The sequence below is a fragment of the Equus asinus genome, chromosome 1, assembly GCF_041296235.1.
Source record: "Equus asinus isolate D_3611 breed Donkey chromosome 1, EquAss-T2T_v2, whole genome shotgun sequence".
In the NCBI taxonomy this organism is placed as follows: Eukaryota; Metazoa; Chordata; class Mammalia; order Perissodactyla; family Equidae; genus Equus; species Equus asinus.
Window position 1 is genome coordinate 121,461,113 of NC_091790.1, and position 144,179 is coordinate 121,605,291.

The 144,179-nt window shown below is 39.3% G+C and overlaps 1 protein-coding gene across 2 annotated transcripts; it reads right to left on the reverse strand.

The window, feature by feature from the left end:
* Positions 1-11,497: 11,497 nt before the first annotated feature.
* On the reverse strand, positions 11,498-95,613 carry EPM2A (EPM2A glucan phosphatase, laforin). 2 transcript variants are annotated; one of them, XM_044768600.2, is made up of 4 exons: positions 95,301-95,613; positions 59,432-59,606; positions 21,129-21,370; positions 11,498-13,709 (listed from the first exon to the last, which is right to left on the reverse strand). In XM_044768600.2, exons 1-4 carry the CDS (start codon positions 95,599-95,601, stop codon positions 13,432-13,434), a joined length of 996 nt encoding a protein of 331 aa, XP_044624535.2. In that variant the 5' UTR covers positions 95,602-95,613; the 3' UTR covers positions 11,498-13,431. The 2 variants fall into 2 exon arrangements, with proteins under 2 accessions (XP_044624535.2, XP_070362899.1); XM_070506798.1 differs by lacking the exon at positions 95,301-95,613 and adding an exon at positions 53,028-53,187 and having other exon boundaries at positions 59,432-59,560.
* Positions 95,614-144,179: the final 48,566 nt, after the last annotated feature.

Sequence of the window (144,179 nt, forward strand, 5' to 3'; positions counted from 1 at the left end):
TTTTCCCCCACTGACCAGATTCTTGGATCTTCTCTCATATCCTCTAGCTACAGGAGCCCAGAGCTTTGTGTACCATATGGTTACTATAACGTATACTAACCACATATTTTACGTTGACACTAAATTAATGCTAAGGAATCAAAGATGAACAAACAAGGGCCGGCTCGGTGGCGCAGTGGTTAAATGCACACGTTTCACTTCAGTGGTCTGGGGTTCACGGGTTTGGATCCCAGGTGCAGACAGGGCACCGCTTGGCAAGCCATGCTGTGGTAGGCATCCCACACATAAAGCGGAGGAAGATGGGCATGGACGTTCGCTCAGGGCCAGTCTTCCTCAGCAAAAGGAGGAGGATTGACAGCAGATGTTAGCTCACGGCTAATCTTCCTCAAAAAAAAGAAAAAGATGAACAAACAAAAAAGATTAAAGGGACATCTTTAGAAGATGATAAAAGAGCTCCTCAGTGGAAGACTAATGATATGAAACATACAAATACATTTTTACCAAACTCTGAAGGATCTTACATGAGAAAAAATATTCAACCAAAGAACGCTTTGAATGTGTTAGAACTTTGAATATAAGTTTTATTGGATTAAAAACTTGTTCCAAGTTTATAATGTAAGTATACAGCTGGAAACACTGAACATTGTCACATGAATGATCTTTTAAAGTTCTCTCATTTAAATTTCTACTCGAGAATTCTACTTTTAAAATGTGAAAACCCAAATCATATGTTCGGGGGCTAATGATGCCATTTGTGAAAAGTCCATTATTTTTACTGCTTCTTCCTCTGCATGCTACTTTTTAATTCTATTTCTTTCCTTCTTTTTCTTAAAAAACATTTTATACTCAGTATAATTTCTGTCTGGAAGTAGAGGAAAGAAGTCACAAACATCAAGCCAGCCGGTGCATTTAATTTTTCACTAGGTACTTTGCTAGATATTAAGATTATCTGGCTCATATATGGCATGGAGATTAACTGAAGCTGTAATTCTGTTGAGCATATTTGTTTACTGTCAAGAAAAATGCAAAGTTTTCAATATTTTCCATTTTGGGTTGGCTTTCCATTAGCTAGGTAAGAACAAATGCTCAAAGGACAATAATTAGAAATCACAAATATACAAACGTTCTGCAGCCTAACAGATCCACTACAGACTACTTTCCTCTGTCAAAAAATTTCAATTTGCAGATCATCATTCAACAGCTTTTATCTTCCTTTTAAGAACTATCCTCTGAAATCGGTGGTAGAAAAACCACTATTGGGGTCTGTCCCAATAGAAGCAAAATGTAAAACATAAACTGTTCAAGTGATATCAGAAATCAGCATGTATTTTAATGCCACAAGTCATGACAACAAAGTACTATTTTTAATACTAGAACTTATTTGTTGGTATTTATGGGTATTGTATTAATTACAATGCCTTCAACTGTAAGCAATAGAAAACCCAATTCTACTTGACTTGAACACAAAGAAATATGTCATTGTATGCAACTGGAAATCAAGGAGTCGGGCAGACATCAGGGTTAACTTATCTAGCACCTTCAGCTTCACTAGTCCTCTTTTCTCTTTCTTCTTTAGCCTTTATTCTCAGGCTGGTAGGAAGATGGAGCACATGTCTGGAGCACATGCCCACCACAACCACCACCAAAGGAAGAAAGAGCATATCTTCCTGTAGCTCTCTTTTAAGAGTGAGAGAACTTTACCCAATAGCCCCCAGAAATTCTTTCTGCATCTCAGGGGCCCATGGTAAGTCACATGTTTATTCCTGAACTAGTCTCTATCACCAGGGAAATGCTTAATTTTGCCTAACTCTGGCTTCCTGAACCAGGCACTGGAAAAGAAGGATGACGGCGTTTTCTGTCAGGGTTTTAGCTGTCTCAGCAACACTGTGAGTGTGGGCTGACAGCAGGCTGAACCTGTAGAAATGGGAAACTCAGCCCACTGTGGTCCCTTCTTCCAAACCTCTACTCTCCTTTGACCTGCCTGTTTTGTTCACTCTCCACAGCCTTCAGCTAGCAGTTCTCTGCAGTGTTATCGTTTGAATTGTGTCTCCCCCAAATTCATACATTGAAGTCCTAACCTCCAGCACCTCAGAATGTGACCTTATTTGGAAATAAGGTCTTTGCAGATGTAATTAGCTAAGATGAGGTCATACTGGAGTAGGGTGGGCCACTAATCCAATGCGATTGGTGTCCTTAGAAAAGGGGGAAATTTGGACACACACACACACAGGGAGAATAACAGGAAAAGATGACGGCAGAGGTCAGGGTGCTGTTCCCCCAAGCCAAGGAATGCCAAAGATTGTCAGCAAACCACCAGAAACCAGGTGGAGGCCTGGTACAGATTCCCCCTCAGAGGGACACAACCCTGCCGATACCTTGATCTCGGGCTTCCAGCATCCGCAACTTTTTGCTGTTTAAGCTACCCAGTCCATGGTACTTTTTTTTTTTTTTTTATTAATGTTATGATAGATTACAACCTTGTGAGATTTCAGTTGTACATTTTTGTTAGTCATGTTGTGGGTACACCACTTCCCCCTCTGTGCCCTCCCCCCACCCCCCCTTTTCCCTGGTAACCACCGATCAGATCTCCTTATCAATCTACTAATTTCCACCTATGAGTGGAGTCATATAGAGTTCGTCTTTCTCTGACTGGCTTATTTCACTTAACATAATACCCTCGAGGTCCATCCACGTTGTTGTGAATGGGCCAATTATGTCTTTTTTTTATGGCTGAGTAGTATTCCATTGTGTATATATACCACATCTTCTTTATCCAATCATCAGTTTCTGAGCATGTAGGCTGGATCCACGTCTTGGCTATTGTAAATAATGCTGCGATGAACATAGGGGTGCAACAGACTCTTGAGATTTCTGATATCAGGTTCTTAGGATAGATACCCAGTAATGGGATGGCTGGGTCATAGGGTATTTCTATTTTTAACTTTTTGAGAAGTCTCCATACTGTTTTCCATAGTGGCTGTACCAGTTTGCATTCCCACCAACAGTGTATGAGGGTTCCTTTTTCTCCACAACCTCTCCAACATTTGTCACTCTTGGTTTTGGATGTTTTTGCCAATCTAACGGGTGTAAGGTGATATCTTAGTGTAGTTTTGATTTGCATTTCCCTGATGATTAGCGATGATGAACATCTTTTCATGTGTCTATTGGCCATATTCATATCTTCTTTTGAGAAATGTCTGTTCATGTCCTCTGCCCATTTTTTGATCGGGTTGTTTGTTTTTTTGTTGTTAAGCAGTGTGAGTTCTTTGTATATTATGGAGATTAACCCTTTGTCGGATAAGTGGCTTGTAAATATTTTTTCCCAATTAGTGAGCTGTTTTTTTGTTTCAATCCTGTTTTCCCTTGCCTTGAAGAAGCTCTTTAGTCTGATGAAGTCCCATTTGTTTATTCTTTCTATTGTTTCCCTCAACTGAGGAGTTACAGCGTCCGAAAAGATTCTTTTGAAACTGATGTCAAAGAGTGTACTGCCTATATTTTCTTCCAAAAGACTTATTGTCTCAGGCCTAATCTTTAGGTCTTTGATCCATTTTGAGTTTATTTTGGTGTGTGGTGAAAAAGACTGGTCAATTTTCAATCTTTTGCATGTGGCTGTCCAGTTTTCCCAGCACCATTTGTTGAAGAGACTTTCTTTTCTCCATTGTAGGCCCTCTGCTCCTTTATCGAAGATTAGCTGTCCATAGATGTGTGGTTTTATCTCTGGCTTTCAATTCTGTTCCATTGATCTGTGGACCTGTTTTTGTACCAGTACCATGCTGTTTTGATCACTGTAGCTTTGTAGTATGTTTTGAAATCGGGGATTGTGATTCCGCCGGCTTTGTTTTTCTTGCTCAGGATTGCTTTAGCAATTTGCGGTCTTTTGTTGCCCCATATGAATTTTAGGATTCTTTGTTCAATTTCTGTGAAGAATGTTCTTGGGATTCTGATTGGGATAGCATTGAATCTGTATATTGCTTTAGGTAGTATAGACATTTTAACTATGTTTATTCTTCCAATCCATGTGCAAGGAATGTCTTTCCATCTCTTTATGTCATCGTCAATTTCTTTCAAGAAAGTCTTGTAGTTTTCATTGTATAGATCCTTCCCTTCCTTGGTTAAGTTTATCCCAAGGTATTTTATTCTTTTCGTTGCGATTGTGAATGGGATTGAGTTCTTGAGTTCTTTTTCTGTTAGTTCATTGTTAATGTATAGAAATGCTACTGATTTATGCACGTTAATTTTATACCCTGCTACTTTGCTGTAGTTGTTGATTATTTCTAATAGTTTTTCTGTGGATTCTTTGGGGTTTTCTATATATAAGATCATGTCATCTGCAAACAACGAGAGTTTTACTTCTTCGTTACCTATTTGAATTCCTTTTATTTCTTTTTCCTGCCGAATTGCTCTGGCCAGCACCTCCAGTACTATGTTGAATAGGAGTGGAGAAAGTGGGCACCCTTGTCTTGTTCCTGTCCTCAGTGGGATGGCTTTCAGTTTTTGACCATTGAGTATGATGTTGGCTGTGGGTCTATCATATATGGCCTTTATTATGTTGAGGTACTTTCCTTCTATACCCATTTTACTGAGGGTTTTTATCATAAATGGGTGTTGGATCTTGTCGAATGCTTTCTCAGCATCTATTGAGATGATCATGTGGTTTTTGTTTTTCATTTTGTTGATGTAGTGTATCATGTTGATTGATTTGCGGATGTTGAACCATCCCTGTGTCCCTGGTATAAATCCCACTTGATCATGGTGTATAATCTTTTTGATGTATTGCTGTAATCGGTTTGCCAAAATTTTGTTGAGGATTTTTGCATCTATGTTCATCAGTGATATCGGCCTGTAGTTCTCCTTCTTTGTGTTGTCCTTGTCAGGTTTGGGGATCAGAGTGATGTTGGCTTCATAGAATGTGTTAGGGAGTTCTCCATCTTTCTCAATTTTCTGGAACAGTTTGAGGAGAATAGGTATTAAGTCTTCTTTGAATGTTTGGTAGAATTCTCCAGAGAAGCCGTCTGGTCCTGGACTCTTATTTTTGGGGTGGTTTTTGATTACCGTTTATATTTCCTTACTTGTGATTGGCCTATTCAGATTCTCCATTTCTTCCTGATTCAGTTTGGGGAGATTGTAGGAGTCTAGGAATTTGTCCATTTCTTCCAGGTTGTTCAATTTGTTGGCATATAGTTTTTCATAGTATTCTCTTATGATCTCTTGTATTTCATTGGTAACTGTTGTGATTTCTCCCCTGTCATTCCTAATTTTATTAATTTGCGATTTCTCTCTTCTTTTCTTGGTGAGTCTGGCTAGGGGTTTGTCGATTTTGTTAATTCTTTCGAAGAACCAACTCTTTGTTTCATTGATCCTTTCTATTGTCTTTTTTGTTTCAATATCGTTTATTTCTGCTCTTATTTTTATTATTTCCCTCCTTCTACTGACTCTGGGCTTTGTTTGTTCTTCTTTTTCTAGTTCTGTTAGGCGTCGTTTGAGGTTGCTTATGTGAGCTTTTTCTTGTTTAGTGAGGTGAGCCTGTATTGCGATGAATTTCCCTCTTAGGACTGCTTTTGCTGCATCCCAAATGATTTGGTATGACGTGTTCTCATTTTCATTAGTCTCCAGATAAAATTTGATTTCTTCTTTAATTTCTTCAATGATCCATTGTTTGTTGAGAAGCGTGTTGTTTAGTCTCCACAGTTTTGCACCTTTCTCTGCTTTTTTCTTGTAGTTGATTTCTAGTTTAATAGCATTATGATCCGAAAAGATGCTTGATATTATTTCAACTCTCTTGTATTTATTGATGTTTGCTTTGGTTCCCAAAATATGGTCAATCCTTGAGAATGTTCCATGTGCACTTGAGAAGAATGTGTATCCTGCTGTTTTTGGATGAAGTGTTCTATATATATCTATTAAGTCCATCTGGTCTAATTTTTCATTTAATTCTATTATTTCCTTGTTGATTTTCTGTCTGGATGTTCTGTCCATTGGTGTTAACGGTGTGTTGAGGTCCCCTACTATTATTGTATTGTTGTTGATGTCTTCTTTTAGTTCTGTTAAGAGTTGCTTTACAAATTTTGGTGCTCCTGTGTTGGGTGTATATATATTTATAAGTGTTATGTCTTCTTGGTGGAGAGTCCCTTTTATCATTATATACTGTCCCTCTTTATCTTTCTTTATCTGTTTTGCTTTGAAATCTACCTTGTCTGATATTAGTATAGCGACACCTGCTTTCTTTTGTTCATTATTAGCTTGGAGTATTGTTCTCCATCCCTTCACTCTGAGTCTGTGTTTGTCTTTGGGGCTGGGGTGTGTTTCCTGGAGGCAGCATATTGTTGGATCTTGTTCTTTGATCCATCCTGCCACTCTGTGTCTTTTGATTGGGGAGTTCAATCCATTTACATTTAGAGTGATTATTGAGATGTGGGGGCCTACCACCACCATTTTGTGTCTTGTTTTCCGGTTTTCTTCAGTTTCCTTTGTTTCTCGTCCCATGGTTTAATCTGTTCTGATGTACAGCTGCTACTCTCTGTTGTTGTCCTTCTACTTATCTCCTCTGCTCTTGGTTTTGTAGCCCCTTTCCTTTTTTGGATTTTTCAGGAATGAGGGTTTTCCTGAGGATTTCCTGAAGAGGAGGTTTTGTGGCAATGAACTCCCTTAATTTTTGTTTATCTGGGAAAGTTTTTATTTCTCCATCGTATTTGAAGGATATTTTCGCTGGGTAGAGAATTCTCGGCTGTAGATTTTTGTCCTTCAGATTTTTGAATATATCATTCCACTCTCTTCTAGCCTGTAAAGTTTCTGCTGAGAAATCTGCTGATAGCCTGATGGGGGTTCCTTTGTAGGTTAGTTTCTTTTGCCTGGCTGTCCTTAATATTTTCTCCTTGTCGTTGACTTTTGCTAGCTTCACTACTATATGCCGTGGAGTTGGTCTTCTTGCATTGATAAAGTTTGGAGATCTATTGGCTTCTGTCACCTGAAGATCCATCTCCCTCACCAGATTTGGGAAGTTCTCAGCCATTATTTCTTTGAATAGGTTTTCTGCCCCTTTCTCCTTCTCTTCTCCCTCTGGTATACCTATAATCCTTACGTTGCATCTCCTAATTGTGTCTGATAATTCTCGGAGAGTTTCTTCATTTCGTTTTAGTCTTGCTTCTCTCTCCTCCTCTGCCTGCAGCAATTCTATATTGCCATCTTCCAAATTGCTAATTCTTTCCTCCATATTATCAGCCCTACTGCTCAGAGCATCTAGATTTTTCTTAATCTCCTCTATTGTGTTCTTAATTTCCAATATTTCTGTTTGGTTCTTCTTTATCGTATCAAACTCTTTTGTGACATAGCTTCTGAACTCGTTGAGTTGTCGGTCAGAATTCTCTCTTAACTCATTGAGAATTTTAATGATGGCTGTTTTGAAGTCATCATCATTTAGGTTATATATCTCATTTTCTTTGGGATTGTTTTCTGTGTATTTGTTACTTTCTTTCTGTTCTGGAGATTTAATGTATTTTTTCATATTGCTTGATGTTGTTGATTTGTGCCTCCGCATGGAGATAGAGTTTAGTTGCTCCTTTCACTTGTTTCAGCTGCTGCGGTAGGGGAGCAGCTGTTTATACTGCACCAACCAGGACCTCTGTCTGCAGTTGCTAACTGGGCCTGGGCCCCTCCTCGTAGCCACAGTAGCCCTTTGGATTCCCTCCTCTGCCGTGGGGGCCGTCACAGGGGGGCTTCAGGCTGCTGGTGCCTACTGTTGCAGCCCACCTAGATGTGCTCTCTCCTTGGGGTCTGCAACGGTGTTATGGGCTTTTCCGGCGGCCAGGGGTGGGATCACTTATATTTGTCTCTCCATTGCTGACGGCACCCACAAAATCTCACTTGTCCTCTATGGGTCGCAGGAGAGCTATTGGCATCTTCTACAGTCTGTGGTTAGTTCACCTAGCTATGCTGCTTTTGCCCTGGGGTCTTCCAGCCTTGTGGCTGGCGGCTGGGTGCCTTCTACTGGTGCTGTGCAGAGGCTTTCCCTAAGGCTGCTGTGAGCCTGTAGGGTTTCCCCCTAGGCTACGAAGCTGGGTCTCTCGAACTCCCCCCAGCCCCAGTCCTCTCCGAGATCTCCGGCTATCCCTAGTCCCACGGGGCGGGCAGCGGCAGCTGGGGGTCGCCCCGCCCTCTGGGATTCTCCCCGGGCCTCTCCTGGAGCCGTGAATGCTGTGCGTGTCCCCTCTGCTAATGGCAGATAGAGAGTTTTTGTCTACTGCCCGGGCGGAACTCCGGCGCTTCCCCTCCGGGTTGCAAAGCCGGCCTTTGAAACTTCCCCCGGACCCGGTCCTCTCTGAGATCTCCCGCAATCCCTACTCCCTCAGGGCGGGCAACGGCAGCTGGGGGTTGCCCCGCCCTCTGGGATTCTCTCTGGGCCTCTCCCGGAGCCGTGAATGCTCGGAGCCGTGAATGCTCGGCGTGGCCCCTCTGCTAATGGCAGATAGAGAGTTTTTGTCTGCTGCCCGGGCGGAACTCCGGCGCTTCCCCTCCGGGTCGCAAAGCCGGCCTTTGAAACTTCCCCCAGCCCCGGTCCTCTCAGAGATCTCCGGCAATCCCTACTCCCTCAGGGCGGGCAACGGCAGCTGGGAGCCCTCTGTACCCCCAGCGACTCTCTCTGGGACCCTCCGAGCGCCGCGAACACCAGGCGGGGTCTCGAACACCAGGCGGGGTCTCCCCGCCAATGGCGGGGAGAGACTCTCCCCGCGGGCTCAGGTGTGCAACTCCAAAGTTTCCCTCTGCGTTTAGGAGTAATTGCGGGGGGTTTAGGTAGGGTTCTGGTCACCTGTTTCCACCGTCGCTCCTCTGTTGTGTGCTCACTCCTGCCCTAGATGTGTGTAGATCCTCTGGGGGCGTCCGTTGGAAGAAAGCCGCTTGCGGGTACTAGGCTGCTCGTCAGGGTCGGAGAGTTTTCACCTATTTCCACATCCTCCCGGAGGAAAGTCTGTCCGCCTTCCGATGTATAGTCGCGTGGGTATCTCAGACGTCCTGGGATGCTGTCTGGATATCCTTTGTCAAGCAATAAGTGTCCAAATAGTTGTAGACTCGAAGGGGGAGAAACAAAGAGGACTACTCACGGCGCCATCTTGGATCCCACCCATGGTACTTTTTTATGGCTGCCCCAGAAAACTAATGTCATGTACCTGGAGTTTATGCAGGATGCTTCATTAAGAGCTTACTCCACTAACCCAGGAGCGAAACTGTCATTCTAGCCTTAGAATAAGTTCACTTTTTCTCTATGCCTCTACTTTTCATATCTGTAAAATAGAGATAAGAATACTATCTACCTCATAGCTCTGTTGGGAAGATTAAATAAGCTGATACACATAAAGTACTCAGAGAACAGTACACGGAACATGGAAGCTCTCAATAGCTATTGGCTATTCCCACCCTTCATGCATTGAACTACATGCCAGGCTCTGTTATGCACACTGTAGGTCCATCGCCAAACAAAACAGATATACATTTTTGCCCTTATGAAGTTTACATTATAGTGACAGGATTCAGACAATAAAACAAATAAGAAAATTATGTAGTATATTGGCCACTAACAAGTTCCAGGAGAGAAATGAAGCCGAGAGTGAGGATAGGGAAGGCTGGGGTTGGGTATGGCAACTTTCAATAGGGTGGTTCAGAAAGGCATCATTGCAGGAGGTGTGGGACTGAGCCACCTGTTTCCCTGGGAAAGGAGCACTCCAGGCAGAGGGAACAGAAGGGTAAGTGGCCTGGAGGAGGGGCCAGCCTGGAAGGCTCAAAGAGCAGGAAGGCCAGTGTGGCTGGAGCAGAGTGAGGCGGGAGGCAGCAGGAGATGAGGTCAGACACTTAACAGGCCCTTGAAGGGCTGCGGCTTTTGCCCTGAGTGACGTGGCAAATCGCTGGAGGCTCTGAGCACAGGAGTGACATGATCTGACACACAGTTTTGTAGGATCCCCTGGCCTGTGTGAGAGGAGATTTAACAGTGGTAGGGGCTGCGGGGAGAGAGAGGGAGAGAAACGGGGGGACCAAGTAGGAAGCTGTTTCTGAAATCCAGTCCAGAGATCACATTGGCTCTGACCAGGGTTGTTCAGTGCGGGAGGTAAAACCTAGTTGGTCTATAGGTATTTTCAGGAGAGGTGACTCTATCTCAGGCGAGTGACAGATTTCCTGAGGGACTGAATGTGATGTCGGGAGTAGCGGTTTAGGGAAGGAAATAATGAAGTCGTTGTTCCTCCTCCCTTTACAATTATTGTTATAACGAGAGGTAGCTTCATCAATCCTCTCCTCTTCATTCTTAGTCCTATCTTCTATGAGATTTTCTTCTTTTCCCAGCAGATAATAAGCCACTGCACATCCCACCCCGTTACTTGGTCAGCATGTTACGTCTAACTGGTCCTCTTTCCTACTGAAGTCTAGTCCCAACGAGAAGTAAGGGGATACTTAGCATGACCGTCTCTCCTGAGAACGTAACCTTGACTCTACCCTCTGTTTCTATCATCACGTCTTCCTTCTCAGGCCCCCCAACAGCATCTTTATAAAAGGAAACACCTGCTTTCTCTTCTTTTTTGAAAATTCGCTATTGTTTGCATTTTCTCATTGTAGCTATTTTTCTTCCACTTACTCCAATTTCCATTAATCCTCCCATCAATTCTTCCCACTATTAATGCTGTCTGTTCTCATTCCCATGGATTCTGCTACAACTCCTCAACAACGTTATAAATCTCCTATCTTCCTAGCTTATCCCTTTCCTCTGGTCCTCAGTTAAAACTCTTTATCACAGGAAGAGTCATTTGATGTCTCTGGGTCTTGGTTTGCTCCTCTGTAGAATAAAGGAATTAAACTAGATGATCACTAAAGATATTTTCAGTTTTAACTTTTCATCAAACTGACTCTCTGTTTAGTTACTCAGTGTTCTTTCACGTGTGGCAAGTTCTCATTTCGTATCTAACTCATCTTCCAATCTTCCCTTTCATTACTTCCTTACAGTTTCCAAAATCCTAACCACATTTTTTCACCATGATTTCTTAGGTCAAGCCAAGCAGTTTTCACCCACACCTTAACGTTCGTCAAAAGAGCGTGTGTGTTGTTGGGTTTTTTGTTTGTTTGTTTGTTTAACAATGGCACACAAAATAACTGAGGGACAATGTTTCAAGTCTAAAAGAAAGCAACCTTATTTGGATATTTCTTTACCATGACTGTGATCTTATGATATTATTTGAGAAATACATGACTGGAAAGTTTTGTTAATGCTGGTGACAAGCTAGTGACACAGTATCTGCTTTGATTTTTTCTGACATACTTCTGAGGTTTTTCATCTTCACTTCTTTGTGGTGCCCTCATTTTCATACTGTAACTGCCAATTCTGGTCAGCTAATGAGAAAGAGTGACAAGAAAAAAGAACTTAGCTTAGCTGACTGCCTCTCTTACAAATAAAGAAACACAGTTTGTTCTTCTGGATTTAAGATGAAATTAATAACGTTTTTAAAAACTCTGCACACAGAGGTCATTTTTAAAGCTTTTATTTAGCAAAAGTTCCAGGTGATTTTGAAATACACTGGACATGCCATTCATTGAGGATGAGAGAGGTTATTCCAGAACATTCTTTAATAGCCCAAAGCTGATTTTATCTATCAGAGCAAAAAGGGAAAAATCCACCCAAAAAGGTCTTTCCACAGTGGAAATTACATAGCTGGACTTCTTAGGCATTAAGGAAATTCACACACTCACAAATGGATATAATTAGTTAGAAATATTCTGTTTTTAAAATTAAATTTTACCCAACACATTATGACTATGGATGGGTTACTTTAATATAATAGCTATTTTTAGCAAACGAGTTGGACTTCACATTATTCAATCCTGGCTTATAAATTTAACTTTGTAAAACTGCAGAAGAAACATGTCCTGTCCAGCCATCTCAGCCCAAATCCATGCCATCTTCCCCGAGGCCCAGGTATAAGGCATCTCTCCCTCCTCTGAGCTCCACTGGAACTTATCCTGTGTCCAACCTCTCTGAGCCTGAGCTTCTTCATCTATACATGGAGATAATGAAACCTCCCCCAGAGGGTACTGTGAAGATTAAATCGGATCAGAATGTGAAGTACCTAGCACATAGAGGCACAAGATAAAAGTCACGTCTCCTCCTATCCTAGTATCATTTGCGGTTCAAGCCTGCTTTATAGTTCACTGAACCCAGGGCTGTCTCTGGGCTCTCAGCTTTTGGAAGGCACAGGCTCGTTCATCTTGATGCTTCCTGTAGAACCCAGAGTAGTGAATTGCATATTCTGGAGGTGCAGTGACTGTGTATTGTATTCAGTCGGGGGCTGAGCCAGGATGGCTCATAAGCCGCAGAACAATGACCTATGGCTCTGGGCTCTTTGGGCTGTTGTGTTAATACAGCTCCTCCCATGAGCTATGGCTCAGGCCACTTTGGCCTCGATACAGCCCACCGTGTTTTAAATTAGGTTGTACAAAATATAATTACTTTCCTAAATTCTTTGGCAACTGATCAGAACAGTGTTCCATTTCTCACTGTAGAAACTGCTGCAGAAATATCGACTTGACTCTGAGAGAGGGAACGGAATCCACTACAATACGCTGGAAAAACAACAAGTTGTGTTGGAAAAGTACTGAGTCAAATAAACATGGATTATAAACTCCAGCTCGTCCTTCCAGACCTTGGGCAAGCTCTCTATGCTTACTGAGCTTCAATTAAAACAAATAGATAACTCTACTTTGGGTGTCACACAGGGTCATTGGGTAGATCAGGAAGGTGACGCCTTGGGACAGACTTTAACTGTTGGAGCAGGTTGCAAAAACAAAGTCCAGAAAGCCACTGCTTTTCGGTCGTGTTAAGCTCTTACTTTGTCATAATCCAGACTCCCCTTCTTATTCCATTCTTTGGCAACTGACTGAGAGTTGAATGGCAACTCTCATTTTATAGTTTCATTTCAGTTCAGCAGAAAAGCCGTGCATGTGTGTGTTTGCACAGGCACACCCACAAGTGATGAAGTCTACATAACTCCCCATCTTTTCTTCTACAAGCCACGTTACAATGCAACAAGAAAGTGCAGTTGTGAATTCACAGCACCACAAACGCAGTGCCGGTAAAGCAGAGTGCTGGTCTGCCTGCGGGCAGCAGGAACCGCACGCATCACCTTTCTGTCTGACACTAGAACAACACTGCATGGCCCAGCCGCTTGTGGCCTTTTCTCATGTGTCAGTCACAGCTTCCTTTGTAAGAGAGTTCAAAGAAGATACAGCCCAACCAAAGCGTAACAGAAAGTCAGCCCCAGACGAAAGGTGGCAGGTTGGGGGAGATGTCGGCAGCCAATCTTTTCAGTTCAGGGAGAATCTTTGTTTCTAGGGCACTTTACTAACATCACCCTAGGCTTACTAAGCAAGGAAACTGGGAGGGAAGGGGGGCCGATGGGTCACCTACACACTACATAGGGAAGAACGAACCTTCCCAAATTTCTGAAAAAAATCTTCTTCTGCCCGGGCCAAGGCGTCTTCGTCAATGTACACTACGGGCCTTTTGGCCATGAGGAAGTACTGCACCTTCCGCAGGGTCCAGCCCATCACGTACTGGAGCCAGCCGCAGACGGCCGCCGTGGACCGGCCCACCCCGGCGTTGCAGTGCACGTACACCGTGTGTCCATTCTGGAGCAGCGCGTGCAGGAGGCACACCGCCTGGGGCAGCATCTGCACTCGGCCTGCGATGGAGAAAGCACAGCACACACACGTGAATGGTGAAACCCCAACATCGCCGCTCACAATGACTCCTCCGGCGCCCCATGAAACCACAGTGCCACCCTGGGAGAGGCAGGGACATCAGAGCTTGCTTTGTGTCTTTGTTTTGAAGGAAAAGGTGAGACAGTATCAAAACCTGCTAATAATAAAGTGGAAAGGGCACTCCAGAGGCAGTGGGTCAGCTTGGAACTTTTCAGTTGACTTTCCTGCTCCTTTGAGTGGCATCTGCATCAGTGCAAATCTCCCTTCAAAGAAAAACTGACTATCGCCGGTCATCAGAAGAACGGATTTTTACATCTATCAAAATGGTTTGTACAGACTGCACAGAGGGTTAGAGGATTTCAAAGAGAACATGACAGGTCCTGTCACCTGAATTTCCTTTAATCCAAAAAAATCTTCCAGGTAAATGTAAAAATACAGAATTCGTCCATATTGGTTAAAGGAGTCAATCTCATTCACCCAGCATATGCTTGCTGTCATTTGTCCAGTGGAAAGGCTAACCTATTAAATGATACACGTGGGATAACTGACTACTCATTTATTCCCTCATGATCTGGTGAGTATGAAAACTGATTCAGTTTCTCCTTTCCTGGGCAATTATGATCACTGTCACCACTGCCTCGTGACCACTATTTCGACTGTTGGATGATTCGAATGTCTTCTCCTCCCACTGAGAGGGCAGGCAGTGCTCTGTTGAGACCTGTTGCACTCAGCCCCTCTCTCCCAACTTATGGGGCAGAGACCCCCTAAAGTCATCAAACTCCGGGATGCCTGGAGTCTCCTCTGCCTGCAGATTCTCAGAGCAAAGATATTTAGTGGATGTTTTCAGGGGTGGAGGATGGTCAGTGTAAATTACTTTAAAAGGGGATGCAGGACAGAAAGTGTCAGAGCCCTGGATTAAAACTGCATGCGCATCACTTGAGCTTCTCAGCTACTCTGCATCCTCAACCACGTAGGGACACAATGGCCCTGGAAGGACCCTGTCCAGCCTTCCCACTGCCATCCCATGGGAGGACTGGAGAGGCAGGAGAGGCCCCTCTCAAACGATTCTACTGCAGATCTTCAGTGAGGCCTAGAATTCTCCCTGAGAGCCACTCGGGTAAGTTCAGACTGCCCTCTTTGGCTGTCTACTTTTAAAAAGGCAAGTGCCCTGAGGGGGCCAACACAACCATTGTGATCAGCTGTCAGCACCATAGGACAGACGTTACCAAACACCCCGCCATGGCTTCAAGGCCCTCTCCGTTACCCCTCTATCCAGGGGGTTTACCTTAGACTCAGGCTCACTCCACTCCGAGACAGGAGCAGAAAATCTACATGGAAGCAGGATAACATTCTAATTTTGTGGCTGGTGCTCTGTTAATCTGTCTGACTAAGGATCGGAAGCCACAGGCCCTGCGCAGCAGTAGAGACGTTTGAACTGGCATGCCTTCGGGCAGGGCACACCTTGCTGTTCCTCTGGCTCCATCTCTCCCTCGTGCCTGTTGCCATACATTCGTGTCCTGGCCTGATCTCTGAGGGCATTTGAACTGGAGACGCACGCACCAGCTCCTACGTGTCGCTTGATTTCTCTTGAGTCCAAACTGAGCCACAGAACTTTAACTGATTTATATCTGCACACTTGGTTTCAGGGACTCCGAGGCTGGAGCTAGGTGGGCCGGCCATAGAGTCAGTTGCCCAAGGCAGCCTCCTAGAGGCAGGGAAACGTCACTGGAAATGCAACAAGGTGTAGACTGTCGTGTGTACCAGAGGGACACCTTACAGTTGGTCCACCATTTGAACTGGAGATCAGAGGAGGCCAAACCTCCAATGTTTGAGGGACCCTGCTGGTCAGGCCAAGTCCTGCTGAGCACAGAGCAGTGTGGGCTTCTGTTCCACCGAGGGTGTCAGAGGTTTGCTCCGAGTAACAGCAGCTGGGAAGGGAACTCTCAGCGATGGATCCTGGAAGCTTGGGTTCATCCTGCTCCTGCCACAGCTGGCAGCACTTGACAGGTTCCTGTTACAGCTGCCTCCCCAGCTACCATGTAAATTGCCAGGAAATAAGCAGAAATATTTTTAATGTGGGTTTTCATCAAATGCCCAATATAAGACTAGCCATGGTGGCCACACGCAAGAGGAGCTGCTGGAGTCAGAGTCCCAGCCCCGGGTGCTCAGCTTTTGCAGCATCAGTGCAGCTGGCCTGCCTGAGCCAGGGCTTCCATGGACCCGGCAGGATCCCTTCCTCCCACCTGTTCTCTGGCCAGAGGTTCCCCAAGAGGGGTCTGCCTCAGATAGCCCAAATGATGCAATGTCCCCCACTTTCCTCTTGATCTGTAAAAGATTCTGCAAGAGGCAGGCACACAATTCAGAAGCTGAAAAGGGACAAGTGTTAGTTTGAGGTTCTATGATCTCAGACACTTAATCCTGGAAGGTGAATGTCAGCTCCACCGGGAAGTTCTGGAAAGCTCCCAGCTTAAACACAGGGTCACTCACCAGTGGTCTTCTCCTGGAATCACTCAGCCACCCCTCTTAAGAACTGTCACAGAAATACTGAAATAAGCTAACGGAGAAATAAATAATAAAAAGGGGCACCAGAGATGCCCACCCATCTCAGCCTGGCCTCAGCCGGAGCCCCATTCATTTTGACCTCCAGGGACTGCAAATCACACTGCCCTGATGCCGGCGAACATGTACCTGTTGTGAACACTGGGCATGCAACGGCTCGTTTACAAGCCCCTCCGATCAACTACGAGGTTGGACTACTACCATCCTCAGTTTACATCTGAGGGAGCTGAGGCACAGAGATTGGGCCAAGGTTATTCCCCAATGGCCACTCAAACCCAGCCAGCTGGACTGCAACGCCTCTGACCTTAACACTGTACTACCGTTCTTCCCTGACCGGCCAGGTCAGGGGGCGTTGCTGCCCCAATGCTCTCAATCTGAATTCTCGGTCAGTCTCTGCACCCCACTTACCTGTCATGTTGTGGCTCTCAACACTGCGTGAGAGTAACACATCCCGGGGGCTTACACCTCTGCCCCTACCACAGAGTGGTTCTCTGCCCAACAGGCCCATGTTCCTCTGCCTGAAACCCACTCCAGGGAAGCTGAGCTAATACATAACCCACCACGGAACAAAAAGAGGGTCCTTAGCATCTGGGCTTACATAACAGCCAGTGTCAGCCAGAGCCCCTAAGTTTTATGTTTCACATTTTAGGCTCCACATAGAATTTAATTTGATAAAAAAGTTTCCATTCTTAAAAATGACACCTCAAGGCAAGACAGAAATCCAGGATTTTTATGTAAAACATTCCAAATTTAAATTTGGCAACAAAGTTGAAAATGTTAAACCCTGTGCAGGGCCAACAAAACATTCCTCCATCTGTGCTGCTTCCTTTGGAGTTTAAAACAGGCCTCGGCTCTCAGTATATGGTCAATAAACATTCGTTAAGTGCATGAATAAAAACAAAATAAAACAAAACCAGATAATATTGATTTGATCTGAGACACTACTAGACCCCTCTAATCCAATATCTGGTCCACCCTCCTCCAGGCTAACCCAACTCTGGAACGATTAAAAGCTTCCTGAAAGCAGGCACTGAGCAAGCACAGGCGGCGAGAAGAAGGAGGAAGGGCTGGGGGGCAGCTGGAGACACGAGGGCCTGAAATAAGGAGGAAGAGGAGAAAAGGCCCTGAAGACACACTTTACCTAAGGCTGATCCTGGAAGACATCATTCCTGGTACAACTTTCAGCCTTTCACACACACACACCCCTTTCCTTTCTCACTCCAAAGGCAGATTTATGGCTGAATAGATCATTATTTTATTCAAGCATATGTTCTTTTCCACCTTTGCAGCATAACGTAGATTAGGTCCATGTTACCTATAATATCCTTTGGTAGAAATGTAAGGACTCAAGACTAATAATATAGTCCCAATTTTGTGAATTTCAAAGCACTTTTGTATCAATCATCTTATTCTATTGTTATAATCCTGTACGGTAGAAATTATTTTCCCAGTTTTCCAAATGCAGGAACCAGCCTGCCGCACATCACACAGCTACATGGGGTGACGAGGCTCAAACCAAGATGCTGTGGCTCCAAGGTCAGTGTCGCTGCGTCACAGCAGAGCTGAATTGAGTCAGAGAAGGGAACTTGGACCGTGACAATGAAGGGGTAGCTGAGGACTCGGGCAGCACACTGACTCATTTGACGCAAGGGCAGACCATTTGTTATCGACAGCACTGCACTGACGAGGTCAAAACACAATCTGAGTCCTTTCTATGGGAAGGAAAACTGAATTTTAATGAATAGAGTTGTTTTTTTCAGATGAGTGCCAGATTTGGGTGCTTTTCGTTTCTCAAGTGAAAGGTACAAACAAAATTTTTTTAAAAAAAGAAAGAAACCTAAACAACCCCTCTGCATGTGACAAAATGTACAAGACTAAGCACAATTGCTAGCACAATCGATTGCAACAGGTCCGTGACAACCCGTGGTGACAGTCAGGCCTAACAAACTGTCTTCTTCCTCAGACTTTATCTGACAGCATTATGCTGCAGCTCAAAACACTTCCAGATGGATTTTTCTTTAGAGCTCCAAAAACATTCAGCTGAATTAATCTATATGTTCATTGTGCTAATACTGTGAGCCACATAGATTGATCTCTTGGTCAGAAGTTCCCCTGTGACCAGGAACGGTGGTTAACCCGTTGATTGCTCCCTCAGGCAATGCTGCGCCATGGAACCCCTTTATTCAGCCTTAGGGTCTGGCCTTTTCCAAGTGGGAGCCATTTGTTTTGCTGAACTGCCTCCATGTGGAAGATGCTTCACGGTTATGACTGGGACCTGGTGACTCTTTGACCCCAAAGGAAGTTTTAACACAACGACAGCAGGTCTCTGGGGACAGAATTTTCCCTCAGGCTTCTGCATACCCCCAAAATCATCAAGCAAATTACCTATTAGTCAGCAGGGCATTGGGGTAATCAGTGCATGGGCTAGAATGGGACGTGGGCCACAGTTAGTTCAACTTCTCTGAGCCTTGTCTCCTGAAATACTCTGGTGGGATAACAGTGCTATAAAACCAGAATCCAAGAAGCGAAAACCAAAATGTTCTCTGGAAGCTACAGGCACACTGTCCTCACAACCTGCTCTGTTTTGAAACCAGAGAAACAAGCTGGATGGGGCAAATAGGACCTAGATTCCACCAGTTCTCTTCTGTGCAAATAAAGGGTTTTTTCCGCCTTCCTTGAAAAAAGACAGAGCGCTTCTAGCGAAATCAAGCTTATTCGGGTCAATGTTACCAAAAGGAGTACCCAAACCATCCCTGCCTACGGGAACAAAAATTATACCTCCTCCCCAGGGATAGCTCCGCTCAGACACAGACCCACAAAGGGGTCCAGCCTGGCCAGGAGGACCGCCTGAGATTCACAAAGAGCCAAGGTGGCCGAGGGAGGCTAGGCTCCCTGTGATCCTCCAGGTCTTCTGTCCCCACCACATCTTGGACTGTTGACCCCGGGGAGACAAGCTGCCTCCCCGGCAACTCGTGACTGTGGGTGACTGCAGCGCTCAGGAATACGAGGGGCTGAAAGCGCAGCGGCCTGTGGATCGGGCACGAAGCGCCCGCGGGAGCCTGCCGAGCTCGGATCGTGCCGAGCTCCGGATCGTGCTGTCCGGGGCCACGCTGTGAGTCGGAATGCCTATGCTGAAATCTAGGCAGCCTCCCTATCGCGTGACCTCGGCCAGGCTACTTAACTTTGTACCTCAGCCTCTTCCTCTGCAAAATGGCCATAACTACAACATCTGCCCGAGACTTGTCGCGAGAGTTAAAGGAGTTAATGCAGGAAACTCCTTGGAAGAGTGTCTGATACCTACTGCTCTTTTGGGGGAAGAGGGCTGCTGATAGCAACCACCCCTCTCTAGGGACCACTGCCCTGCTTTCCCCCAGAAGAGTTACCAAATTCCCTCAGCCTGGGCCGTTTCCATAGCTCTCTGCTGCCCCCTGCTGCCTCTGGTTGATACTACCGGTGTAGTTGTGTTTTCTTGGCTTCAGATACCTCCCTTTTTCTACAAGAACCTTATTCTAGAACCAGGCTGAAGCACAGATCATTCCTCTAAAATCTCATGCCCCGGTGCCTTGGCCCATGCTGCTTCTTCGACCTGGCACGGCCTCCCTCCCTCCACCTCGACCGTCCTGCCCCCTCACATGCCCTGGCACCCCTGCAGCCTCCGTGTGCCCCTCTCCACAGAGAGCTCCCCAGCACGTAACCCTCCTGGAGCACGACTCTCCTCTCGCACATTCTCTGGACCGTTACTAGTTTTCAACCTGTCCTACTGCGTCTTACCATTAGATCAAAACTGTGCCGTATTTGTCTCTGTTTCCCCGCAGCACCCATGTCACCCCGCCATTCCCTTCTCAAAGACATGCTCAGTCGGTCCTTCCGCGATAAATGAAGCCTTGTTCTGGCCTGCCGCCCCAGGTTGCATTCTCTCTCTCACCATCTCATTTATCTATTGCGGGAACCTCCTAACTGGGTCCCCAGATCCACTCTGGGTCCACCTCCAATCCAGTCTCTACACTGCAGTCAAAGTGCCCTTTCAGAGAGAAAAAATGGTGATCTTGGCATCCCCCAGCCTCCCGCCCTTCCCACTGCTTCTCACCGCTCTGGGATAGAGTCTCAAGTCCTTATTGCGGCCCAAAGCCCTCAGGACCTCTTCCCTCATTCTCTGACCTGCAGCCACACTGCCTTCTCTCTGTTCCCACAACACCGAGCTCTCCTGCAGCGGGGATGTTTCTCAAGCTGCTCCCTCTGCCACAGAGCCTCTTTCCCACCTCCCCCGCCCCCCACCTCCCCTCTTCAGATTTCAGCTTAAACATCACTTCCCAAAAACCACTTTCCTGACTCCCCTGTGAGGTCCAATTTGTCTGTGCGTGCTCTCAGAGCCATCTCTATGTATCTTTCTAACAAAAAAACTCATCACAGTTTTAAATTTCCATTTGTAGTCATTTGATTAATGCTTGTCTTCCCCATGGGACCATAAGCTTCACGAGGACAGGAGTTGTACCTGCATTTCTTCACTGTCATGTTCCCAGCCACCAGCCTAATGCCACACACATGGTAGATGCACAGTAAATGTTCAATGAATAAACAAATCAAAGGACCCATGCTAAACAGACTCTTAGCCGAGGTGTCAAAAGATATATACTAAGTATGTTAAACCTAAAACCTTGTATTTATTCCATTTTTATCATCCATATGTAGGTCATTCAATATAGATAGAAAGGTAGGTAGGTAAGTAGGCAGATAGATACATAGACACATAGATAGATAGATAGACAGGCAGGCAGGCAGACAGCAAGGGCTCCTCTGAAACGCATTCAACAAGGAGCCAGAAAGATCCTTGTGACACTTACCTTCAGTGCTCATATCTGGGGTCGGCATCCAGATGTAGGCCAAGCCTTCTTCCTTATATAACTTAATCATCGTGTCTGGGGTCATGGGTTCTGGGTAGCGGTTACAGCCTGAGGAATTCTGCACAATATCCCATTCGGTCTGGAAGTTCATCACAGCTGTAATCCCCAATTCATGCTTCAGTTTGATGGTTACGTGCTCCACTTGGCGAGGGCAGCTACCCAGCCAGATATTTGGTAGAATCCTAAGGAGAACATATGGAGTCAACTATTACTATTGTTAGGATTTGAGGTCTAAGGACCTGCAGAAAAGATGTGGTATTAAAATGCAATTAACCTTTAAATCTGGCAGGAAAAAGCTGTATTGAAATATGAGAATCAATATTATTATTGAAAGAAAAAATACGGGTTTTGTTTTTGGGGAAACAAATAATCCACTTAACTAGAATACTAGGAAATAGGCATTAGCAAACCAAATCTAGCAAGACAGTAAAATAAGTCCACCAAGTTAGACTTATTCCATGAATGTATACATGGTGCAACATTAGGAAACCCATCAATATATTCCAAATACTAACAAATCAAAGGTGAAATTCCTATGATTAGAGCAATAAATTCCGGAAAACATTTGCTAAAATAAAATGGCCATTCCTGTTTAAAAATCTAGGTAAAAATTTCAAATAGTATGAGACCTTTAAACATGCTGAATACCAGAAGCTAACAGACCACAATCTTTTAAATAAAATCAAAGATTATTCCATTAGCACCCAACATTGTTCTGTATGTCTCCCTAACACTGTAAGATAAAAAGAAGACATATGGCTATCTGTAAACAAGAGTAAACCATATCACCATTTTGTCAAGTATGACAATATTTACGCATGCGAAGGCTGGGTCCACCCTCAATACCCATGCTGCCAGTTCAGGGGCCAAGTCCTGAGAACCACTTCCCTACGAGATTCAACTACCAACGCTATGCAGAGGATTAAAAGCATTAGGATTAGGATATCTGGATGAGGGAAAATATACGAAAATCAAACAGCTTTTCTCTCTACTACAAATAGCCAGGTAGAAATGGAGGAGGAAGAGGAAATCTCATTCAAAAGGAGTAACAAAATAATAAAACATCTAGAAATACATTTAACCAGAAAGAACTATGAAATTTTATTAGAGGGTGTTAAGAAAAAACAACAAATAGAAAGACATACCACATTATTTAATTGGAAGACTTAAAATCATAAAGTGTAAATATCATAAAAATATAAATATTTTCCAAATTAATATATAAATGTAATGCAAATTATTATAATCTATTATATGTGGTATTTACGGTCCTGTTCTAATAATTTTACATGTGTACATCCTTTCCAGAATTAATGGGTAGATATTTTATTTCAAACTTCACTTGAATTTTGTCACCTAGCACTTTACTAGGTTCCTTATCGCACATCCAGACAACAGCGAGCAGAAGAGGATGGCAGGCATCACTGATGCCCACCAGGACTCCCAGGTAGCCCCTTGCAAGCAGGGAGGACTAAACTTTCTCTCCACCTCGAAGTTAGCCATGGCCATATGACTTGCTTTTGTCAATAAAATGGGAGCTGAAGTGCCATGTGTCACTTCCAGAGGGACAAATTTAACACCCACTGCATGGTCCCCACGCTCGCTCTCTCCCTGCTGCAGTGATCATGAAAGCATGTGTGAACGCTGAGCTTCTGGAAGATGAGGTAACCCAGAATGTGTGGCTACCTCAGCGAGGACAGCTGCCCTGGAGAGCTACGGGCCTGTGTGTTAAGGCAATTTTGGCATTATTTGTTAGTATAGCATATCCTGGCTTGTTCTGACTGATACAATGGCTAAATAATTAATTGCTTAAAGTCTCTAATGTGCAGGAAAGAAATTGAGCAGAGGGTCCACACCTTTACTTAGTTTCTTAGTCCGTCATCTCATTCAGCCTGGTCTTCAAATGTATTTAAACTAACTGGAGCTTCAGGAAACTCAAAACAAGGCAAAGACAAACAAGTCCACAGTCGGCACCTAAACATATCTATTTCCCACCAAGTTGGGGTTTTTTTTGGTGAGGAAAATTCACCCTGAGCTAACATCCATCGCCAATCTTCCTCTTTTTCTTGCTTGAGGAAGATCAGCCCTGAGCTACCATCGGTGCCAATCTTCCTCTATTTTGTATGTGGGATGCCACCACAACATGGCTGATGAGGTGAGTAGGTCCACAGCTGGGGTCCAAACCCGCAGACCCAAGGCTAAGCCAAAGGCAGAACATGCGGGACTTTAACCACTCGGCCATGGGGGCTGGCCCCCTAACCAAGTTTCTAATGAGAACAAGCCCTTGAAATACATACCCACGCATTCTCACACACATAAAAACAGTTTCTGAATCAGATATTTCCAACTTTTTGATAACATACTGAATTCTTCCTCTAGAAATGCTAGAAGTTAGAGTCCATATTTAAGAATTTCTTAAGCAAGATGTTCTGAACCTAGGAGACAGACAACTAAAGACAAATTCTGAAAACAAGCACTGTTTTGAGGGATAGAGAATTCAAGATATAAACTAAATTGTACTGAACCATTATATGGGATGTGGAGACAAACACTGAGCCTGTTGGAAACACACAAATCAATGGATTCTGCTTAATCAGACAGTTAAAGTGCCCCTTATATGCATCTTATTTCAGTTTGTTTTCTCTAAAAGTAGGCAATATATTTCTAGTTCCAGGATACACTGAAAGTAACAAGATGTATCATCTACTTTGTAAACGGCAATTAAACTTTTACTTATCCATCCAAAAAAAATGATTGGACACCATTAAAAATCAATTTTTACTCAGCTCATCTTAGTTTTAATCTTCTTTTGGTGTCAATGATACGTTAATTGCAAAAATCAGGATTTTTTTTTAAGGTAATAAAGAAGCTTGTTGAAATATGGGATTTCGGAAATGAAAATCTTCTGTAAAGGTAGGTTTAATGCAAGATATACCAAACTTCAAAGATATAACAATGAAATAAAAAATATAGCTCACAACATATTGTAAATTACATTGTAAAACTTCCAGAGAGAACAGCTCACTATCGATCATGAGTTATATCAGATTTCTGGCAGCTCCATTAAAGAATATTTGAAAAGTCAAAGAGAAACCTTGTACCAAGTGGGTATTGACCCTCAGTCAACCCAGAACAGAAGTTCCCAAACCTGCCTTTGCACTAAAGTCACATGAGATGCTTTTATAAAAATTTTTATTACCAGGATCTATTCCAGAGATATTCATAAAGTGGCTCTGGAGTGAAAGCTATGATTCTGTGGATTGTTTTTGTCTTTAGAAATTAACAAGATTATATACATATATATTACATATGCAGCCAGATCCCACAACCACTAGCCTGGAAGATTCCAATAAACATATAGGAGAAGCTTAGTATATAGATCTCAATACCTTTTAACAGCATTAAAAAATATGGAGATGAGAAGACGCAGACTTGCTCAACTCTAGACAGGTACACATAAAGTTAAGTCCTTACTTTTCTCCAAAAATAGTTTCAAGACTGCAAATGATTCCTAGACAGAGAGTGAGGAATGGAAACTATCTATTATGAGAATGTGTGTCCATGCATTTAATACGTAGCATCTTCTAAAAAGTCAAAACTAAATCTACTTCTGACTCATGACAAATATATAATATAGTCATATCCATTAAAGTGTGCTTTTGTAGACAATGATTTTATTAACTCGAGCTTTGACTATGATTCAACAAGATTGGATTTCAATAAAATTCATCCTAGTAATATTACAAGTTAGCTAAAGACCAGGGGAAAGAAATGGATGGCTGACATTCTGGAACCTTACTTTCTTGGACTGCAAGTCAAAATCAATCTCATTCATCTGAGTGAGTCTGGATTTGTGGTTCCAGGTAATCACATCACAACACTACACCGTTTGCTCTACCTGTCAGGCTGGGGCCTGTGGTACAATAGCTACTGAAGCGTACAAATCAGAGCCTGCCTGTTCCATCTCGGATGTCAGTCAAAGAAGCCTCACTGGCAATAATGAGTACATCAGACAGAAAGAGCATCCAAGCCCTTTGCAAAAAACACTACAGGGTATTGACAGGAGGGGGAGGTGTGGAAAAGACAAGAGACATCAGCAAACAAGACAGTTTTATAGACTCCACGTAAGTTCCATCACTAATGGCCATGAGAAATGGCAGAATAACCTTTTCCTGAAGGTGAAAATTAGCATTATGTTTTATTCCTAGAACAAAAAAATGTTAGGAAAACCACAGGAATGATGAGATCGATGTACGAACCAGGCTTTTGTTTATTTCTTATCACACCAAAAGACCGCAACTATTAAATTGCAGTGCCCTCTCCTAGCCATACAAACACAGCACCGTTTCAAAGACAGAGAAAGTGGATTTCGCTGAGAGTCTTTACAAAAGGCAGCTAAGAATTTAGGAACAAAAAAAGATTAGCACATTTCCTAAGTTGTATAATTGTGCTGCATTTACCTTATTTAATATTTTATGGGCAATTCGATGTGAAATTAAAATGTGATCTGGCTTTTAAATAATGAGTAAAGGAAAACAAAGTCTCTCAGTCCTGTAATTTATATCTCATTAGTGGGAAAGCATGAGAAACATTAAAATCAACCTCCAGCAACTCCAAGCTTCATCAGCACATACAGCTCCTTCTGCTGAAAATTCGTCCTTTAGCATCAAGCGTTGTTATTAACGCCAACTTCTGCCCCAAAAGGGTGCTTGTGACAGACTCCAGTTAAGGCTGAATAACTGCTTAAAGACAAATTCCAGTTTAGAGAGTGATATTAATTAACTTCATTAAAAAATAGTTTTATTATAGTTTGCTTGTGGGTCAAAGACCATAGTGTATATAGAGTACATGTTAATTTCTATAAGTGCAGTTAGCTTCTTACATCTTTTTGGATGTGTTTTGTAGTTTAGAGCCACATGAAGAAATATTCTTCTCATATATTCTTTTATTTTCTATATTATAAAGTACCATACAATGAATTATGAAGGTCTGTTATAGGTTGAATTGTGTTTGCCCAAAATTCCCGTATTGAAGTCTTAACCCCTGGCCCCTCAGAATGTGACCTTATTCAAGGATAGGGTGTCTACAGAGGTAATCAAGTTAAAATGAAGCCATTAGGGTAGGGTCTAATCCAATATGACTGATGTCCTTATAAGAAGCGGAAATTTGGACATAAACACATAGAGAGAGAAGACAACGTGAAGATAAAGAAGATGGCCATCAGAAGGCAAGGAAGGAGGCCCTGGCACAGACCCTTCCCTCACGGCCCGGAGTGAATCAACTCTGCAGACACATGGAGCTCAGACTTTTTGCCTCCAGAACCGTGAGACAATAAATTTCTATTGTTTAAACAACCCAGTTTGTGGTGTGTTGTTAGGGCAGCCCCAGGAAATGAACAGAAGGTCTAAACATTCAGAGGTAAACTATATACATTCAATCATCCAGACTCTTTAAATATGCATACATCAAGTGCACTTAAAGCGTTTTAATATTTTTCACCCTTCATCCTGATGTTGGAATTATACAAATATGACTTGACTTTGATTTTGGTACCCAAATTGTTCACTTATCCACAATACTACCCACCTCCTTCCTTCACTCATGTCCTTCCTCACCTGAGCACCTCCCACATGGCAGAAGAAACCATCAGGCCCCTGGCTGGACTACGGCTTCTCTCTTTCTAAAGTTCTGACGTGTCTCGTTTTGATAAATGAGGTAGAGTCTTGGGCCCATTTGCCTAGCTCTCAGAGAATGGACCTCAACGGAGAATCACCTGAAATGTACAAAGGCACAGTCTCTCAGACACATACCTTCTGAAGACTCTTAGTCCCAGAGGGTTTAGCCTTCTTCTTTTTGCAAATTTCTTGCCCTGAAATTAGGTTTCTATGCCATATTGATAGATTATAGTGGTAAATAAGGCAACTGGCACACTTCACTTTCTTAAAGTCAATCAGAAGGTAAACACAAAGATTGAGACAAACAGCCAGGCTAGCAGCCTCAACCAGCTACCTCAATACAAATTTCAACAAAATGTTCCATTAAAATATCCTGTTGGCAATGCTACTTTTGTTTTCAATGCTGAACACTCCTTGAAAGAGTGAAATGTCATGTTTAATATTTTTTCACATAATGAACTTGAAAGGATTTGTTTAAAATTAATCACTTGCATAATGAATTAGGAACCACAGAAGATCAAGGAAGTAATAAAAAATTAAACATGTGAAATTTTTTTCTATTTGTTTTAAAGTCATTCTGTCTATTCAACAAATATGTAATGATGCCGGCTTTTTGTCAGGCACTCAACAGTCAATAGTGAGCCAGACAGTTAATGTATGCCCTCATTTGAGCCTATCTTTTTTGAGGAAAGTAGGCAATAAGCAAATAAATATATAAAATGTGTAAAATTTTAAAAATTAATTTGTAATGTGCTACTGAGGACACAAACAAGGAGTTAAAAAAGAGAACCACAGGGGAGCTAGAATTCAGATACGACAATCAGGAAGGTCTTCTCTGAAAAAGTGACATTAAAACTGAGACCTCACATCTATTGGAGAGCTAATATTTGACGAAGGAGCCAAGAACATACAATGGAGAAAGGAAAGCCTCTTTAATAAATGGTGCTGGGAAAACTGGACAGCCATGTGCAAAAGAATGAAAGTAGACCATTGTCTTTCCCCATGCACAAAAATAGATTCAAAATGGACCAAAGACTTGAAGGTAAGACCTGAAACCATAAAACTTCTGGAAGAGAATATAGGCAGTACACTCTTTGACATCAGACTTAAAAGGATCTTTTGGAATACCATGTATACTCAGACAAGGGAAACAAAAGAAAAAAATAAACAAATAGAACTTCACCAGACTAAAGAGCTTCTGGAAGGCAAAGGAAACCAAGATCAAAATGAAAAAGCCCACCACTGGGAGAAAATATTTGCAAATCATATATCCAATAAGGGGTTAATCTCCATAATATATAAAGAGCTCACACAAATGAATGACAAAAAAAAACAAACAATTCAATCAAAAAGTGGACAGAAGATATGAACAGACATTTTTCCAAAGAAGACATACAGATGGCCAATAGACACATGAAAAGATGCTCAACATCACTAATCATCAGGGAAATGCAAATCAAAACTATACTTAGAAATCATCTTACACCCATTAGAATGGCTATAATCACCAAGACAAAAAACAACAAATGTTGGAGAGGTTGTGGAGAAAAGGGAACCCTCATCCACAGCTGTTGGGAATGCAAACTGGTGCAGCCACTGTGGAAAAGAGTATGGAGATTTCTCAAAAAATTAAAAATAGAACTACCATATGACCCAGTTATCTCACTACTGGGTATTTAACCAAAGAACTGGAAATCAACAATTCAAAGAGACTTATGCACCCCTATGTTCATCACAGCATTATTCACAATAGCCAAGACATGGAAGCAACTCGAGTGCCCATCAGCGGATGATTGGATAAAGAAGATGTGGTATATTTATACAATGGAATACTACTCAGCTGTAAAAAAGACAAAATCATCCCATTTGCAACCACGTGGATGAACCTTGAGGGCATCATGTTAGGCGAAATAAGCCAGACAGAGACAGACAACCACCATATGATTTCACTTTATGTGGAATATAAACAAACTTATAGACAAAGAGATAAATTAGTGATTACTGGGGGAAGGGAGCTGGAGGGTGGGCACGAGGGGTGAAGGGGCATACTTATATGGTGTATGAAAAACAATAATGTACAACTGAAATCTCACTATTTTATAAGCTATTATGACCACAATAAAAAAAATAAAAAATGAAAAGCGTGTCATCTTAATATACGGAGTCAATGACAGTAACTAGTTTATATATATATATTGTCAAAGTGCATAAACCTGTTGTTAAGGATGTCAAAAAAAAAAAAAAAAAAAACCTGAGAGCTGATGTAGAAAAAGGAGGGAGACATCCAATGTTCCTATGGTGAGATAGAGTGAGGTAGACAGACGCTAGTAACTTAGAGAAACCTAGAGAGATGGAGTGAGGTGGACAAGGAAGGAGAGGTGCATGAGACAGATTGAGAAGGCCGTGCTGGGTCTTACCCATGTGCTGGGAATTTATGCAATAATATGAAAGCAATGAAAAACAATGAAGGATTTTTAAGTAGAGGAGTAATATAGACTTTAGAGTTTTTAAAAGGTGACTCTGTCTGTCATGAGGAAGACGGAAGACCTTTCAGAGAGTGAGAGTTGGGGATACAGTTAGTGGTGCAGAGAGAGAGAAGTGGATTAACTCAAGAGGTACTTGGATGAGTGGAACCAACAGAACTTGCACATTAACTGGATGAAAGGGTTGATGGCAGGGGAAGATTCGAAATGACTCCAAGTTTACCACTGTGATATTATAATCTACAATCTCTTAACCAGGTCTGCCCTCAATGAAGCCTATCCCTCTAAGCTTCTTTACTATATATTTTCACAAGTTTCAGATTTACCAACATTTTATTTACTAGGCATCATGCTAATGGCAGCCATATGCCTAAAGTCTTGATGATATCAAACTCTTCAAACTTCCTTTCAGTTTTCCACTCAAATCTTTATTTCTATTATGGAAATGCTAATAATGTAGGCTGTTTGTGATGTGAGAACTTTGTACATAAGATATATTGCTCATCAATTAGGTTTAATTTATATCAAGGATATCCATTGTGGACAAAGTGGTACACAATGGAACTGATCTATTTATTTAACCAATTCACTAAAGAGATATTTTAAAATTTTATTCTTTGCACTTGAGACTTTTTATTTCAGCTCTAGAACACACATAAATTTAGAAAATAAGACAGTTGGAAAATGAAAAAAATCATGTTTTTTCTTCTTTTTTTATGTGAATTATTCACCGTTGCCAATTAGTCATTTGAGTCATTGAAATACAAGGAATTCCTGGTATGAAAAGAGATTCTATTGAGTACCTTGGGCCACAACAGGTGTTTTCATTATAATTTTCTTGACAAAAACCAATCATCTGGGATAGTCATTTGGTTATTACTCATCTAGACCAAGGCTTCTCAAATATTAACATGCAGACAAATTGTCTAGGGATGGCATTAGGATGCAGATGGTGATTCAGTAAATCCTGATTAGAGGCTGAGATTCTGCATTTTCATGAGCTCCCCTGTAAGGCCAGTGCTGCTGGCTGTTGGACCACACTTTGAGTAGCAAGGAGTACTCTAATAATAATATTTAATCGAAATGCTATTGTTATAGTATTATACATCACAGTAGTTTAATACCATTCATAATGCTCAGGTGGACTGAGAAGTGACATAAGATCCTCTGCCAGGGTGGACAAAAAAAGACAAACGTTACTCTACTGTTGAGGCTAATATCAGAGGCCTAATGTTAACCACGCAGAGAGGCTCACTACTTTTAAAGTGTACGAATGAGAGAGAATTTCAAAATCTCTTTAGCCCCCTTTCTTGATTTCCCAGTGAGGAATCTGCAGGAAGCCAAATGGCTGTGTTTACATAATGACCCTCCTTGGTTCTAAAACATTCCTCTTTCTCCTTATTTCCAGTGCTCATTGGCCTCTTGATAGGAATCTACAATTCCCTTTGGTGTCATATTAAAAAAAATACAGTTTGAGATTTTTTACATGTGGATGCTGAAACTGGGGAAAATACACAATAGACTTGAAATTTACAGGACACCAAGGAATTTAAATGGTTGAGAACTCTGATGCAATTAGCAGTTTTGCAGTCAGGGGTGTCAGAAATTAGATAAGGTTCCAGAAAGACAAACAATAAACACCCCTTCTCCCTAGGAGATGTGAGCAGTTAGGAAGGAGGGACAGAAGAGACATGCATAACTAAAAATACTGGAATATTGGGACTGACAAAATCCCTAGGAAGTTTTCAGCCTGGAGTCAGGACACGGAACGTCCTTCGCAATGTCCAGAGAGAAGTCAGGATGGTCAATAGGCCTTCCTAAGGATGTGCAAATCCAAAAGGCCTCTGTTTTCTTAAGTTACCCACACATCCTGAGGATCTACAGACATGGGAAAAAAGCCCAGATATCAGTGATACTTAATCTACTTATGTTATTCCTGATTAGGAAAGATCTTAAATAAAGTCAGATGTGTATTCCAGTACAACTCACAAGAAGAATTAAGTCCCACTCACACGCAAACGAAAGCTGTCATATTTAAATTGGTAAACCTCAAATAACCCTAATCATCATGACAGTGCATTCAGTTATACGGTGCTCTTATGGGCAGTTCATTCATTCTGGCAGGACCTTCACAAGGCAGTTTTATTTAAGGTCATCCATTCCACTGAGCACACTTAGCTTCTACTCACTGAAGTGCTTAATTGGTAAAAATTGGTCTTAAATTTCTTAAGCTAAAATTTCCTCTTCCACGTTTCAGCGCTCAGGACGTTGTCCTTTCCACCTTGTGCGGCGCGAGTGCTTAGATATTTTTGAGATTTTTCCGGAAACATTCTGTATTCACAACTGGGCTTAAGTGTGTGGAAAAATGTTTGGATTTCAAACTTTTGAAACATATCTGACATCTAAATCATCTGTCTCTTTAATATAAACCATCCAGTGCCTCCGATTAAGAGAATTCAGTCCAGCAGACAGAGACCCAACACCTATCATCTGGCACAAGTGATATTTCACAGGGACAGTCCAATGTACACCTTCCATCTCTGTCCCAAATCCCATCCCTGCGTGCTCGCATGTATCCTATCGATCACTTGCATTACCGCACATTCTCCCAGTTTATTCTTACTATGCTTCTGTCTCCTCCATATGCTCTGTGTCCTCTACAGACCTTTTAAGTGTGAGTGTTTCTGAGTGGTCCAAAGTCTGGTCTTTCTTCAATTTATATACTCCAAGCTATCTCCCTAATACACATTGCCATCTATAACTGCCATCTACATGCTGGTAAATTCCAAACTTACTGCCTCCAGCTCAGGCTTCCATGCTCTACTGGAATTCTCCACTCACTGTCCTATAAGTGTCAACTGAACTCGCTTTCATCATCTTCCACTCTTTACTCCCTACCCACAAACCTAACTCTCCTTTATTGTTCTCAATCTCCATTAATTGTGCCACAAGCTGCCCAGTCACCTGCACCAAGAAACTCTACTTAGTTCTTCCCGCTTCCCTTCCCTAGATTCATTAACCCAGTCATAAAAACATCCTAAATAGCTGTAGAATCTGACCCTTGTTCTCGATTGCCACTGCTTTCCTTCCTCAACACTTCAGTGAATTTCTCCAATAGCCTCGTTAAGTGACCTCCCAGCCTGTCTCCCTTCCACACTGAAGCTAGGGTGACCTTTCTAAAACACAGATATGATCTTGAGACTCCCCTGTCTAAAGTACTTGACCACACATCACTTTCGTATGATGTCTGTAAGTCTTTGGCTTGACCCTTTGAAATCTGATCCCTACGTAAGTCTCTAATTCCACATCCCCATACGCACCCCACCCTCCAGCTTCCGGAGCTATTTGTAATTCTGGAGCTCCACACACTCTCCCTTCCTGGCTGCTTGTCCTGCTCTTCTTCCTCTTGGGATGCATTTTCACTGCTCATCTGATAAAGCCTATTCGGTCTTCCTTGATCCCCCCAATCTCACTTAGCTCCTCCTTCTTTGTGTCTCTATGAAGTATACAAACGATCACACACTGTACTTCAGGCTTTGGCCTCTCTCACTCTGAAATGTGGGTTTTCCTGAGCATTTCTCCTCTGTACTGTGAGCTCCCTGAGGACAAGAATGATTATCTTATTGATAACCCTATTCCCAGAACTAAGCATGTATCCAGTATATCATTAGCACTTAAAAGCAAATGGGTGATTAAAGGAGTAAATGAATGAGTGAATGAACAACGGTAGAAATGCCTTTACTTACTCAGGATATTTGGTTCATTCAACTCTAGGATGGTTCATTCAGCTATCATCTGTTGAAAAGCATTTCTATGACTTCTGCAAAACTGGTGAAGATATTTTCAACTGTCTTATCCCAAGGATATATGTGTTAAATTACTGGTTGAAATTAGTTCAAAAATAACAATTTTCTCTGCAGACAAATGTGACGGCTGTTTTTAGACAGAATATAAAACTATGTAAATCAACATGTTTCATTTTTTGCCTAAACTGCCAGAAAACTTAAAGACAAATTTAGTGTTCAATAGTAGTAATTAGACCATCTCGAGTCCCTGGTAATTTCTATCCCATTTTATCTCATAGATGGTTTATTTCTATCCTAAATTCTTCTACTACACATGATTTCTTTTCTAAAGGCTTCTATTATCAATGGTTGGAATATTCACAAGTAGATGAAGGACGATGGCAAAACCTAATCCTCCAAAATATTTATTTTTTCCACCTTGAGTCCCAGGTATTAAACAGCCACATAAAGGGTAGAGACCAGTCTCTATCTGAGCCATATAGACTTGTAGCAACCCATCAGTCACTGAGGCTTTCTCTCAGTCTGGTTCTGCATCTATGCATGTCAATCCAAAGGTCCCACTCACATAAAACTGATTGAATATTATAGCCGCTGGTACAATTTATCTTCAGTAATAAAGTTCCACTCATGCTTGGAATGTGGTCATGTTTCTATTAATTATAACCCATGGTCTGCAGCCATAAGTTTCATTTCATGCCATGTAGTATTTTCAATGTTAGCTCTTAAAGCAGGTGGACAAATTTAGCAGACAATAACAAGTGGAATTCTAGAGCAGAGATTCGCAATCCTGGCTACATCCTAGAATCTCTTGGAGGTATCTTTAGAAATACTTACTCCACATCCTCAAATAAAGCAGCATTTCTGAGGCAGTGGGTGGGGCCCAGCATCAATTTTCCCCAGCATCCCCAGTGATTCTAATGCACAGTGGGGCTTGGGAATCGCTGATTTAGAGCCTGAGAGAGAGGTCAGAGCAGGAGACAAATACGTATCATCTTTCCCTTGATAGGGGATTGTCTATCAGATTTTTACAAGTGAAAATAATTCTACCTTTCAAAAATTAAATTATATATTTATCCCATTGAAATAAAACTGGTTACACAGATCTGAAGTAAAAGGGGGAAATTAAAGATAATTACTCATTTCTCAAAGGATTTTCTGTCTTTATAAAGGATTAATCGGAGCATTTCTTCAAGTACCAGGTAGTGATTTAATTAATTTGTAGACATCGCAGTTATTAATTATGCTTTTGATCTTCGCAAAGTCACCGGGATCTCCCCAGACCTCACTTTTCTATTGCGTAAACTGAGAGAACCGGATTCAAGAAGCACTTTCTCAGCTCACACTATTTCACAGAGGCGTCCGGATGTTACTCAGAGGTGGAAGGGTGGTTGAGGGCACAGACCTCGGAGCCAGGCTGCCTAAATTTGAATCCCAGCTCTCCTAATTACGTTACCTTGGGCAGATTAATTAACCTTCCAGTGCCTCAGTGTCAACAACGATAAAATGGCATTAACAATAGTACTATACGTCAGAGAGTTGTGAGATTAAATGAAATAACACACATAAAAGCATTTAAAACAGTTCCAGGCACATAGTAAGCACTATTAAAGCTATAGTTATCATTCCTAATATTACACCCTCGAAAAAGGTCAGGGCCTTGGGTGGGCTAATGTGTTAGTGAGCCTCCAAGAAGGGGACACGTGATATAGCATTTCAAAATATATTTGACCAGGAACCTTTGGTTGCAGGGGGAGAGCTCTCTATGGAGCCCACTTTGAAGAAAGCTGGATTACATGATTGCCCTGTCCCTTTAAACTCTAGTCTGGCGTGATTCGTGTATATGTCTTAGAGACCCAGAAAACTATGGCCATGCACCAAATGCATTTTCGTGGAACACAGCCATGCTCATTTGTTTATGTATTGTCTATGTCTACTTTCACATACAACAAAAGAATCTATTAGCTGCAACAGAAACCATATATCCCACAATGCCTAAAATATGTCCTGTCTGACCCTTTACAGAAAGTGTGCCAATCCCTGCCTTAGAGGTGTAATATACCAGGAAGGCCACAGTTCTTTCCAAGAGTAACTTAATCATCAAGACCAATTTTATGAATGGGCATTTCTATTCTATCAACCCAGTTGGCTGGAAAGAGAAAGGAAGCAGTCATCTACGTGGGACGCAAAGAGAGAGTGGCTATGGGGGTGGGAGGTTCTCGATGACATGGGTTAGAAAAGACAAACAGTGAGGATCACAGAGGAAGACCTGCTGATGGGGAGAAAGCAGAAAGCACACGGGAAAACAAGGTGACTGGAAGGCCTTGACCCTGGTTAAAGGTGCTGATGTAGGATGGGCACTTTCTCCCATCACCTCCCCAAAAGTCTACACACCCTCCCCCAAATCTTAGATTTCCTTTATAATGACTACTATTAATCAAGAACAACTGTAGAAAAATTGTTTTGTTAGGTGACTTGATTCTTCGGGAAGAGGTATTATCATTCTAATTTTATAGACGAATAAAGCAAGGCATGCAAAGTCTGAACAACTTCCCCATACCTAATCAATGGTTGAGCTTGTAGTCAAACCGAGTTTTATTGGTCTCAGATTTTCCATTGTGCCTCAATTGAAGATTGTCAGTTCTAGGACCTCTCTTATGTGCAGAAATACTATGTAAAATTCTGATGACCAGGAATTCGTATGCACTGTGCTAGATAATAGTTCACCACTGGGCAAAGGTCTACCATTTCCACACATACTAATCATCTATTGCTCTCCACAAGCTGAGCTCTTGCGGGGCTGGGGGGATGGACAGGCAAGGTGATGTAAGGATCTGCCTGCATCCTGCACAGATAGCAACCCTGAGGAAATTTATCTTACTGCAAATGATAAAGAAGGGGATTCATTCAATATGAATAGAAACACAGGAAGCTATTGAAGAATAGACAAAAACGCACTGTTTGAAATGGCAGCTGCAAACCTTATCTCATATATTCCATGGCTACAAAGACTAGTCAGCTTTTCTTAGTCAAATGTGAATTAGAAGAAATATAATTTAGTGTTTAGAAAATATGCCTAATTTACCACCAAAGCTATACAATTTGTCTTGAAGTAAGGAATTCTACATCAGCTTTTTAAAATGATGGTGATTAAGTAGACTACAATATACTTCCAGTGTTCTTTTCTTTTCAGTATTTGTGGCACCCTGATGAAAAGTAATTATGCTTTGGTGAATTTTCCTCTTAGATGCAATTTGGACCACTTATCTGAGATTCTCAGAAGGGAGCTGACTTGACATCTAAAAGAGAACACCTGTGTCTATCGTTGTAAAAGCAGCCTTCCTGAGAGCCTCTTCTCTGCTTAGCAATGCATAGCATTCCTGCAACCAGAAATAATGAGCAATGTATTAACGAATTGCCTTCTCTATCCAGCAAACAGAGTCAGGAATTACATGGTGCATTTTTTTAATATTTACATATGGAAAGAAAAGAATGGTCATGAATGTAAAATAACCAAAGAGCAGTGGGAGTGTGGCAGTGATCGAAAGCACTGAGCTATACCAACGTCCACCCTAGTGAACAACACACCTGCAATAAGGGTGTCCCTCAGCTACTCAGGTGCTTTTTTTAAAAAATGTCATAATTGGGGATTTTGTTATTTTATTAAATAGGTCTAAGGGGATATGCATAAAAGATCGGTGTGTGTTTTCTCATTTCCAACACACAAGCGCATGTGAGAATTCTATCCATCCTTTTCTCATTGATATTACAAGTAGGTGGCAAGGGGGCCAGCCCCGCTGCCTAGTGGTTAAGTTTGGCGTGCTCTGCTTTGGCAGCCTGTGTTTGGTGGTTCAGATCCCAGGCACGGACCTACACCACTTGTCAGCCGTGCTGTGGCAGCGACCCACATATAAAGTAGAGGAAGATTGACACAGATGTTAGCTCACAGCTAATCTTCCTCAAGCAAAAAAAAGAGGAAGATTGGTACAGATTTTAGCTCAGGGCTAATCTTCCTCAGCAAAAAAAAAAAGTAGGTGCTGGCATGATGCTTATGGTTCATAAATGAGGATGGTCCCACTGCTTTATTGAAACAATAAATAATTCCATTTTCTTACTAGGACCTGTGAAGCTTCAAAGATACTTTTAAGAGGCTTTATTTGTTCCTTTTATGATCTATAAAAAGGTTACACTGCTATTATTTTGGCTTTTCCTTCATTTTTTTTTTTTTTTGAGGAAGATTAGCCCTGAGCTAACTACTGCCAATCCTCCTCTTTTTGCTGAGGAAGACTGGCCCTGAGCTAACATCCATGCCCATTTTCCTCTACTTTTTATACGTGGGACACCTACCACAGCATCTCTTTTTGCCAAGCAGTGCCATGTCCACACCTAGGATCCAACGGAACCCCAGGCCGCCGAGAAGCAGACCGTGCGAACTTAACCGCTGCACCACTGGGCCAGCCCCTCCTCCATGTTTTAACAAACATCAAAAAGCACTTTCACAAACACAACCATTTGGTCTCATTGCATTCTTGAAATCAACACCAACAACTAAAGTAAGTATAGTACCAAAGATCTAAAATACAACTTTAGGTGGATCTCCTGAAAATCAGTTAATGGACTTTAAAGAAATTTGTCTTTCTTTGCCTACACTTTACCATCTCTTTGTATTTGCTGTTAATGGGAATCTAATTTTCTGATGGAAATTACTGAAGGGAAAGGCTGCTACAAGTGATTTTGGTGGGTTATCTTTGTAACACATTAGGATTTTTGAACCCTTAATTCTTCAAAAGTATTTGCAAGAGTGAGTACATGAACTTTTAAAAACTTTCTATTGAAACACAATACACATTAAAAATGCACATAAGTGTACTGCTCAATAAACTTTTTTATAAACAGAATGTATTCATATAGCCAGAAACAGAGCTTCTACCAGGCCCCAGAAGACTCTCCTTCTATTCCTATCTAGTCATGACAAGGATGACACAGAACACATGGATTAGTTTTGCCTGTTTTGGTGAGTTCATGAACTTCTGTTATCTCCCTTAATCTACAAGCAGAAATAGAGGCCTGGAGACACGGGGCAATCTGTATAATGCCATGCAACTCTTGAAAAGCAAAGTCGAGACTTTTCATCTAACATGCTTTCCACAGCGCACCTGTTGTCTCTAAAACCCTTCCTAATTACCAGTGGAGAGAGAAATCCAGATGAGAAGCCTACCACTTTCGCACATTAATTTCTGACAGCTTTAAATGTAAGAATTAAAGGATACTTCACTTCAAAGTCTTTATCCAAACTAGACCTTTGATATTGTTCCCACTGATCTCTAGGAGCTCATCATCTGGGAAGGAAGATGAAATACAAGAAAAGGAATTAAGCCAAGAGATAGATGACAATTTCAGCTGATTGTTTTCCATTCAAGTCAAAGCACTCAACTGCCATTGGTATCATATGAATCAGCATTCTCCAGAGAAACAGAACTTATAGCACGTGTATATAGAGAGAAACAGATTCATTTGAAGGAGTTGGCTCCTGCAGTTACACAGGCTGGCAAGTCCAAAATCTGCAGGGTAGACCAGCAGGCTGGAGACCCAGGCAAGAGCCAACATTGCAGTTCAAGTCCAAAGGCCGTCTGCAGGCAGAATTCCCATCTCTCCCGGGGAGGTCAGTCTTTTTCTACTAAGGCCTACAACTGATTGGATGAGGCCCACCCACGTTATGGAGGGTAATCTGCTTTACTCAAAGTCTACTGATTTAAATATTAATCATCTTAAAAATGTCTTAATGGGAACATCTAGAATAAAGTTTGACCAAATATCTGGGTACTGTGACATAGATTAACAATCTATGTATCACACGCTGCCTCAAGAGGCACTTGTACTCATCTTGACTAGTTTAATTTATAAACAGTTATGTGTTGCATAACAACGTTTGGGTCACTGATGGACCATATATACGATGGGTGCCCCATAAGATCAGTACCACCCAGCCGAGGTGTGTAGTAGGCTGTACCATCTAGGTTGTGTAAGTGCACTCTATGATAGTCACATGACAATTAAGTCACCTAACACTGCATTTCTCAGAACGTATCCCCGTTGTTAAGAAACACATGACCGTATTGCTACTAAAATGTTCAGGTGTTGATGCCTTATCATTGCAAATGGACAGTAAGCTCCAGGAGCTCAAGGAGCTTTTCCTGAACTTCTTTGGTCCTCCACTGTCCTGATCTCAGAACTCACTGTATATTTGTTGACTGAGTAATCTATTTTTTAAGGTGTCGATTTTACCATCTGCATAGGCGATGCAAGTCTAACACTGCATAGAAGCACAGACAAGCAGAAAATTATTTCAGGATCAGTAAGAGAAACCAAGAAGGAATAACGTAACTTTCTATGTTATCGAAAGTTTTCTTGGTTGTAGGAAACACAGAACTGGTTTTGATCTGTCATACTCAGAGTCCAGCAGAAATTCCAGTTGCCTTTGGAGCTTTACAAAGTCTGTCAAGTCTATCACCACCCAGCCAACATGTTAACTCACTTCTTTATTTCCCCAGCAACGGAAAGTACGAGTAATCTGTTCACTGAGATCACTTCCTGGTTATTTTATCTCACTTCCGTTGCGTAAAGTTTAAGAATAAAGTAAAGCAGAGGATTTGGTTTCTAGTTTGATAACTGGCTACTGAGTTGCTAATATTAAAACCAATTTCTGCTTAGTTTGAGTCCCATATGTCAGCACAATTGTTTTTTAAGGTTCCTGAAGTTTTGGGGCAATTTTCCTGTTTCTACTTTATTTGTATAATGTTGGACTTTTAACACCAATGATCGTATCTGTTAAAAGTCTACTTCCTGCTCATGACTGTCAGCTCCTTGTGGGTGACATTCTTACTCACCTTTGTGAGTCGCTTTGTCACTGCCCAAGGTTGTACAGATTGTTTGGTTTATTTGGTTTGGTTGTGTGTGTCTGTGTGTATGTATGTTTGTGTGAATGTGCCTACTATGTTGACACTGGAGCAAATTTGGATTTTCGGAAGCTCCAGGAACCTGGTATTCCAAACAGCAATATTTTACTGTGAAATGAAAGCAGAACTGGCCTTCCTAGTGGTTATTACCATTTTATTCTATTAGATGATATGTACTTAAGTGCCGACACATCTATTACTGTACATCTTAGAAACTGTCCAAAGTAGCTAGAGAAGTGTAAAATTAAGTATGCAAAGTTACTTATGTATAGTTTCTATGATCAAATTTAAAAACAATGTATGGAACCGTTTAGTAATTTTGGAGTATGTACTCAGCAACCAGGCATTGAAATAGGTCGCAAGGATACAAAGGTGAATAAGATGTCAAAAACTCACAAACCAGTGACACCAGTTCTCTAAAATAATACTTAAGAGGTAAAAGTCATAATTTATTTGCAAATCTACGCAACAAAATGACTTAGAAATAATAACAATTCAAGATTTAAAGGACTTAAATTTGCAAGAAACAGGATACGTGAGGAGGATGTTGCTTGTTAGGTTTTAGATCTCCCTAAGCTTTAAAAGAGAATTTCTTTGGGGACTGGCCTAGGTAAAAATCTTTTGGTTGGTATTTCTATGGAAATAGCTCTGTGAAACCAAAAAGAACTATTAAAAAAAGAAAAGGAAAAATGTGCTGGCATCCACTAATTCAAAAATTGTTTTTTAAGTTGTTACAAATACATAAATGGATGACATTAAAATTAACTATATCATAAAGCAGGAAACAAGCTTAATCCTTAATGTTGGGAAGGTGTTTAAGATTTGCTATTACTGGATACTTTTAGGATTTTGGTCCAAAAATGCAGTCTGAGGGCTCAGCTAAGACCTATTTTTCCGGTAATGTTTGAAAAGGAAATGTTCAGAGCGAATCTAGAAATCTACTAACATGCAAAAGGGTAAGGAAGTTATCAGTTAAAACATTAGATTTCAAAAGTCTATAATGATGATAAAAATGAAGCCACAGAAAACAATAAATTCTGCTACAGAAATCTCAGAAAGTATGACTAATTTGGCCATGTTGATGTGGTCAAATACAATTTCATAAAGTATATGTAGTAACTATAGGAGTCTTCTCCCCACCCCCTCATTGTCATTTCTGATAATTAGTGTTTACTTTCATTATGTATAATGAGACAGTATAATGCTTGGACAAGAGTCTTTAGAATCAAATAGTCCTGCATTTGAATCCCAGTTCTGCAACTTACTGGCTACATGAGTGTGGTTAATGGATTTAACTTCTCTGTGGTTGAGTTTCCTCATCATTAAAATGGAGATGTTTGGGCCAGCCCTGTGGCTTAGTGGTTAAGTTCTGTGAGCTCTGCCTCACCAGCCCGGGTTCGGTTCCTGGGCAGGGACCTATGTCGCTTGTTGGTGGCCATGCTGTAGTGGCGATCCACATACAAAATAGAGGAAGATTGGCACAGATGTTGGCTCAGGGTGAATCCTTCTCAAGCTAAAAGGGGAAGACTGGCAATAGATGTTAGCTCAGGGCAAATCTTCCTCAACAAAAAAAAAATGAAAAGGAGATATTAACATCTGTATTTGTAGAGCATTGGAAGAATAAAATGAATTAGTGCAAGTAGTTACCTAACAAAGTACCCAGTAGCTAGGAGATGCTCAAAAAAATCTTATTTACTTTCTTACTCAAATGTTGGTGTTTTCTACTGTTTTCAAGCATTTTTCTGCTACTCATGAACCAAGGAAAATACACAAGCAATAGAAGACTGATTAAATATCAGCATCTTATAGTTCCATTTATGGTAACAATTTTGAACATCTAAAACTAAATTCATTTCCAGGAAAAATGGCAGCATAGACACAGGCTTTCAAAACCTGCCTCCCAAAACCAAACAAATAACACAAAGTCAAAACAGTGAAGACGACGTCACCAGGTCTGCAACTAACCGGAGAACCCAACCTTCTACTACAAAGCTCAAGAAGAGGCCAAAAGGTAAAACCACTTGAACAAAATCAAAAGAATCAGCACATTACTTTATCTCCGTTAATGCTGGCAACAGCTCACCAAGGTAAATTTTATTATTATCATTCTCTTATAGAAGATGCACAGCAGTTAACAACGTACCCAAAGTCCTACTGCTAGGAAGGAGTAAAGCTTGAACTCAACCCTCAGCAGCCCAACTCAGAGCACGTGCATTTGATGACTACATTATGCAAGCAGAAATTAGTTAGAAAATATAGTGAAATAAAACCCCATTCACACAGAATAGGCACACACGTACCTGTGGATTCACACCAGGCTGACTAGATACTGGTCTAAGGCAAAAAGGCTAGCTGCACCCCTACTCATTGGTGGTGATGTGCCTTCTGATAGCCTGTAGTCCTGGCCAGGATCAGCTCACGACACTGGCTGGACTGGGTGCTATAAAGTGGATGTGTGAAGGTTCCTCAAGACCGCCCCAGGTTTGCTGATTTGCTAGAAGACCTCATAGGACTCAGTGTATAGCTGTACTCACAGCTGAGATTTATTACAACGAAAGGATGCAAAGCAAAATCAGCAAAGGGAAAAGGTGCGTGGGAGAAGTTCAGGTAAAACCAGGTGCAAGATTCCAAGGGACCCCCCTCCTAGTGAAATCGCACAGGCCATGCTTAATCCTCCAGCAGCAAGTTGTGACAATAAATGGGAAGCGTTATCTACCAGAGTAGCTCATTAGAGACCCTGTCAACAGTTTTTATTGGCGGCCGGTGTATGGGCACCCTCTGCCTAGCATGATCCAAAATTCTAGACTCCCAGAAGGCAGGCAGGCAGGCATTAAGCACAAACACAGTCTTTGCATATTTGAGGCACAGCGAGCCACCATTATTACTTAGGGAAAGTTTTATATCAGTACAGGGGACTATTTACTACCCAAATTCCCAGAGAACAGCGAAAGGGTCAAGCTTGCAAGCAGGTTCTTCTAAGCTTGGCAATCTCCAGCCTGCTCTACTTTTTTGTAGCACCATGAACATGAAGCATTCAGCTGCCTTGAGTTTCCTCTGTGATTTGAGATCAATTAACCATACAACAGTCTACAATTCTATAGTTATAATTTTCTTATAGTTTGGATTTCTTTACCTTTATCTACTCCCACCTGCCCACTCACTCTACCCACTGAAATTTGTACTCATCAGAATTAGCTACTTCTGAAAAATGTCCCCTCTGAGTTGCCAACAACACATCGTCATAGTCTCTGGCACCCTAGAGAATCAAAGAGGGGAGAAGGTATCGTGCCCAATGGTGGCCAAGCTATGACTTCGTAGCCATTCAGTTGTCCTCTCCTCCACCCCATCCTGTGGCACCACACAAGACCGACCTATGAGTTCCAAATGTTTCGGATAAGTTCCTAGATGGCAAATAATAATGATCCACTAAAGTTCATGAAGTTCATCATTCAATCTATATGTATAACCATCAGTGATGTGCAAGGCATTGTATTAAAAGCAGTGAATGCATATGAAGCTGAATTCAGACATACATCCTGCTCTGAAGAAGTATACAGTCTTCTTGTTAAGATGCATCATCAAATAACTTTCACGTAAAATAGGAAAGTCAAGATGCATCATTAAATAACTTTCACATAAAATAAGAAGTGATCAATTACATAAGCAAAGTTAGACACCGAGGCCGGGAATACAACAGTGAATGAAACAGACAAGGTCTCTACCCTCATTACCAGAGAAGGATCCATGGGAGGTGGCATCAGGGAAGGGACCTGATCAATATCAGGATATGTCAACATGATGACACGATGTCAACGTCATGGAAACAGGAGACACTGTTACAGTGCTATCGCCAAAGGAGCCTCATGAAGCTGGATGAGACAATTGCTGATCCAGTGTGACATTTACGTTCTTAGTCACAGAATGCCATGCATAGTATTTGAAGTCTCAAAAAAAAAAATCCTTGTTCTACAAGGCTCTTTAACATTCCTTTGACAGCCTGGCAGCATGAAATTTGCCCAATCTTGTAGAGAAAAATGGACACAATTCAATATTGTAATGCTAAGGGTAAAATAGTCTCTTGTGTTTTATGTTTATTAGCTTACATTTTAGAAAATGCTAGAAATCTTTTCAGCATCCACTAATAAAATAAAGCAAGATTCATTTTAGAGAATGTTCATAATGCGTTTAGGATCAACAATAAAATTTGAAGAGTGATAAATTACAATAAACAAAAGGACGCGCTCCATCATTTTCTTTTAATTTGAGAAATTTAATCCTTCTGATTCTTTTTCTCCAGGCACGTGTTGTAAATCTTTCTATGGAAGCTATGCTTCCTATCTGACAGGACCTATTCTCATCATTAAGATGTATTTAGTTTTTCCTTCTGACCTTTGCTTTTTCACTTTAAATTCTTCTCTATTCCCTTTCTTCTTTTGCTCCTTCTCCCTCTATGCTAGCTTCTCTTAACCACTTGATCCATAATCAGGGATCTGTCTTTCAAGATAAGGGGCATTTTTGTAACAACTTGTTTGGTCAGTTGGGGTCTGAGGCTGCTACAAGGCAGGTTTTTATTAGAAGTTTAAGAACACAGAGCAGCCTTTTGTTAGGATTTTTAAGAGCCAGCCCCAATGGCCTACCAGTTAAAGTTCAGCGTGCTCCACTTTGGCAGCCCAGTTCAGTTCCCAGGCACGGAACCACACCACTCATCTGTCAGTAGCCATGCTGTGGCAGCAGCTCATATAGAAGAATTTACAACTATACAAAACTATGTACTGGGACTTTGGGGGTCAGAGGGAGAAGTAAAAAAGGAGGAAGATTAGCAACAAATGTTAGCTTAGGATGAATCTTCCCCTGCCCAAAATAAAAATTAAGACTTTCAAGATCATTTTAAGGACCAATTTCATGCTGTAATCAGAAGACTGTCATTTCACTCTTAGAACAGCAGATGATTTACAATCTCTGTCCCCAGAGTCTGCTGAACTCAGATATACGGCACTCAGGTGATGTTCCTCATTGCCCTTCAACTCTGTCCTAAACTGATACCAAATGCCCATCAGCTCAGCGTATCATAAGACTGCATTTGTCTCCTCAACAGTCTGAAATAAAACTTCATTTCCATAATTTTTCTCAGTATACTAGCTACCTTTTTGTGCATTCTATTTTTACTATTTCAATGTTTCTGAAAAAGCTATTTGCATCAGCAAGGAAGCAGCCCAAGACAAACATCTTTAAATAAGTTGAAGAAATTAGTCAAGTCAACTGAACACAATGCTTTAAGCCAAAGTTGGATGGTAAATACCGTCTGCGTCTGTCCATGCATGCAGTCACACTTCACTCTCTCTTTATTTGGCGTTTTATTTATAGATATGTTCCACTAACTGACTGACCTGTTCTGCACTCTATAGCATTTTTAAAATTTACAGCCTTCTTATTTTTAATGAAGATCTACAGTTTGGATTCACCATTTACAACACAATAGATGACTTTCGCTCCTAAACTCATTATTTCTCTTGATAACAATTACTAGAACTCTGAGACAGTTTCAGGAGAGAGTTGTTTCTTGCTTTTATTTCTAAAAGCAGAAATCCTAGCAGATGCCTTTCCTATTCTTTTCATTCAAAATACAACTAAAAGGTCTTTTTTTCAGTTTTATTTTGTAATGGTATAGTTCACTGAATTCCAGATGAATGTTGTATTGTTTTCATTAAAATTCAATTCAGTTAAGCAGTGAAAAACCTACTCTGAGATGACACATGCCTTATAAAGCTATTTCAAAAACCGAAATAGGTACAAATTCTATTTTTCCTTTTATAAGTTAAAGTAGTGAGAAGCCATAACAGTTTTCTAAATTCAAAATCCAAAAGTGGTTTTGGTTTTTAACGAAATTAATGTCAACTGTTAATCTTGCCAATGCATTAGAGACCTTCATATAATTTTTTTAATCTCCGTTTTCCTAATGTGTTTAGAAATATCTGCTTGTAGGTTTAGACACTTTGCCCTATGCAAATTCTAGAAAGATTTTCAGACAGTTGTGGAGGAGGAAGAAATTCTTTTTCCTACTACCCCTGTAGGTTCTCCAGCTGTGGCCTGGTAAGTTAGACTGACAAAAGACAGACTAACAAGAGAAAAGCTTACAAACTTATTTATATTAATATGTGTTTATTTAATATAAGTGTTACTTGGCATAGGAACCTTCATAAGGAAATGAGGACCTGAGGAAGCAGTTAAACCTGAGTGTTTTTATACCAGGTTTGATGTAGAGTGAAAAGCCGTGGGAAAGTGTGATAGGACAAAAGGACATAAGCTAAGGATAGTAAACTAGGAGGAACTCAGCAGGCCTGAGCATTTGGATTCCTCTCAGTCTTCAAAGATAAAGATGCTCCTGTCCTCTGGGTGTAGGGAAGGTACCTGAGGGTCTTATGACTTGCTTTAGGGGAAAGTCAGAAAGTCCAGAAGTCAGCTTAATATTCTCAATACATCAAGGTGCCATATTTTGGGGTGACATGTTCTAATCCCCATCACTGTGAAGCTGGATATGCTTAAAGATTAAACAGCATGAGAGGCCTTAACTCATTCAGAGTCCCAAAGAAGATGTGATGGCACATCAGTCCCTTGACTTATAAACTAAAAAAGATTAATATAGGTAATTTCTTAGAGGTTATTACATCTTGGGTCAGAAATCTACTATAAAATTTTTAAGTAAACATCAATCTAAAAGATTGTAATGTCCACCAACTAGATTTCTGTATGGTGTCTATAACTGTTACCCAGCCAGGCCCACCACATAGAGCAAAGCAGGCTTTGCACCAGGCAGAGCAGGTGGATGGGGCTGGGGGGTCATGCCAACCATTCCATGAATCATATGCTCTGGAGTCGTGCAAGGCAATGAAGGGTCCTGTACCCAGCTCTCTATGAGATTTTATTTTTAATAGTGATAAAAATCTAAAGCACAATTTTAAGACAGTGTTGTCGTTTACCCAGAAGGCTTTTTCTGTGCTCCAACAGCACAATTATTGAAAAGATTTTATTAGGATGAGAAAATAAGAATGTGAGGCAAATAAAACTTTTATTAATTTCCTTACTTTATAAAATTTCAAGTACCACAGTCTCTCCCTTTATTAAGACAAAATTTGTTCCTGAAAATTAAATATTAACTAAATTTTGGTAAGCAAAGTCACATCTTAAATGTAGAGAGATTTCAACAAGAATTCAAGACCTTAATTCACTGAAGTCCATGTAAAGAAAAGAAGTTTAAAAACCACGGAGAAGTCAAAAGTAACTTAATTGAGATTTTCATAGTAATACATATTTTATTTGTCTCTGCCATGGGACTGTTAGCTTCTAATGGAGAAGTCATGTTTAACTTCGTACCCCTAACATCTAGCTTCTGGCAAAAACCAGGTGCTCAAAAGCAAGCTGAATGAAAGAATGAATGGAATGAAAACAGATCAGTCACCTGCTTCCAGATTAAGGACAGAAAGTATAAATCTTTTAAATACGTGTTTAGATATGGATGTCAATCTCATATTGTGGTCAGTTAGTAAAGTATCAAGAAAAAAATGAAGAAAAGGGGGAAAGACATCAAGACAGGAAAAAAGGGACAAGAAAAGCCAGAGGGAGCTAAGAGACAGACAGGGAAAGAGGTGCGGCAGAAGAGACAGTGAAAACAAATGGAGTGGGGTGGAGGCAAGAAATAGGCTGAAAATACAGAACACGGTAGAGTAATACAAAAAGTGGCAAAGAATAAGGGCAAAACCTGATAGATACAGGCGCATTTGTAGGTAAAGCTTTTTAAATGCTATTCTGCAAGCTTCAGTTCAACACAGCCATGAATTTCACTGTTTAAACTTCTCATTAGTCATCTTTGAAATGTGAATTAGCTGGTTACTTACTGTTTTTTTTTCCTATTCTTACTTTTCCATAGTCAGAGCGGCAGTGGCCAGGACAAAAATATTCCACAGGTATTATTAATTCAGAGATCCCGTTCCTCAGCTCTATTCTGAGGATGTCTACCCATCTAAACACAAGGGAGTCCTTTCACAAAGTGAAGAACCCTTTTGTGATGTAAATAAATAAGATATAATTTTATTATTACTTAAGTTGAAAAATTTTAATAGTATCTACCATAGTCCTGGGAAGATGGTATATAATCAAAATGATCCTTCTAAATTCAGCTTTTCAGGTCTGTTTTTTTTAAGTAAGGAATAACATTAATCTCATGAGAAGGGTATTTTGAAACCTGGCGTTCTGATGTTCAAATCTATTTCTATAATCAATGAACTACACATATTTCCAACTTGTGTGATACCATTTTTATTGTCCTTTTTACTCTGCCTTGACTTAATTGACAATATCTTATTTGAATATCCTGCAGTAAAGGACAGCTCTGGAAACCCCACCAACCATAAACAGCTATTAATCCAGCTGAGGACCATCCACCAAGGCATTGCCAATCTCTCTCAGAATGGCGCTGTCACTTTCACGGCATGCCTGGGCTTTGTTTTCTTTGAAAAGATCTGAAGTAATAAAAACTCATGGTCATGGCTATAAGCAATGAGACACACAAGAGGCCCTGTTTCCAAACCTCTGGTAACGTCAGAAATAACAGATTATCCAGGGTGAACTTCCAAGGGGCAGAGCAACTTCAGAAGGCAACAGTGTTAAAAAAAATATCCTGTGTTACCACCTGCCGTCACACAATAGCTGAAGACAAGAGGCTCAGTCCAGAAAAGGAATCTATGTCCCTTCTTCCCACCTTCTTCTCTGTCCTTCCTCCTTTTGTCTTCCTTTCTAATTTTTCTAGGATATAACGAAGAACCAACCGTAAACATACAAGTAGCTTTATAGAAGAGATATACTTCACTTTCCACAAGAAAACGCTTCCTCATAATTTGCATGAACCTATTAGTTTTGTAACAAATGGTCATCCTTCTCATCAATTTATCATTTTTGAGATGCTTAATCTTCATTTCTGATTGGTTATTAATTTCAGCTTTTGGTTTCTCTTCCCTCCTAAAACCAGACCAAAAAAGAAATTCTGGAAATAAACTTTTAAATCCTTGGGGAGGTCACCATTTAAATAACTTCTCTGGTCACTTCCTATTTAATGCAAATATGTCTCTGGAACTTTGGGACTTTATATATTAAGTTTCCTCCATGTGAAGAGTCACACCTAGTGTAATTAAGCTGGAGTAGCATTAGAAAAGCAATGTGACATAGTTTATACTGGAAGATCCTCGCATAAAACACCATCCTCTAACATCAAGACACCTATTCATAATGGGCAGTGCAATAAATATGTCTGAGGAGAGGGCGTAGCAATGGAAATGCCAGTGACTAAATTAAGAAGATTAATACTAATTGTCTCTGAAAAACCACACAGGACAAACAAAGGAGTCTTAGGAAGAAAGGTGTTGGGACAGAATCTGCAATCTAGGAAAACGGGAAATGAGACAAGCGATTAATGCAATAGTTCAAGAGTACAAGGTGGGGAACGATAATGAGGCGAGTTAAACTGCAAGGCAAATGCCTGAAAAAATAGCACTTTTCAAAAAAATGGCATGAAAGTGCTGGGAGAGAGAAAAAGATTTCAGGTCCTTCTTACAATCAACTCAACATAACTAGGCTTACATGGATTATATAAACTTTAAGCTTTGATTAGTGAAAATAAGCAGGATTTTCTTGCCATTGTTTGCGTCCAGATGTGTTTTGATCAGTTGATGGGAGAAAGCTCTGGGACAAGAAAATGGTGGCCTGTTTTACAAGGAGTGAACCAGGCACGTGGTGAAGAGTCAGAAATGGAGGCTTTGCTGCTTATGGGCTGTTACGACCTGAGAGCAGTACCTCAGTAGCTCTGGTTCCCATTTGCTCCTCTCTAACATGAGGGGATGCTGTGTAAGATTCCTTTTCTCTCATAGTCAGAAGTAGCTGAGGGTTACAAGGCACTATTACGGTTTTACTCGTTCGATATAATCCTTGTACCACTTCTATAATCTACTCCCTGCTTTCATTAGCCCAGATCCTAGAGTCCTGCCTCAGACTCTGTCAAACACGTGTGGCCTGTGTGTAGCAAACAATCCTTCCATTATAAGAGGGAGAGTCTGTACAACTAAATGTTATCAGTGTGTGTGTGTGTGTGTGTGTACACTGTAGTTTTTCAGAAAAATGTTTCACACTAATCAATTAATATTTTCATCACTATTGATTCATTTTTCAGGAACAAGAAGTCTACATGACACTCAAAAAGAAAAATTAAAAGGGCTTAGGAAAAGAAGGATGGAAAAGGCATTTTACAACTTATCGAAGTGGGAAAATAAAGATCTCAGTTTTCAAAAACAAGTCTGTGAACAAAAAAGTTATAAGAGGGCTTTTATGAAAAAGAAATAGCCAACAGCAAAATCGATCCTCATGTACAGTAAGAAACATGTATTTTGACTACCGTTTCTTAATCGATCCCTACTCCATCCGTGTGATAATCCTTCCATTCTGTTCGGCCAAAGATGAGACTGTGGTCTAAGAAGCCAGTCGTTTGAAGCTAGTTTAAATAGTCATAATCAGTGATTGGCAAAGTGATCTAAATATACTGACCCCCTGAAAACAAGACAGAAATACTCCCCAGTGTGCTCACTGACTCTAATATAAATACATCCACTGGTCTCCCTGAAGTGGGCCTTCCATAGTGCCTAGCATAATAAATTTAATTCTAGCTCTAAAAAACACGGTATATAATTCCCAACCTGCGAAGACCCCATTTTAGCATGCTACTGAGACTTCTTTCTGATCTGGCTAGACTCACACAGAAAACTGTAGAAAATGACTATCTCAGCTTGTCAAAAATATTCTGTCTTCTGTATCCATCTAATATGATAAAATAATTCTTCTTTGGTTGTCATGGCCACTGTAATATTGGAATTGGGAGAGTCTTGTAAAAATTAAAATTCATGAGTCAGTACATTTACATTCCATTAGTTACCCAGTCTACATATCTCATTCAAACCTAAAACTCCTCTCTCTTCTCACTCTCATCTGATGACCTTGCTTACTGTTTCACTGAGAAAGAGAAGCAGTAAAACCTTGAACTTCCACACGCTCTCACTACTACGCTGGCCTACCTGCATCCACGCCCCGAGTACTCTGCTGTCGTCCCACAACCACGGATTAACTGTTTGTTCTGGAGTCACACTCACTTACAAAAAGATTCTGCTCCTGCAACTCTCCCCTTTCTCCTCTTAATCGTTAATTTTCTCAACTCTACAGGATCATTTTCATTAACATCAAAACATTCTATAATAGCAGCCATCTTATAAATTACCTTCCCTTATCTTCTATTTCCTCATTTCTCTACTCTATTTTACAGTAAAAATCCATATTTTATAGCAAAATTGCCGTATTTTACCCACATAATGACTTAGGAATTCAATTTGCTTAATTTATATGATAGAATTTTCCCCTTTTCTTACTAGCATTCCTATAGACACAACCTGAGATCTGACAATCAAGCTCTCTCCTTCAATCAAGATTCTCTCTCGTTCACCAGTGACCAAGGCATTTCAATCACAATTTAAATAACAATGCTGTTGATATATACAAGGCAGCACAAAATCCAGCTGCATCCTTGAGAATTGTACTGATTCCACAGCAGCACTATCAGCAAAAACTGATTTCTGCACGAACTTGAGCAGATATGTTTTAAATGACTCCTAAGAAATAAGAATTAAAGGGTATGTTTGCATTAGCCCTGATTACCATTAGGATGCTAATATCTATTACTAATATTTCTTGATATGATGTTGAAAATAAACCATCCCAATATAATCATATATATTACATAAATATATAATCATTTTATGTAATATATTTAAATATTTCATATAAAAATATGTATTTTGGGGCCAGCCCTGTGGCCAAGTGGTTAAGTTCATGCACTCCAGGCGAACCAGGGTTTCGGCGGCCCAGGGTTTCGCCAGTTTGGATCCTGGGCACAGACATGGCACCTCTCATCAAGCCAAGCCATGCTGATGTGGCATCCCACATGCCACAACTAGAAGGACCCACAACTAAAATACACAACTATATATTGGGGTGATTTGAGGAGAGAAAGCAAAAAGAGAAAAAGAAGATTGGCAACAGTTATTAGCTCAGGTGCCCATCTTTAAAAAAAAATATGTATTTTAATCACAAGATAAAAGACAACCATTAATTAATTTGACCTTATAAAATATGAACAGCATTAATTATACAGGGAAAAGGAACCCTTCAAGAATCTCACACTCAGTTAATACTCAGTAAAAATCACTGTCCAATCAGAAGAACAAAAAGGAGGATTGTGCAGTTTCTTTTCCTACACAAGTATAATGAACAATTATAATCTTGGTTTAGAAAAATCACAAATCATTCAGTCAGATGTAAGTACTAACTGAAATTATATTCTTCCTTTGGCCAATAATGTCTTCATTGTGAACTACAGAGGTAGGACAATATGATTGTCCTGTTGCACACAGAATTTTATGGCTATTCTCTAATCCAAAAGAGATTTCTTGTTAAAATTTGATTATAAACATAAACAAGGTAAAAATATCATTATATAAGAAGCGTATAGATACTCATTAAAGATTATGTGTATACTGGCTATAAAATAACTGTATTTCCTAAATCAGAGACAGACAAATATCATATGATTTCACTTATATGTGGAAGATAAACACGTGGATATGGAGAACAGACTGGTGGTTACTAGAGGGGAGGATGGGGGGAGGGGGAAGGGGGCAAAGGCGCACACATGTATGGTGATAGATGAATACTAGACTACTGGTGGTGAACATGATGCAGTCTACTCAGAAACTCAAATATAATAATGCACACCTGAAATTTACACAGTTATAAGCCAATATGACCACAATAAAATAATTTTTTTAATGCTTACCCTAAACCTTTGCATCTAATTTCCAGTTTATAGGAAATATAAGAATTAGAGGAACAAGTTAAATGAACCACTTGGAAGCTAATAGACAAATCCCAAAGGTAGGACATTCTCCCACATGAGTGGCCCGATCTCTTCAATAAGTCAATGTCACAGAAGACTCCTAAAAGACACAAAAACCAAATGCACAGTGTGGACTTTGACTGGATCCTGATGAGCAAACTAGCAGCAAAAGACATTGGGTGAAGGGGTAATTGGAGAAACATGAATATGAACTGGGTATTGGACGTTATACGGAATTGTTAATGTTATTATGATAATACACTTAGGAAAAATATCCTTAATTTAAAATATATGTGTGTATGTCCAAACATAGTTTCTGTAGAGTTGGACTGAATCTATGTCCTGAGCTACAAAAATGAGGGGAAGTACCAACTAGAGGCAGCACTGGGCTGTAGGCATTCGGTCCCTGGATCTGAACCCAGAGAAGCTGATACTGAGCAGTCACTGTTAGGACAATATAACATATTGGCAAAATGTTGCATAAGCCTTAGTTTTTTAAATTAACTTTAACCCTTGATTATTTCCAGAACTGCATTTAGTAGTCACCTAGTTCAACCAGATCACTTTGCAAATCAGCAAACTGAAATCCAGAACTGTTACAGGATTGTCCCAAGGTTACCCAGCAGTAATGAGAGAGCTGGGCTGGCACCCAAGTTCCTCACTCTGTCTCCAAAGTCATTAATTTCACTCACTTTAGAGAAATGTGCTAGATATAATGGTATTTTTAAATGTGCAAAATTATTGTTCTAAGTGTTTAAAATAATTTTGAGTTCTGAAAATTATGATACATCTTTTCTTTATAAGCCAAAAGTGCTACAAAGTATAAGCATGCTTTTACAATACATTTCCTAAACTGTAACATTTTCAAAAGAGTATAAAGTGTGATGTTCATAAAGTCTAATTTATGTCTCTTGAAATGTGTTTAATTGGCAATAAGCCTTTTCAAGACAGAGAAATTATAGTCCCTTTCCACTAAAGCCTCATTAAATTACTTATCTGTGTCCCTAATACAAACATTCATTTTTTTGCATAAAAAATAATCTATTGAAGAGGGACATATTTTTTTTTACCAAGTACAGTTTGAATATGGTTGATTTTTAAAATCTTATTCTAGCATGGTAGAATCTTAGCTGAATCAGAGGAACAGAGTGCAAGCTAAATGTGAGAAATAAAGAACGGACTTGATATTTATTGAGCGACTATTTACCAAGTTTTATGTTAGATACTTCGAATACTTTAATTCACTTTCATTGTATTGCAGATAAATTGACTCCACACATCTAGTTTGACTCTTCCACTAAATCCCTTTAAAACAATAAAGAGATTTTGTGAAAAATTAAACACAAGAAAGAATAGGAAGAAAGACGACAAGGAAATTGTGGAAGATGAAAAGCAATTGATTAATTATTAAATAATTTAGCAGACCTGAAAAAAACTAAGTCTAAAGGCCAGCAGTGGAGAAAACTGAGAACAGACAGGAATTACAATACGGGATCCCCAACAGGCTCAGAAACTGGTATCGCCAGGTACATCTGGATGTGGCTAAAAGGAGTAAGGAGAACCGGTTGCAAGTGTGTTTAAGAAGCAGCCAGATGCTCAGCTTTATTCCCACTCTCCTCAGCTGGGAAACCTCCCCTCCCCAGTCCTGACAAAGATTGGAGGTTTATCCTCTGGGGAAGCTTAACAAGTCTCTGGACTGAGAGACACTCAGAGAATTAAATAGATCTCTTAGAAAATAAAGAATGACAGGAGAAATAAAAATCTAAATAGCAGTGACGCGTGATAAAGTAAGGTGAGAAATCTGTTAGAAAGGAGAGCAAAAAAAGGAAAACAACAGACAAAGATATGCAAAATATGAAAGACTCAGCCCAGGGTTCCAATTTCTGAATAATAGGAGTTCCAGAAAGAAAGGGAAGAAATCATCAAAGGAGTAATTCAAGAAATTTACTTTCAAAGAAGCACCTGAGCTTGTAGAATTAAAAAGTCTGCTCACTGAGAGTTTAGCAAAACGGATAAAAATAGACCCACATCAAGACATACCATTATGAAACTTCCTAATATTGGAATAAAAAGACTCTACAGGCTTCTCCAGAGGGGGGAAGAAAATTATTCAGACATAAAGGATCAGGGGCCATGATGGCTTCGGCTTCTCAATAGCAACCCCGAAAGCTACACATTCTGCAAAGGAGATGTGGACATTTGTGAACAGGTAGCGTGTGAAATAGCATTTACATAGGCATACGAAGAAACATGTGGAATACTGATCTTATCAAAATTATGTATAACTATATTGGGTGGATTGAACAATAGAAGGGATGTCACTGAGGTTTGTGGGGGGAGGGGATAAAAAAGCTATCTTCATATTTCATGGTATAAAATCAATAGATAATACTTAAAACTAAAACCAAGAAGTAGCAATATAATTATATTATTTATCATTTACCTGAAGGTAATTAACAAATAATCAGCTTAAAGATGTGAAAGCGGGGGGCCGGCCCCAGGGCCGAGTGGTTAAGTTTGTGCGCTGGGCTTCAGTGGCCCAAGGTCTTGCCGGTTTGGATCCTGGGCGCGGACATGGCACCGCTCATCAGGCCACGCTGAGGCGGCGTCCCACATGCCACAACTAGAAGGACCCACAACTAGAATACACAACTATGTACTGGGGGGTTTTGTGGAGAAGAAGAAGAAAAAAAAAGATTGGCAACAGACGTTAGTTGAGGGCGAATCTTTAGGGTAAAAAAGAGGTGAAAGTGGTTGCCTGTGGAAAGACCAAATTAGGGGAGGTGTGGGAGTAGAGGGGACGGGCAGACTTCTTTTCATAATAAAACTTGTAAGTCTACTAGATTTGTTAAACATGTGTATGTATACCTTGGCTAAAATTTAAAACTTAAATGTACCACATAAACCCCCTAAACACGGTCACACCACATAACAGGTGTGAATTTCTATAAAAGGGGATCCCCAGCCCCTCTATGGAGGCAGAGTGTTTATCAGCTTGTTTCTCTGGATCTGAATATTGACAGGCACCAGAATGTTCTCTTCTACATGCTATGTTCTCTGCGTTGCCCTATATTCTAGTGTGCCCAGGAGAGTCCTATTTTACACCTGTTGTGCAGGCTAATTATTAAAAGTACTTCTTTTTACTTTCAAAATTGTCCTGATTAGACTAAATTATTTGGTCAGCTTAATAACACTCTCACACCTCCATACATTTGTACTTGTATCCTCCACACCTTGACTTCCCTCTCCCAAATGTCTTCCTGGGGAAAAAAAATTCCTTCACATTTCTGTTCAAGTTCTCCTCATAAAGATTTCCTTGAACTAAAGATGTCTCCTCGCACCCCTTGTTACACTGCATGTACAACTTCATTATAGCAATTATCTCATTATATTGCAGCTGTTTACGTGCTCATCTTTCACAAGAACATGAGTTCCTGTGGGATCGCTATCTCTCCATCTTTAATTGTCCAGCACTGAACGCAGGGGCTACGCAGAGTAATCCACCCAATTCTTACTGAATCAATGAACTTGACACATTATATAAAATTTAATTGTGAGATATTTGTATTCTTGCAAGTCTTATCATTATGAAGGATACTGACAACTCAACTGTGATAAGATTTATCCAACCATAAAAAAAATCCAGGCATAATTCCATTCCCATATTCAAGCTAAAGGATGATAGTTTGTGATTACAAATTATTAGGTGAGTTTGAACAACTCTATCATTACATATGCTTAAACATGTAACCTATCACATGTGTGTCTATTTCAGCAGCTAAGATAAATTCATAATGTAATTTAGCGCTATACATAGATGAATATAGGAAGCAGAGAGCAATTAGATGTTTTCAATTTAATAATGAAATATATGAATATCTTTTCAACTCTTTTCTTACAAACTGAGTTCACATTTTTATCTTGTCTGATTTCAAGTAGGGGTGAATTGTGGTTGGAATTTTTAAGGGGAGTTAGACTGACAGGATCGAAGGCACACAAAAATCTTCCTTTTTTAAAATTCTAAATGACTGTCTTTATTGGACTAATCACAGTTCTTAAACTTTTATGCCCATGAAAATCATATGAAGAGGTTGGGGGAAAAAAAGATTCCCAGGGCTTGATGAAGCCCATGAATCTGTATTTTAAAAAATTCATAACTCCAAATTGATTTTTATTTTTCAAATCATACCACCCAATGGATTTTCAAGTAGATGACTGTGAGATTGAACTGTGAGAGACACTGGAGGCTGAGGGGACCCCTTAAAAGCAAAGATATGGTATCAGGTCTACTATAATCAATTGTTATTTATTACCAAGTTCCTGGTTCTCCCTGTTATAGAGATAAATAAATAGAGGAACAACGAACACCATTGTTAAGTCCAAAACTGGGATGAGTCTGAGATTTTGTCACATTTATGTATGTATATAGGTATGTGTGTCTGCGTGTCTTATATATTATACCTCACAGGTAAATATATATTTATTATATAGTACATATTACTTATATATTCTGTATTTTATGTTATATACATACATATTTTTACATCTGGGGAGGATAATAGCAGGTTGAATTATCTGGGAATTCAGTAGGATAGATACTTAGACGTGAAACTGAGTTGCCTAAGGAAATTTAAAATTGTAAGCTTTCTTGCAAGAACTGTAAATGAACTAAGAGTACACATGAACTGTGAATACATGAACCATGATTCATACCTCACATACAGCTATGACACTAAAAGTGCAGCTAAAGAAATACCTCCTTTAAAAATTAAAACATCTACTTGGGGAAGAAAGGCTCTTGGAATGAGAGGCGCACCCACACAGGTCCTTCTTGTCTTTTCATTTGAGGTCAGGTGGCAGGAGCACCCAGGCCAAGTGTCTGCCTCTGTTCTCAGAGAGACGTGATCTGCCCACAGATACACAGCCTGTGCCAACCCTCTCAAAGGCATAGAAGCTGGGAATGGCAGAGAAAACTCAAGCCCACCAAAGTGAATAATCAATCTACTCTTTCAAATAATAAATATGAATAAGAATTATCAGTTATTTTTAAAACTATCAACACAAAAGAGAAACATCAAAATGAACAGAGAACACCTGATTCAGGAGGAAACCAGATAGCTCCTGTAAGAAAAGAAAAGAGAACTTTAAAATAATTTTCCATAATGTTCTAAGAAAGATTCAAGAATATGTCCATTTATAAACTAGAACAAACTAAGATGCAAAAAGGGAATAACAGAATAAGTAAGAGCTCATGAAAATTAAGAATATAATTAGCAAAATTAAGGAAAATAATATTTACATAACATTTTAAAAGTTGGATATTGGTTTTAAACTTTAAATCATCAAAGTATGAAAGACATTTATATTTGTCAAATTAAATGTAAGTTCTATAAACCCTGAAAATGTAAAAGTAATGAAAAACAGGAGTTAGTAGGTGGAAGTAGATGTTGAGGAAAATATAGGGGCAAGAAATCTCTGATCTTACACCGTAGGAAATCAAGAGACACTGTCAAAAATTTACGGGTCAAGAAATAGAATTTTTATGAAGTTAAATAACAAAATATTTTCTTAAAATGAGCCTGGTAGGGACTGGGTGGGGAGAGAAGACAAGCACAAGTGAGCTAAATTTCTCTAATGTCATAGAGGAGAATCAATAGCTATTTTTAAATTGAAACATTAACAAATAAAGTATATGCAGATTATTTAAGACTTAGATTTAACCTCCAGAAAAACTAACCATAAAATGGTTGTAAACAATTACTTCTGATGAGCAGGAATGAAGAAAAGTGTATTGAACCTTACTTTTCATTTAAGCATCCCCTTCAGTGTTTGAATTTTTATTATAGCATATATGCTGGCATAATAATTAAATGAACAAATAAAAATAAATATATTAAGAAGAGAGCAAGTAATCAATCCAATCTAGTTTTATATCTAGATTTTCACATATGTTTACTTGAATAAGATTTTATAAAGAGACATCAATTTTTGTTTCATTGTTGGTCAGTAGCATAAAAGATAGAAATGCTGAGCTAAGATATTTTAGTCCAATCTTTATTTTTAATCCACTATGTAAGCACACAGATTGGTAAACTACTGTCGGGTCAAAATATGTTGATGCTAGAGTATGTATTTAATAAAAGAATTCTATAAAAAGGATCCTTCACATCGAGAACCAGAAAGACTCACGCAGTGATTCACCATAATTTATCTCCTCAAAGAACTGCAGGCCTCTGTCCCGACCAAAGGGAGACACTGGCGTTCTGAGCACAGTAAATACTTCCATTGTCCTAACACTACCTCTCATCCTACTTCCAGGCTTATAAACATGGCACTATTTTTACCTTGAATAATGCATGGCTTGGTGGCCTGCAATATTAAAATAGAAGTCTGTCGTGTGCTTCATCTCATTGGTGTGCCCGGTGGCCTCGATCCAGTGTCCTATTGGGAGACAATAAACGCCATCCACCAAGTTGTTTTCATTATAAGTGCAGCAACGGTCGTGGTGAGGCCCATTGCCTAAGAACCAGAAGAAATGACAAACAGAACAATTAAATCAATGCTTTGCTTAACAGCCACAAAGTAGCTGATGCAAAATTAATAGTAAGATGAAAGTAAATACAAAGTTGCTTAATCTCCACATTTCAGTATAAACAAAAATAGACTAGAGGGAGAGGGAAAACAGTCGAAATTTCTAAAGAGTTACTTATGAATTTCAGAGTTCTGTGCTCCCTTTGCATACATGGGTATTTCCAAAAGTGTATTAGCTTTCAGAATTTCAGGGTACTTCCCTGTCCAAAGATCCCATTGTGAGTCATTTCACAGCCTGATTAGCTGCTGAAAAGGATTTTTAAAGCCATAATGTCCCTGTATTACAGTTTTATCTCTCTGGTATGCAAATTCATGACTAAAATCAGTAACAAAGTGTATTAATATCAGCTCAAACAATAAATAAATTTAAAAGATTAAATACATTAATAATTAAACAAATGATCACATCCAATCTAGCATACAAATCAGTGGTTAGTATTATCTTCAGATGGGGAAACTAAGCATCACAGAGATGAACTAGCTTGCCTAAGGTCATGGAACTAGCAGGTGCAGAGCTGGCAGTAATCTGATGCACCTAGTTCCCACCTTTCAGGCACCTGAGACTTCCTGCTGTTTTCTGCCTACTTCACAAGCACCAGAACACACCATCCACCTTCCAGAGAGAGGAGCAAAGAGGCAGAGACGGAAGATCATGTCTCTGAAAATAATATTTGCCTACGTCACAAGTCTGCCCAGTATCAACTACACTAGGAAACAGATCCTTTATTTCCATGAAAATGGTAATTCACACATTATTTTCATTAGCCCTTCTTATGTGACCACGCCATTCTAAATCATTCCTTTAACTACCTAATTTCCATTTAACGGTCATTAATAAGAAGAACATATAAGCAAAATAAAAATAAGACTAAGTCAGATTTGCTATGAATATGAAATTTGGACTCATTTGTCCCTTGCTCTGTCTTACAAAATATTTTACCTAAAGTTATTTGGCATAAAATCTCAAAAAAAATCCTTGAGTCATTGGGCGATTCTTTAGGATAGAACTCCCTGCCCTCAGATAGAACGTACAGGTTGGCTCCCTTAATAAAACATCACTGATCTTCCTAGTTCAGACTCCTCTTTTCTCTTGACGCTACAAGGCACTGCACCAACTGCTCTATTAACATCGATATTTAATACATGAAACTATACTAGCAATCTCACTTCTAGAAACATATCCAAAAGAAATATAAGAACAGTAAAGATACATAGAGATACATGTGTGTAGCAATACTATTTTAAAAGCAAATACTATAAACTATATAAATTTATCTATTCATTCTTCCACGAATATTTATTGAATGCCAACTAGACGACAGGCTCTGTGTTAAGTATATTAGGGATTTAGGTATCTACCATAAGAGCAACAAAAAAATTGAAACATTTTAAGCAGGCAGGTGACATGACCAAATTTTTATGTTGAAAATATGTCTCTGGCTGCAGAGGAAAAAGTTAATTGAAGCACAATGAGATTAGAAGGAGAAAGTCCATTTAGGAAACTACTGCATTAGCCCAGGTAGAAGATAATGAAAACCTGGAAGTAGAAATGGAAAGGAGCGGTCAGATTCAGGAGGGGAAAGCCACGCGACTTGGTGATTAACTGGATACGGGAGGTGAAAGAGAAAGGGAATCAATAGTGACTCCTAGGCTTCTGGCAAATATAATTCAATATATAGCGGTACCATTCACTGAGATGTGAACTCTGGAAGAGGTTAGAAGAGAAGATCATCAGTGTGGTTCTGGTATGTTGGGTGGGGAGCGCTGTTTAGATACAGAAGGAGAAATCTAGTAGAGAGTTGGAGTTATTGGTTTGACACTCAGACCAGAAATATGAACTAGAAAAATAAATTATGAGTCATCCAAGAGTAAATGGTAATTGAGACAAGGATATAGATGAGTCACAAAGAAAAACAATATTGATTGAGAGGAAAAAGTTTCTAGAACCAAGTCTAAAGCTCTCCCAACATTTAACAGCTGCATAGAGAAGGATGAGCTTACGAAGGCTGCATAGAAAAGGAGGGGCTGGAGAGGAAAACTAGGAGTGAGAAACTGAGGTGGGCAAGATGAGCGAAAGTGTAAACAGAGGCTAAAACCCTGATGGATGCAGCTCTGACTGCTGACAGTATTCCACCAGGAGAATGGATTTGGGAGGGGAACTATTTTACTCTAAACCTCTGAAGTCACAGAATTTGTTCCAAAGAGAAGGTATTACCTTTTAGTTTAATAAAAGAATAATATCTATGCCTCCCACAGTTCAATACAATGGACTTACAACAATTCAAATGTTATAACTTAATCGAATATAATTACTGAGGAGCTCAAATATACATAAATTACAATGTGCAAGAAAAATTATGTATAGAACATCAATTTCCTAAGAATCCTTCATTACTAGAATTGGTTTTTTTGAATTATTCATTTTTAAACATACAGGTCCTAGAAGAAGTAACAAAACACAATTCTCTCTCCTGGAGGTGTCAGTGGAGGCATAGTGGAGAGCTGGAACTCTCACCCACTCAGTACTAAGAAGGAGTCCAGTCCCTTCAGCTGTCAATGGAGACTGGGTGAGAAACCTGAATAAGGAGGTGTCACCCCCATCTTTTGCTGGAGCAGTGTCAGGGCAACCCAGTTAAACCAGAAGGTGTGAATAAGATCCAGAGTCTCATTATACAATATTCAAAATGTCCAACTTTCAATGGAAATTCACTCATTATACCAAGAATCACAAAGATCTCAAAATGAATGAAAAAAGAATGCTTGAAAGGTATCAACATCAACATGACAGACTTTAGAACTATGTGACAAAGATTTTAAGCTTCAACAGCCCATTAGAATACATTTGAAACCAAAGAACCGTCAGAAAGCCTCAGCAAAGAAATAGAACCTGTAAAGAAGAATCAAATGGAAATTTTAGAACTGAAAAATAAAACAGTTGAAACAACAAGCTCACTCAATAGGCTCAAGAGCAGAAGGGAGGGGACAGAGGAAAGAATCAGCAAGACACACATGGAACAGTAGAAATGACCCAACTCAGCAACAGAGAAAACATAGACTGAAAAAAGAACAGAGCCTTAGGGACCCGTGGGACTATAGCAAAAAATCTAACATTCATGTAACTGGAGTCCTGGAAGGAGAGGAGAAAGAAAGTGTGGCTGAAAAATATTTGAGGAAATAATGCCTAAAAACTTTCCAAATTTGCCAATAAGCCTAAACCTACAAGTGCAAGAAGCAACACAAGATAAACACAAAGAAATCCACACCACAACCATCATAATTAAATTTCTGAAAACTAAAGACAAAAAAATAGCCAGAGAAAAATATTTAGGAGAAACAGCAATTCTAATGTCTGTAGCTTTCTCGAAAGAATGGCTAACAGAAGACACCTAAACAGAAAGAAAATCCTTGAACATCAGGTGGAGAAACTAGATCACTCCTACACTGCTGATGGCAATGAGAAATGGTACAATCACTCTGGGAAAAAGTTTGGCAGTTTCTTTAAAAAACTTAATCTTGTGGGTACCATACAACTCAACTATACTCCTGGCATTTATCCCAGAGAAACTAAACTTCTATTCACACAAAAACCAGTAGAAGAATTGTTACAGCAGCTCTATTAGTTATAGTCAAAACCTAGAAACAACCCAGATGTCCTTCAGTGGGTGAACGGTTTAACAAACTGTGGTACAGCCATACCATGATTTAGCCATAAAAAGAAATGACCTATGGATACAGGCAACAGCCTAGGTGAATCTCCATAGAATTATGTTAAGTGAAAAGCTGCCAATCCCCCAAAAAAATTCTTGAAGTGAAAAAATTTACACAGCTAGAGAAGAGGTCAGTGGTTGTAGAGGTTAGGGAGCTGGGGGAAGAGGAAAGTGGGTGTGATTCTAAAAAAGCAACATGGGAGATCCTTGTGGTGACGAAACGTTACCAGTGAGGGAAACCATGATAGTTACACAGGATCTTTCCATATTATTTCTTACAACTGCATGTGACTGTACAATTACCTCAAAATAAAAAGTTTAATTTAAAAATAAATCTTGGTTTGTTTTCTTTTGTCCAAATAGACTGGAAAAGTTTTAGGTTTCCAATCCACTTAGGACTGGCCTAAGAGTACAGTATATAACATGTTGTTTACTAGCATAATGAGTATTTATGCCTAGAAGTTTAGTTAACTTTTCCAGGTTTCATCTATTTTATAAAAGAGTCAGTTGGACGCGTTGTATTGAGGCTAAAGGGGTAAGTTTGTGGTGGAGGAGGGAGGGGGAGGCAAGTAGGAGTGAATTATCTGTCCAGATTGGAGCCGGCCATTGCCAGTTATTTGCTGGCATTAATTTAAAAGAAATAAATATACAAACAGCTCACTAAGGTGAAATAAACTAATTTGGACTATTGGCAGAAAAGTGGGAAATGATTGGTTTAATTAACAATAAACACCTATTTAGAGCAGATTTGGCCATCACGGTATTTGCTCATCGAGGCAAGTGAAGCAAGTTAAAATAAAGCGAATAAATGTGAAGGAGTAAGAGGCCTACTTTATGGCGCTCCGATTAAAGCCACAGAAGTAAGAAACCTCAGAATTTGAAAACTCAGAACTAATGCATTATTTTAAATAGTTCTATAAATTTGAAAGTTCAGGTTAAAATGAATTTTTTAAATAAATTTAAAAGCTTTGAAATTATACCGGACAAGCAAAATCTATTGGATAGCATAGTTTACTTAAAATTAAAGTTCTAATTATTATTTATATGTTATTTTATTTGAATCTACTCTCTTTGGAGTTTAATTACTTTGCAGTTTTTATTTCTAGCACATGAACATAAATTCTGAACCTAACATATTAATTTTTAATTTCAGCTAGTAATTTGCTCAAATTGGACGTCTCTCATGCCCATGTGTTACTACCTCAGAAGCTATCAGTGCACAAAGTTGTACAGACATGATGTAATCATTACCAACTCTTTGGCATTTTGATATTCTGTTCTAAAGGCAAAAGCAAAACAAAATAAAACACAAAAAATCTTTATGTTCAACCAACCGCCTCTTTGAGCAGATCCTATTTCGGTTGAGCACGTCGATAAATTGCAATATGCAGTGGTAGAAAATAGTTGAGTTTGGGTGTAGCGATGGGAGACAGCTGAAATGCATCATGGACTAGAGGACTCAGGTGCCATCGAGGAAGGAGAGGACGGGGGGGGGGGGGGGGGGGGGGAAAGAATGTGAACATTGAGGAGGAAAAGGAAAGGTGAGATGGAGAAAAAGAAGAGAGAAGACAAGATCCAGCTGGCAAACTACAGAAGGTGAAGCGGATAATCAAAACATGCTGGTCATGAGACCACCACAGAGCAAGTCAAGGCAAGCATTTTAATACTTAATTTGAAGTTATTTGCCCTTCTGTAATACTCCTCTTTTCCCCCCTCCCCTACCTTCAGCATAACCTACTTCACTCACACACACGTTTCTAGTGTGGAGAGAGAGAAGATAGTCCACTAATGAAAACTTATTTCAAAACTGAATTCCTTGCCTATGTTGTCTTGATGTAGAACAGGGCAACATAAACAGGGCCACAAGAAACTGCATCTGCTCAGCAGAGCAGAAGCAGGGCAGCAAAGTCAATGATGACCATGAGGATACAAACCTTCCCTGCTACACAGGCAGCTGAGAGAGGGCTCTGTCCTCTCCACTCTACAGGAACAGTGACTGATTCCATCTCTGTCGATATGTACATCATAAGGAGGAAGACCACAGATAAAATCTAACTCATGCAATTATAGAATCTTTACAAGCTTTCAGGATCTGCACACACACAACAGAATAAAGTGCTAAGAAGTAAACCGAGATCTAATAAGAAAATAATAAATAATACAAGACTTACAGGATTTTTATTTACAAGATTTTTATCTCATCTATTAAAGGAATGCACAAATCTTAAATACAAAATGTTAAGTAGACAACATTTCTTGTGAATGGCAAAAATAATGAAATTTGGCTAATGAAAATTAGGAAATCAATGATTACGTAGGGGTATGAAGAAAGTTCTACACTAACTCAGGCAGGTAGGTAGACAAAAGCCCAGTCCTTGTATAACAAGACTGCATTAAAATAATAGGAGTTTTATATATGTTAAGAGTATATGCCTAGAGTTAAAGCTGAAGTAACTCCCAGGAAAAATCCAACATGAAACAACCCAACAAATTCAGGAAAGAGCTCCGAGGGTTTTGATTAAAAATAACAATAATGACTACAAAGACAAATCAGTGGCCCACTTAGCAATGATGTAAACAGGAATTCGATTTAGAGATGCTAAGATTTTTCTATAATAGATATGAAAATATTACTTGTTAAGGAGGCTAGAGTTTGGAGAACCAGAAAATATCAAATGTGACAGGGTGATTATGGTAATAAACCAAACGTCCAACTCATGGGTGCGTGTATGTGTGTGTGTGAGCACGCATGTGAGTGAATGCATGGATATGTGTGTGTGTGTGTGATTGTCTCTCAAGATAGAAAACTGATTATTATTGGTGATTAATATTTTTATGGCAAATGGTAGGTTGAATCGTGAGATACATAAGCATCACCCCTTCGGTACATCTGTACGTATAACCTTGTTTAACCCTTTAGTTAAAAATGAGCCACGCAGCCTAAGAGAATTACTTGATAGAACTACAAGTCATCAGGCTCATTACTTCATACATAATAGGTCTGGCCTCACTGGCTCTCATTAACAGTCAGACTTGCTTCAAATCCTGTAAGACAATCAACAGCAGTCCTTGAGGCGGTGGTTGAGCAGGCAGGTGCCATGTGCTGGTCTCTCAGAGGTGACCTTGAGGTGCAGATGAGGGGAAAGAAGGTGAGATTAAGCTTAGCCTTGGATTCACTCTCCTCCAAGCCTCTCCAGGGATCTTTTAGGTAAAATTCCCAGAAGAGCCTTGATCAGTTCCAGCTAAGAATTTTAAGGAAAAACTTAACAGCTGCCAAACCATACAGAGCAGAAAATATCAGAAGGGAAAGCTTCTGGGATTAGAAAAAGACGTGGGTGAAATGGAGGCTTAGATCAAGCTAGGTTGAAGAAATATAATAGAAAAAAAACTTAAGGGAAAAGCAAAATTCAATAGTTCTTTTCTTAAAAGATTTACTAATAATTTAATATATGTACCAAATTATGTTCCCCCCAAATTTATACACTGAAGTTCTAGCTCCTAACGTGACTGCATCTGAAGACAGGGCCTTTAGAGAGGTAATTAAGGTTAAAATGATCTCGTAAGGGTGGAGCCCTAATCCCATTGACTGGTGTCCTTATAAGGAGGGGAAGAGACCCAGAGGCCGCTCTCTCCAAGCAGGCAGAGAGGAAAGGCCGTGTGAGCACCCAGCAAGAAGGCAGCCACCAGCAAGCCAGCAGAGCCCTCACCAGAAACCAAATCAGTTGGCGCCTGATCTGGGACTTCTGGCTTCCAGCAACGTGAGAAAATCAATTTTTCTCTTAAGCCACCCAGTCTATGGTATTTTCTTATAGCAGCCTGAGCAGACTAACGCACTCATGTATGCAAAATAGTCTAGAGTTTAATCCAATTAATATCCAAGTGTTACTGAGAGCTTGTTAGGTGTCCAGTGCTGTGGTAAACTGAGGTAAACAAATGGAAATTAAAACGCGATTCCCACGACGAATGGACCATTGTGGGTTAGACAAAGGTTACACAAAGCAGTTAGAGAATGACGCAAAACTAAACTAAACGATGAAAATAATTCTAAAACTATATGATAAGATATTGATACACAAACAGAATATTCAAGGATTGCAAATAGGCTTCATCTCCAATGCCATCTTCAATGTAAGACGACTGGAATGCTAGGTTGAAATGTATTTTAAGGAGCAGTTAGCTCACTAGGAAAGAAAACTAATAGATTTGTGGTGTGTACATGGATGTAGAAGCCTGAAAAATGGAGACAGTTGCGTAATTGCGAGCTAGAATTACTGAGGAAGGGTTTTCGAGAGAGGGGATGGGTCTCAAGCTGTGATTGACAACAAGGTATATTTTAGATACATAACAAAGTGCACAAGAATATACAAATGAGTATGATTCAAAGCAGGAAACAAATATTAAGAACAAATCTGTTAATTTCAGTGGGTAGAGTGAGAACATAACATGGACTCGTGGAGGTCCATATTACTTACCAAATTCTAAATCAAGCACTGCGAAACAACTGGATTTCATGACTTGAAAAAGCAGAGAACAGAATTACCACTTTTCTACCCATTATTTAAGAAGTCAGATTTTCTTTTAATGAAGAAGATTTACATTAATTAGTGATTCTTGATAATACACACATCTCAAAATGAGAAGCATCTCAGAGATTGAAGATTCCTTTGAAAAACATCCCAAACAATGGCATTACCAATTATGCTTCCAATTAAAATTAAATACAATAACAGAGCCCTCCTTTTACATGATTTTTAGAGAAAATCCGAAACTTAGATTGTTCTTAATAGGCTTGACTCAAAGCACCAAGACTGAGTTATTAATAATTCATTCAACCTGATGATCATCTAGAGGGAAGCCAAAAGATTTGACCACCTGATTTGAGGTGATCAAATCTGATGGTAGCTAATTATGCCATGACTCAAGGGATTACATAAGAAGACGAGCATATTAAAATGCTCCATCTCTGCATAACTGGATACATTTGCCGGATACTGCATTTACTTTCTATGTCACACACAGAGATGTTTATTCACGTGTTTAATAAATTTTTATTTAATTGCTCTAATAATTTTTAATGTTGATTTTTCTGACTGTCATTAAACAATTTTTATAGCAGTGTCTAGACTTGTTGTTAAATTGTCAGGTCAATTTTTCTCTCCATAGCACTCCCAGAATTGACTAAAAATTTCATTGTGTCTCATTGTCTGAAAACAAATCCAAGTCACACTATAAAAATAGATACAGCATCTCTATTAGTGTTAGACTCACTGTATAAAGCAAAAGCTTCTCACCAGATTTCACTACTTCATTGGTCATACCTTGAAGCCCACTAGAGTAGCTCCCATGTCACCTGTCTTTGCAAACTTGAAGTCAAATAATTCTGAGGCAGAAGGCGACACCTTCCCTAGTAGCCATTTCTCAAGAGTGTCCAACATTTAGATGCAAAGAACACAGGAGAAGCATATTCATCCCAGGGACTCCGAAGAACACTGAGTTGCAGTTAACCCCATCCAGCCCAAGTAGCCCAGCAGAAACTGCATTTTAGCAGTTTCATGATAAGTAAATGTTTGGGCATGAAATCTCTCTTCAATTAAGATTCCCTAGAATGTGGGCTAAATGGTTTAATGACACATTCCCTTGAGCTGATCTTCTTCTGATGTGAAAATCATCTCTGATGGCTTCATGCTTTGGTTTCTTCCGTGGCAAAAATATTTTTTGATATTGTAGAGATACAGCTGATGTGAACGTCATATACGCACCGCCCTAGTTACCGAGAAGAATCTAGAAACGCACAGCTAATTGAGAGAGGACAGAGGGGTCAAATACAATTTTTAAAGACAAAATCCTTTGAAATTGATAGGCCAGACTGTTTTAAACTCTTTTAATGAGACATTATAGGCTGTAAAAATAAAAGAGGGTCAATTAGGGAGATTATCTTAAAATTTACCACAGCTATAAACTACACATGGATAAGAAACAGCTGAAGAAGGATTTTGCCTCTCTTAGGACTATGTCTGATTGCAAGCAACAGAAAATCGGAAGCAACAGTGACTTCAAGAAATTCAAGTCTATTTCTCACACAACAAGAGATGAAAACCAGGCAGGCCAGAACTGCTACAATATCAAATGTTTTCTAAATGTCTGCTTTGCCATCCTTCACACACTAAACTTTGTTGTCATATTTGCCACCTCATGTTCAAAGGGTGACCTCTGGGCATCAGGTCTGGACACTCCACTTCCTAGCCATGATGAAGAGCTTCTGTTCCTTTTCATGAGAAAAGTGAAAACCTTCCTGGGAGCCTCACCCAAGACTTCTGACATCTCATTAGCCAGAACTAGGTGACAGGGACATCCTTAGACCAAGTGCTAGCCAAAGAGAGGAAGGGCACTTCCTCTGGACACCTGACCAGAGTAATAATGATTCATCCCACTGCTGCCTAAACAAGTCAGGATCGGTTAGCCATGGAGCAGAGAGAAAAACCCATGCCGATGAGCACACTGATGGTGCCTGTGATGGGTTTGAACACACCATCTTTCTCCAGCAAATCATTTTGGAAGATAAACTATCTTTCTTTAGGTATCACACACCTCAACCTGAATTAATTCAAAAGTACCCAATGCATCAAATTTTTAATTACAAATTATTTTTAAATAAATCAACCGCAAAACGAAAAGCATTTTAATGTACTTTAAAAACTTGAAAATTGGGCCAGCCCCATGGCCTAGTGGTTGGGTTCGGCTCACTCCGCTTTGGCGGCCCGGGTTTGCAAGTTCAGATCCTGGGCCTGGACCTACACCACTCATCAGCCAAGTTGTAGTGGCGACCCACATGCAAAATAGAGGAAGACTGGCACAGATGTTAGCTCAGGGTGAATCTTCTTCAGAAAAAAAAAAAGAAAAAACTTGAAAATTGCCACACACAAAAAAAAGAGAAAGTGAGTACAGGTTATTTGTCTGGTTCTTGATTGCTTTTGGCTTGTACAACCCCTTTGCTCTAACACAGAATCTCCTCCGATTCCTAGCCTTAAACCTCCCCAAAGCGCTCCTCTTCCAGTTCTCCTATAGTTGCTGCCCCACCACCACCTCTGATAACCTTCTCTCTCCTCTAACTAGCCCCGTCTTCACCAAACTTCCCTTTTCATTCTTCAGGGCACTACAGTTTGGCATCTCCTCTCAATACCCCACTGAAAAAACTTTAAACAAAGTCATCTCCTGTCAGAGCATTTTTCATCTTTCTTTCTCTGCCTGCAGCATTTAATGATAGCGACCACTCTGTCGAAATTCTCCTCTGCTGGCTCCATATTACTCCTCTCCTGGAAGGCAGTATATTATAGCACGTCAGTGCATGGGCTCAAGATCCAGACTCGGACTCCACTCCAAGCTACACTATTTACTGTTTGTAAACAGTAACGAGACAGTCATTTAAGCAATCTGTGCCTCCGTTTTCTCACTTGTGGAAAAGGGATCACAGAATTATCTGCCTCATGGGTTGTTGTGAGGGAATTCAATTAGACAATCCATTTAAAGGATTTAACACGGATCTACCACAATGGGTGTTCAATAACAACTCAGTAACAATTCTCAACTACGGTTCTTCTCTTATATCTCTTCCAGTCCTTCTAGTCTGTTTGCAAAACTGTATACTGCCTCGCCAGACAGGAATACCCCTAAAATGAGCTCAAACTGTTTGAACAGCATATACGTTTCAAGACAAGACCACAATAACTAACTCCACATGGGCTCATGTGTTCCAAAGATAAGACCACTGATTTTTCCAGCAATTCACCTACTTTACAAATTCTGACCAATCTCTGCCCAAACCATGCTAACATCTCCCTAAAACGAAAACTAATTGAAATGCCCAAATCTTTTCACTTTGAATTTTTCTTCAGGCAAATTCTCTAGTTCTCTATTTTTATAAAATAACTTATTAATGCAAATACAAGTTGACTTTTATTAACTTCTTCTTGTTGGTTTATCACTATCTTTGGGACCCAATATTTTGAGAACTGCTTCTCTCAAACAGAAAACTCTCTCTCTCAGTTTTCTCTTATCAGCAAATTTGATGAGCATGCTTCCTAAATTACTGATAAGATTTAGCAGGAAAGAACCTAGAATAAATTGACTTGTAAAATGCCACTTGCATTCACACTCATGTTCTTACTGGTTTATTAATCAGAGCACTTTGGGTTTGTTTAACTTGCAATGAATCCACCTAATCAGCCAGACAATTGCTTTAAATTTGTGAACAAAGAAATTGTTAGATTTCTCGAAAATCCTTTACTGAAACTAAAGATACGCGATTCCTCTATTTTTGCCCTTGATTTTTTTTTTTCTTTTTTCTGAGGAAGAGTCACCTGAGCTAATATCTGTTGTTGATCTTCCTCTTTTTGTATGTAAGCTGCTGCCACAGCATGGCCCCTGAAAGACAAGTGGTGTAGGCTGTGCCTGGGAACTGAATCCGGGCTGCTGAAGTGGGGCGCACACAACTTAACCACTAGGCCACCAGGGCGGGCCCAGGATTGATATTTGATGAGGTAAAACTTCAAAAGCAATGTTTAAACCTACTTCAAAAATACTTGCAATGATGATGAAATATCAGGGATTTTTTTACTTTCTGTGAGTCATAAGTCTCTTTGAGAATCAGTGAAGAGCTATGGATCATCTTCATCAAAAAACTTTTTTTCAACACTTGTGCACACAGTACATAAGCTTACCATTATTCTGTACATTAGAAGAGAGGAAACGTGGTTCATGATTATGACCATAAGACAAAAAGATGACATTGTCATTAACATATCAATTCAAGTTTAGATATTCATCTTTCTTTTTTAACTTATTCTTTTTTTCCTCCCTGAAAACAGCAAAGAATTATTTGGCACAAAACAGCTAAAATTTTCAGTCAAATGTCAGCCATTTAAATATAAAGATTTCTCTATCTACATCAAGTTTCATAAGCAACTTTTCAAAAGCCTAACTTTTCAAAGCAGCTCCTTTCTCTTGTGCAGAATGCAGTATTGATGGCAGTTGAAAAAGTGCATTGATGGTCTCCTTCCAAGTGAAAACTAGCGATCTGGTGTGTTGCTGCAGCATTTTGATTTTTTCCATGCTACAGGACAAGACTGCTCTAACAGACCCAGGTCTTCACTTATATTGAGCACTTAATTTCAACAGAAGTTGATCAAACTTTACAAATACTTTTGTTATTTCACTCATCCTGTGGAATTAATGCTCCAGGAAATTCTGACACACAGTGAACTGATATGGAGCCATGATAAAATGTTTCCCAAACACGTCACAGACATCAAAGGATCCACATAGCAACCTCATGATCTTAGGATTCACAGGATTAAACAAGCGTCAGTGGTGTTATCAGTCAAAAATGTCTACATGAGTTTATCGAAAAAAACAATTGTTAAAGCATTCACAAAAAAGCCCGTGGCAAGATTTTTGCAGGTGATTTTGAACTGATTTTAATTACCTACCTCAAAGTAATGTGCTCACATCTGAGCAAAACTAAGCTATCTAACACTTCTTTCCAAACGAGGCAGAAGTTCTGGATAAACTGCCAAGTCTTAGGGAGACTGTCCTCCCAGTGATGTCATTAAATATGTCAAGTGAATAGTGACAGTTTCTCAGAATTGTTTTGGGAGACAGGGAGTACACGGGTTAAGAAAGGGGAAAAATAAGAATGAGACGGTGATTAAATTCCTTTCCATGAGATTATATACAAACTATAAAATTACAGTTGAGTACAAGTGAAATACTGCCACCCAGTGGAATTATAATAGAAAGAAAAATCTTTGAAAAGATCACAAGAATTTCACACCACTTTTCAACTGGAATAACAGAGCTTAATAATTTTCAAAGTACTTTCAAATATATTATTCCGTTTTAAAAATCCAGTGGGACAGATAGCAGAAGTGTGAGTACATCTTTTCCTGAATCTGAGGTTCTAGTAGATTAAATGACTTAACAGAATCCTATGCTTATTTGGTAGCAAAGCAAGCACCAAAGCCAAGGCTGCTGGCTCCCAGGCCATTGCTGCTCACATTACGTAGCCCTCCTAAGGAGACTTTGACATCTCTACTCTTGTCCAAACGTATTTCATAGACGAGAAAACTGAGACCCCGAGATTCTCAAGGCTTCTCAAACATTTCCACGGGACCTCAGGGGCACAGCTGGAAGCATTACCCTACTGTTAGGAAAATTCTTGGAAGACTTGTATTTTTCCATTAAAAATGCCTGTAAGATTTGTGTTCTATTCCATATAATATACATGTCTATTTTAATTATAAAATTATGTGGGTTTTGCTTCAAATGACTTTTAAAAAATCATTGCTTTAAGACAATGGTGCATCTCTGTCCTGTGCTACAAATTCACTAGCCCTGGACCACACTGAAGATGGGAAGATGGGAAGATGGAGAGTATGAATATTCCAGTCTGAGAGACCTAGAAAGTGCCTTGCTCAAGTTCATTCAATCATCAAGTATTTAACAAACACCTGCCAAATGCCAGGCACTATTTTAGATCCTAGGACATGCTGTGATAACAAGCAGCCCCAAGGTATCCATAGCATAGAAGAGCAAAGGTTGACTTCTCTCCCATGCTAGAGTTCACTGTAGACCGGCTAAGTAAAGGTTCTTCACACTATCATCACCTTCAAGCTGGGACCATCAGATGGAGCACGCACTATTTGGAACATCAATAGTAATCTCTTGGCAGAGAGAAGAATGAGGCCAAGCGAGAGGAAGTGATGCACATTATCTCCTCTTACATTTTATTGACCAAAGCAAGCCAAAGGACAAAGTTATACTTCTTCAACAGGGCAACAAAGAACACTCCTCCCATGGGAAGGGGATGTGGATATCGATAAACAGCAATAGTCTGCCACACCCCAACTCTTCCAAATATGCTGAGGAAAGGCGGTTCTGGGAAACACAGAGGAAAGAGGTCAGATCCCTCAGTATGCGGGGTGGGAATTCAAGCAATTTGGCTTAAAGATTAAAAGAAAGGATTATCATAGAAGGCTAGAGGATTTGAATAGTTAGGTTTCAGATACATGAGACACAAATGAGCAGGTATTAAACAAGTAGACAGAGAAAAGGTATTTAGAATGTCTGTAAGTACCAATTACGACTTTAAGCCCCAGTTCTAGACACAGCACTTTATCAGTTCAAACTCACGGAAGTTGCCTGTGTCCAGTGAAGGATGATGCCACATCTTTTCAGAAACAACATGGCAGGGCTGCTTAACGTACACAAACACCAAGCTATAGCCAGGTGAGTGGGGGTGTCAGAGCCAGATATTCACCAATTATGTCTAAGATCAACACATTAGGGTTGCCTAACTTACATATACGTAAAACCCACAACCAGTTCAGTGGCAGCAACAGAGCCAGCACGTGCACTCATCATATATATGACCAAAACGTGATCTTACTAAACTGCGAACCATTTTCATAGCTCAGTAACACCTGCTCCAGCTGGAGGGGTGCATATTGTTCCTTCCTTCTGCTGCTGCTGGAAGGTTGTCTCTGACCAGAAGCTCTAATAAAAGCCTTCATACGGAATCCAATCAACACTGATGGCCTAGGCAGCCATCAAAGAAAAAGAAACCAACCTTGGGTCTACAACGCCACTAACAGACATGGCAGACACCCCACAGAGGTCAGATGCTAATTCCTATATCCCTGATCCAAAGGAGTGTGTATACGCATGTGTGAGGGTTGCACATTAATCAGAAGGTTTAGATAGCTTCAATAATTTTATATTATATAATCATTCACTGTATGTAAGAATTTTATAATAAATCTAAATTATTTGAAGAGTCTAACTCTGATGGGTTTCCGTATTATTCCACTAAAGCCAGTGGAACAATGCAGCATGATTCATTGCAGACCTAAGACTGCCACAGTCCTGGAAATCCAAGAAAAGAGTCCAGCACTAACAAAGAGGTGCATGAAATGTTGGAAGAATACAAGAGTGTAAGTGGCTGAAACAGATTGCTTTTAGGAACCGGCAGGTGAAAGTAAATAACTGTCAGATTGTGAGGAACCTGAAAGGTCATACTAAGAAGTTTAGACTTATTTCATAGGAAATAAGAAATCATCAAAGAATTTTTAATCACACATGTGACATTATCTGATCTGTATTTTAGGAAGACGATCCTGGTAGCAGTGTGGGGGAAGAAGTGCACATAATGGAGTTCGGTCACAGAGAAGGCCACTGAAATGCCAAGGAACAATAGCAGAGACAGTAGATGAAAATAAAAAGGGGGAAAAGAATTGAAATATTTCAACTGCAGAATCTCTTACGGTGGTCTCCCAAACCCTTCTTTTGATAACCCCAGTTGGTTATCAAACGTACCTCGTGAAATTATAAAATTCTTATCCCCTGACCAATCCCAAAACTATTAAATCAAAATCTTTAAGGACATGGCCTAGGAAATGCTTGTCATACCCCACGGCTCATGACGCAGGCAGCCCAGCCTAAGAAGTTCTTATGTCTCTACATATTTGAGTAACTGAGCTACAGTGTCTTTAAATCAGGGGCACAGAAAAAAGCAGCTTTGCGAAGGTTGGTCATGAGCTGAAGTTTGGATTTATAGAGTTTAAAGTAGTTATGGGACATCCAGATGAAAAAGCCTTGTAGACAATAGAATTTATAAGTCTGGAGCCCAGAAGAGAGATTAGAGCTATATCATCACAGGATTGGAGGAGAACGTAGCTTAAGAGAAGAGGTGATTTGAGTAAAGAAGTTCAAAGCACACTTACATTTAGTAGTGGTACACAGAAAGATGGACCTGGTTATATTGGGGTTGCTCACGGAAGGGTAAATGTACCTAGCAGATGATTCCATTAAATCAGCATTAAACCACATTGCCTTACTTTTTACAACAGAGTGAAGTAACATACAAAATCAATTCATACATTTCAAAGTAAAAGTGTCAATGTTCAGACCAAGTGAGGTGTGTCAGCTGCCTACCCTATACTTCCTATTGCCCATGCAAGTATTGTCCGTATCAATGTCGCCTGAGGTGGATTTAAAACAAACATGGACTCTTACAACTCAACAACTTAGAGGCAAATAATCCCATTAAAATTGGGCAAAAGATGTGAATAGACATTTCTCCAAGAAAATACACACACGTATGTATCTTCTGATTGCCATATGGCCAATAAGCTCATGAAAAGATGCTCAACAGCATGAGTCACTAGGGAAACGCAATCAAAACCACAGTGAGATACTACTTCATGCCCCCTGGGATGGCTAAAATGCAAAATACAGATAATAACAAGTGTTGTGGAGGATGTAAAGAAATTGAAACTCTCGTACACTGTCGGTAGCAATGTAAAATGGCGCAGTCACTTTGGAAAACAGTTTGGCAGTTCCTCAAAAGGTAAACCATAGAGTTACATATTCCACTTCTGGATATATACCCAAAAGAAGTGAAAACATATGTGCACACAAAAACTCGTGCCCTAATGTTCACAACAGCATTATTCAAAAAATCAAAACCCATCTGCCCATCAACTGATGAATGAATAAACAAAATGTGGTACATCCATACAATGAACTAGTACTCAGCAATAAAAGTGAATGAAGTCCTGAGACATGATACAACATATATCAGCCTTGAAAACAGGACGCTGAGGTGAAACAAGTCAGTTACAAGAGCCACATATTGTATGGTTCCATTTATATGAAATATCCAGAAAAGGCAAATCTGTAGAGACAGAAAGTAAATTGGTGTTTGCCAGGGGGAGGAGGGAGGAATGGGGATTGATTAGTAACAAGTACAGGGTTTCTTTTTGGAGTGGTGAAAATGTTGGAGAAGTGGTGTTGATGGTTACACAGCTTTGTAAATATACTAAAACCACGAATTGTATGCTTTAAAGGGGTGAATTTTATGATATGTGAATTATATCTCAATAAAACTGTTAAAAAAAAACATGGATTTCCAGGCTCCATCCTTAGAGATTCTGTAAGCCTGTCACTGACCCAAGAATCTGTATGTTTGAAAAGCTCCCAGGCAATCCTAATGCTCGGTGAGGCTGGGGAGTCATTAGTGTACCTAGAAAATTCACTAGAGTTACATTTGAAAAAAAAGATGCCAAAGGAGATGGCTCAAAATGAGCAATGTAGAAAGAGAGGCTGTCCCTGCCCAAGGCCTCCAGGCCTCAAGAAAGAAGGCCACCCACAGTGGACGCCCCCAGCCTCCTGCAGTGTCCATTCCCACCCTGCTCACCAGCGGCCCCTACTGCAATCTCCCTCAGGATTCCTTCTCTGCAACACTGACCACACAGCTCGCCCCGCACATCACAGGACTCCCAGGGAGCCCCGCCACAAACGGCTGAACCGCTTAAGTGCCTCCAACCCTCAGAATTTGGCTTTTTCCTTGTCACTTTAATAAAACCATGATTCTCACTCATGGGGAATAAAGTCAGAGCACCAATTCCTCTTGGATTCACATTGGACAGATTTTTTAAAAATAATGTTGTTGTTTTTATTTCCATAATCACAGAAAGAAAAGAAATGAGGGAAGATTCTATTCTGTAAATATTAAGTTCAAATGCTAACCCTTCTATAAAGACTTCCCAACCCCTCGCCCCTTCCTGCACGCCCACCAGGGTGAACTTCCCCCACTACACTGCATAAGACTTTCAGATCTCTCTTCGAGTCCTTACTTGATTATGTCTTGTTTTTTGTTTTGGTTTTGTTTTTTCTCAGCTAGAATATAAGTCTCTTAAACTCCAGGGCTGTGAATTTTCGTCTTCGTTTCCCAGCACCCACCACAATTCCAGGTGAATAACAGCCTCAGAATTGTGTCAGGTGTGAACACGACGCCGTCTATACAGAAGCTGAAATATAATGAGGTATACCTGAAATTCACATAATATTATAAACCAATGTGACCTCAATAAAAAATAAACAAATCAACAGATAATTTTTAAAAAAATTTTTTAAGTGAGTTGAGTAAATGAATCAAATACCGATTCTGACTTAGGGTTTTTTTCCCTAATCGAGGGAGGAAAGTAACAGAGATCCTTTCTCAATGGCTAATACCAAATAAGGTTTTAAATCATACCAAATTTGAGGTTTAGTGAAATTAATACATTTTTATTTCATGGCATTTTTCCCCTCTGGAATAGCAGACTACCTAAAAGAGTTCCTTTTTTTAAGTTTAATTTGGATTATGTGTCTCTACATTTCTCACACCTAATTAGATTGATTCGCTAATGAATTCCAAGGACATCTCTCTGAGAAATAACAAAACCTCTTCAATTACAATCAAAAGACAACATTATCAAGTGAAAATTTCATATTCCAATTTCTAAATAGATTAAGTACGTAAAGACTGCATTCTGTGCAAAAAAGTGTACACAGTTCATGGATAAAGTACTTTTTTAATAAATTTTTTATGGGATACTCCTTCATTGTCAATAAAATGTGAAATATCACTGAAAATAATAAACATAAATAAGTCAATGACAAAATACTGTCAATATTTTAAATACAAAATATTTATTACTTACATTTACAAAAAAATGTTCATATGTATTAACTCAGTTCTTCCTCATAATAATTCTGAACTAGGAAGCTTTAAAGCAACACTTTAAACCAATGTCTTTTTGCATAATTCAGAATTTGCATAACCTCAGAATTCAACAAATGATATTTAGAGTAGTTCTGAATCTATACGGAAATAGTGTAACCCTCAAATACAGTTTTCCGTGTATGGGAGTCCAAATTACTCTAGTTCTGGAATTGTTCTGGATAATGATTGTCATTATTATTTGACTGTCATCAAATAGAGTGATTTTTAGTGATTTCAATGAAGAAGGAAACAAATTGGTAATTTATGGCAAAAGACATGAATGTAAATGTTATATTAACTTTTTCCAAAGGTACAAATAGTTCATAAAATCTCCAAACATAAGATCCAGAAATTTTGGCAATAACAGATCAAATGATGATAAAAATTCTCTTTGCTCATGGAAATAGTATAGAGCCCTGTACAATTAAACTGAAAGAGGAAATGATTCCATAGTCATCACTTCTCTGATTCTCTATGGTTTAATTAGCTAAAATTCAGGATAAAACTGTATGTTAATGTGACATTATGAGCTAACATTTAACAACAGCAAGGTCATAAAATTGAAAATGTTAAGCTTCTCACTCCAGTGTATACTGGTCGCACTAAAGACCTGAGCCAGCTGGACACAGCCCAGGATCCCACCAGCAGAGCAGAAAACTGAGAAAATTTTCCAGATAATGAAATTCAAATTGATGACGGTCTTGGAACACTAACACATTTTAATGAGCTTACTGGTACGGAATCATTGGCACCAACCTGGTACCAAGACATAGAGCCATCTCTCACACTAGTGGAGGCCGCAGTCAGACCTGACCCGCCAGCTGAGCCAGTCTCCTCCACAGAGAGTTGGAGTCTTCTCAGACTTCTCTCATGGCATTAAGCTATCCATCCTCTGGCTTTCTACACATCCAATTTATAAATCTTTTGTTCATTCACTGTCATGAGCATTACCTTCACACAAAGAAACACATTTAACGAAGTATAAAGTCTCCACCATATGCATTTTATTTCCCTAAATTAAACACCATAAAATACCTTATACTGGTTTAAATAAACTAATGCTTTACACAGCTTATTATTTTGTCTCTACAGGAGCACCAAGGAACATTGTTAAGATTGTAGTTGTTCTACCACCTTTGGAAAAAAGCTCCATAACTTTTCTCCTTCTCCGCTGTGTGGGCATATTACAATATTTTCTTTAATCTTCCCTAAAATTAGAACCTCATTTTGCTTTTAGGGGACATGAACAAGTCATTTAAAAGCAGCGAGCATCTTCATTTCAGCTCCCACTAACGCTCTGGCAAATGATGGAGAGTGAGATACTGGGGATGGAATAAGAAACTGCAATAACATCTACTCCCAGGCTATTGAAGTCAGGCACAACTTGTTTGGGATGTGGTAGGCCACGGTTTGATCCAAGAGTGGGAAAACAAATTCTTTTCTTTTTGATTTGAATATCCTTCTTGATGATGTTCTCAAAACTTTGGGTCGTTTTGGCTGAAGCAACACATTAAATGAATGCTGGGAAGAAAAATAAGAGGGGAGCAGGATTAAGAGAATGTCAAGAGACAGGACCATTTGGAATAAATAGTCTCAACTCACCTCTGCATTTTTTCTCACTTTCCCTATCTCACTGACAACACAGAGATATCCCAGATCTTACACAGACACCATGAACTCCTTCTCATCTATGAAGTCCCAGAGCTCAGAGTTTGTGTATGGGATATTGAAATCCACTCACCAAATTTCCAGCCCTGTCTGGTAGAGATGATGTGGTATGGAAGGAAGAGTGCTAAATCATGGCACTTGCCCTCCGTCCCAGAGCTTCCCATGGGCTGGCAGTGTGTGAGCAGAGGTTATCCGCTGACCTCTCTGGGCCCCACTTTCTCCAACATAAAATAAGAAGGGTTAATTTGATGGTATCATGGTTCATCACGGACACAGGTTTTCTAGGATGATTTCAGCAGATCAAGAAACAGTAAAATTTCATTTATCATAATTTTTAGTTAGTAGAATTTTTCACTCAACAGTACTAAACTATTGGCAAATGAACATTTCTTTCTTGACATGTCCTATGTCACTCTTCAAAGTTGTCCTTATACTTGTCATTCATAACTATCTCATTTAAGCTATCCTCATGGAACTACCAGGTCCCTCTGTTTATATTCCTTTTTTTTTTTGAGGAAGATTAGCCCTGAGCTAATACTGCCAATTCTCCTCTTTTTGCTGAGAAAGACTGGCCCTGAGCTAACATCCATGCCCATCTTCCTCTACTTTATATGTGAGATGCTTACCACAGCATGGCTTTTTGCCAAGCCGTGCCATGTCCGCACCTGGGATCTGAACCAGGCGAACCCCAGGCCACCAACAAGTGGAACGTGTGAACTTAACCACTATGCCACCGGGCCGGCCCCTATATTCCATTTTTAATAACTCCTTTGATGTTCCTTTGAGTGTAGTAAGCATAGCTGTGTTCTTGAAAGACTTCCACCTTATAATGGATGAAAGAAAGGACTAAGGTCATATTTAGGAGACCTTTCTTCTACTCAAAGTTTATCCAATTAAAAGTGAGTGCACTGCATTCACAAAACTTGGCTGACATGTGGATGGTATCCCTTATGCAGTATGTGTCCATCTTTCCTCCACTCACACCCAGTCTTCACCAAGGCATAGCAGTGTCAGAGTAGAAGCACAGGTAGAAATAGGTAATGCAGGTAATTATTGGGAGGTTGTAGCATGGTCTAGAATATATTGGCAATATTGGTATAGTTTGGGGTCAGTGTATGGAGTAGTCCAATATTACACACAACTGTTGCCTCTATAAACACAAATTGTCTTTAAGATCAACAAATTTTATCTTAGTAAAAATGGAAAGGCAGGGGTAATTCAGCTGCCATAAACTGTGGGCTATCTTAAAGATATAGCTACTACTTTGTTCTGGATACTTTATAAACTAGTTCTCACAACAACTCTAGTGTGGTTGTTAACCACCCCTTTTAGAAAAGAAGAAAGAAAGTCACAGGGTTAATTAATTTATGTAAGGTTATACGACAAGCCTGTGGCAGAATCTGGAGTCTAATCTGGGTTTCTCCTTTTCTAAACACTGTTTCTTTCCATTGTTCTATGGTGTTCCTTCATACTGCCTTCCAAATAGATGCATTTTACCTAGAATACAGAATAATGGTCAAGTAGCTAAAGGGCAAGTGTTTCTACCCAAAGACAACTGATAGCCTTCTTTAATAATTTAGGATGTTACGAACAATTTGATCAATGAAATAAATATTTGGAAAGATTTACCATCTGTTATTGGTTGAACTGTGTCCCCAAAAATTCATATGTTGAAGTACCAATCCTAGTTCTTCAGAATGTGACCTTATTTGGAGAGAGTGTCTTTACAGTGGTAATCAAGTTAAAATGAGGTCATTGGGGTGGGTTCTACTCCGATATGACTGATGTTCTCATAAAAAGAGGAAATTTGGACAGAGAGACACATACAGAAAAGAGGATGTGAAGACACAGGGAGAAGACAGCAATCTACACGCCAAGGAGAGAGGCTTAGAACAGATCCTTCCCTCACAGCTCTCAGAAGCATCCAATCCTGCAGACATTCTGATTTTGGACTTCCAGCGTCCAGAACTGTGAGACAATAAATTTTTGTTGCTTAAGCCATCCAATCTACGGTACTTTGTTAAGGCAGCCCTAGCAAACTAATACATTATCTTAAAAACATAAAGTTGCCTGTTGATTTGTATACATATGTATGTCTATACATATGCACATATATACATATTTATATACATTTATACACTTACGCACAAAAATATTAGAAATAAGTTAAGCAAAATCAGGAATTACTGTTTTGCAAAATGTTTAAGAACATGCTGAAAAAGTATCTATCTGCAAACTTTTAAAAAATCAGTCAGAAACTTCTGCCTATAAAAGCAACATCTAGAAAAACGGTAAAATAAACGAAACAACTGCATTTAGATGTTGAACAAAAGGCAGCACAGGACTATAATCTCTGAGAGAAGGAAAACAAACAAGTTGGCAATATGAATGTCAAGGATTTCTGCCTGCAGAGGGACTCTGAACCATGACACAGGGAGGGGATCTCAAACAGAACCCAATGGTCTCACTGGTTGAGGAAACAGAAAACTAAATTTGGGGAGAACAAAGGGACTAGAATATGTAGGGCCAAATTCCAGAGATGAGAAAGTCATGCAGAGAAAGAGGCCCATAAATCTGCATAAAGGTCTTTCACATTCTTTGGCTTCACACCAATCTGTGGATGCATAGGGTGGAATTTGGTAGAGCCAAAAAAAAAAAAAAAAGCAAATGGCAAGAAAAGAAGAATTTCTGAAAATTGTAAGCCAAAGAATTGGCAGAGTTCACACAGAACTGGGAAACATTTGCGTTTCCACCAGACAGAGCGAGGACATCTTGTTTTAATGCATGGGGCCTCAGCAGAGAACCTAGAAGGGTCATAGCTTAGGACTGTGGCTAAACTAGCCCTATAGTAAAAGCTACTGTAGACCTGCCCTCATAAAGATAAACCTCCCAAAGAACAAGCTAATCCACAAATAACTTATCTGCCAGAAAAAATTCCAAACTCTTTGAAATAATGTAAAACTACAATGTCCAGCAGCCAAATAAAAATCAATAGATGTAAAAATAAATTTCTTTCCTATATACCAGCAATGAACAACTGAAATCCACAACTGAAAAGTTTTTAAATACACCATTTAAAATAGCATCCAAAAGAAACCCTCATGTATAAATCTAACAAAGCATAAACACGATCTGGATATTACAAAACACTAATGAATGAAATAATGAATTACAAAACACTAATGAAAGAAATAACAGAAGACAATTAAATGGAGATATATTCCATGTTCATAGAGTGACAGACCCAATATTGTTAAGATGTCAGTTCTTCTGAACTTGATCTATAGATTCAATGCAATCCCAATCAAAATCACAGAAAGCCATTTTGTAGATATCAATAAATTGATGCTAACATGTATATGAAAAGGCAAAAAACTAAGAAGAGCCAACACAATACTGAAGAAGAACGAAGCTGGAGGGCTCACACTACATCATGTCCAGATTAGCATAAAGCTGCAGTCATCTACACAGGGTGATATTGGTGAAAGAACAGACACATATAGAAGCAAAGAGAGCCCAGAAATAGACCCACACAATACAGTCAACTGAGTTTTGATAAAAGCGATTCAAAAAAGGATAGTATTTTCAAAAAATGGTACCCATAGGCAATTAGATGCCCATATGCAAAACAAAAAAAAAGAACCTAGACACAGATTTTATACCATACATAAAATTAACACAAAAATGGATTATATTGGGGTCAGCCCAGTGGCGCAGTGGTTAAATTCACACGTTCCGCTTCAGCAGCCAGGGGTTCACCGGTTCGGATCCCACGTGTGGACAGGGCACCGCTTGGCAAGCCATGCTGTGGTAGGCATCCCACATATAAAGTGGAGGAAGATGAGCATGGATGTTAGCTCAGGGCCAGTCTCCCTCAGCAAAAAACAGGAGGATTGGCAGCAGATATTAGCTCAGGGCTAATCTTCCTCAAAAAAAAGAAATGGATTATAGACCTACATGTAAAATGCAAAACAATAAAACTTCTAGAAGATGACATAGGAGAAAAACTACATGACCTTGGATTTGGGGGTGAGTTTTTTAATTCAAAACCAAAAACACAATCCATGAAAGAAAAAAATAAGTTGGATTGTATTAAAATTAAAAATTTTACGTCATGAAAGACATTGTTAAGAGAATGAAAAGACAAGCCACAGACTGGGAGAAAATATTTGCAAATCATATCTCTCTTAAGAACTTGTATCCAAAATACACAAAAAAACTCTTAAAAATCAGCAATAAGGAAAAAAACGATGGGGTTCAGGGCAGGCTGCCCCAAGATGTGCCACTCTGGTATGTGGATTATTTCAAGCTGAAGACAATAAAGGCTCAAAAGACTCAGGAAGAGCATCTGACCTTCCCTCCCAAACTACCTAAAGGACTTTACCATGGAAGGCCTGTTTCCAGACAGAGCCCACACCATATGACAGCCATAGTACGATGTAAAATAGGTGTGATAAAAGTAAAAGGACACCAACAAACCCATTTTTTTGGCCCAGCAAAACCTGTTTAACAAACATTTGCATTCCATCTCTACGTAAATTGTCTTCCTCCCCTTTGAAGCCCCAAATCACTATCCCCAACGCCTTCCTTGTTTGTAGCTGACGATACGTAAACAGGCAGCCTCTGCCAGATGGCTGAGTTATTCCGTTTCTCCTGGGTTTCTCCCATGTATACACGCTATTAAACTTTGTTTGATTTTTCTCCTGCCAACCTGCCTCCTTGATTATTTGACCAGCCATAAGAACCTTACGGAAAAGCAGGGGGGAATTCTCCCACTTCCCTAACACAAACAACCCAACTAAAAAATGGAGAAAAGATCTGAGCAGACACCCAATTAAAAAACACATACAGATGGCAAATAAGCATATGAAAAGATGCTCAACATCATTCATTACTAGGGAATTGCAAATTAAAACAATGAGATATCACCTCACATCTATTAGGATGGTTAAAATGCAAAAAAAAAACAAAACCAATAGCTGACGAGAACGTGGAGCAACAGGGACTCTCGTTCATTGCTGGTGGGACTGAAAACTGCTATGGCCACTCTGGAAGATGGTTTGGCAGTTTCTTACAAAGCTAAACATAGCCCTAATCATATGACCCAGCAAACTCACTCCTAGGTATCTACCCAACTGATCTGAAAACTTCAGGTTTACATAAAATCTTGCACATCAATGTTTATAGCAGCTTTATTTGTAATCACCAAAAACTGGAAGCAACCAAAATGTCCTTCAATAGGAGAAGGGACAAACAAACTGTGGTGCGTCCATATAAAGGAATTTTATTCAGCAATAAAAAGATATGATCTAACAAGCCACAAAAAGACATGGGTAGATCTTAAATACATATTACTAAGTGAAAGAAGCCAGTCTGAAAAGGCTATATACACTGTATAATTCTAATTCTATGACATTCTGGAAAAAGCAAAACTACAGATAACGTAAACAGATTAGTGGCTACTAGAGGTATGAGGATGGGGGAAGGCTGAATAGACAAAAGACAAGAGAATTTTTAGGGAAGTGAAACTATACTATGTGATATTATAATGGTAGAATATTGAGACAGTGCATTTGTCAAAACCAACAGAACTTTATATTACAAAGAGTGTATCCATTCCCTGTGTATTGTGGGGGCCTTAAACTGGCCACCCTAACATACGTCTCTTTGGCATGATGATTATTTGGGGCTGGTTACTTTGCAGACAGGAAAGCAACTGAAAAGTAGAATTTACTTACCCTTTGTAAGAGACATTCACATTGTAAAGGAAATCTCCATCTGTAAAGACGTCTCCCTCTCTGTACCAGGAAGAATGAGGATGACCTTATCTCTAGAAACTCTTAATCAATGGGGAAGGCAAGGACTTAAATCTGCATTTGTTTATTGTGCTTATCTGGTAACCTCCTGTAACTGACTCCCCCCTGCCCCAACATCCTCCTTTGTCTTTAGCTGGATATGATATTTAAGATGGTGATTTCAGCCATTTTGGCGAGTTGCTCAGCTTGCCTGAGCCTCTCCCATGTATACATGTTATAAAGCTTTGTGTAATTTTCTCCCGCTGTTCTGTCTCATGTGAATTTAATTCATCCTCGGGCCAGACAAACCCAGAGAGGGTAGAGGAAATGTCTTCCTCCCCTACAGTATATACACAGGTTAATTAAAATACACACACATTTCTTTATTCTGTCAGCTCAGAAGGCTTACAAGCAATAATATCTCAGAAGCAAGGAGCATACTCAGTGCCCAGATGCTGGTTTCTAATCATTCTACAATAAAACACACTGGAGCTCCTTGGAGAAATGGCTGATTTCAGTGTGTGGACAGGAAACACAAAAGATGAGCCTGGAGTACCTTGTAGTGCCAGAAACTAAGGAAGTGCTCGTAACAAACAAAGCACACACACAATAACGAGGGCATCTCAAAGAGACACTGGAGCCACAGAAAGAGCTCTCAGTGGGCAAATCTGGATCAAATTGAGCAAGAAAATAAATAAAATGTCAGAGGTGGGGGGTTGGGGTGGGCAAAATGGTTGACGGGGGTCAAAAGGTACAAAGTTCCAACTAAAAGATAAATAAGTCCTGGGGATGTAATGTATAGCATGGTGACTATAGTTAATAATACTGTATTGCACATTTGAAACTTGCTAAGAGAAGAGATTTAAAAGTTCTCACCACAAGAAAAAAAAATTGTAACTATATATGGTGATGGATGTTAACCAGACTTGTGGGGATCATTTTGCAATATACAAAAATACTGAATCATTATGATGTACACCTGAAACTAATATAGTTATGTCAATTATACCTCAATAAAAAAATAATGTAAATTACTAAGAGATAACTCACAGTATAAAACAAATATCCATGAATCCATTAGTTGTTGTTAGTGCCATCCCATTGATCCCAACTCCTAGAGACCCTGTGCACAGCAGAGTGGAACCCAGCCTGGTCTTTTTGCGCAACCCTCTCCCCTTCCAGCACTGTACCAGACAATGCTCCACTGCTATTTATAGGGTTTTCATGGCCAATTTTTCCAGAAGTGGGTGGCCAGGTCCTTCTTCCTAGTCTGTCTTAGTCTGGAAGCTCTGCTGAAACCTGTCAACCATGGGTGAGCCTGCTAATATCTGAAACACTCATGGCATAGCTTTCAGCATCAAAGCAACACACAGCCACCACAGTATAACAACCGACGGACAGGTGGTGTGGTTCCCTGACCAGGAAATGAACCTGAGAATCTTAACCACTAGACCACCAGGGCTGCCTCATGAATCCATACTGAAATTAAAAAGTGATCAAATAAATAAATAAGTGGAGAAAAGACAAATCCCCCACGCAGACAAATTCCAAATAATTTATGGAGACACCCCATCCTCAAGAAGGCGGAACTCCCCACTCCTAAAATGTGGGTTGTATATGACTTCTTTCCAAAGAATACAGTATTGTAGACAGTGATAACAAAATGGAGTAACGTATGTCAAGGCTTCTAAAATGGAGCTGGGAGGCCATTAAGGAAATGGGGCTTATGCACGCACACCACGTTTCTACCCAGATGGAATGTAACTTTGGAACTGCGCTTCACTGTTGGCTTGACCTTCTTTGAAGAAATACGCCCTACTCCCATAGATAAGAAGTTTTTGCCTTAGAGATGGCCTTAGCAACCAATCATGTACGGCCAAGAAGTAAAAGTTGTTGCCAGCGCCAATCATGAATTCTGCAAAACAACCTGTATAATTTATCTCTTCCTGTTTTCACAAACCCTTACCCACTTTGTCTTCCTCGGAGCACGTTTCTGGGTTTCTGCCTGTTTCTGAGTCTCCCAAGTTGCAGTTATAATTGCCCAAATAAATATCTGCTGTTTAAATTGTAGTGATTTTTTCTCGATTGACAGTATGGAAAGGGAGGGACAAAGAGTAACTTTACAGGGGAGAAAACTAACAAACACAACCTCAGACAGGTGACCCAGGTCAATATCAACAGCGGTAAGTCATGTTGATAACATGTACCCTTGATATGATGTGGTAAGAAAGGCACTTAATCCGCATGGTCTTCTTCCCAAAAGTCTAATCATGAGAAAAATGCCATAAAAATCCCAATTGAGGAAATTTCTACAAAATACTTAATGAGTATCCCTCAAAACTATCAAAGTCATCTCAGAAACAAGAAAGTCCAAGAAACCATTACAGCCCTGATGACCAAATGTAATTTGGTTTTGTGGATAGGATCCTGGAAGAGCAAAGGTATACTAAGTTAAAAAAAAAAAAAAAAAAGGAAAGAAAAAGTGAAATCCAAATGAAGTATGGACCCTAGTTAATAATAATGTACCGACATTGGAGAATTAATTTTGACAAGCATACTATACTAATATGAAATGTTAACAATAGAAGAAACTGGGTGTGGAGTATATGGGAACGCTCCATACTATCTTTGCGACTTTTCTGTACATCTAAAACTATTCCAAATACTTTATTTCTTAAATACATGCAATATGATCCAATATATGTAAAAATAAAATCCACAAACTCAGCTACGTTAGGAAAAAAAGCCAAGAAAGAAGCAGAGAAATATTATTCATAATCAACAGGAAAATTAGTCAATATAACAGATAGAAGGGAACTAGAGACAAGGACTCTTAACTATATGTTCAGTGTGGTCAAGATTTAAAAAAAAAATTAAACTAAATAATAACACAAGGAAAATATGCAAAAGAGCATTGAATAGAACTTCCAGAGAAGAAAAATATAGTATCTGAAAAGAACATTTCACTGGATGGGATTAATAGCAAATGAGACCCTCCAGAAAGCCTCAATCTCCTCATTTGAAATGAGTATCTTCCTCCTGACAGTGTTGTTGGTGAGGGCAAAGGGAATTTAACTGAAAGCACCTAAGAAGTAATTAGCACGTGATAAACACTTAAGAAAACTTTCACCTCTTCCTGTTCTGAGCTCCAGTCAGTCAACCAATGTTTATTGAGCAGGTACTATGTGCCAACTACAATTGCAGAACACAAAAGACTGAACAAAACAGACACAATCCGTACCCTTATAGAGCCCCCAGTCTAGTGAGAAGGCAAATAGTAAACAGATAAATATTGTAGTTGATATCTTTTGTTTAAAATGTAGCAGACATTGTTAACTGCCTACCTATTGGTAATCAGAGTCTTAATCTTCTCCAGGGCAGCAATGTTCTGGGCTAAAGAAAGTGCTTTCCAGTCCCTTCTGCAGTAGAGAGTCCAGCATGACAGTCCTGTCCGACTCTAAACATGAAAAGAAGAGTGTGTCCTGGGGGAGGGTGGGGCGGGGGCCAGGGCAGAGTATTCTAGTGAAGTTATGGCTTTCTAGACAAAAGGGGCTACTCACGGCTGTTGCTTCCACCCTCCTCTCTCCTCCCTTATTCCTTTGAATGCAGATGTGACAACTAGAGCAACAGCTGTTGCTTTGAGGGAAAAGTCAAGGATATGCAATGACCCCTCACCTGCCATCCGTGAGCTGTGGACGATTACCACTACCGCCTACCTATGAATGAACTTTTTATAGCAGAAAATATTAACCCTTATTTGTTGAAGCAACTAATTACTGTGCTTTTTGTTAACTTGCAGCCCATTGCGCTCCAAACTGTGCCCCAAACAGGACACACTTTTGGGGGAAGTGCTGATTCCCTACTCCAAGGAGTGTTTGCTGTTGGAAATGCTCCTCATTGTACTCCCACCTCCTTGGCAAGAGCGCCTGGTTCAAGCAAGGTGAATTCCAGTCCTTCCCTCAGATTTTTCTAACTAGAGCTGAGGGAAGAATTTTTTTCTTCTCTGGCTTTAAGTACGTAAGCCTGGAGCTCCCTGTAAGGAAATCTAACTTGGTAGTGTCAGTTGGCTTGAGAGAATGAAGCCAATACCTGAGTAATGCAAACGGGAGGGGAAGAGAGAGAGAGAGCTGGAGAGCGAGGGAGGAGAGAGGCTGGACCCCAGGCTTCTTTTAGTTTGGTTTCATGAGTTAATAACAGTTTCTTATTTTAGGCTGGTTCACACTCAGTTTCTATTACTTGCAACCAAGGAGTCCAAGACAATAATAGGACTAATGTGAGTTTAAATTGCAATGAGAGGTATGAAGAAAGGAACAGTTGCTATGAGAAAGAACAAGAAGTTACACAGTTAAGGGAAGACGCCTAAAAAAGCAACATGGAAGAGGAGACCTCACATAAACAGACGCCACACTGGAGAAGAGCTGAAGAAAGGTTTCGCACCACCGCCTCCCACCCCAGCACCACCCAGGGTGAAGCACGTGGGCTCTGGACCTGGCAGGGAAACAGTTCCTGCAAAGGGCCCGAGTGTGGGCGCAGTGGCTAGAGGTCTAGGCGGAACAGATGGGGAGATGTCTACGACCCACTCAACAGACCTGAAGGCAAAAGAAAAAGGCAACTCCATTCAGGAGTAAAATATACTAAAATATCTCTCCCCACAGTAACTTCTTTTTTTTTTACTTTGCTAATGAGAAGGACCTGCTGGCTCCCCAGCCACACCCTCTAAGGAGGGAAACTTTCCCTGCCACAAAATTTGCCCAATTACCCAGTATCATCCCATGAGCCTCCACTCATTTAGAGGCGATTTTGAATAAACACGAGCAACTTCAGCAGGAAACCAGCAGAGCGGCCTACACTTGTCAACATATCCTTTATTCATAAAAATGAATGGTCATCCAAGGATTACCAGATACTACAGGAAAACCTATGGCATAAAAAACAACTGACCACAGAGAAATAAAAGTTAATGCAAGACAAAAACAACCTTTAATCAATTCTATGTAACGTCCTCAGGAAGATTCAGGTATAAATTGTATCCATACAAGAAGGACAAGCAGCTCCGGAAAAAAAAAAAAGAAAAAAAGATCAGAGAATAACAGAAAAATGTGGGAGATTAAAAATATGACTTCCAAAAATGAAAAATCCAGTCTGAGGACTAAATGATGGAATGCTAGTCTTAAAAACCAAACAGTGAGGGCAGGCCCTGTGGCGCAGTGGTTAAGTTCAGCCCACTCCGCTTCTGGCGCGGGGGTTCACAGGTTTGGATCCCAGGCGTGGACCTACACCACTAATTCAGCCATGCTGTGGTGGCAAGCCACATGTAAAGTGGAGGAAGACTGGCACAGATGGTAGGTCAGGGCTAATCTTCCTCAAGCAAAAAAAAGAGGAAGATTGGCAACAGATGCTAGCTCCGGGCTAATCTTCCTCAACAAAAACAAAAAACAAATAGTGATCTCGGAAACGGAGTCAGGGAAATCCGTGCAAACACAAAAGATACCAGAGAAAAGTTAAGACATGCTCATATATAAGCAGAAGGTACAACATGTGGCTAACAGACATTTCAGAGGAAAGTAAGAGAAAACAGAAAGGAGGAAATAAAACTAATTGAAAACTTCCTTGAGTTGAAAGAAAGAATTCCTGGAATTGAAAGAGCCAACCAGTTGTCAAGTGACGCGAACAAGAAAGACTCAGATACGTCCTGGTAAAGTGACATAAGGAAGAGTTTAAAAGTTTCAAAAGAGAGAGGAAACAAGCCAAAAAACCAACAGATTGCCTACAAAGCAAGGGGCTTAGTTTGACATCAGAATTATGAACTCCAGTGGGCGACAGAAGGTACCACAGCAGAGCCTTCCAAGGGAAGATTATTTTTTTTTTTAAAGATTGGCACCTGGGCTAACAACCGTTGCCAATCTTTTTTTTTTTTTTTTTTTGCTTTATCTCCCCAAAGCCCCCTGTACACAGTTGTATATCTTAGTTGCGTGTCCTTCTAGTTGTGGGATGTGGGACGCCATCTCAACCTGGCCTGATGAGCGGCGCCATGTCTGCGCCCAGGATCCGAACCCTGGGCCGCCGCAGCGGAGCGCGAGAAATTAACCACTCGGCCACGGGGTCGGCCCCAAGGGGAGATTATTTTGAGACTGGAATATTCTACCAAACAAGCAATCAAGTGTGAGGACAAAAAGACATTTTCAGGCATTTAATGACTCAGATATTTTATCTCCTATTTACTATTTCTTCAAAATTATTTGAGAATATAATCCAACAAAATGATTAAGATATTCAAGAGAGGGGAACACGGATTCCAAAACAATGCAACTAACACAGGAATTCAATTAAAAAAATAAGTCTCAATTCTTCAAGGAAAAAAATGTTTCAAAAAGGGAAGAATTTGCATTCATCAACTAGTGCAACCAAGCTAGGAAATGCTGAGGCTCAATGTGCTGCTTCTGTCCAAAAAAATTAACTAGAAATTTTCAAACAAGTTGTAGAAGAACATTACCACTCAAATATGAAGGACAACAAACTCTGGCAACATTTTAAGTAAAATCTGAACATGATTTATACTGTAAGAGAAGAGCGTCTTTCCTTCTGGTGGCACAAGTTCCATGTCACAGAATTATATTTCCTTCCTTATGAGTCTAGTTACATTACTTGGTTCCACAGTGAGTAACTATTTCCTAATCCTAATAGTAAAAACAACAATAACTAACACTTATTTAACACTTAATATACATCCTATTCTAAGTCCTTGAGACTTATTAGGCAGTTTAGTCCTCTCAACGACAGCACAGTAAGAAGGGACTTGCCCAAGGTCACACACTGGTTAGTGGAGCCAGGCATTCTGGCTGCAGAATGCTTGCTCTTAAACACTGGCAACGACACTTCTCCTAATGCCCTTTGTGAACTTACAATTCTTAGAATCACCCTATCAATCTAAACAAGAAGGCACAGTAACAATTATAAAACAGAATATAAATCACATAAAACTTAACGTAGAAATCATGATCAACCAAAGTAAGGGGTGGAAGAGGACTGTGTAAGTGAGCTATGTTTCTTATCCTCGTATACAGCAGTAACTCTCTATATAATAGAATTATAATACAGACTTTCTACACAAGAAAAGTCAACAATTACATATATATAACTTACATATGACAAAATAACAATATAAAAAGCAGGGAGGAGGCGATAATGAACTTGAGCTAAATTCCTCACATTTCACAGTAAGTATGATGGTTAACTTTATGAGTAGACAGCAGCTGTCTAATTTCAATAAAAAATGCTATATATAATTTAAATGTTAACTAAAAAAGTCTGAAAACAGAAAAGTTAAAGTCGATACATTAAGAAATAGCAATATAAGCAAATTATTTCAGAACTTTCGGAAGAATATCAGAAAAGCTAAAAATGGTTAAAAGGACAGGGACTGGAGAAAGGGAAGACTGTTTTTAACCATTTTAATTATTGAGTAAAATTACCAGGTATTATTTTCTTATGAAAATATTCTGTAATGCTATTAATATAGTGGTGCTCTGTAAAGAAGGGCATAAAGTGATGAAGGTGCCTCTCAGTCTGGCCTGGTAACACAAGAGGACAATAAATGCTGCCAGACCACGAAGCCCAGTGGGGTACAGAAAAGAGGCACAGGGATAATATATAAACATATTACAGAAGACCCGTGCTCTTTGCTGATTCTTTGTTTCCACATCATTATAGACTATATGGCCCATTTTTGTCAAACTTCTAAAGAGACATTCATTTCACCAGCTTTAGACAACTCTTGAGTCGCACACACCCCATCCTCTACTTGACACATTTCATTAAAGAAAGGGCTGACGACGAAATTCACACACCGCGGGGAGGGGGGAGTCCACACTGGGATAACCTTTCCAGGGGATAATCTGGCAGTCCCGACGGAAATGTAAAATATGGCTACACTTTGGCCTAACAATTTCACTTCTCAGCATCCACCCTACAGCAACACTCCCAAATGCTCAAAGATAACTCTACACATGGACTTTCAGCTCTTAATGTTGATAACAGAGGAAAACGGAAAACAACCTAAATGCTCACTGGTAGATGCAGAATATTTTGGTGCCATTTAAAAAACGAAATACATCCATATGGAGTGACACTAAAAGGTATCTGCAACATATTATTAAACAAGAAAAAGCAAGATACAGAAGAACATATACAATTTCTGTGTCTGATAGAGAAATAGACAAATATACACACTCACATATATTGGGCCGTGGGCAGCAGGTTTAAAGCGTGTGGAGGAAACACGTTTTACCTCGTCCATTTATTTGATTTTTTTTTACAACCAGAATGTACTGTTTTTATATTTTAAGAAATCAGAGCATATCTCAATTGTCATATATCTGGGATTAAAAAAAATTCCAAAAGGGAAACACTCAACGCCTTTCCATTAGTTTACTCTCGAATCTAAGAAGGAAACATACACACACACACACACACACGAAACCGCACGCTGCCGGCTAGGATTAGCGACAGGCTGCTTCGCGGCTGGGCCGCGTCCTGGGGAACCGGGACAGGAAAACCAGGGCACAGCGATTCGGGCCGCGCCGAGGCGCGCGCCCCGGGAGCGGGCGCAGGGGGACGCGGAGGGGGCGGGCGGGACAAGGGGACGGAGGAAAGCGGCCGCGACGCCTGCAGGGCAGGGAATTAGCCGGGTGCGGGCAAGTGGGCAAGCGGTGGGAGGCCAAAGGCCGCAGGGCCGGGAGCTCGGCAGGAAGCTGGGGGGCCGGCCGGAGGCTCAGCCCGGGCGCCCGGGACTCTGCAGGGCCGGGGCCGGGGACCCGGGAGGGCGGGCGCGCAGGGCCCGGGCCGGGCGTACCTTCCCAGCAGAGCTCCCCGCCGGGCGCCCTCTTCAGGAACTTGTACCAGAACGTGTCCACGCGGCCCGGCTCCGCCCCGTCCCGCGCCGCCGCCTCGGCCGCCAGCTCCACCTCCGCCAGCCACAGGCCCGGCTCGGGCAGCGCCCGCGCTCCCGCCGCCCCCGCCGCCCCCGCCGGCCGCAGGCGCACGGCCGCGCGCGGCTCCCAGCGCCCCAGCTCGGGCCGCGAGCCCACCAGCAGCAGCTCGGGCGCGGGCCCGGCCACGGCGGGCGGCACCACCACCCCGAAGCGGAAGCGCATGGCGGCGGCTCCCGAGCCCGTGTCCCCTGCGCCCCCGTGGCCCCGCGGCCGGAGCGCCAGGCGGCCGCGGCGATTGGGCGGCGGCGCGGAGCCCGGGCGCCGGCGGGCCACGTGAGGCGCGGCCCCTTCTCGGGCTGCATCACGCGGCCCGGAGCCCGCGCTCCTCGGAGCGGCCGGGGTCGAGGAGGGAGAGAAGACGGGTCGGGAAGGGGAGGACACTTCTCATGACGCCGCGATCTTCCGTCGTCTTTCCAGAAGACCCGAGAAAGGCCAAGGAGACGCAGGGAGAAAGCAGCCCGCGCAAGGGTGAAGCTAGCTGGCAGTGCTGGCCCGGCCTCTGCAGGGCTCCGGACCCGACACGGGCCACTCACGCTCTCCGGGCCGCAGGGTCTTGGCTGTAAAAGGAGGGTAGAAACTAAGGATCCTGATGGCCCTGCCAGCTCTGATCTCTGAATGACGGGAGAAGCGCCGCTCAGCACCAGGGGCTGATGCAAAAACGCTTCATACCTTTCTCTTGCCTAGTCCGCTTCCATGCCTGGAACGAGACGTGATCGCTTTCTTTTTTCAAAAAAAAAAAATTATACTTTTAGGATGTGTAAAACGGGTTTGGAGTAAATACTTTCAAGTCCTTCCCTAGCTGAAACAAAACAAAACAAAAACTAATTCTGTGATTATAAATGTATGACAGTTATAAGTCTTTAAATGGCATAAAATAAAACCTTTAGTTTAACATTTGCTTTCAGTAAAATCACGATTTTTGAACATAAAACATTTTTGTGTTAAGAAACACAGGTTGATAACTGTTCAAAAGAAAATTGTTTACACGGAAGGACTTTAAGTTTGGTCAAATGTCCTGTTTACATGTTTGTTACTTTTTGATTAATAAAACAGTCCTCGTGTTCTTACATTTGTATATTCACCAACACTTTACATAACAATCTCTTATGTGAGCTAAAACTAAAACAAAGACGTTTTTACCAGTATTTGAAAGCTTGTGAATGGGGGGGGGGGGGGAGCCAAACTTTTGTGCATTCAAATATCATGAACAAAACAGAAAGAAGTACAAAAATGTAAACCATATGAACTCAGTCTCTCTGTGGAACAATTAGTAAACTAATAATATGTTTTACTTTTAAATATTGATATTCCACTCCGTGTTTGGTTGGTTGCTAAGCTTACAGATAAACACAAAGAAAAATGTGAAGACAGCAAGGCTGGCCAAACAGGATGATTGGGTAGCTAAGCAGAGAGTAAATCACAGTGCCCTGTGAGTCGCTTTATTCAAATTGCTGTTACAAAATATCCTTAGATTAATTTTAGGAAATTAAGAGTCGTTTGGCGCTGTAAGGACCCTGGAGCTGACAGTTCAGACCTTCCTTGTGTTCTGCCATGCTGCCTGGGCCATGTCCTTTCCAAATGGCATTATTCCCACCAGCTCTTCCACAGTGAGTACTGCCCATTCTGTAGATGAAACAATATCAAAAAAGAAAGAAGGATTATTTCCTTTCCTCCTCTCTCATCATAAAGAAGTCGAGTACTTTTAACAGTCGGAAATACTCCTTTGAGTCCCTGAACAGAATATGTAACAGTTTATTCTATGGCACTGATTTAAATGTAGTAGGAATGTGATGGTTACATTGTGCACCAAGTAAAATGCAACTGGAAAGAAGAGCAAGAACAAAATGTGGATTAAAGGACATATTTCAAAGCCTCAATCATACTTTGTCAATCATTTGAATTTATTAACTATGAAAATTATAGCAACCATTGAGCCCTTATGATGTGCCAAGCACATGGTTTTCACATTGATGTTATCACGTTTAATTCTCTCACCAATCATGTGAGATAACTGCTATTGTTATCCCCATTTTTGTAGTGAGGAAATAGGTCCAGAAAGGTCCAGTATATAATATATATAATACCTATATTATATATGTAACTTGATTTCTAAGGAAAATCATTTACAGAATGCATTTAAGTCCCAGCATATTTAAATGAGTTATTCTCCATAGCTCTTTAAAAATTAGCTTCCTGTAATTATCCATCCTTAGGAATGATGGAACAGATGAAGTGGTGGTCTAAACTGATCAATGAGTCCATGAAGACATGAATATCATGGTATTTAGAGTAGATTTGCCCTCAGGTCGTAGAATCTGGTCATTTTTATACTTTTATCTGCCAATCTTGTTGGCAATGGAAACAGACTTAAGAAGCCAGGGTGCAGAATTTTACCAGTTATTAAGCCGTGTTATTCCTGGCTTTTTTTCCTGGTTGAGTTCTCCATGTGAGATTTCTTTGTACATTTCAAAGAATCATGGGATTTATTAAAAGAGATATTTATTTATTTTCTATTGCAGTAACATTGGATTATAACATTATATAACTTTCAGGTGTACATCATAATATATTTTGAATTCTGTGTAGCTTACATCATGTTCACCACCCAAAAAATAATTACAATGCATCAGCACACACCTGTGCCTAGTCACCCTAAAAGGGATATTTATGAAATCCATTTGAGGTCACATTCTTGATGATATGAGGACAAGCTGAATTTAGAGCAAGAATCAGCTCTGTCGAGTAACACAATTCTGATAATTTTTAAAAGACCAAACCAATTTTTCGTCATTGAATTTCATTTCTATAACGCTATTTTATATATAACTATAATATTTCTGGAGGAATGGATGAGAAATTCCAATTTAGAGTTTTAGAACCCAATTCAAATGTAAATTCTTTCAAAGCCCCCTCAGGGAAAGCTATCACTTGGGTCCTTGTGATTTATGTTTTCTGAAGCAATCTTTCAGTAGTCAGTGAGTTACCATAAATCTTTCCTTATAGCATTGTGTATGTACACACACACTCACTGATGTAAACCATATTTCATCCAAATAGTTCCGGGCCCATCAGAAGTATTAATTTATTACTTGTCAGAATATATCTAACAGTTAAATGTATCACATACACTATTTCCAATTTTGTAGCTTAAAAAACAAAATAAGAACGAAAGCAAACAAACAAAACCTTCCAGAGAGAATGTGAATACAACTTACAACTTTTGCATATTGCAGCTAACTATTTTCTGGGTTGGAAAATTGTGGGTTAGGCTATTTGAAATCCCTCTGAGGATCTGGAGCAATAGAATGATCTGAGTGAAATCAAGGCTTCGTCCAAAAATCCCACAACATTTCTCAACTATTTTAAAAATGCATGTCCCTTTTTGAGACATAAAAATCTCCTATCTCCAGGAGATTCCAGTAATTCCACTTCCCACCCCATCCTTTCATGGAGAAGTACTGCGTTTTCAGTGCATCATCAACAGCCGGTTTTGTCATGCTTCTTTCTCTGTAATTTATACCATTAAAATATTAATTTTAATATTTAATTTTAATATTTTAATATTAAGTATAAAATTACAATGAAGCAATGCCTTTTCAAAAGACATTGACTTGCCCTTCCCTTGCATATTCCGTCCCACTGTGAGCATTGTGAAACCCACACCTCCTCCCCTTACTTCTCAACTGAGACCCTCTACTCAGCAGGTCAGTCAAGCTGAGTCCTGTTAGGCAATGACCTCAAATGAATTTTCCTCGGGAAGTTTAGGGCCAAGCCAGGTGGCTGGATCTTGAGGTTAGAGACACCAGTTTAGAGCTTCCTTTGGATGTAAAAAGATCTTCCTGGGTCTGGAGTAACTTGAATGGCAGGCTAGTTAACACCTTTCTCAAAGAGGGTAGAGGGCTCAATAACTCGACCCCTACAAATAAGAGTGGTGGCTGGAAGGGATGATTTGAAACTCCCAAGGGAGCTGTCAAAGAGCTTGAGAAAAAGAAAAGAGGTTAGTGGAAAGCAGAGCTGGCTTATTTACACCTAAATGGTGAATGCAGACTGAGGTGGGGATGGTGGGGAGGAGGTGGGAGAGGTGGGGGGGAGGGGGGAGGCAAACCTGACAAGTACTTTTTAAGAATGTAAACACTCGATAATTCACCCTTTGCTCATTTGTCCTAATCATTGTATGTGTTTACGTTAAGAGTAAAAGTATCTTAAACATGAAACGGTTTAAGGTGCTTACTTCTGAGATGAGGAGCGGAGGGCAGGCAGAAGGTTGGTTTCGAAACATCCCTTTACTTCACCATCAGCTGAATGAAGAAGAGGACCCCAGAGAGGGAGGTAAGTGTTGGTGGTAACCGGAAAGAAGCCTGAGGTGAAACCCTGCTGACCTTCAATAGGAAAGAAAGGGTAAAGCGGGAACTGAGTAAAGACCCTGGGCTTCCCCCAAATCCCTAATTGTTGCTAGGAACTCAGGTTCTCTGGAAATGCAGAAAAAGTTTAGGAGGAGGAGATGTAGTCATTTTTTAATTAGTGGAACTAGCCACTTATTCAAAGATATGTACTTGTCCAAGAGTGCACTATGGACATTGTCAAGGTGTAATTTTCCAAAAGGACTCTCATGTAAATCAATTAATGAGGGAACCAGCAGGATGGTAAAGATGGTTCAAAAAGAATTCAAGGTACAATGTAGATAGATACTGAAAGACTGCTAGAAGATACTAGGTTAGATACAAAATTGATTAATTTCCTACTGGGCAATAAAACCGTAACCTTTGGGTTTATCCTTTCTACAGAAGTCACTTGCATCTTTAACAAATAAACATCTACAAGATTTAATATATAACTTTGGTGAAAGGGCCCTAGTCAATAGTAAATAGTAACATAGTAACATAGTAACATAGTAAATAGTAACGTAGTCAATAGTAAATAGTAACATAAACCAAGACGTGAATAACCTTGTAGAGAATGAAGGAATTCTCAAACGGATCTGGTAGGCACTGCTCCAGCATGCAGGACATAGAATCAACCTTGCACCTTAGTTCTACATTTTGGATACTTTTTCCTAACAATGTATAATAATAATAATAATAATAATAATAATAGTTTCCCATTTATTGAGCTCCTATCTACCATGAGCTAGGCACAGTGCTGGGTGTCGAACATCCTTCATCTTATTTAATCCTCTCCACATTTCCATGACATAGTTATGATCTCCATCATACAGAAGACGGGTGCAAGTTTTTGAAACATTAACTAATTTGCCTTGGGCCATACAGCTAATAAATGATAGAGCCAGGAATTGCACCCAGGAATGTCTGACCCAATAGCGTCTCCATCCAGGGGCTCAGCATTTGGTCATACAACTTATGTACTGCACAGAAGCCCTGGGCTGAGGGCTGAAACAGCCCACGCTCTCCTTGCAAAGCCTTTTGCTCTGGGTGCCTCTTCCTTCCCATAAAATACCTGCTCCTTGGGAAGCCTAGTGCCATAGGGCAAATCTGTAAAAGGCCATGGGGGCTGTGAGCGCCCAGGGGTGACACATTTCACTACTTCCTTCTCCCAGATCCCCTCTGGGGATCTTTTTCCATTTCCAAAAAGGCATATATAAGGTAAAGCCTGGACTCAAAATTGTGTAAAAAAAAAATCAGTGACAACCGCTTAGCAGCTTGGCAGACCTCAATGTTTTTACTCATTGGGACAGATCCTTAGCAAAACTACAGCTGTAAGCAGATTATATATATCAACCTGGACAAATACAGATGTATCTAACTAGATTTTGAACGGCAGCCTAGACTTTATATGCATTTGCTGTGACAACATTGGCTGCCTCTGGGGTCTGCCATGGGGAGGACTCTGCACTCCCTGCTAAAACTTATTTGTGCAGGAACTTCACCAGAAATTCCCCAGCCCTCCTGTAGCCCAGCGAACTCTGAGATGAGTGAAACAGGAAACAGAAATTCTAATGCTTCCTTCCTTAAAAAGAAGCCAGAGAAGGCTACGATGAGGAGAATAGTGTTCTTAACCTGACTTAGCACATTTCACTTCAATTTCAGGTAGAAATGTGACCAAATGGAGTGAAGTGCCATTCTGTCTATGCCACTGCACAAAAAATGGCTTGCAGAATTTATAAAATCAGCCTGTGGGGAGAGAGGGATGGGGTGGGGGGAGGGTTCCGTTGGGTGGGAGCATTGTGACAAGAGAAACTGTTGTTCCGTCTGAGGAAGTGACACCAGTGGCTTGAATACCATTAGTCTGTGATCTTAGAAACCACTGATACTCTCTATAACCGAGGGAACAAAACAGCAGACCACACTTGACAGGTACACGTGAACTTTTATTTAATTAGTTGCCAAAATATAAAAATTGGAAAGTTTCACACAAATATCCAAATTTTTGCCTTTTGTTGAAAAACTGGAAGATTTGGCAAGAAGGGGCCACAACTGTCAAGGCACAATAGGCAGGAGCTGAGGAGAGGCTGCCTCCCCCTTTGGATGGGCTTGAACGCCCGACAGTCCAGTGTCCACTATGCCCAAACTGTCTCCCTGAAATTGAGGCCAAGTTGCTGTGTACCCTCAACACTCCAAGAGTCTTTGTTTGTTTGTTAGTTTTCATAATAGCATGACAAAAGAAAGTAGGAAAGATGTGGAGATACTGGAACCCTCATTTATTGCTGATGAAAATGTAAAATAGTGCAGCCACTTTGGAAAACAATTTAACAGTTCCTCAAAAGGGTAAACATGGAGTTACCGTATGACCCAGCAATTTCACTCCTCCACGAGGAATGAGAACATGTGTCCATACGAAACTTCTACATGAATGTTCATAGCAACATTCTTCATAATAGCCCCAACTGGAAACAACCCAAATGCCTGTCAACTGATGACTGGATCAACAAAATGTGGTATATCCATACAACGGAATATTATTTGGCCATAAAAAGGAATGAGGCACTGATATGTGCTATAACATGGCTGAACCTTGAAAACATTAAGCTATGTGAAGGAAGCCAGTCACAAAAGACCACTTATTGTATGATGCTGTGTACGTGAAATGTCCAGAATAGGCAAATCTACAGAAATAGAAATGAGATTACCGGTCACCTCAGGTTGAAGGAGAGAAAGAGAATGTGGGAAATGGAGAGTGACTCGTAAAACCTATGGGTTTGGGGGAGGGAGTGTTAAAAATGTTCTAAAAGTGATTGTGGTGATGGTTCCACAAATCTCTGAATATACTAAACACCATTGAATTGTACGCTTTGAATGGATGATGTATGGTGTATGAATTCTATCTCAATAAGCTGTTACCAAAAAAAAAAAAAAAAAAGCAAATGAACTATTACACCATCTGTGGCCTTTTTAAGTCATCTGAGTTTTGAGCTGCTTTTCAAAGGAAAATGCACATAAAGCTGACTCCTAAGAATCCAGAAGAGGAGAATCTGCTCTCTTTAGCATACACTAAGGTACTGATTTGCACTTTGCAGTGGTGGATGGGAAGAATAATCTTTTCATTTTTCCAAATCCTTCAAAAAGAGACAACTCTTTTGCATCACACAATCAATATACAAATACTTTTGAAGTATCCAGCATTGAGTTAGGGGACTCAGAACCCACAAACGAATAGAAGATGTGATCCTCGCTCTCAGGGAGTTTATGGTGTAGCTGCTGGAGATAAATACACATGAGGAGTTGAATTACAGCACAAAGATTGATTTTTTTAACTTAGTGGTGCTAAATTACTCATCGCAGAGCAGTGTCTGACAGCGAGAGACAGCCATCATGAAGGTCAGAAGACGAGGGAAGCACCAAGAACTGGACTTGCTGGGTGTGATATCAGGTCACAAAGGACTTGCAACTCGGAAGAGACAGAAGAAGGAAAGAGATGGAGGTATGGGGACACTGGATTCCAGGTCAGGGAACTGCATCCCCAGAAGCAGAGGCAGAAAAACTCAAAGCACGGGTAAGTTAAAGTAACTGTAGAGTAACAAAGAATAGGGATCCCAGAAATTGTTTTCCTAAGACCATGATGTAACAAACACATATTTTGCTTTACTCAAGTACATTTCAGACTAATTAGGCACTTTAGCTTGTATGTTTCACATATCACAATTTGCAGTAAAAGTAGTAGAGAAAGAGACAAGCATGTTATGGCAGGTCTGTAGAGAAGAAATGAGAAATAAAAGAGAAAAGAAAATGTCTTGGGTGTTTAATGTTCAAAGACAGAATATCAAACATCAAAATCAAGACGCGAACCATTTTATACACCTTAGTTCAATACGAAGACATGAGTTCAATGATGCTATTTCATGACAGCAGAAGTTAGTACATTATAAATTGCTGTAATGTATTTGCTCATTTCCTTTAGCAGTGAGTATGTGAGTGCACCGCCCACAAGCTTACCAGGCAAACACTATTAATCATGGCATGGCTAATATACATTTAATAATCTCATTCAGTTATCAAACTTTTTGAAGGATTAGGTGAGGTACATGAGATTGCTTTTTTAAGTAAATATCTCTGGTACGCAGTAACGTTCTTTCTAGAGAGGGTGATTTATTATCACTTTGAGGAAAGGATTGATTTTCCAGAATGTATAATTTTCGATAAATGTCCAGCTCTGACATAGTCACTGCAAGGTCAGTAAATGCACCTGAAAAAAAATCTGTGGTTTAATTAAGTTTGTGTGTCCCAATGGAGTATCAATTGATTCTATAATTCAATTTAGAAATCCCTCCATAGAACAAACGAAAACATAATTTGTTTCACCAGATTAATGCCTTTAATATTCAGCAGTTTAATATAGTTTTTATCACATTGCCCCGAGTTAGAAAATTCAAAGAAAGAACTATTGTATTTGGACCTGCAGACTTTTTTTTTTTTTTTTTTTTTTTTTGTGGCTGAAGAAGGTTTTTTCCCTGAGCTAATATCTGTACCAATTTTCCTCTGTTTTTTACATGGGTTGCTGCCACAGCATGGCTGACGAGTGGTGTAGGTCTGTGCCCAGGATCCAAACCTATGAATGTCAGCCACCAAAGTGGAGCATACCAAACTCAACCATTATCCCCCAGGGTGGCCCCCTAGACCTGCAGAATTATTATTATTATTATTATTATTGGTGAGGAAGACTGGCCCTGAGCTAACATCTGTTGCCAATCTTCCTCTTTTTTTTCTTTCTCCCCAAAGCCCCAGCACATAGTTGTACATCCTAGTTGTAAGTCCTTCTAGTTCTTCTATGTGGGATGCTGCCACAGCATGGCTTGATGAGGGGTGTGTGGGTCCGCATCCAGGATCCCAACCAGCAAACCCTGGGCCACCAAAGCAGAGCATGTGAACTCAACCACTATGCCACTAGGCCGGCCCCTGGACATGCAGATGCCTAAGAGCCAGAACGACCTCTATCTTCCAGCCTCTTTGTTTGATATACAAGGAAACTAAGGCTTTCATAAAACCATGCTTTAAGTTTCTCATTTATTTGTTTTCATCTATAAATCTAGATTCCTAGAATATGATGGATCATCAGAGACACACTTTTCCCTTTATTCCATGCTCTTCATCCTCATTGCTTTTCTTGAAGGACTGACTATGTGGGAACCTCAAGTTTTGATGACACATCCACCAGAACAAACACAATCCATGATTGAGGAAAGTGATTTGCTTCAAGAAAGTAAATGTCAGTGATATTGTGGTTTTATGAACAATATCGTTATAGAGCTTTTTCAGAATATCTTCCTCTGCTCTTCTAAAGGTAATATTTCCATATATCATTAGCATTTTAAACCTCATTGTTCCCCTTGAGATATTCCAAAAAGTTGTATTGTCTTGGGATACATTCAAGAGCAATCTTAAAATTTTTTAGAGTAGAGGAATTTATTGCGCCACCTTCTTTCCAAGTTAATCCATCCAAAAGAGGCAGAGCATCCTTGGCACTTTTCAATAAACTACAAGTGACGTTCCATGTGCTCAGTAGTTGGAGGTGTATCATCCTCATTATATGTTACGTTACCTTCCAGGGGGACAGCCTCTCCCTCCCCCGCTAGGACCTAGTGGTAAGTGGGGATTGATCTGGATGCTGTTCCTTACCTCTCTAGCCGGGGGACAGTTAGCACATATCCCTTGACTTGAGAGGAATCCCTCCTCCCAACTTCCAACCTGTAAAACATTCGCCATCGGATTCTCTTTCTCTGCATTCCCTTCAAGTAGCCTTTTGGGAAAGCTGAAAGACTAGGTCTATCAGTCAGGCTTAGGTTATGCTTTGCTAACATATGTCCCCAAAATATCCATGATTTATGCCCACCAGACTTAGTGTCCCGCTCACATCACATGTCCATCTTGGGGTGGCTGTATCTCTGCTCTACAGCATGCTCACCGCACAACCTAGATAAGTAGACGCCTCTGTCTGGAATTTTGTGGGAGAAAAGAGAAAAATGGCTCTTATAGATGTTGCTTTGAAGTGACACAAGGCAATTCAATTCATATTTCATTGGCCAAAGCAAGCCACATGGCCAAGACTGCCATTCAGTGATCCAGGAAAATGTCAAGTCTCTCAGAAAAGGGCAGCAAATATTTGTGAATGGTAATACAGTAATCCCCACCAGGGAAACAAAAACCGTAGGAGGCAGTTTCAGATTCACTAAGAAGCATGATGAAAGGTATTTATCTTTCTCAAGGTGGGAGTGAGGAAAGGACCTGGAAACATGTTTAAGTGACCAGGGGAAGGCCACCAGAGGCTGGCAAGATAAAATTTCTTTTTTTAAGCATAAAATTTACTAACCACCCTTAGACTTACTGTAGATAAATAGAAAGACAGATGGATAAATGGGTTAGTAGAAAACATAGCTAGATAGATAGACAGATGGAAGATAGATAGATAGATAGATAGATAGATAAATGTAGAAATACATATTAATTTAAGGGTAAAGTATAAAACTCACTCTACATATTCTGTTAGATTCAACTTTTTCATTTCATTTTTAACCAAAAATTCACAGACATTATGCTCTTAGGTTTGTATTTTAAAAAACAGAAGTTTTTATATAAAAGTTTTGTTTCCAGGGCCTGGCCTGGTGGCACAGCAGTTAAGTGTGCACGTTCCGCTTTGGTGGCTCGGGGTTCGCCAGTTCAGATCCCAGGTGTGGACATGGCCCCGCTTGGCACGCCATGCTGTGGTAGGCATCCCACATACAAAGTAGAGGAAGATGGGCACGGATGTTAGCTCAGGGCCAGTCTTCCTCAGCAAAAAGAGAAGGATTGGCAGCAGTTAGCTCAGGGCTAATCTTCCTCAAAAAAATAATAATAATAACTTAAAAAAAATTTTGTTTCCATTATCCTCTTGAGTTGAACATATAAATGTAGACAATTTCCTATCCTTTTGGAACAGCTTTTTCCATTTCTCTAGAATCTACTTGGCTGCACATTCACAGTAAGATTTTTATAATGCTATTTCTTTTCCAGTGGTCATCTTTCCACTTTGGATCTATTTTTTTTCTTATATCCTGAGTGATTTCCTTTAGTTACTTGATTTGACATGGGTACAGACTGTAAATTTTCAGAAATATAAATTAATTTCTCTGAATCTTTTGCCCAATTTGATCCTTTTGAAACTCTGGCTGGTTTCACATCTTTGGGAGAACATAGAATTAGATATTTTTGTAAGTATGTTTGTGAAGTATGCACAAAAATAACGGTGGGAATCATAATAATTGTTTCCTTCAGTGTAGCTTCTGAAGGCCCTGCGGGTCACTCCAGAGGTAGGAAGGTGAGGTGATAGGAAGTCATTTGGCTCTTGTCCAAAGATTGCAGGAAACAGGGAGGACTTCTATTCTTCCATTCCTTTGGAACAAACACAGAACTATTTCAATGTGTTTAACCATAATGAGGCACAAATGTGAAACAAGATAATCAGGAAACCAGTCCTAATTTTTCTTTAAAGTAATAAATCTTTCCAAACATGAAAAGGTTTAGGGCTAATAAGTGAATTCAGCAAATTTGCAGGATGTGAGATCAATATACAAAATCAATTGTGTTTCTATACAGTGAAAGTAAATTAACCAAGGAAGTGCAAGACTTGTACATTGAAAACTATAAAAAGTGTTGAAAGAAATGAAAGATTACATAAATGCAAAAGACATCCAATGGTCAAGGATTGGAAGATTTACTCTTAAGATGTAATACTCCCCAAAGTGATTGACAGATTTAATGCAATCCCTATCAAGCCTTCAACTGCCTATTTTGCAGAAACGAGCAAGCTGATCCTAAAATTCATATGGAAATTCAAGGGGCCTAGGATAGCCAAAATAATCTTAAAAAAGAAGACTTCCCAATTTCAAAACTTAATAAAAAGCTACAATAATTAAGACAGTGTAGTACTGGCATAAGGATAGATGTCTAGACCAATGGAACAGAATTGAAAGTCCAGAAATCAACCTATATATCTATGATCACTTGATTTTTGACAAGGGTGCCAGATCATTCACTGGAGAAATGGTGCTTCAAGCAGTGCACTCAACAAGTGGTACTGGAACAACTGGATATTCACATGTGAAAGAATGAAGTTGGACACCTACCTCACACCATATGCAAAAACTGATTCAAAACAGATCAGAGATCTAAATGTAAGAGCTAAAACTATAAAACTCTTAGAAGGAAAATAGCTATAAATCTGCATGATCTTGGATTAGGCAATAGTTTCTTAGATATGACACCAAAAGCACAAGGAACAAAATTAAAAACAGGTAAATTGGACTTCATCAAAATTAAAAAGGGCACCATCAAGAAAGTGGAAAGGCAACTCATAGAATGGGAGAAAATATTTGCCAGTCACATATCTGATAAAGATCTAGTATCCAGAATATATAAAGGACTCTTAAAACTCAACAATAAAAAGACAAATAACTAATTAAGATATGGCAAATGATTTGAATAGACATTTTTCCAAAAAGATATACAAATGGCCAATTAGCACATGAAAAGGTGTTGATCATCATTAGTCATTAGAAATATGTATATCAAAACCACATTTAGATACCATTTCATAGTCTCTAGAATGACTATGATTTTTTTTTGCTTGGAAAGATTTGCCCTGAGCTAACATCGGTTGCCAATCTTCCTCTCTCTTTTTTTCCTCCCCTCCCCAAAGCCCCACTACATACTGGTATATTTTAGATTTAAGTCCCTCTAGTTCTTCTATGTGAGCCACTGTCATAGCATGGCTGCTGACAGGGAAGCGGTGTGGTTCTGTGCCCAGGAACCAAACCTGGGCCACTGGAGCAGAGACTGCCAAACTTTAACCACTAGGCCATCAGGGCTGGCTCATAGAATGGCTATGATTTTTAAAAAATGGACAATAGCAAGTGTTGGTGAGGATGTAGACAAATTGCTGGTGGGAATATAAAATAATGCCGCTGCTGTGGAAAGAGTTTGGAAGTTTCTCAAAAAGTTAAACATAGAATTACCATATGATCCAGCAATTCCACTGCTGTGTATATACCAAAAGAATTGAAAACAAATATTCCCACCTAAATCTGTATGTAAATGTTTATCATAGCCCAAAATTGAAACAACCCAAATGTCTGTCAATAATAAACGGATAAATAAAACATGGTATATGCATTGCAATGCAATGAAATATTATTTAGTCATAAAAAGAAATAAAGTATGCTACATGCTAAAACATGGATGAACCTTGAAAACATCATGATAAGCAACAGAAACCAGACACAACAGCCACATACTGTATGATTCGATTTGCATGACATTTCCAGAATAGGCAAATCCATAGAGACAGGAAGGTGAATAGGAGTTGCCAGAAGACAGAGGAAGAAGGAAATTGAGACTGACCATGAATATGCATGGGATTTCTTATTGGAGTGATGGAAATATTCTCAAATTAGATTTTTGTGATGGTTGCACAACATAATGAATATATTAAAAACCACTGAATTGTACACTTTAAAATTATGAATTTTATGTCGTTAGTTATATCTCAATAAAAAATAAAATAGTACATCTTTGTATGTATTTTTGATTATTCCCATCTGTCATTGACATAGCTATTTTATATCTCAATAAAAAATAAAATAGTACATCTTTGTATGTATTTTTGATTATTCCCATCTGTCATTGACATAGCTATTTTATATAAAAGTTTCTACAAGTCGAAGCCTGCATCTGTTTAACTCACCGATTCTCAGTGTAGAGGAAAGAGACACAATTAGGTTAACTCAGCTAATGAGAGCTCCGTGAGAAACAGAGACAGCTACAGAGCCAGGGCTCGTGAAGAACTAAAACACTGTTTAAAATGTAATAGTTGCTCTATTAGATCTGAAAGTGGTTCTGGTGTCTCAAAAACAACCCTAATGATTGTCCTCTGGGAAGCTGTCAACCTTCGATCTCCACTCTGGTGTTGTGACATTAGTGAAACACCTATTCTTTCTTTCTGCTTGTACTGCTCTTGCTATGCTTAACTTTTTCTGGAATGTCTCTAATTCAGATTCCTGCATAACAAGCCTGTGATTGGCTCAGCTGTCAGAATCCAGTGAAATTATGCTTGGTCAACAGAGCTCTCGTTCCACGCTTCCTTATACAACATTAGCTATTCCACAGATAACCATCTATGGCCTGGGCAGGGGTGCAGGGTCATGTGATATAAAGTAAGGAGAACTTTATACAGTGCTTCTCCCCAAAGTGCATGATCTGAAGTTTTTCATGAGGAAGTATCAGACAAACCTAAATTGAGAGACCTCCAATTAACTAACCTATGCTTTTCAAAAACGTCAATACCACGAGAGACAAAAAAAAGGCTGAGGAACTCTTTCAGCTTAACAGAGACACAAAAGAGATAGATCACTAAATGAAATTCATGATCCTAGATTGGACCCTGGACCTGGGGGAAAAAAACGCCATGCAGGACATTATTGGGACTACTGGCCAAAATGGAAGAGGACTGTAGATAGATAGCAGTTTTGTACCAATGTTAATTTTCCTAATTTTGATGATTGCACAATGGTCATGTAAGAGAATGCCCTTTTTCTTTTTAGGAAATGCTCACTGAAATATTTGGGGTGAGGTATGATGTCTGTACTTATTCCCAAGTAGTTTTTTCAAAGATAACAAAATATATGTGTACATTATATATGTCATATATAATATGTATTTGTGATACTAATATAACATGTAAATCATATTTATATGATTTATCTCATATTCATATAGAATATATGAATATATATGTATATATTAGACATACTATGTGCATGTGTATATATGTATTTAATATCAGAACTATATCTTTAATATATATACATGAAAGAAAAAGAAAGATATTAAGAGGAAGAAAAGAATTGTACAGCCAATGTGCAAAGTGTTGATGGCTACGGACCTAGGTAAAGGGTGTACATAAGTTCTTTAAGTGATTCTTGCAACTTTTCTCTAAGTTTAAAATTATTTCAAAATTAAAAAAAATAAGAAACTAAAAAATAACACATGATGAGTTAAGTATAAGGAAGCTCAAAAAAAGGGGAGCATGGATATGACTAAATTGTGGTCCAATTTGTGTGTAATTGGAGTCCCAAAGGGAGAAGAGAGAAAGAATGGAATAGAAATAGTACATAAACATGGTCAAAACTTTTCCAAATTTTATGAAAGACAGAGACATGAGGGGCTCAACCAACACTATGCAGCATAAACACAAAGAAGCCCATGCTGAGGTGTACAGTGCCTGAGATGGCCTATTCTAAATCTGGAGCGTCCAGCGGAATACCACAAGTAGACATGCTTTTGACAACATCAATTGTATTAGTTTCCTAGGGCTTCCGTAATAAGGTACCACAAACTGCATGACTTAAAACAATGGAAATTTTTCCTCTCTCAGTTCTGGAGGCTGCAAGACCAAGATCAATTTTCAGCAGGGCCATGCTCCCTCTGAAGGCCCTAGGGAAGAATGCTTTCTTGCCTCTTTCTGCTTCCGGTGGCTCCTGGCAATCTTTGGCGTTCCTTGGCCTGTAGCTACATCACTCGGATCTCTGCCTCCATCCCTGCACATGGCCTTCCTCTCTTTACGTGTCTCTGTGTCTCCTATCCTTTTCTTAAAAGCACAACAGTCTTCAGCTTGGGAGCCCACCCTAGGCCTGTATGACCTTATTTTAACTTGACTAATTTCATCTCCAAAGATCTATTTCCAAATAACGTCACATTCTGAAGTCCTGGGTAAACATGAATTTCAAGGGGACACCATGCAACCACTACACTAATAATAATGCCAAACACAATTAATATTCATATTTATGTAAATATTTTATAATCACATGGCCGCTACACCATAGTCACATATCATTAATCCTTCTTTTACTTCTCTTACTCATTGTTCTTGAAAATTAGCAACCCAAATCAAACAGCATGCATCATCAGAAATTTAATTTGACATTACTTGTCTAATACTTATATAACTTTAGATCATAAAATAAATATTTCAATGTATACCAGATTGTTCTATACATAGGCGTTCTACGATTCATGTCTTAATTCTCTTCTGTTACTTAAGTCCTCGTATAAACTGAAAATAAAACTTTTCCCTGCCAGATGTTTTCTCCATTTGATACATATCGATTTTAGTAAGTTGGAAAACTACTAAAATTAACACATTTCATGAAATCTAAGATGCTATTTGTCATAAAATGAGCCATTGTTTTATGTATCACTAATAAAGACAAACACTGCCAATTAAACTATGGCATGATGATTTCCTGTCACTTAGACTTACTTTATACTTTTTGAACCACTTCTTTTACACTTATTTTAACTTTTTTTTCTTACTACATGTCATGTATCCTTGAAATAAAAAGGAAAAATATGAGAACGGAATTGGTAAAGGAATTCTTACAAGTTTACGTTCAGAATTTAACCTAACTGAATCAATTTTTGGATTGATTACTCACAGTCATCAAAACCCTGTTTCCACACAATGTTGTCCTCTGGGCTGCCAAGAGCGCGGGTAATGCAGCATTTCTTAAATGTTCACTGCTGTCTCTGAAATGTCTTTACAGGCCACTGACATCCAGGCTACAAGCTTTGATGCTGGTACTTTCCTTTTTGACTAAACTTACAGTTGCCTTGTTTTCTCTCAGTTGAATCACATGCCACTTCCTGTTTAAAAGCAGCAGACGGTTTCTGAAGATTTGAAGTTTGATACCTTAGTGAGTTGTTCACATCAGCCTGTCATTCTTTTGGATATTGTGTAATTATTCTAAGAGCTATTGCTTTTTCTCCTGCCTTTATTTGCCTCACTTGGCATGTGATAAACGAGCCTTTTCCCCATACCTTAGTAACAAAACAACTCTGCTTCGTCTACATGTGGCAGTCTTTCTCAGGTCCCACAAAGCTCTTGGATATTGCTTTGCAAGACAGTACAGAACTGTGGTCTTTTCACCAATAAATATTTGCTTCCATAGTATAAAGTTACACTTTGTCAATTCCTTGCCTTTCTTGCACACAGGAAGTTATCAGATTCAAGACTGGATCACGCTGTAATCTTTTTGAAAATGTTTTGGAGGACAAACTTAACACGTGTGGTAAGGACCAAGCACGCGATTCAAATGAAGTGGCAATAATTTGAAGAGCTATGTCAAGTCGTGAAGTGATGGATCGAAGGCAGGGTCAGCAAATGTTTTCTGTAAAGGGCCAGAGAGTAAATATTTTAGGCTTTGTGAGCTACATTGTTTCCGTCGCAAGACCTCAACTCAGCCTTTGTAGCGCAAATGCAGCCATGGACAATATGCAAGAGAATGATCATGGTTGTGCTCTGATAACACTTTACTACAAAGATAGGTGCAGGTTGTAGTTGACTGACCCTTGATCAAAGGGATGGGCACACGACCTAAGTCGGTCCAATAAGATTTGTTCCCCAACTGAAGAAGGGAAGTTCTTTGAACATCAGACTCTACTGAGAGCTACCTGCAGCCAAGATGCCTGCCTCATGGGGATAGTCGGACTGAAAGAACGGAGCTGACACACTAAGACAAGCAAAGACAAGAGACAGAATCATGTCAGTATTCAAAGCTGTGAATTTATTTTTTCTTGAGGTCAACACTTCCCCTGCCTTTCTGTGCTTTGGTCACATGTACCTACATAGTCCCTTTTGGGGATGCAACCTGTGTTTCTGTTGCTTATGACCCTTGGCTATGGAATCTTGTTCAAGTTACTGAAACTTTCCATGTCTCACTTTCTTCACTGGTAAAATGGGAACCAAAATGAACCCACTTCACTGGGTTGATGTGGAGATTAAATGAGATACCATATGGGAAAGTGCTTAGAACAGTGCCTGGCAGATAATAAACACTATGCAAATATTATCTTCTTCATTGTCATCATCACCATTGTTAAGAATTTGGCTGCTTTCAAAAATATAAGATATATCTAGAAAGTTACATTTTCATTAACAGAGAGAACAGATGGTTCACACAGGCAAACCTTCCTGGCAAATAGAGCTCATTAATTTTTCCCTTCATTATGAGAGTTCTGACGATAATAGAAGGAAAGACCTGTCAATAATATGGATTGTAACATAGCTATTTTCAGAATTCAAGAACAAATGTGCTAAATTAGACAGAGGCATGGCCATGAGAAGAAGCAGAGAAGGCTGTTTACAACACGAGGGCTTAAAAGTCAGATTCCTTTATTTCTTAGCTGAGTTGCCTAGATTGCCTAGCTGGCATATGTTCATCAGTAAATTGGATATTCAAGATATGTTCCGTTAATCTTCAAAATATAACCAATGCCTCAATAGTTTGAGATGACAAGGTAAAAACTACTTGTGCAAACCCAGACTATTATTAGAGCTGGTTAAATAGTTCATAATATCTATTAAATAACATTGAAAACACTCATTTTGTGGTAATCATGTCCTTACTCCTCCTTATAGTTTTATGTCCTACATGTACATCCATAATTCAGGTGGCAGAGGTTATTGGTGTCCTACCCATATCACTTTGTCCTTCCCACTTTAGTGCACACCAGCCGTCAGTGGCTAACTTCTTTGCCTGAGAGGTTTCACTTCCTGTCAGAGCCCACTTTGCCGCACACAGTAGGCCAGAAGTGCTGGGGAAAATACCCCAGGAGCATCCTCAAACAGTTGCTGATGAGAATTGGTATCAATACACTCTCGCTCCATCATCCATCCAGTGGGACAGCTGTGGGGAGGTGTTTTACACCGGCCCCCTGAATGTGTCTAGTGGGATTAAGCTCTGGTTATCCGGAGTGATATCTTGCTTCTTTATCTTCCTTATTCCCCTACCATTGACTTGCCTTCACCTCCTAAATAAACTACATGTACTCAAGTCCTTATTTCATAGCCATTTTCTGGGGGAAGCCTAACTAAGCTGATTGATATCATAAGTTGTTCTAGGAAGCTGATCTTTAGCTTGGGATTCTGAAATTGGACAGCTCCCTGGCAAGAGGCAACAAGAACCCCACTGCCGGTGGTACAGCATCAAATTTACAGAGTCTCACGTGTGGCAGTTTTGGTTCCCACACCAATGTAATAGCTCTATCAGTTGAAAGATATAGGGATAATAGTAATTATAAAATTATAAAGATAGAGGTATATATTAGCTTCCTAAGGCTTCCATTTTAGTACCACAAATTGGGTGGCTTAAATCAAGAGAAATTTATTCTCTTACAGTTCTGGAAGCTAGAAGACCAAAATCAAAGTGTCAGTAGGTCCTTGCTCTGTCTGAAGGTTCTAGGGGAGGATCCTTCCTTGCCTCTTCCTAGCTTCCAGTGGTTGCCAGAAATCCCTAACTTGCATCCTTGGTTTGCGTCACTCCAATCTCTGCCTCCATTGTCACATGGGCTTCTTCCACTTTTATCTATCTGTGTCTCTAAATCTCCCTCTCCTTTCTCTCATAAAGATACTAGTCATTGAAATTAGGGACCACCTTAATCCAGTGTGACCTCATCTTTACTTGATTACATCTGCAAAGACTCTAATTCCAAATAAGGTCACATTCACGGATACTAGGGGTCAGCACTTGAACATTTCATTATAGGACACAGTTCAACCCATTAAACACAATCCAACCCATTACAGAGTGTGAAAGTCAGAAGATTTCTATAACTTGAAACAGACCTTCATTGCCTACAGCCAGAAGACACACTCTGCTGAAAATCAGACACAAGGTCCAATTCTGAAAATATTTGAATTTTAAAGAATGCTGAATTCACAGCCCCAGCAATTATCCTCTGCTAAATATAGAGTCCTGAGAAAGAAGGAGTGGGACCTGGACACCTGGGATGGGAACATCTGGTTTTCTGTGCTTGAAAATCTAGAACCTCTAGATTACCCTGAATTCTCCAGGCTGCATAAATGGCCCACTCTCTCATGCTAGAGCACAGCAATCTCTCCTTGCTTGGAGGTCATGCAGAGACCTCATTTGAGGAAGATCAACATATGGATACCAAAGCCAGAATGGCACCTAAGAGCTCCACTCTCACAGGGATACTGTGGTGATGCCTAATTGGTCACAGTGTGAATACAGGTAAGACTGATAGGCATCCAATGAGGCTATTGTTTGACCTGTATCACTTACAAGATCAAGATCAGGTCAGCAGAAGACAGTCATCAATCACCACAACAGAAAATCACGATTCCTTACCCAATCCTTCCACCAAAGGGATATATAACTATTTACTAAAATAATACATGGGGGAAAGGAGCATATCCATATCTTCAAAATCTGTCCCCATGGCTTGTACAGTGATTACTAGGGGTATGCCTCAACACAGTCTGATTGGAGATGAACTAGTCTTCTATGAGAGGAAAACTATTTACCAGATGTGCTGCAGGGCTGCCTAATATGTACAAGCAGGAACTGAGAGGATATGCCTGAAAATAGGGGGTGCATATAAGCTGGATAAGGTATTAGCTTATTAACATGAAGACTCAAGATGTAACATCTCAGAAGGACTCCTGAAGTCAGTCCTAATACATTGTTAGAATGGCTCCTTCAAATTTGGGGAAAAAGATGGCCTACGGTGAATGATGTGAGATGTTGAAATTGGCTTGGCAGAGTATTGAGAAAGGGATCAAGACTTAATGGGGTGAGCATGATAGAACGTATTTAGAATATATGGTCAAAGAAGCCACCAGCTGAGCAGGGGATACTCTTTTTACTAAAGCAATATGGAATGCACCACTCAGAGAGGCACAAGCATTTTTGAGAATTTCTGTGGCTGCTCTTCTTTGAGACTGTGAGGGAACTGAACTTCCCATTGTCATGGGAAAAGGAAGATTCTGGAAGAGAAGATGCCAGGTGGCTAATCATTGGCATCAGAAGGAAAATGGATATATAATCAATTGAAGAGAAGGTATGTTCCCTCAAGGAAGAACTTTTCAATGCCACAGCCAGTACTTACATAGTGATTTCTAAATTCTTCCACCAAAAGGACATACATGAGTGATTTTACACTGCAGAAAGGAGAATATCTCTATCTTTTAAGGACTCCTAGACACAGGATCTGACTTGAAACAATCAGGAACCCAAAATATCATGGACAGACCATCAGAAGAGGGGCATTCAGAGGTCAGTTGACCATTAGAGTCCTGGTCCGTGTGCATTTCACAAGGGATCCAATGGGTCTATCAAATGGTAATTTCCTTAGTCCTTGAGTATATGATCAGAATGGATGTGCTTAGCAGCTAGTAGAACTGGTAAAACTTAAATTGGCTCCTTGACTTGTAGAGTGTGATAGTTAATTTTATGTGTCAACTTGACTGTGCACATGGAGCCCAGATTAAACATTATTTCTGGGTGTGTCCATGAGGGTGTTTCCAGAGGAGATTAGCCTTTGAATGAGTGGACTCAGTAAAGTAGATGGTCCTCCCCAGTGTGGATGGCGTCCTCCAATCCGTTGAGGGCCTGAATAGAACAAAAGGTAGAGGGAGGAGGACTGCTCTCCTTCCTGCTGATTGTTTGAGCTGGGGCATCCTGCCCTCGGTGCTCCTGGGTCTCCAGCTTGCAGATGGTAGATTGTGGGACTTAACATCCATAACTGTGTGAGCCAACTCCTTATAAAAAATCTCTTCCTCTCTCTCTATATATATCCTTTTGGTTCTGTTTCTCTGGAGAACCCTAACTAATACACAAAGCAAACTCATAATGGTACAAAAGTTGGATGTCCTTTAATGCCTTCACTTCAGGCAAGACAGACTCTTAACTTGGATGGAATGGCAGAGATTAGTGTCTCCCTCGAAAGTTTAAAGGATGTGAGGACACGTCTCTATCTTATCTTCATCTAATTCACAAATCTAGTCTTTGTAAAAACCGTATGGACCATGATGGATGATGCAGGCTACATCACAGTCTTCCCAGGATGATGTTAAGTCTCCTGATCTTGAGCACAATATAGTTCAAGGGAACCTCAGTCATCCGGACATTTCTCAGAACATCACACCAAGCCACTATACTTGATGGCATAATAATTGAAACTGAGGATCCAGAAGTTGCAATACTCCAGCTGCCTTGGTAAGGCAAATGCACACAAGAGGGTTGGAAACAATCCCTTCAAAGATTCAGGGGCCAGGGCCAGCCTGGTGACATAATAGCTGGGTTTGCGCACTCTGCTTTGGAGGCCCAGGGTTCGCAGGTTTTGATCCCAGGCATGGACGGAGTGCTACTCCTCAAACCATGCTGTGGCAGCATCCTGTATAAAATGGAGGAAGATTGGCACAGATGTTAGCTCAGCGACAATCTTCCTCAAGCAAAAAGAGGAAGATTGGCAGCAGGTGTTAACTCAGGGCCAATCATCCTCAAAAAAAAAAAAAAAAAAAAAGACTCAGGAGACTGCAACACCAATAGAGAGTTTAAAGTTTCAGTGGTCTAGGGTATGCCAGCATATCCTCTTGAGTAAAGGATTGTACCTTCCAATTCCTAAAAAGAAGAAAGAGGCACGGACATTAGTAAGCATCGTTGGAATTTGCAGAACATGTACCACACTTGGAAATATTGCCTCAACCCTTTCATTGGGTAACTTGGAAGCTTACCAGTTGCAGTTGAGCCCAGAACAAAAAAGGGCTCAGTAGCAGTTCCAATCCGTGGTACAAGTGACAATGTCTTTGGGAACATATGTCCCACCTGATCCTATTAAGCTAGAGATATTCAAGGAGATAGCAGCGCTGGGTGAAGTCTCTGCAAACCCTGAAGCAGCTTTCCAACAAAAATTAACAGGACATGGTGTATAATAAACATCTCAACTTCTTTGCCCTTAAATACATTAATTCTGGTGCATGTTTTCCACTGGCTCCCTTGAGTTTCCCTAATGGAATTAAGCTCGTCATCCATGGTGGTAACTGGCTTGGAAATGCACACTATCTCTTCTGCTTCCACTCCTTGTCTATTTCCTCACTTCTACTGCTATTTTTCTTTCCTTCCCAAATAAACTATTTGATTGAACCATATTTGCCATTTTTGTAGGTCAAAAATGATTGAGTATCGCTAGTTTCATAGGTTTCAACTTGAACTTGAATCCCTCATTTAGGATCTTCTTCTAGGGCACTCCTACTAAGAAATTGTTTCTCCTATTTTTTGAATTTTGTATAAATGAAACCACACAGCATCTATTCGTTTGTAACAAGTCTTTTGCTCAACATTATGTTTTTAAAATACGTTCATATTGGGGCATGAAACTATAGTTTGATTATTTTTGTTTATGAACAACATGTTTCACTGTTTGAGTATCCCATACTTTATACATTTTACTGTTAATGGATAGATGAGTTATTTTCAGTATGGTCCTATTGCAAACAGTGAAGCTATTAACAGCCTAGTACGTACATCCTGATGTACACTTCGACAAGTTTCTCTAGGGTATACAACCAGAAGGAGAATTGCTAAACCATAGAGTATGTTCTTATTCTATTTGTTCTTTAAAGAATGTTCAAAATAGAAAACAATAATCTTTACTGGGGGTGAAATTCAGTATGTCCCACATCTTTCTAACCTCTACTTTCTACACAACATTTCTCTGATGTGAGAATTTTAATTCTATGCTCTCCTGGGTGGGAAAAAAGGCAGAGGCTTTTGATTCCTCTTAGAGCAACTCCTATATTTTCTGCTTGAAGTGTAATCTTCCGATTTTTTCTCTTCTTCAATGAATAAATAAATCCAATTTAGTCATTTCTTCATAGAGGCTATTTCCCATGCCTCTAATTATTTCCGTTACTCTTTTGTGGACTGTCTCCAAATTTTTCAAATCTAGGATAACCACGTAATTTATTGTCCAAAGCAGGTCAATTCTGAGAATGAAAAGAGGTGTTAAAATAATTAACAGCGTTAATTGATCCACGACAGATGTAAACTAGACCCACCCCAGGCAAACCAAAATGTACCTTATATCACACTTTCGGTGTGTGTTCTCAAAGCAAATAAGGAACGCTTCTGGAGGACTGGCTCATATGAAGGATTAAAGAGGGCTGGTTGGCTACATGACACATTCCCATTTAAATCTGAGTCTCAGAGTCTTTATTATGAATTTATTACGCATAAGTAACAGCACATAACGATATTCCTAAACAGGAATGGCAAAACATTGGTCTCTTGGTGGCAATGAGGTAACGTTAGCTAGGTTTCAACTACATCCTTTAGGGAAATTGTGACTGCGCATTTGATCTTGAAGTTAGCCATAGACACAAATCTCAGTGGTAATTTAGCATTCGAAGGAGGTTTTTCAAAAGTATTAGCTGGTCGCTAAGTAACGATGGAAAAGAAGTGAACTGGGGAAAATTTTACCCCTTCCCTGGTATTTACTGGCTTCAGAAAACAGTTCTCTTTTACATAAGACCTGTTTGACAATTACTACTTGGAAAATTGAAAGTGTGACATCTTTCTACAAGCAGAAATATGCAAAACAAACTATTTTAGGCATAAAGACATTTCACAGGGTTGGAACTTGTTTATATGGAACAGTCTATAATTCATCTCATTGTTTAGATAAGAGAAATATCTGAATAAAAAAGCAAAATGTTTGGGAGGAAGTCTAATTGCCTCAGAAATACTTGGATTTTCTCAAATAGTTTGGTAATAACAATGGAAGTGATCATGTAATGGGGGCTACCTTGGGGCAGTCACTGAGCTTCAAACTTCGGTGACATTGTCTAATAAAATCCTCTTCAGGATTTCCTTAACTAGAAATTAGGATCCCATTTTGTTGGTTAAGATACTGAAGTTCAAGTGGTAGTGCAAATTCTTCCTCTGTCACAAGTTAATAAGCGGCTGAGCCAATATTTGAACCCAAGGCTTTTTGACTTCAAAGGCCTTATGCTTTTTATAAAATATTCAGAGGGTTTGATTTTATTTGCTGCCTCACCAAAGATGCTACCTCAGTTTTTTAAAAAAAGATGCTACAGTTCAAATGACATTAAACTAATCAAAACAGAGGCCGGCCCAGTGGCATAGCAGTTAAGTTCATGCGCTCTGCTTCTGTGTCCTGGGATTCGCCAGTTTGGATCCCAGACATGGACTTATGCACTGCTCATCAAGCCATGCTGTGGCAGGCGTCCCACATAAAAAGTAGAGGAAGATGGGCACGGATGTTAGCTCAGGGCCAGTCTTCCTCAGCAAAAACAGGAGGATTGGCAGCAGATGTTAGCTCAGAGCTAATCTTCCTCAAAAAAACAAAAAAACTCAAACCAAACCAAAACAAAACAAATAATTTAAACAGCAAATATAGAACTGAGACTTAAGGATATTAGGTTATCAAAACAATTCAAAATGATGTAAGTAGAGATTTCAAGGCCCACTTTAAAAAACAGAAGTTATGCCTTCCTCAAAAATATATTTCTAAACTAAAAAAATTTTGAATTATTAATATTTAAACACTAAAGAGATTGACTTAATCTAAGAAGTAGAAAAAATAAATAAATATTATTTCAAAATAAACACTGAGTTTCACATTCTTGGGAAGTCAACTTAAACAATGTCAATTTACGAGAACATATGTATTAATTAGTACAATAATAGATAATTGAGCAGGAGGAATTTAACCCCCAAATCCACAGAGGTGAGGCATTTTTTTCTGGTTGCCTCTCAAGTCTGTCCAATTTTTGTTATGACAAAAGTTTACTTTGGTGGATACATTTTTAGCTCAGCTTGTATGAGTTTGATATTACTCTGAAGCAGAAAACTTGAAATCACTGGAATAATGCTCCTGTGTAACCTAACATTTTCAAGGTGCATTGAAAATAGAAGTTTTAAAAATTATTCATTTCAATTGTTCTTCTCCTTGCCCATCATGTACAGGAATTTTTTTCTCTTCCATTTTATCCTTTCCTTCTAATTTCCATAAGTTAATCATCAGTATTCTCTAATCTTTTTACCCTCTGGCCTAGCTTCTTTTATTTATGTTAGCTTTTAACTCCTAGCAAATTCTTTTGAAATGCCTGAACCACATTAGCTTTCTTCATCCACACTAGATTAAAAGTGATCCTTTATTAGAAAAAAAGGTCATACTTTAAAGATCTATATTTGTTATGAGCTTTAGCCTTACTGAAAATAAATACAAAATTAATTATATGGTATAAGGAAAAAAGTTTTCAATAGTCAAATTACATATAAGTTCCCAAATGTAATACAAGACACATCTTCAGTGGAAAATATTAAAAACGACAAGATAATTTTCCAATTCATTGTCTAGATATGATTCTTTTATTGTTAGCGAAGCTAAAGATAATATACAAAAAAAACTCTGAACAATATTATTATCTTAGAGTCTCAAAATTAAGAATGACAGATTTCTGAGAAACTTATATGATTTAAAACAGAGGTAAGTAGCATTTTTCTTGATTTCTGAAAATTTCAAAGTAATAAAGTAAATTTAATTGCATAGTCCTGCAAAAGGAATATCATTTCAATCCCTGATCGGTGAAGATTTGATTGTGAATGACTTACAGATTCCGTTAAATTATAATATCGTTAAGGTTCGGGACTGACAACCCCTAAAGAGACTTAGTGAGTCTTTTTTAACAAAATGGCAAAAACTTGCTCTGTTTAGTATGTGTGTATGCTGATTAATAATATTAGAAGAAAAATAAACTATTAGAAGAGCAATGAGGTAGATAACAATGATCTTTCAACGTAGTGTGGCTCTGTGTGTGTGTGTGTGTGTGTGTGTGTGTGTGTGTGTATTTAAGAGCACTAATGAACCTGGGGATGGAGGAGAGAGATCATGCTAATTGTGGGAATGAGCAGAGGTGAGGATCCCCAAATCACAAGGATGTGAACAGTGGCTTCTAGGAGATCACCTCAGGGAAAAAAGTGACAGGAAGATATTTAACATTTGAAATAAAAAGATAGATGACGCACTGACTTACAATTATTTAAGTCTGGGTTAAAAGTATTCACCAAGCACCAAGTAGGTACACAGCCAACATATCAAAGCACCAATATTCATCAGGAATGCCGAGGATTTAATCATGGTTAACACCTATGACTAGTCCAAACTACTTCTATTTCTTGGCTATTTGCAGAAAAAGTTTAAAGGACTCCTCTAGATCAGGGGTCAGCAAATGGATCGATGGGCCACTCACCTGCTTTTGTCGATGGAGTTGATCTGAACACAGGCAGATCCACTTATTTGTGCATTGTCTCTGGCTGCTTTCACACTACACTGGTGGAGTTGAGCAGATGCAACAGAAATCAAACGGCCTCCAGGCCTAAAATGGTTACCACCTTACCCTTTCAGAAAAGCTTCACTCACCACTGCTCTAGACCAGGATTTCTCAGCCTCAGCACTATTGACATTTTGGGCCACATAATTCTTTACTTTGTGGGGCTTTCCTGTGCATTGGAGGATGTTTAGCAGCATCTGTGGGCTCTACTCGCTAGATGCCAGTAACACTTCTGCAGCTGTGCCAACCAAAATGTCTCCAGATGTCACCAAATGTCTCCTGGTGGATAATATCACCCCCGATTGAGAACCACTGCTCTAGACAAGTATCACTTTTCTAAACTCCCTACAAATTTCTGACACACATTGCTATTTCATATTGATCTACATAGCAACATAGGAAGAAGTCAACTTAAAGAAATTTTTATTGAAAATATGGAAATAATCCAAAAAGAACTTCTCCAAGCTCTCACCTCTACCTCTAGCCAAGAAACACGCCTGGACTCACATGCTCTGCCTTCCCTCTCTCATAGTACGTCAGTCCTGTCTAAGGCTAACTCTCCTTTCTCTGCTTGATCTCACCCACTCTGGTCTACTCAAGCTTCATGGCAGCAATTGTCCCCTCTCCCCACTGTGTCACCAATTTTTCTTTCTTTTCTGGATCAGATACATTAGTAACATTTATGTTACTATTTCTCTCATCTTAAAACAAACTAACTAAACCTCTCTCTTATTTCTTTCTATTTACCCTTCACATTTCTTTGATATCATTTACAGCATATCTTCCTGAAAGAGAAGAATCTTCAGATTCAACAATTATGATGAATCCCAAACAAGATGAATAAGAAATTCAGATTTAGCATAATGAAAACAAAGAGCACCAATGACGAAGAGTTTACCTTCAGAGCAGGCAGAGAGAATAGGAAGGTAATTTGCAAAGGAAAGATAACTAGACTGACAGCTGATTTCTCATAGCAAAAATGGAAGCCAGAAGATGGTTGAATATCTTTGAAGTACTTTGGGGGCTACTGTCTCCTCACGAGGCCTCCTACTGACGCATTCTCACCTTCTGTGCTGTGGACTCAGTTGCATCATCTTTAGAATGGGGACAATGACCATAGCACAGTCCTTCCCTGCTTACCTTACAGCACAATGAATAGACATTAATTCTCAGCATTCAACATTGTAAGGCTAATTTTGTTCCGGATTGATCTTGACTTCCTAACCACATAACCACTTTTTGCATTATTATAAATATATTTGACATCAAATAAATGTGGTCATGTTACCAATCTTTTAATCTTTAACACTTTGATAGTTTAGTATCAAAGCAAAAAGCCACTGAATAAACAAAAATGTTGTAATTAGTAAAATATTGTCAGACCAATGATATATTTGAACTAGTCATTGTACAAACCTATAATTTGCAAACAAATTGATTTTTTACTTAAACATGTAAGTGTAAAAGCTTTGGATATATTAGTATTAAACCAGTGGCTATTTATAATCAGTATCTGGGGCAATTCTAGACGAGCAGACAGGTCAATGACACTCAGCTGAATATGTTTTAGAAAATAAAATTATTTAGTAGCTGTCAGTTGTCAGGAGCTAGCAATGTGATTGTAACATAAACTTACTACATTTGTGCTCGATAAGTTTTAAAATATTTTGATGCTCAGTATCTACTGGTATCTCTAGATAAATAGAAAGATATTTTTAAAGGGACTTATTTTTGTGTTATATTTGTGGCAAAATGGAAATTTTTTCTCTCCTCGTTTCTTCTCAAGTTTTTTCACTTAATGGTGCTCACAAACACACACGCACACACACACACACACTCCTTTCCTATTGATCCCTTCAGGCTCTGGTCCGTCCCAAGCCAGAACAGTCAAAGAGATCTTAGGCTTTGGCAGAGCAGAGAAAGTATTCAGAGACCCATCAAGGTTATGTTATAAAAAGAATCAGTCTATTAGAAAGAAAAAGGTTTGTCTCATAAATGTTTCTCTTTGAGAACTAAAGGAACCCAAGCTCCCCCACCCAGGGAGCAGCTACATGGGAGCAGAGGCAGTCTGGCCTCAGCATCTATGCAGCCAACAAGTGATCAATACTCTTGTAGATAGAAAAGAGTACTTTTGAAAGGAAAGATGAGGAAAGCTTTGTCCATGCTAAACTGTGGTACTTGCAGGCCATCCAGGACATGTTAACTAACTGGAAGACAATTGGGTCACTCACTAGAGTTTAGAGGAGGTTTAGATTTGTAAGTCACCAAATCTGGTGTGTCTGAAGGAGAAAAGCAAACGTGAGTATCCAGTTAAATGGTCAGATTGACTGAAGAAGAGGGCCAAGGATGAAGCTCTGGTATGCCCGGATGCTAAAGAAGAGCCCTAAGACTGAGAAGGAGCATTTATTCATTCACTTGGCAAATATTTGTGTGTCTGCTCTATGTGATGCACTGAATTTGGTAATGGGAAGACAAATAAGATGTGGTCCATGCCCTTGAGAAGTTCAGTTAAGAGCAGCCAAAATAAATTAAAGGAAAAGCAGGAGGCATTGGTATAGGGAAGACACGGGAAGCAAGTATTTCAAGTGTCACAAAGATTTGAGTAAGAGAAGGACAAAAATGGTCTTAATGGAACTGGCAATTCCAAAGGTCTGCTAAGAGTGCTTTCTTTGCCATTGTTGCAGGGGAAATCAAATTGCTCAAGGTGGCTGCTGAAGGAGACAGGAACTAATACAGATGAGAGTAAATTACTCTTTGAAGAGGCTGGACGTGAAGAGCCAAGGAATACGATGGGATGGAAGGAAGCGGGGAGAGCAGTGAAGCACATATGGAGGTTTCGGTTTATTTTAAGATGGAGAAGATAATCATATTTACATGCTAAGAGAAAGTTAGTATGGAAACAGAATTTGACTGTACTGAGCAATAAATGCTGATTGATGGAGGATATTTCCCTGAAGGGGTAGGAGAGAAAGATGGTATCCAGAGCTTGGTATAAGGGATTAAGTTTGCAATCGAGTAGAAATAAGTATTTTAAGGAGAAAAAAGGAAGAGGACTAAAGATGAGTACACACGCAGAAAAAGTTGGAATAAATCTGGGTTAGGAAAATGCTGGGTTGCCTTACTGAGTCTTCAGTTTTCTGTGATGTTAGAAGCGAGTTTCCCTGCTGAGAATAAAGGGATGAAGATGCTGTAGACACTTAGGGAACACAGAGGGGTGGAGTAACTCTCCATCCCATTTAACGTTTTGTCCAGAAAATACGTTTTTGGCATTCAATCTTATCAGTGCCCTGACAGCACTCAAGGAAAACATTGAGCTAAAGGTTGCTGCATGGCCTTTGACACCAGGAATCCCTGGGGCCCACAGTATACATCCTTAAGGTGGCACCCGCAACTCCCAGAACGCGTTGATTAAAGGTGAAGGCAGAGCTGAGTAACAGCTGCGAGTGGCAATTTGAATGCAATGCTACAATAAGAAGGTACTACTGTTAGGAAGTTATTTCAGGAGGTAAAAATTTCAGTAACCTAAGCTGCACTGTCCTTAAGTTCTCAGCTCTCTTGTCTCTTATAACTAATTTGCTATTAGTGCCAAAGATCCAAAGTTTAACAATAATGCCCTGTTCAAAGTTCATCCTATACAAACATCATTTCCGCTCACTGGCTTTCCAGAAATGTTTGGTTGAGTGGCAAAGAAGGAATGGTAAAGCCAACATGAAAGGGATGGTAAATGACCCCCGTCCATTTCCGTGCCACATTCGTTAGTGGGTGACTATCACTGTTGAACCATTTACCATTGCAGGTTTATGAATTATTGAAAGTGCTTATGAGCTGCAATGTTGTAATCAGTTTTATTTTATTTTTAATTTTACATATAGATAAATTTTTAATGCAGAAGAAAGCAAAGATAAATGAGGAAATTATGAGTGGTAGATCTACTCTGCAGCATGCAAATGAAATCAATGCTCTGAACTTTTCTGTTTGTACCAACACACAGTATTAATGATCGAATTGAGAAGCAGACAAAAGAAAGCACAGGTGAAAATTTTGAAACCCTATTTAGGCTAATGATATTGAAAACTGTAAAGTTTACATATTGGATATTTTAAATTGATATATAAATTTTGCCATAAAACTCACCCTTTTAAAGTATAAAACTCACTGGTTTTTAGTATATTTGCAAAACATTTTCATCATCCCAAAAAGGAACCCCCATACATATAAGTAGTAACTCTCATAGCCCTCTACCTCAGCTGTTAGCAACCACTCATCGTCTTCTTTCTCTATAGATTTGCTTATTCTGGACACTTCATACAAATGGAATAATATACCACGGGGCCTTTTGTGTGTGGCTTCTTTCACACAGCACAATGTTTTCAAGGTTCATCCAAGTCACAGCATGTATCAGTACATCTTTCCTTCTTATTGCCAAATAAGATTCCATCGTATGGCTATACCACATTTGTTTATCCTTTCGTCATTGACAGACATTTGTGCTGTTTCCAGTTTTTGGCAAATGTGAATTTAAGCTCCTATGAACATTTATGTACAAGTTTTTGTGTAACCATGTGTTTGCAATTCTCTCAGGTATACGTTTAGGAGTGACATTGCTGCATCATACAGTAATTCTATTTTTAACTGTTTAAAATTAAAAACTTTGAAAAATTAAAACAAATTTCCAAACTATTTCTGAAGTGGCTGCAGCATTTTACATTCTCATCAACAAGGTATGAGGGTTGCAATTTCACCACATCCTTGCTAACATTGATTTTTCTACTTTTTAATCATAGCTGTCCTAGTGGGTGTGAAGTGCTATCTCTTTGTGGGTTTGATTTGCATTCCTCTAATGACTAATGACGTTGAACATCTTTTCATGTGATAATTGGCCATTTGCATGCCATCTTTGGAGAAATGTCTATTCCAATTATTTGCTCAAATTTTCTTTGGGTTATTTGTCTTTTTATTGTTGAGTTTTGAGTTCTTTACATATTCTTTCCACTGCACATATCAGATATATCACTTGCAAATATTTTCTCCCATTCTGTAGGTTGTCTTTTTCCTCTCTTGCTAGTATACTTAGACATGCAAAACTTTTAATTTTAATAGGGTCCAATTTATCTGTTTTTAATACTTTTGTTTGTGCTTTTGTCATATGTAAGAAAGCATTGTCTAATCCAAGATCACAAATATTTATGCCTATGTTATTTTTTCTTCTAAAAGTTTTATAGTTTAGCTCTTACATTTAGCTCTTACATCTATTTTGAGTGAATTTTTGTATATAATGTGAGGAAGGGATCTAACTCCCATCCTTTCTCTGTGGATATCCAATTGTCCCAACACCATTTGTCGAAAAGAATACCCTACCCCGACCCTTACTCTCTATTGAATTATCTCATCTCCCTTGTTGAAAATCCATAAATGTAAGGACTGGTTTCTGGACTCTCAATTCTATTCCATTGGTCTATATGTCTAACCTTATGCCAGTACCATATTGTCATGATTACGGTAGCTTTGTACTAAGTTTTCAAAATTGGGAAGAATGAGTCCTCTAACTTTGTTCTTCTCTTTCAAGATCATTTTGGCTATTCTGGGCCTCTTGCATTCCCATATGAATTTTAGCATTAGCTTGTCCATTTCTGCAAAAAAGACATTTTGGGGATTTGATAGGACTTACATTGAATCTGTAGATCAATTTGGGGAGTATTGCCATCTTAATAATAGTAAGTCTTCATAGGATGTCTTTCTTATTTATTTAGATCTTCAATTTCTTTTAACAATGTTTTGCAGCTTTCAGCATACAAGTCTTGAACTTCTTCAGTTAAGTTTATTCCTACATATTTTATTACTTTGATGCTACTGTAAATGAAGTTGATTTCTTAATTTTATTTTCAGATTGTTCATTGCTGGCATATAGAAATGCAATTGATTTTTTATCTTGATCTTGTATCCTGCAAAGTTGATGAACTCATTCATTAGTTCTAACAGTTCTGCAGTAGAGACCTTATACGATACCATGTCATCAGCAGATAGAGTTTTACTTATTCCTTTCAAATTGGGATGCTTTTTAAAAATTTCTTTTTGCCTAATTGCCCTAGTTAGAACCTCTAGTACAACGTTGAATAAAAATGGTGAGAAAGATCATCCTTGTCTTGTTCCTGAACCTAGGGGGAAAGCTTTCAGTCTTTACTATTGTTTGATGGTAGATGTGGATTTTTTGTATACATTCTCTATCAGGTTGAGAAATTTCCCTTCTATTCTTAGCTTGATGAGTGGTTTTATCACGCCAGAGTGTTGGATTTTGTCAAATGCTTTCTCTGTGACTATTGAGTTAATGTGATTTCTGTCCTTATTCTATTAACATACTGTATTACAAAAAATGATTTTCTTATGCTAAACCAACCTTGCATTCTTGAGATAAAATTCATATGGTTATGGTGTATAATTTTTTTAGATGTTGCTGGAATTGCTTAGCTAATACTTTCATAAGGATTTTTGCCTCTATATTCACAAGGCATATTGGTCTGTAGTTTTCTTATGATGTCTTCATCTGTTTTTTGTGTTAGGGTAATGTGGTATTCATAGTGTTCTCCCTTCTATTTTTTGCAAGAGTTTGTGAAAGATTAGTGTCAATTCTTCTCCATACATTTAGAAGAATTTACCATAAAGCCATCTAGGACTGAGCTTTTCTTTGTGGGAAGTTTTAAAATAACTAATTCAATCTCTTTACTCACTATCGGTGTACTTCATTATCTTACTTCTTCTTGAGTCAGTTTTGTTAAGTTTTGTATTTTTAGGAATTTGTCCATTTCATTTGGGTTATCTAATTCATTGGCATAAAATTGTTCACAGTGTTCCCAATATAATTGCTTTTATTTCTGCAAGATAGGTAGCAATTTCCTCTCTTTCATTCCTTGTTTTGGTAATTTGAGTATTCTCTCTTATTTGCTTGCTCATTCTAGCTAAAGATTTGTCGGTTTTGTTGATCTTTTCAAAGAACTAATTTTTGGTTTGGTTGATATTTTCTTTTTCCTCCATTTCATATATTTCCCTCTAGTCTCTATTAGTTCCTCCTTTCTGTTTGCTTTGAGTTTAGTTTTCTCTTTTTTTCAAGTTGTGTAACATAGAAGATTAGGTTATTGATTTGAGATTTTGTTCTTTTTTAATGTAGGCATTTACAGCTATAAATCTCCTTGTAGCACTGCTTTAGCTGTATCCTATGTTTTGTGTTTTCATTTTCATTCATCTCGAAGCGTTTCTAATTTCTCTTGTGATTTCTTCTTTGATCCATTGATTATTTACTAGTGTGATGCTCGATTTCCACATATTTGTGATTTGCTCAAATTTCCTTCTATTATTGATTTCTGATTTCATTCCCCATTGTCAAAGAACATATTGTGTATGATTTCAATCCTTTGAAATGTATTGCTTTATGTGTAAAACATGATCTATGTTGGAGAATGCTCTATGTGCACTCAAGAAGAATAGGTATTCTGCTATTGTTAGATGGAACGTTCTATAGGTGTCTTAGGTCTAGTTGATTACTAGTGTTAATCAAATCTTCTATATCCTTGATGATTTTCTGGATACTTGTTCTATCCATTATTAAAAGTGGATTATAGAAGCTTTTAATGATTATTGTTGAATTGTCTATTTCTCCTTTTAGTTCTGACAGTTTTTGCTTCATGTATTTTGTGTTTCTCCTGTTAGATGCATATATGTTTATAACTGTTATATTTTCTTGATGGATTACCATTTTTATCATTAAAAGTATTCTTCTTTGTATCTAGTAACAATTTTTGATTAAAGTCCCTTTTGTCTGATAGTATAGCCACACAGCTCTCTTTTGGGTACTGTTTGCATGGTATTTTTTTGCATCTTTTTACCCTTTTTTTTGAGGAAGATTAGCCCTGAACTAACATCTGTTACCAATCTTCCTCTTTTTTTCTTTGCTTGAGGAAGATTAGCCCTGAGCTAGCATCTGTGCTAATCTTCCTCCACTTCCTCCACAGCATGACTACAAGTGGTGTAGGTCCACACCTGGGATTCGAACCCATGAACCTGGGCTGCCAAAGCAGAACATGATGAACTTAACCACTACACAATGCGGCCAGCCTCACATCTTTTTGCTTTTAATCTATGTGTGTCTTTGAATATAAAGGTGTCTCTTGTAAAGAGCATATCATTGTATCAATGTTTTCTTTTGTCAATTTCTTCTTTTTGATTGAAGTCTTTATGTCTGCCATTTATCCATTTTTTTCTAAATGTCTTTTATGTTCCTCTATTCCTCCATTACTGCCTTCATTTATGTTAAATACTCTCTACTGTATTGTTTTTATTCCATTTTTGTCTCTTTTATTATTTTTTTAGTGACTTCTTTAATGGTTACTCTCCGGATTACAGTTAACATTGGGTTGAATAGTGTCCCCTCCAAATTCATGTCTACCCAGAAACTCAGAATGTCACCTTATTTGGAAATGAGATCTTTGCAGATATAATCAGATAAGATTATGTCATAGTAGATTAAGGTGGCCTCAAATTCCATGATTGGTATCTTTATAAGAAGAGGAAAGGACACACAGACATAGATACTAGGAAGAAGACCATGTATGTGATGACAGAGGTAGAGATTAAAGTGATGCAGCTACCAGTCAAGGAATTCCAAGGAATCTTGGAAGCCACCAGAAATTATGGAGAAGCAAGTAAAGATTCTTCCCTAGAGCCTTTAGAGGGAGCATGGTCCTCCTGACACGTTGATTCCAAACGTCTTGATGGCAGAACTGTGAAAGAATAAATTTTTAAGCCAATTCAGCTTGTGGTAATTTGATATGAAAGCCCTAGGAAACTAGTACACGTCTTATTGATAACAATCTAGTTCAGATTAATACCAACTTACTATCAAGGGTATCCAAAAACTGCTCCTATATAGCTCCTTTCCTTCCGCCTCCATCGTGCTGTTATTATTATATAAATTACATCTGTATGCATTGTATGCCCATGGACACAGATTTATAATTATTGCTTTATACAGTTGTCACTTAGGAGGAAAAGAGCTCCAAACAAGAATTACATTTATACTGTCTTTTATACTTACCTATATAATTACCTTTACTGGTGATCTTTATTTCCTCATGTTGATTTGATTTACTGACTAGGTTCTCTCATTCCAGTCTGAAGGACTTCCTTTGAGATTTTTCCCCATGATTGCAGGTTGTTGGTTTTTAAGATTTCCCTGGAGCTTGGAAGAGGGAGATGAGTTTGTTTGGGGTAAATTAAGATGCCACAAAGATAGTTGTTTTTACTAAGACTCAAAAATTTTTCTTGAATAGACGTTCCCTGGATTGTTGCAAGTCTTTGATTAATTTCCTTAGTTCTGAAAAAGTGGATCTTGATGGATTTGCCAGTGTTCTTATTGCTTTTATGGAGGAGAGGATATTTGAAGTCCTTACTCTGACATTCTCAATAATGTCAACCCCATATTTTGAAATTTTAAATAATGAAACAAGTGTATTTGTGCTTATTACTCTAATAGTACATATTACTTGGGGGCTGTAGCTAATTTGTGGATGACAAGGTCCCTTGCTTTTCTTCTCTCTTATTGATGCTCTTCAATTTTCCCATTTCATTGCTCATGTGCTCCTCTGCTAGAGAGAGGAAAAAGAAAAGCAAAGGATATAAAACTCAAATTGACCTTTCACTTTTCCTGAGTTGCTGTGGTAAAAAGTTCATGAAGAATGAGCTACGTCTGATGACTAACTGAGAGCTTTGAATTCTCTGGAAGTATAATTTTTCATGTTATTTTTATCTTCTGTCATAATATGTTTTTAAAAAGTATTAAAGGTATGGTAAGTACAATATCTGCTAAGATGTAATACAGTCAAAAATGGTTAACTCGATTTAACTTTTAGGTTACAGGTAATACGAGGGTACAAGAAAAAGCTAAATGAGGAAGCAATCAGACAAATTCAGGAGATGGTTCTAACGGAAATCTGGCCTAGACTTTTCAATATAAGTCAGTGTCATAAGAAAGGATTAGATACTGGACTGGACAAACCATCTGTAAAGAACATTTTGCAGAATAATTGGAAAAAGTTGAATATGGCCTGGGCAATAGGTGGGATAAAAATTTACTGAAATGGAAAATAGAAATCATTGACTGAAAAAGTAACTCATAAAACAATACTTATAGTATGGTATCATTTTGGTAAACTACATATGTTTAGAAAAAAATCTAGAAATATAAAAACTAAAGTATTAAGTGGATTACCATTGGGTGATAGAAATTTGATGCTAATATTTTTCATTTTATCTGTACTTTCAACTTTCCTATATTTAACATGTACTGTCTTTTTAAAACATTTTCAAGCTCCTGCTTCTTAGAACAGCATTCTTATCTCATGTTCCCGCTTAACAATACATCTTAGATGATGTTCACTTCCAAATCTTCCCACAAGGACATCCAGGTTGCGCATGGTCGATCTTCTCTACAGCACGTCAGCGAGACCGACTCTTATAAATTCCATTATCCTTTTTGGTAGTATAATCTATATGAATTTTAAAACAATATTTCTAACAATATCAGACATCTTAGTTACTAACTAAAGCATTCACTTAATTTGTAAGCAATTCTGGCATCCTTCGCCCACCTCATAAAATGCTTTGTTTAAGGCGTGCCTCCCGTGCTTCTAGCCCATTTGACCAAGGACTCACATAGTGTCCTTTCCTGGCTGAAAGCCACAGACACAGCCCTAGAAACAGCCATTCTCAACAGAGGCCTCACTAAATCTTAACTTGCCTGTTACCCATTATCTGGGGAGCTGCTAATGAACTGAACTAGCTCTTAGCTTCCTATTTAAAAAATGAGGATAAAAGTTCTACTTATTCATTCCAAAAAAAAAACCCTGAAGACATCCTTGACTCCTCTTTTTTGATTATACTTCATCTTCGCTGCCAACACCCTGGCCCTAACCATTCTCTTCTTCTGCCTGGATTACTGCAATGGGCTGCAAAGAGGTCTCCTTGCTTCTAGCCCTCGTTCCACTATCAGTCATACTCAACACAGTAGCCAGACAATGCCTTTAACATGCAAGTCACAGCACGGAGCAAGTCATACTCAAAGCCATGTAATGACTCCCCGTTTCATTAAAAGGAAAAGGCAAAGTCTTACAAAAGCCTTCAAGGCCCCACATGATCTGGCTCCCATTACCTCTCTCGTCGTCTCTCCTATTTTCCCCATCACTCACTTTTCTCCAGCCACACTGGCTTTCTTGCTATTCCTTAAAAATATTCAGCACAGTGTCATCTGGGGCATCTGTACTTGCCGCTACCCCTCGGGAGACCTCTTCCCCTACACTGGCCACTTTACTAACTTCTTCAAGTCTTTGCTCAAATGTTATCTTCTTAAGGAGGCTTATTCTGATGACTTTTAAAAATTGCAAGCTGCCTCTTATCCCCTCCTTCCTGATTCTCTTTTCTGCTAGTTTTTCTTTATTTCCCATAGCATTTCATTTCCATAGTTATATCTTTTACCAGAGATAAAGAAGAACATTTCATAAAGATACAGGGTCAACTCACCAGAAAGACATACTAATAAAGGGTATACACATAATACAAGCTTCAAAATACCTGAAGAAAAACTCACTGAAGCGAAAACAGAAATAAATCCACAATCACAGCCGGAGATTCAAACACTCCCCTCCCAACCATTGATAGAGCAAGGGCAAAAGAAATCAGTAAGGATACATAGCATCTAAATGGCATTCAGTAAATGCTATAGCCGCAACTGCAGGATACTCATTCTGTGCAGGTGCATGTGGATTTTTCATCAAGTTTGGCTACATGCTGGGCCATAAAATACAAGGCAGGATAAATTTCAAAAGTTTGAAATCATACAGAGTATATTATCTGGACACCATGGAATTAGAAATCAGTAATGATTACTATCTATAAAATTCCTCCAATTTGGAAATTTGATAACATACTTCTAATAAATAAAATAGGAGATTAGAGGAGGAATCAGAAAATTTTTTGAACTGAATGATAACAAAATATATCAAAATTTGTGGGATGCAACTGATGCAATGATTAGAGGGAAATTTATGTCTTTAAATACCAATATTATAAAAGAAGACAGGCTTAAAGTCAATGATGTGATGTAAGTTTCTACAATAAGATTCTGGTAAGCAAAGAGCAAATTAAACACAAGGTAGAAACAAAAGAAATAATAAAGAGAGGAGATAAAAATTAACAGGGAGAAAATTAACAAAGTCACAAGTTGGTTCTTTGAAAAAATTAATAAATTCATAAACCCTTATCAAACATAGTAAAGTAAAACAAAAAAGAATATATGAATTACTAATATTAGCAATGAAAGATGGGTCATAACTACAGATCCTGTAAACATCAAAAGCATAATAAGGGGGGCCGGGCCGGTGGTGTGGTGGTTAAGTTTGCATGCTCCTCTTCAGTGGCCCGGGGTTCATGGGTTTGGATCCTGGGAGCAGACCCACACATTGCTCATCAGGCCATGCTGTGGCGATGTCCCACATATAAAACATAGAGGAACACTGGCACAGATGTTAGCTTAGGGACAATCTTCCTCAAGCAAAAAGAGAAAGATCGGCAACAGATGTTAGCTCAGGAACAATCTTCCTCAAGCAAAACGAGGAAGATTGGCACCAGATGTTAGCTCAGGGCCAATCTTCCTCACACACACACAAAAAGTATAATAAGGGAATATTGTTAGCAATATAAAAATAAATATAAAATCAATAAATTTGAAATCTTGGATGAAATGGATAAATTTATTGAAATATACAAAATACCAAAACTGATTCAAAACAAAGGATATCTAAACACCTTAATCTATCTACTAAAGAAATTGATTTCCTAATCAAAACCTTCTCATAGAGAAAACTCTAGGCCCAAGCGGTTCCTCTGGTAAATTATATCAAACACATTAAAATTAAATAATACCAATTCACAAAAACTTTTAGAAAATATGTGAGAAAAAAACACTTCCCATTTCTTTTTATGAGGTCAGCATAACCCTAGTACCAAAACCTGACAAAAACACAGTAAGAAAGGAAAATTATAGACCAATATCTTTCATAAACTTTGCAAAAGTCCTCCACAGTTATTAGTCAATTGAATCATGTAATATATAAAAATGTTAGTGCAGAATGATGAAGTGTGGTTTACCTCAGAAATGCAAGGTTACTTTAGGAAATCAATCAGTGTAATTCACTGCAATAACAGAAAAGTAGAAAAATCACACAATCATCTTACCAGACACAGAAAAAGCATTTGAAAAAATTTAACAGCCACTTATGATAAAAACAAAATCTCTCAGTAAATTAGGAATAGGAGTGAACTTCCTCAATTTGATCAAGAGTATGTAAAACCTACTGCTAACACCAAATTTAGTGATGAAATGTAGAATACTTTCCCCTTAAGATCAGGAAGAAGGTGTTTTTACTCCATATTGGACTAGAGGATTTATTCAATACAAAAAGGCCAGGAAAAGACAGACATAAAGTTTGGGAAGAAGGTAGTAAAACTGTGAAGCTGAGCGCTGTGACTCACCCATCACCCAAAGGCTCCACGCGACATCCCTGTCCACCACGACCCTTCAAGCACCCTCAGATCTGCTGGTTCGTATGGCCCAACGGGTGCGGCATCTTACACAGCAGCTTGGACGATTGCAGGCCTTCTCCTGCTCTCAACTAAAACTGGCATTGTTTAGGTCACACAGTAAATACATTGGAATAGCATGCCCAAACGAGATTTATTTTGCTAAATCCAAAAAGACCCACCATGCATTATACATCTTTCTCAGTATTCAGAGGGCCTAGATACAGCTATTTGTCCCTCACCTTGGATGCGATATCCCGACATGTCCCACATCACTGGACTCCTAGGAATTTTATCAAAGTTACAGACCCCCAATTTTTGTAGACTTTCCTTTCTACACATTGGCAAGCAAGTGTCTCACCAGTGTGTCTAGCTAAGTCTCTCATTCTTGCTCACCAGTTCCAATCAGCATGTAATGGATCAAAGTATGTTCTCCCAAAATTCATATATTGAAGTTCTAACTTCCAGTGCCTCACAATATGACCTTATTTGGAAACAGAGTTCTTGCTGATATAATTAGTTAAGATGAGGTCATACTAGAGTAGGGTGGACTCAATCCAATATGACTGGTGTCCTTATAACATCATGTGAAGATGAAGGCAGAGGTCAGGGTGATGCAGCAGAAGCCAAGGAATGCCAAAGATTGCCAATAAACCACCAGAAACTAGGAGAAAGGCATGGAACAGATTCTTCCTCCCAACCGTCAGAAGGAACTAACCCTGCCAACACCTTCAGCACAGACTTGTAGCCTCTAGGATTGTCAGACAATAAATTTCTGCTGCTTAAGCCACCCAGTTTGTGGTCCTTTGTCACGCAGTTATAGCAAACTAATACATAGCAATAATATCATAAATGTAATGGACAAGTCTGGTGATTTGTGGAGTGGAAAGGCAATCAAGGTCCCTGCAGCCTGGAGTAAAACATAAATGTAGAGAGTTGATATAGCCCCAAGGAAGGGCAGTGAAAGTGTATTTCTGTCATTTCCAAATGCAAACAAATTTATGCTGCTTCTGGTCAGAATTGTAGGTGTAGAGGAAAAAGCATTTTTCAGCTACACACGAAGTACTAGTGTTTAGGTTGATTTAGTCCAGCAGTGAAAACACACTTGAAACAGCATGTCCAATCGAATTCACCCCCTGATTTAGTTTAAAATAACCCACTGACATTCCTCAGGATCCCTCTGTCTTCAACACAGGCCAAATTAAGTGAAGTGAATGGTAATATAGAAGGAATCACCATCCCTTTGAAGTCCTTGATGGTGGCAGTAATTGCTGCAATCCCTCCAGGAATATGGTATTCTTTTGATTTAATACTTTCCTAGATAGAGGCAGCTCTAGGCTTCCATTTGGCCTTACCTACCATAACAGCCCTCATACCATCGGTCAAGTAACGGAAGTAGAAATTCTGCCAATTGTTGAAATACGTCTATTCCGATTATGCATTCCAGAACCAGGGGAACAACCAGAGGGTAAGTTCTGTCAAGGACCCACTGGGCCCCCTGTGAGATGGACCTGAGACAAATCTTCATTTATTGATCACCTCCTCATCTCCTTTAGCCCCCACACTGAACGGTGGGCCAGGGTGATATTTTGTACCTTCAGGTGTTAGTGGAAAAAGAAAAATGGCTGTTGCTTAACTTCTGTCCTCCAGATTGCTTGTAAAAGTACCTCTTGTGGCCCGTCCTAACCGGAAACATTCAGGGAAAAGAATTCTGGGAAATATAGTTCAGACTAGCCAAGTTGACACATTACAAAACTGCCACAAGCAGTATCTTAAAAAACCTCTCACTATGATGGTAGATTTGTAAATTCCCACTTGTAATTCTGTCAATGCTTCTTTTGTATATGTCAAAGCTATATTATTAGGTGAATTCAATTGTAAAATTGTGGAATTGTTATAACTTCCACGTAAATTGGATCTGCAATAATTTTTGTTTGAAAACCTATTTTGTCCAATATTAGTATTGTTAAATCAATTTCCTTCTAATTAGCATTTGTACAGTGTATCTTCTCCCATCCCTTTATTTTCAATCTTTCTGTTTTCTATTTATTTATTTTTTGGTGAGGAAGACTGGCCCTGAGCTAACATCTGTGCTAATCTTTCCCTATTTTGTATGTGGGACACTCCCATACCATGGCTTGATGAGCAGTGTGTAGGTCCACACCTGGGATCCGAACCAGTGAACCCTGGGCTACTGAAATGGAGCGCACAAACTTAACCACTATGTCACCTGGCTGGCTCCTCTGTTGTATTTTTTAAACCAATTTTATTCAGGTTAAAACTTCAAAAAATAGTATGCACCTATCTTAAATACACGTTTCAATGAACTTTGAAAAATGTGTATTCCTCATGTAACTGCCATCACAGCAGAGATACAGAACATTCCTGTCACTTCCAAGATTTCACAGTCAACCCACAGCCACTCGCCCTTAGTCCTGGAAAACCACTGACCGCTTACTGTCATTATAGCTCTTTTGCTATTCTAAGATTTCATAAAAAGGAAACAATGCAGCGTGTAGCATTTTGTGCCTGGCTCTTTCGCTCAGGCTGTTTCAGAGACATTGTTTTGTGTTTGCTCCATTTTATTGCCAAGCAGCATTTCATTGTCTGACTATATCACAGTTTGTTCATCCATTTGCTTATTAATAGACATTTGAGGTGTTTTTCAGTTTTATTAAGAATAAAGCTGCTATGAACATTTGTATAGTCTTTTTATGGACAAGTTTTCATTTCTCCTGGGCAAATACCTAGGATTAGAATTTCTGGGTTATATGGTACATATACAATTATTTTGAGGGGAAGATTATGAAAATCGTAGACATTCATTAGAGTTTGACTGACATAATAAATTTATGTGTAAATATCCAGTCAGCAGTTTGAGAAAAATACCAAGTTACAGATTGTGTCTAAAGCTACAGACTGATATGTCTTCCTACTGAATAGGATCAATACTGGAAAACAGTACAAAGTAATAAGCTTGGATATTGACGGACATTCATAAATGGGAGGGGGGGTCAGGAAAAGGAAATCAGAATAGGAATTCCAGGAAAATATGGAGTCATGGAAGTCAGGTAAATTAGGAAAAGAGCATAACCAAAGTTTCACAGATCAAGGGGAATGGGGCTTTATCTGCACAATTAGTGATATTTTCACCATTCTTATAAATTACTGTCTTTCATCCTGATGAAATTATCATATGATTTTTCTTTTTTAGTCTCTTGATATGGTGAATTACATTTACAGATTTCCAAAGGTTAAACTAACCTTGCATTCCTGGGATAATCCCACTGTTTTAAAACAGTATGTGTTGGATATGCTATTGTAAAATCAGTGTGGCCACAGAAGTATCAAGATTGAGACTTGGATGGAAAAAGTTTATATACTCACAGGTCCCAGAAAGGGGGTCACCACACGTGATGCAGGGTCATATGGGAAAACACTAGGATGGTCAGCAGACAGAAGACAGAAGCAAGGGGAGAGCTTAAGCCATGGCCTCTACTGGGGTTTCTACAGGAAAGGCAAGGCAGAGCAGGGTAAACAGTTTAGGACTGGCAGTTTGAATAACCCCAGCAGGCTCTAAGCTATGCAGTTGGTCCCCAGCCGCCTAGTCCCTGGCCCTGGAATGATTAACGCAGAAGAATATCGCCTCCTGGGGTGTACGGGCCAGAATGAGGAGGTGCGACTCTGGACGGGTTAGTTTGCATATCAGAGACATGTTCCCAGGGGGGCCCTCTGCTATCTCTAAGAATTGGCTAGCCCCTGGAGGAACAATCTCTTCTCTGACAGAAAGGTTGTTTGAAGATGTCAAAACATCATAATATATAGAAAATTTTAAAAATATATACAAAACATCCTCTTAGTCATGATGTAATCCACTTTTAATATATCGTTGGATTCGATTTGCTAAAATTGTGCTAAGAACGTTGCATCTGTTTCACGATGGCTATTGGTCTGTAGTTCTCTCCTCTTGTATTGGTCTTGTAGCTCTACCTTTCTTGATTTGGTCTCAGAGTAATGTTGCCTCATACAGTGAGTTGGGAATTGTTTCCTAATTTTCCAACTTTTTGGGAAGACTTTATGTAGAATTGGCATCACTTCTTCCTTAAAAGTTTGGTAGATTTTCCCAGTGAAGTCATCTAAGCCTAAAGTTTTCTATGTGGTGAGCCAATTTTTTGTTTGTTTACCACAAATTCAATTTCTTTCAAAGATACAGGGATTTTCAGTGTATCTGTTTCTTTCTGAGTGAGCTTTGGTAGTTTGTGTTTCAAATGCTTTTATGATTTAATCTAAACTCTCAATTTTGTTAACCTAAAGTTGTTTATATTATTCCCTTATTTTCTTTTTAACATCTAGGATCTGTAGACAGGTTCCCTCTCTCATTTCTGATACTGGTAATTTGTGCTCTCTCTTTCCTGATCAGTCTGACTAAATGTTTGCCAATTTTATTGACCTTCTCAAAGAACCAGATTTTTGTCTCACTGATTTTCTTTTTAAAAATTCATTGTTTTCTGATCTTTATCACTTCATTCTTCTGCTTAGTTTGTGTTTATTTTTCTCTTTTACTCATTTCTTAAAGTAGAAGCTTAGGCCATTGATTTCAAACCTTTATTTTTTTTCTACTATAGAAATTTAATGCTATAAATTTACCTATAAACAGTTTTATCTTTATCCCATATATTTTGACACGTGTTTTCAATTTTATTCATTTCAAAACACTTTCAAATTTTTCTTTTGATTTCTTCTTTGACCATGGATTATTTATAAGTATGTTATTAAGTTTCCAACATTTTTGTGTTTTCCAGAGTTCTTTCTGTTATTAATTTCTTATTCTGGAGAGAATATATTTTGTATGATATGAATACTTTTAAATTCATTAAGACTTGTTTTTATGGCACAGAATATAGTCTATCTTGGTTAACGTTTTCTGTGCACTTAAAAAATGTGTATTATTCTGTTGGGTGTAAATAACAATTAGATCCAGTTAGTTGACAGTGTTGTTCAAGCCCTCTGTCCTTACAGATTTCCTGTCTCACTGTTTTATCAATCATTGAGAGAGGGGTGCTGAATCTCTTGTAATAATTGTGGATTTCTACATTTCTCCCCTCAGTTCTGTTTTGTTTCACATATTTTGAAACTCTATCATTAGCCTCATAAATTTTGGTAAATTGATCCTGTTACCACTCCTTATTGCTGGTTGTATTCTTTGCCCCGAAATCTAATTTGTTTTATATTTATAAAGGTACTTCAGCTTTGTTTTTATCAGTCTTAACATAGTATAACTTTAGCATTCTTTCACTTTTCATCTATTTATGTCTGAATGTTTAAAGTTGGTTTCTTTCTGGCAATACATAGTTAGCTCTTCCTTTTTTATCTAATCTGAAAATCTCTGCTTTTGAATTGGGGTGTTTTGGGCAGTGAATTCCTGTAACTGTTGAATGGTTGTTCACATCTAAATCTCCCATCGTCTTATTTGGTATTTGCCCCCAGCTCTTCTTTCTTCCCTCTTTCCTTTTACGTCTTCTTATGGACTGAGCATCATTTAAGACTTTACTTTATCTGCTTTGTTGGCGACATCTATTTGTTCTCTTTTCTTTGTTTTTTTTCTCTAGTGGTTGAGGAAGTTTCAAACTTGTATTGGTTTTCTATTGCTCCATAACAAATGACCATAAACTCAGTGGCTTAAAAACAAAAACAAATTTATTATCTCACAGTTTCTTTAGTTAAAAATCCAGGCACTGTGTGGCTGAACTCTCTGCCGGAGGTTTTATCAGACTGAGCACGAGATGTCAGCCAGGCTGCAGTACTCACCTGGGGCTCTGGGCCTTTTCCAAGCTCACTGGTTGTTGGCAGGATTCACAACAGCCAGTTGTAGGATGGAGATCCCAGTCTCCCTGCAGCTGTCAGTCAGGGACCACTCTCAGCAACTAGAGGTCACTAGCAGTCCTTTCCCACACGGTCCCACGGATGTTTACTCTCCTTCTGCCCAGCCAGAGTACATCTCTCTCACTTTCTCTTTTGTAACCAGCCAGAGAAATCTTTGCTTTTCAAGGCTCACGTGATTAGGTCAGTTGCACCTAAAGAAACTCTCTATCTTAAGGTCACTTGGTTTGGGACTTTAATTACATTTATAAATTCGCTTTGCAACGGAACCTAGATTAATGATTCACTGAATAACTGGTAGAAGAATTGTGTGTAGCAGGAACCAGAAATTTTACCAAAGCCACGTCAGAATTCCGCCTAGCATGGAATTTATCACAATTTACATTTAAGTAATATTATATCACTTCACGTGTACTGTAAGAATTACGCAAAAGTTATACTTAGATTTCCTCTCTGCAGCCTTTGTGCTCTTGTCATACATTCTACTTCTACATATATAATTTTGTTGTATACGTATCCTGCAATACATTATTATTATCTTTATTTTAAACAGAGTATTGTCTTTAAAGAGATAAGAAAAAAATTTAATATTTATCTGGATGTTTACCATTTCTACTACTCTTCATTGCTTAATGCACATGTTATACAGATTATACGCATTATACAAGATAGTATTTATCCTATATATTATAGAATGTATAGGTGTAATAGAATTTTTATCCATATATGGATATAAAAATATATATATAAAGGGATTTATTACGAGGAATTCGTTCACACAATTATGGAGGCTGTGCAGTCCCACAGTCTGCCGTCTGGAAGCCGGAGGCACAGTGAAGCCAGTGGTGTAATCCAGTTTGAGCCTAAGAGCCTGAGCATCAGCACAGTCGATGGAGTCAACCCCAGTCTAAGGGCAGAAGACTGACGTCCCAGCTAAGCCAGCAGGCGGGAAGCAGGAGGGCAGACTGCTCCTTCCTCTGCCTTTTGTTCTGTTCGGGCCCTTATCAACTGGGTGAGATCCGCTCACACTGAGGAGGGCAATCTACTTTGCTGAGGCCACCAATTCAAACGCTCATGTCATCCAGAAACCCTCGCAGACAACCCAGAAATGTGTGTGATCTGGGCACTTCATGACCAATCAAGTGACACATAAAATTCACCACCACAGATTCTTTTATCCCTAGCTCTCCTATACATGATGACTAACATCCTTTTTTGTTCAAAAATAGAAATAAGAAAATTAACTGCCACTTTTCAGAATTTTCTTCAAAATAAGTTTTAATTCAATATTCAACCACAAGAAGGAAAGGAGCTTTGGTGTAGAGCTGGACAGAACTTAAAATTTGGCATCTAGAGCCCTAGTTTTCAGAGCTTCATTTTCTTATACGTAAAATGGAATCAATAATCTACCTCTGAAAGCTGTGTAGGTGTAATTGGGAATACCGTGAGAAAGCCTGGCCTGGACAATGGGACAAACGATGTACTTACTAAATGTTACTTTGTGTTCCCCCTCTATCTTTTACTAAATTAACCTTGATTAAAATTGTATTTAATACTTGTTGAGAAAAGTACCTGCTCATTGTACAAATTTTTTAAAC

Bases quoted from the DNA above. Each gene is read 5' to 3' on its own strand.
- EPM2A (XM_044768600.2), bottom strand. From the start codon at position 95,601: ATGCGCTTCCGCTTCGGGGTGGTGGTGCCGCCCGCCGTGGCCGGGCCC. The intron at 21,371-59,431 runs GTAAAAATAGTG...TGTTCTCCTTAG, and splicing joins CAAGCCATGCATTATTCAAG to GATTCTACCAAATATCTGGC. The intron at 13,710-21,128 runs GTAAGTGTCACA...TCTCCATCGCAG, and splicing joins CCCAGATATGAGCACTGAAG to GCCGAGTGCAGATGCTGCCC.